The sequence below is a fragment of the Cupressus sempervirens genome, chromosome 10 (genome assembly GCF_028749045.1).
Source record: "Cupressus sempervirens isolate cs-2001-9-10 chromosome 10, ASM2874904v1, whole genome shotgun sequence".
NCBI lineage: Eukaryota > Viridiplantae > Streptophyta > Pinopsida > Cupressales > Cupressaceae > Cupressus > Cupressus sempervirens.
The window spans coordinates 23758798-23902976 of record NC_143127.1 but is presented as its reverse complement, the minus strand read 5'-3'; the positions used below and the strand labels follow the sequence as shown (position 1 = coordinate 23902976).

General features: G+C 35.2%; 1 protein-coding gene across 7 annotated transcripts; it reads left to right on the top strand.

Annotated features, from left to right (window-relative positions):
* The first annotated feature begins 26552 nt into the window (after positions 1-26552).
* Positions 26553-132609, top strand: LOC149532377 (uncharacterized). 7 transcript variants are annotated; one of them, XM_089807279.1, is made up of 11 exons: positions 26555-27106; positions 27280-27353; positions 32737-32839; positions 53412-53521; positions 65531-65599; positions 113918-114033; positions 114117-114171; positions 116470-116587; positions 131578-131625; positions 131870-131964; positions 132070-132609. In XM_089807279.1, exons 1-11 carry the CDS (start codon positions 27031-27033, stop codon positions 132169-132171), a joined length of 966 nt encoding a protein of 321 aa, XP_089663405.1. In that variant the 5' UTR covers positions 26555-27030; the 3' UTR covers positions 132172-132609. The 7 variants fall into 7 exon arrangements, with proteins under 7 accessions (XP_089663407.1, XP_089663405.1, XP_089663404.1 ...); XM_089807278.1 differs by having other exon boundaries at positions 26566-27106; positions 116467-116587; XM_089807280.1 differs by having other exon boundaries at positions 26569-27106; positions 27228-27353; positions 116467-116587.
* The last annotated feature ends 11570 nt before the right edge of the window (positions 132610-144179 follow it).

Genomic DNA, 144179 nt, shown 5'->3' with positions numbered 1-144179 from the left:
TTATGTAAAATAACATTTTATATTGTTTATTGTGGAGTGTACAATGAATGTGCCTTATCCACAATTTGTATCTATTTTAGTACATCATTGATATATGCAACATACATTTTTTATGATCTATTTTATTACAAATTTAGATAAGTACATACATAAAAGTCATTATTATTTTGTTCAATTAATAGGTTGTATTGATGCAATAATTGGATCTCCTTATTGTAACAACCATCACAATAATTGATACATGATCAATTATCGGGTCCTCTCCCCTGGATATTTGTCGAGTCATTTTTTTTTGTCTTGAACAAACCTTATAGTAGGAAAGATTAAAAATAGTTAATAAGGGTAACCATAACTGCAAAAGGGTTAAAACAAGAGCTCTTTGTGAGCTGGAGTCCCTACCTTTTGGGGTCATAGTGGGGGTTGTAGTTGTATGTGTTAAAAAAGAAGATCTTGCAATGCATATTTCTGATATAGAGATTAAGGAATAAAACAAGAGTTGAAAACTTTGATAACGAGAAGGAGCATGAACTCAAACACTAATAGTTAATCTGAAATATATCATATTCTTAATATTTATTGATTTATTTATTTTAAATTTTAAGTTCATTTGTATTTATTAAAAATGATAATTTATGTTTAGTTTGTAGATTTAAATATTTTATGATTATAGCTTCTAATAAAAAATAATAGCTCTTCCAGAGCTCTTGTATTTAACTGCCCTCCTTTTTGTTCAAGGTTAGGCCATGTTCGAATGTGGCTCCTCAACCTATTTGGCCACCATTAAAAAAATAACTTTTTAATAAATATTTGCAGATCTTGAATATTTATTTATTTTTGACTTGTTAATATTGCAAGATTTGTATTAATACTATTAATAATAATTTGTGCTTTAAATTTTAAGAAAAAAAAATACAATGTAAAAATTATTAAGAAAATAATTAAGAATAATATTATTTTTTTAATTTAAGTTGTTACTTATTTTCAACTCCCTGTTTTTTCTCTATAATTTATTTCATAAATAGTAATTGTCCACTAAATTAACAAAATATTCTAAATTATTTTTTTGTCACAATTTTTATTTGCATGAGAACACTCAACTCCTTACAATTATGGAGAAAACACACTTAAATCATTAGCATGGAATATGAGGTTGTTTTCAAATTTATTAACCTTGCAGAGATATGTGGAACCCTCCAACTTAAGTTTAAATTTAAAGATAGTATGGGGACATGGGGTAAATTGTTAAATGCCATATTAGATTATAACATCCTAACTCCTAAAGAAATTAAATCTTTGATAGTTTCTTATTGTATTTGTATATAATTGTTGATATGATCTCTGGACAGATTGGTGAAAAATGTGAGATTCATATGCACAAGGTCAAAAAAAATTGTCATTTTGATTTGTGGTCCTATACATATTCCCCATTGCTTATTTATTTCACTTTGACCATTTAATTAGAGATAAACTAGCTTTGCATTCAATGAACTCCAACTTTTCAACTATTTCCATAGCAATAAAAACATTTTCGTAAGTCACCGAGTCGATGATAAAATGCCATTGCTTGAGGTGAGAACGTGAAGTGCACATTGCACAATATATATGTTAGGATGAATATGTTGCGATAATTTACTAGCTACTTCAAAATCTAATAATCATGAAATTAAGAAAAGTCACATTTTAATAGTAGGATAAATTATTATGAATAATATAAATATCATTTATACATCCTTGATTTGAAAACTAAGTGCACTTTTCTTCTTATACTAAGATACTATTTGTTTTAATGATATTAATCACCCAACTCTTTTCTATAAATTAGTTGATTATGAATTACATTTATTTAATTAAAAAATACCTAGATAACATATTTCTCTAATAACATAAATTTTATATTACAATTATTATATTACATAATTATAATACATATGAATTACAAGAGCTCTGGGAGAGCTTGAGTCCCTGCCTTGTGCAAGGGTGAGAAGGTATGAAATGTGTGTCATAGTTGATTTAACAACACATTCCACTATAGATTATTAAATTTTATAAGATTATACAATCATTGGTATGAATAAATTTTCTTGATATATATCATGAAACTATATTGAAAAATATGAAATTAAAAAAATAGAAATTATAAATATAAAGAAAAAAATTAGTATAAATATTAAAAATAATGTTTTTAAAATAAAAGTTTTTAAAAATTACACCATAAATATTTTACAAAGTAACTAAAATGACAATTATTTAAAATCAAACTCTATATTTAATCGTATTAATCATATGATTTTTTAAAAATATTTTTACAATATCTAGAATTTTGATTTTTTTTTTATATAAATAAATTCTATAGTAAATTAAATTAGAAGCAATTATTAAAGGGCAATACATAATTCTAAACAAAATAAAAATATTATTAAAATTAAATTTACATGAATGATTTTTTTTGAAACTATTGCATTAAGTTTTTATTTATATATAATACATGTACTTTTGTTTTAAACATCTAATAACAAAAATTAAATTTACAAATTTCATAAACATATCAAATTAAAAACTATTTTCTAATTTTTATTGAAAATTGAAGTATGAATAACAATATGTGAATTAAAATTGAATTAAAAACAATATGCGAATTAAAATTGAATATATAATAATAGTTACATTAATAATATTTTTGCAGTTTTTCGATCATTTGGCGAATAATGTGCGAATCTCAGAAAGACTGAACTGCGATCACGAGCGAGAATTTTCTCCACAGAAAAAGATCTGCGATCTTTAGGAAATATGTGAATGATGCAAAGTTTGAGTTTTGCACATGCGAATTAAGGCAAAATTCTTTTTCACTCTACTTTTTTGTTGTTCATTGTCTTTGCTTCCAGCACTGGAGGTAGGTAGGTCTTAGATCTTGCTCGTTATTGGCAAGGTGGTGAAGGAAAAGTTTGGGGTTGATGGCGATGGACACCTAGTTGTTCCCACGCGTACGATCGTTGATGGTGGATGTTCTTCTCCCTACACTCCAAGCAATGCTTTTGCTTCCAAGAAACTCTTTGTTCCTCCTCCTTCAGCTAATGCTTCTAATAGCAATAATGGTATTCTTCTACTAACCGCTAGCAAATCTTTCAAACCTAAATCTTTCTCAGAGGCGATGTCCGATTCGGCAGATGTTATTCATGAACATGTGAGGTTTGTTCTAGCTAGCCCTAACAACTATTAGGTTGCCAAGGATGGTAAGGGCCCTCTGGCTTCTTCAACTCATTTTTCTTTAATCCCAAATTCTGAGATGGTTGCCAAAATTACTAAAGAAAAAGGTAGGCTTTAAGACACTGCAATTTTTTTTGCTGCCGTTGAAATTGAAAAATGTCTGTAATGTTCCTGCCTCCGTAACAATACCAAATAATCTCTCTTGTGTTTCTATATGGGCCATATGGTGATAGGAATAGTGTGCAGGAGCCAATTGAAGCCATACGGTGGCAAGACAAGGGGGGATACCCATACGTTGCAAGGAGCGGTGTAGTCCATACAAAATAAAGGTCGTATGGCAGGAGTAGCGAGAAAGACGTACGTCAGGGAAGAACGATTGTACGGTAGCCAAAAGTTTGTACAGTGGGGGAGGAATATAAGTCGTACTGTGTGTAATGAAGGTGTACAGTGATCACTAAGATGCCATACGGGAATGTCAAGGAGGTCGTACAGTTGAGGAAAGTGAGAACAGTGAATGCAGTACAGTGATGTATGGAATGGTGGGAGTGCAATCAGCCGTACGGTGGAATAAGAATGTCGTACAAGGGATTATGAAGGCCATACATCGTATAGGAGAAGGAAATGGATAGTAATGAAGCCGTATAAGGTAATATCATGTCGTACGGTCAGAACTAGAGCCCAAAGCTGTACTACTTAGAGTTGCAAGAAACACATACACAAATTTGCAGATGTTGAGCCAATAGATTCACTAACAGGAATGGAGATATAATTAAGCCTTCAAATTGCCAAAAATGGATTAAGACAAACACCAACGGAATAGGGTGAGGGATGAATCCCATCAAAACTATACAAGCCAAATAGGGAAGGTCTTTCACTTCTAAAATGGTGAACAATGTCGAACTCCAATAGGAATCCACAGTATAGAGAGATATAATCCAAAGCATACCTAGAGACTACTTATAGCCGTGCTTAAATACTCGTCAGGAAACCATTCTGAGGGTGTACAAAGATAGCCGATGGCAACACAAATTACGAAGACAAAAATAAAATGGGTTCGAGATAAATTAAAACAATTGGCCCGTTACATAGATTAATTAAATACATTTATTTTATGATGGGGACATTATAGTCCTCTCATCCCAAAGTTTTCTTGTCCTCAAGCAAATACAAACCTGGTTCTAAACCTTTTGCAATCAGCTCCTTCAGTTTCGAGTCAGGTACCAAGTAGATCTTCTCGTCGAAGTAAATGATGTTGTCAACCACTTTGTATCTTTCATCGCGTACATAACCTTCCATCAACTCACATGCAAAAGTGTTCTTGGAATACTCTGTCAATAGACGAGCCTGTCAAATATCCACGGGATGCGAAGAGGTGTTGACTATCTAATTTTTCTTGTAGCGTCCGGGGACAAATCTTGTTTAAAAATTGCCTCCATCTTCTTGATGGTAACTTCCCTCGACCCTTTATTTGGCATTCCTCTTAGCAACACCTTCTTGCCATCTGTCTTAAATGAAAAGTCCATCCTTTTAAAACTTTGAGTATACTGGTCTAGAGTTTCCAACCATTGGATGCCCAAAATAATGTCAGTATCAACCAAATCAATGAAAAAGAAATCATCTACGAGGGTATAATTTCCCATGGAAATCTATAGCCATAGGATCACATGAGTGCAAGGTAACAAGGTTCCTCCTACAACCTTAATCTCAAGTCCTTCATGCTCAACTGCACGCAGGCCTTTACTAGTGACTAGAGATGAACTGATGAAATTAAGGGTGGCGCCCACTATCAATCATGATCGAGACTCATTTTCTATAAAGTGTGCTACAAAATTTGAAGATACCACTTCCAGTCAGCATAGTGAGGGTAGCAATGGAACCCCCTTTTTGTATCAGGGCATTTATTCTCCTACTGGGTAATCTCTTTGTCAGTTGCTACAAGTGTTTGTTCTTTGTCATCATTGGGCATCACCTCAATGTAGTGAATCTTTCCCTTCACAAGGTAGTGATGACTAGGACCCCATGGTTCTTTGCATGTGAAACAGAGCTTTTTCCTCCTGAGCTCTTGCCAGGAATCTTCATCAAGCTGAGGTTTTTTTTGAATTGGCTCCTTGTCTTTGTTTTCTTGTGGGGATGGTGTTGGTGTAATTGCTTGAGTTTTGGAGGAAGATGCGGCCATGTCACGTACCTTCTTAATAGCTTCGTTTAGTGTACATGGGTGGAACCCTTTGATCCAGCCTCTCAAAGGCTCTCTCAACCCATCCATGAATAACACAATTTGACATCTTTTAGAGATGTCTGTGACTAATACTGAAAGCTTTTGGAACTCTGTGATGTAGTTGTCTACCGTGCCCATTTGCTTCAACTGAACTAGATTTTTGAAGTTTAGCTCAGGATCCTTCTTGTCAAAATGATCAATGAGTCTCTTAGTGAACTCGATATAAGAGGTCACTTGGTTGTGTCCAAGAGTGACCAATCCATGGTACCACCACTCGTATGTCACTCCTTCCAGATGAAGTGTTGCGAACTTGATTGCTTCCTCTTTGGGCATTGGATTGGGTTGGAAGTAGGTATCTACCTTTAGGACCCACAATTGTGCGGTAATAACTCCAGATCCATCAAATGGCAATAAGTTTACCTTTCTGATCTTTCTCCTGAGATCATCATTAAAATAACTGTGATTTCCTCCACCAGAATATCTCATTCTTAGATCAACATAGTCTTTGTAAGATATATCACCTTCCATATTTGCATTTCGCCAATCTTCTCGAAGTTTTTCTTGCATTTCCTCAAAAGTGGGCTCTCTTCCTTTCTGTGGTGCCTCTGTCCTTGGAAGAAAGTTGGGTATCGAGGGTTGAGAGCGACAGGGTTGAAAGTTTGTCCTTCCTGACATAGAATCATCACTATGTCCATTTTGTTCTGCTGTTGTCTTTCCCTCAGCCAATTTTTGTAGAGTTTCTTGCATAAGCCTTTGGGTTTCATTGATTTGCCTTTGATGTCTGTTCAACTCTCTTAAAAGATCCATGAGTTCTGTCGTAGGATCCTGATGATCTACCATTATATCAATAGGGTTATTTCGTCTTCTCCTACAAGTATAAACTTTCATTCACATCCATAGGCAGGAAAGATCAAAGGCTCTGATACCACTGTAATGTTCTTGCCTCCGTAACAATACCAAATAATCTCTCTTGTGTTTTTGTATGGGTTGTATGGTGATAGAAATAGTGTGCAGGAGCCAGTTGAAGCCGTACAGTGGCAAGATAGGCGGGATACCCGTACGTTGCAAGGAGAGGTGCAGTCCATATGGAATAAAGGCCATACGGCAAGAGTAGAGAGAAAGACATACACTAGGGAAGAAAGGCCGTATGGTAGCCAAAAGTTTGTACAGTGGGGGAGGAATATAAGTCGTACGGTGTGTAATGAAGGTGTACAATGATCACCGAGATGTCATACGGGAATGTCAAGGAGGCCGTACAGTTGAGGAAAGTGAGAATAGTGAATGCAATACGGTGATATATGGAATGGTGGGAGTGCAATCAGCTATACAGTGGAATAAGAATTTCATACAGGGGATTCTGAAGGCCATACGTCGTATAGAAGAAGGAAATGGATAGTAATGAAGTCATACAAGGTAATACCAGGTCTATGGTTAGACCTAGAGCCCAAAGCTGTACAATATGACCCTATAAATGATTCACGATATATGACCAAATGATACTACTTAGAGTTGCAGGAAATACATACACAAATTTGCAGATGTCGAACCAATAGATTCACTAACAGGAATGGAGATATAATCAAGCCTTCAAATTGCCAGAAATAGATTGAGATGAACACCAACGAAATAGGGTGAGGGATGAATTCCACTGAAATTGTACAAGCCAAATAGGGAAGGTCTTTCATTTTCAAAATGGCGAACAATGTCGAACTCCAATAGGAATCCATAGTATAGAGAGATATAATCCAAAGCATACCTAGAGACTACTTATAGCCATGCTTAAATACCTGTTGGGAAACCATTCTGAGGGTGTACAAAGATAGCGAACGATGACATGAACTACGAAGACAAAAATAAAATGGGTCCGAGATAAATTAAAACAATCGACCCGTTACACAAATTAATTAAATACATTTATTTTATGATGGGGACATTACAATGTCCTCCACACAAGTTTATGGATGATTGGTTTCATAATTTTTGGAATACTAAACTAGGGTTTCACATAACATTTTGCAGACAAATTCAAAAGGGCCTTTTTCTTATCTTTTTCGCTAACCATGAAGCTCAACAAGAGGTTCTGAAAAAGCAATATTGGATGGTTGAGTTGACGTCTTTTCAAGCATTGGCTTGGACCCCTGAGACCATTCGTGAGGAAGTTTTGGCCCTCTCGACACCCAGGTGGATTCTTGTAAAGAACTTACTGCCAATTCTTTAGCATTTTTTGCCACAACTGTTGAAAAATTTGGGCAAAATTATCAAGATGGATGAAACTGTTAGATTTAGTACCACATGTAGATGCGAGGGTTCTTACATCGCTCCTTCCTGGCAAAGAAATTCCTTCTGAAATTAATATTAATGTGCTTAATGAAGATTTTGTTTGTCCTATTGAAATTTTAGGGGGCTTGAATGCTTTTTTTTTGTGTAGGAAGGAGGGTCATCGGCGTAGGGATTGTCCCATCCTTAATAAGCCTTCTGCTAAGTCTTCCAATAGAAATAATCCCCCTCCAAAGTCCCCTTTGCCAGCTAACCCCCCTATTGCTTCTAAATCTAATGGTCAACCCACTATGAAGGCTCCTATTTCCTCAGATTTTAACCAAGCTGTCTCTGCTCTTAACTTGAATTTATCTCCCCCTCGAGAGACTATGTCGGGGCCTTAATTAGATGATGGATTTACTACTGTTAGAAACAGGAAAAAAAGGAGAGGGATTACTTTAGTTAACCCTAAGTCCAATTATATTAATCCAATTTCTCCTCCCATATTAAATCCCCCACTTAGTGTTGTCCTGATTGAGCGTCCTACTTTTTCCATTGAAGCAGTCAAGCCCACCTTGAATCTGCCAAAGGCTCCACCAAAGGTGTTTAAGGAAATTGAGGATGGTTATATTTTCGAAGTCATTCCTGCTTCTGGGTCTTTTCTCTTTGATCTCAATATGGATATGGATTCATCAGTCCTTGATGATTCTCCTAAATTAGACAACATTTCCACCAATAGGCGTGGGAGGCCACCAAGGTCCAAAAATAATTCTGCTAATAAGAATCTTGGGGATGCTCCTAGTTGTCCCAGCATGTCTGTTGAAGATGCGTCCCAAACCCCTTGCAATGTGTCTTAATGAATTGCTTATCCTGGAATGTTAGGGGGCTTGAGTCTCTGGATAGAAAATATGTTGTTAAGCGTGTTTTAAATTCTTTTAACTATGTTGATTTGTTTATGATGCAAGAAATTAAAGCTACTGGTTTCATGCTCGATATTAGCCTTAATTTTATTTGGAAGGATGCAATTAAGTTTTACTCTAGCCATATCAAGGGTAAAGGTGGAATTGTTGTCCTTGTTAATCCCAAGTGGGGGAAGCTCATAACTAATAATGATGTTTCCCCCTATCAAAGGACTGTCTAGTTTACTATGAATATTAATAATAAACAAATAGGTTTTTGCTCTATTTACACTCCTAATGATACTAAGGATAGAATCTCCCTCTGGAATTAGCTGTCTAGTCTCCTTGATATTTCTTGGTTTTTTGGAGGAGACTTCAATATGGTTGAGTCCCAGAAGGATAAAATTGGTTGCAACCTATTCAGATGGAAGGATTATGAGTATCTGCATTGGTCTAAGTTTATCAACGCAAAAAATTTGTTTGACCCCCTAGCTAACATTAAAGACTCTCATCCTGGAATCTGGCACACTTGGTGCAATATCCAGCAAGGTCAATCTAGGATCTATTCCAGATTAGACCACTTTTATGGCAATAAAGACTTTTTTTCTTTTCTCCCTGATAGTAATGGTAGCATTATTTTGGTTTCTGCCACCACCCTGTCTGATCATCTTCCTATTTTCACTCGTATTAGCATTAATTCTGATCCTATTCATCATAAACCTACCTCTTCCAAATTCTTGCTAAATACTAATTTGTTGCACGATGATGATGTCCAATGTGCCTTGCATCTTATCAGGAACATCAACTTCTTTAACATGAAGGAATCTCTCATGATTGATAAGTGGAAGGCAAATCTCCCGGCTTGGAAGGCTTTCTTGCAAACCATTGGCCAAAAGTGTGCCAAGGACTATAGATTCACTGAAAAGTTGCTCTACTCTAACCTTCAAACTGCTGAGTTTAATGTTTAGGCTAACCCTTCTAATGTGGATCTTTTAAACCAAGCTATTGCTGCTAAGGATGCCCTTAGCAAGCATCAACTAACTAAAATTCATGGAGCTAGAATCTGTTATAGGATTAATTGGATCCAGCATGGTGATCAAGGGTCTAAATTTTTCTTTAATTTTCTTAAGCAGAAATAGATTAAAGAGTCTATTGAAATTTTTTTTATTAATAATTAGGAAGTTTTTGATCCTGTTTGTATTTCTTTGGCTTTTGTTGATTACTATAGTAATCTTTTCTCATCTGAAGATTCTGTGGAGGCTAAGGAAATTAGATCCAAATGCAAACCTCTTATTCCTTCTAAATTAGATGCTGAAGCTGTTATGCTTCTTTCGACCCCTATATCTATTGAAGAGATCAAGGGGGCTATTAAAGCTCTCAAGGATGACAAGGCCCTTGGGCCGGATGGGCTTTCTGTTGAATTTTATAAGGCTAACCTTAGTTGGATCAGCAAGGACTTGCTTGATCTTTATAATGAGGCCATTAGTGTGGGTTCTCTTAGCCCTAAGATCAATAGAGGTATCATTAAACTCCTTCCCAAGGAAGGGGACAAAACTCTTATCATATATTGGAGGCCTATTTCGCTCCTTACTATTTCTTATAAAATTAGTGAAAGTTTTAGCCCTTAGATTGGTTCACATTCTCCCTAAGTTTGTTAGTAGTTCCCAAACTGGTTTCATTAGAGGTAGATATATCTTGGAAAATCTTATTACTGCTTGGGAAGCTATGGATTGGGCTAAATGTTCTCATCAGAACTCTGCTTTGCTCCTTCTTGACTTTGAGAAAGCTTATGATAGAGTTGAATGGAAGTTCATTATCACGATGTTGCATTCTTTTGGTTTTCCTCTGTATTTCTGTATGCCTGTTCAAGCTCTGATCACTGATGCTTGTGCCCAAATTGAGATTAATGGTTCTATCTCTGACCCTTTCTCTCTTAGTCAGTCTATCAAGCAAGGCTGCCCTTTAGCTCCTACTCTTTTCGTCATTACTGCTGAAGCTTTATACTATATCCTTAGAGATGATACTCTATCCCTGAAATTTAGAGGGCTTTACCTACCTAATAATGAAAAGCTTATAAATAGTCACTTTGCTGATGACACTGCTGTCTTTTTTGAGCTTACTGACAACAACCTTAAAAATCTGCAAATTAAGTTGGACTTATTTTGTACCATTTCGGGTGCTAAAATCTCTCAGGCTAAGTCTATTTGCTTGGGTTGGACTGATCAACCTCCTGATTGGTTCTTCCAGCACAAGTTTCAATGGGGAGGCCCCAAAAATATAGTCAAGTATCTTGGTATCCCCTATTCTATTGATCCTTCTCTCAAGGACATGTGGGCTTGGGTTAAGGCCAATATTGAGAATAAACTTAATAAATGGTATAACAAATCTTTATCTTTGGTCGAGAGATTTCAAGTTTGTCAAAAACTTTTATCTTCTTACAGTATTTATTACTCCTTTTCCTGGATATTCAATAGCTACTAAATTCTTGAGATTCAGGAGGCCATCAAGCATTTTCTCTGGTCTGATGGCAAGGGCAATAGAAAGTATCATGCTATAAATGAGACTGGAGCCATACTGACAAGTCCCTGGGGGGGTTGGGGTTAAAAGATCTCAAGCTGCAAGGTATAGCTCTTTCTGCCAAATGGATTTTTTAATTTATGGAGGGTGATAGTCCTTGGAAAGTTCTTGTTAGACACAACATTGAGAGAGGTTTTCCCAAGCAGGCTAGATCTTGGAAAGATCTCCCTTTATGTGACCTTATTGTTGGTAAGTTCCCGATTATGGTTCAATGGTCACCTGTTTTTAGATCCATATGGTGAGCTTGGGAGCATGTTTAGAAATTTATCACCAATAGGGATTTTTATAATGATTGTCACCTTCATGGAGAGAGATCCCTCTGGTGGAATCTAAGCCTGAATGGCAAGCCCCTAGCCCTCTACCAAGGGTGTTCTGCCAAGTCTTGGGCTAAAGCTGGTATTTCTCAATTCGCTGATATCTTCGAGCATGATTCTCTTATCTCTTGGGATGATCTCAAGATTAAATTTAATTTACCTCAATCTCAGAAGAAAACCTATAATTTAATTTCTCAAGCTTCCAAGGATATTCCTTCTCTTTGCCATGTGGAATCTTATAGATACATTAAATGCAAGTGGCCTGACAAAGTTGTTTTAGATAAGCTTAAAGCTAAGAATATTTATAAGGTTATTGCTCATAATGTGGATATTCTTGCCCATGTCAATAAACTCTGGTATTGTTCTTTTGATATTAAAGTTTGGAATAAGTTGTTGAATTCTATTTAGAAAGGTCTTTGTGAGCCTAAAATTCAATATTTTAAATGGTTGTTGTTGATTGATAGATTTTCTATTATAAGAGATAATCAACATTCTAATATTTGTAATATTTGCAAGTTACCTAAAACTGGTAGACATATTTATTTGACCATCTTTTTGCTAAAGAAATTTGGAATTTATTTGATATTTACTATCCCATTAGTGTGAGCATCATTAAAATTGTTACTGGTCATATTAATGAGATTAGTAAGGATGCTAATTTCTTCTAGAATATGTTGTCCTCTAGCATTCTTTAGTATATTTGGAAATGCAGGAATGAGGAAAAGTACCAAGGTAAGCCAAGGGTTTTTATTGAGTTTTTTTTCAAAAACTCACACATTTTAAAATCTTCCTGTAGGTGCAAAATACCATGGTTATTGAAAAGGAAAAATTAAGTAGATTTCTTAAAGATGGGCAGGCTTCTTTGTTTGTTCACGAACTTAAGTATTGCTATCAGTGGTGAAAGACTATGGATAATTTGTGGATGTTTGAGCACATGTGTTGGAAGTCGATCCAAGCTATTAAGAGGAACCATAATGTCAGGAAGGAGGATATCTTTATGCTACCCCAGTTTCAGGAACAAAAGACTATTGTTTGGATGGAAGGCCCACTCGGTTGGACTACTTGGGTTGATTTGTACTGTGATATCTTGTACTAGCCTTGTGCTGTTCAGTTTTTGTTGTTCTTTGATGTTCTCTAGCCAGTCTTTTGCTACTATGGCTCTGGTTTGAAGCTTTGCCTCTTCTGTACTATTCAGAGTACTGTATAACCTTTTTTTGATCTCTCTATATCTAATAGAAAAAAATATTTTTACAAATTTTCAAATAATATAAAAATATTTAAATATGTTTGATTAAGAAGTAATTGCATAGTTTCTTCGAAAAAATTTATGAATTATTATTATTATAATATACATATAAAAAATTAACATAATTAAAACTAACAATTTTGAATTCACTTATTCTAAATTCTTCAAAATATATTTTAATCTTAAAATATAATAAATAATAAATAATATTCTTATCTATTTTAACATTTTTATATATTATACTAACTAATGGCTCAAATACAAGAAAAAATATATGACAAAACTTATTATAAAATAAAACTATATTATTAAATAAAAAGGAAAAGACATTAACATATATCAAAATAATAATTTCTTATGATTCTTTGGGGGCCTAATCACATGGCTATCAATCAATCTTCTATTCCAATATTAAAAGATGAATGACCATATTTATCAACAAAACAAGAATTAAGAGTTACAAGCTAGCACAAATATTTACTCTAAAACAGGGTATTCGAAGCGGCTTAAATGCCTGAAAACAACGACCAAAGTCTAGTTTCGAGAGCCTGGCAAACAATTAAAGGTCTGTGTAATATATGTGACAGTTAGCATCATTAAATATGCATATTATCATCTTACCATGTGTGCAAATTTTTGTAATTGTATTGCACACCTTGCAAGCAATAGTGATGTGACAAAGCAATAAATTCACTCTTATCCTTGTACTTTTTTCAAATATTTTTTAGTATGAAAAATTGTATATAACCCCTAGGAAAACAAGAGCTCTGTGCGAGCAGCAGTCCCTGCCTTTTGAGATTCATTTGTTGGATGTGCAACGGGGAATGTTTTTGCTATGTAATTTGTGAAGTTTTTTGCTTTATAATTTTTCTAATAAAATGTTTGTATATATTATAAAATATGAATTAAAAAATTAAAGAGGTTTGCTAAGTTGGAAAGGTCTAGTTAAATTTATTAGTAAACTGTGTGCAGTTGACATTCTTTGTGAAAGCAGTCTATTTTGTTTAGTTAAAATATTGTAGCAGCAAACAGGAGCATAGATAAAGCTGAAAGAGACTGAATAAAGAAGAGAAGATACCAAATTTACATAATACTTAAGCATTAACATCAAACAAATCAAATGGAAAATAATAAAGTGCATTGAGAGAAGGAAATGTAAGAAAATTGTGCTGTGTTGGCTGGAAGGAAAACTTTAAACTGTATATTACTATATTTATTTTCAATTGCTATAAACTGTATAGTGTTTAATACAATGGCTAGTAAAGAACAGCAAGTTTGTTGGAAGAATTTACATGGGTTATGTAGTTTTGTATTCTATGTTTTGGTGTATAAACATATAGCAAAAACCTTTTCTATATTATGTTTTTCGTGACTTTTATATGTATGGCTGTATACATAAGTTGGTGAGTGACAAAAAGTAAATGTGTGTGAACTATATATATAAGCTGGTGAATGGTAAAAATTGATATTGAGAACTTTTGCTTTGCTTTGCTTTTGATAAAGATGGTGTGCCTGTAGAAAAAAAGTGTGGTGGTTAGAGCTACACAATAGTTCAATGCGAATTCTGTAATGAAATATTGTAAATATTTAAGAAGCGTGAGTTATTTTAGGTACTGTTATTTTATGGAGATGTTCTCTTTACCTTGTTGTTGCTGGTGTAGTTTTTGGAAAGTGTTGGAATGATCATTGGTTGGCTATGCTCCCTACAATTTGCAAATCAGTATAGGTTAGAAGTTTTGTTTGCATTTGTTGCAAGTAAATTTGATCGAGAGTTATTATAATAGTAGAAAATTGTTTGGGAATGCTTACAGTTGAAGTCTCTCTTGTAATTGATGTGATTGTGTGATCCATAGCAAGTGTAAAAGTGCCTTGAATCTCAAAATTCTGCATCATGTAAACTGTTGTAGACATAGTCTCTGTGTACTTGTTGAACTCAATTTTTGTCAATTCGGGGAAGTGGTCCTGCAAGAGCTTTCCATGTAGACTGCATTCGAGCATGTTGTCTTCTGTTTCGATGATGCATTGGAGAAAGGCCTAAAATTGGAATGTTGTATATGTTCCACACCTAGTTCAATGAATGTCAGTTGGATCATATGTTGTTGATACAGAGACTACTTGTTGACAAATTGTGCACAATGGCTGGTATGGTGAGTTGTGGACATTTTTTACTCGTAATGTTCCTGTCACCTGGAAGTACAAAGAATGAGGTCAATTGTGATTTATTGTAGTCATATTTTTGTTGTTATTGAATACTTAATTTTAGATAAGTGTTATTTTTTGACTTACCTGCAAATTGCTATTTGCAAGTTGTTGTAATGATTGTATAGTGCAGTTGTCGTTCAACTTGTCTATGTAGGTGGGTAGGCCTGATCTAATAACTGTTGAATTGCGTGGGCCGGTGCGTGTAACATTTTTTAGCAATAGCAATAACGTTATTGACAATGGTGTTGATCTGCAAATATTTTCTAAGCTTTTGTAGCTATAGCTGTGTGTTTTTGGCACTATGAACTAGCAACAGAAAAGTAGATATGAGAAATTGAAGTACTGAAATTACATAATAGCATTATGGTAAAACTTGTTATGTGTTATTTGTTACCTACAGTTACTGTGTCACGTGGCCATTGTCCATCTCTGATCTGTAGTTGGAATTCTGTGGGCTTTTGTACATATGAAGTTACAAAGACACCGAGACTGCCAGTTGGATAGATGTTGTGTGACTGAATCAGCTGGGATATTTTTGTATTAGGTGACAATCTCTGTTGTTCAGAGATAGTAGGTATATTTTCCACTTCAGTTTCTGACTTGAACTGTATGCAGTAGTCAGCATCTCCTCTTTCATATTGTGATTTTTTTTCCTTGATTCCAAATTTTTGAATGCGGATGCTTGTTCCAGGAGTTAGCCAATGCAAATATTTATCAATCAAGGTGTTTGTGATGTTCACTATTATAGTGAGTAGACCGGCTTTTTCTATCAAATCTATGTGTGCAATTGATGATCTTTGTTCATTCTGTGCAAAGTTTTTGCAAGTTGGTCCATATATAGCTAGGATGTCACCCTCAAAGATTGTTGTTGATTGTGTGTTGCAGATGTCAAATATGGGAATCGGGGAAGTTGCAGCGACTTTTTGTCTGCAATGGAAGTAGATAGATTATGTTCAAATACATAGATTGTAAGAAATGTATACAAAGCTATTGTGGAGAAGTATAAAATATTGAGACTACTTGCCTTTTTTGCCTAGTCTTGTCCATAGTAGTTGGAGAGCCTTTGTTCTGGTCTATGTCCATGGTGTGGTGAAATCAACCTATAGCCAACATGTAATCAATATTCGGTGGTTAATTGTAGGCTATCATATTTATTTTTCTATTTTATGTTAGAAATATGTTATAGTGTCATCTTCTATAGTTGGAGTTGGACTGCAACTATAAAGTGGTCAGTCCAGTATATGTCTAGAACAGTGGCTTTTATGATTTCAATTTCTATGTTATGTATCCAAATATGGTCAAGGTTGCTTCCTATTTGTGTTGTTGTGTTCTGTGTTGCGAGTTTCAGATTGTGTTGTTGTATAATGTCAAAGAGGTGTGATTTTTTTGTTGATGTCTTTAGAATATAGATGTTGAAGTCTCCTGCAATTACTAGTATTGAATGTTTTGGTTGAGTGGCGGTGATGGTTTGCATGAAAGTCAAAAGCTCATTGGTCGATGCCACTGGTGTCATATATATGTTTGCAATGTGTAAGCATTTTCGCATATGAGAAATGTCAATTATGATTGATTCGAGGTGTGTTGTTGCATATGTTTTCATATTTTGCATTACACTAGTTTTGATAATACATGTGAGCAATCCATGAATAGCGTAGGATGTGTAGAATTCGAATTTTTGATTCAGCAGTGGCAGTTGGTCAATGTGCTTGGCTCTTGTCTCTTGTAGGCAAAGTACAGTTGCACTATGCAAGTCGTGATCATGGTCTATTTCTTTTGCATGCAGCTGCAAGCTTCGGGTATTTAAAGTACATATTGTAATAGTGGTTAGTGATGTAGGAGAAAGTGTGTAATGTAGAGGCCATTGTGATGATATTTGCAATCATTGCATTTCTACTTTAACTCTATGGGATAGCCTAAAATTATTGTGATGTAATTTGTTCATCAAGTACAATTTTTCTATGTCTCTTACGTGAGATAGGGCATTGTAGGAAAGGCCGTGTTGATAGACCTTTGTAGGGTCGAAAGCTATAGTGTCCATTGTCAAGCCTTGTGCTCTATGGATAGTTCTTGCAGATGCAAGTTGTATAGGGAATTGTGATCGTATGACTATGTTTGTTATTGTTCGCATTCTTCTTGTAATTTGTGTCAATGGTGTCCATGTAGGTTGTGTTTTATCTGTGTACATGTGTTGCATTTGTTGTCTTCGTTGTTTTTCGACATTAGGGTCATTGAACTTGATCCAGAGGATGTCTTCATTGTTGTCTGTGTGTAGTTCAAATGTGCCATCAGCACCATTGACCAAACCATCTTCTATGTCAAGATTGCCTACTATAAGCTCAACTAGGATTCCTGGCTTCACGAATATAGTTGCAGGTAAGCTTGTCCTCTCTACTTGATGAGGGTTGTTCTCCAATGTTCTATCTTTTCGATCAATTGCTTCAAGTTTGTAGAGTGTCGTTGGTAGGAGGTCTAGCATTTTTCTATTGTGGTCATCAATAACAGAGTTGCGTTGGAATAAATGCGGCAATTTTGGATCATTAGGTATGGGCTTTTGACATAGTCTATTTATGTACCAAATGTCTTGATCTGTTTGTTCAGAGATTCTTATACGGTTCAAAATGAAGACGAAGTGTTCATTTCTTTGTCTAAGAACAGTTTTCAAGTTATAGTATTTGATATTGTCAATCCAAAATGTGTATGGAATCCTTTCACCATTAATTCTTGGTTCTTCGAAAATCCATGCATCACATACTAGTTGAGCTTGGTAGAAGTCACCAGAAAATATGATGTCTATGTTACTAAATGGTTCTGTTGGTGTATGTTTTATTTGGCATAGCCTTTTTTCTATGTTGTATAAGGTTGTTGATCCTATTAGCGATGTCTCGTTAATTAAAAGAACATGAAGTTGATCTAGTCTCTTGCTCAATGTATCCAAGGTGTCTGAGTCTAATGGTGCAATGTTCGATGAGTTACATGGTAGATGGAATATGGAATGCACAGTTAACCCACCTATGTTGTATACAATCTTTCCTGTTGGTGCGACAACAATACCTTTTGGTTTAAGTGGACCACTCTGTAGTTGTTTGTCAGACAGGCGGATCAGAGCCTCATAGAGCAATTTTGTTGTGAAGGTCTTGCCAGTTCCTGCTCCTCCTGTTAGGAATAAGTACAACGATTTATGTGGTGAAAGTCATTTTGTCATAATGACATCTTTTAATATTGTTTGTTGTTCTTTGTTTAATTTTCTTCGCATTTTGAAGTATTCTGCGGTGCTCTGCAAGAATGGATGTGCAATTTGTGAAAATAATTGATTCTGTGTAGTTTGAACAATTTGTTTTTGTTTGGATTTTCTATTGTGCATTAGGTCATTAGCCAAGTCATATTGTTCTTGTGTTGTCATTTCATTGTTGGATTGTGTTTGCCGATTAAATATCATTGTTGCATTTTCATTGTTCTCTATTTCGTTTCGTATGTCATCTATGTTACCCCATCCATAATCAATTTTTGCATTGAACATTTTTCAATTTTTGCTATTTTTGTTTTTTTAGCATTGAATGCATCAACCCATGTGTTGTGTTGTAATAACAATGTCTCTTCATTTACTCGAAAAGGCATATATAGCATAAGCTTCTCTCTACAATAATTGTCATAGTCAATGTGTGGGTTGTATTTGATGAATCGAATAATTTGTGGTTTTCATCTTTTTTGAACATTAGTTGATTTATTATAGTAGAGCGCAGTGTGCTCAGCTAATGATAAATTGTCTAGTGTCATTGGCCTTGATATGTATTTTTCTATTGCAGAAGGATACATGATGCTGTCGAAATTTTCACGTTCTTTGGCTAGTAGTTTTGGACTTTTGAGCATGAGTACTCTGTTGTCTAATGGTGCAGTGTTAATAAAGACGATTTTCCTTGATGATCTTCGTAATGGCAATGACAATGCAATGTGGACAACCTGACGACTAGGCATCTGTTGGTAGTTTAGTAAAGCGTTTCCAAGTTTGTGTATGAATTCTATTTTGTTGTCATAAGCTGTCGTTGATTGCTTGCGCAATTGTTGAAAGGCCAATGTTGTTGTTGTATCTTGTTTTGTCATATAGGAGCAATAGTAAGATGCAGCAACATAGGCATCTAATATGAACTGTGTATCAGTATTCGCATACCATAGCGATGGGACTTGCTTTGCAAATGCATTTGTCCAGATGTCACTTGGTTCTCTTTTTAGTAATAGTACTCTTCTTCTTAATGTCATTCGTAGCATTAACATATAGTTAGGTTCAATAATATGGAACTCATTAAGGAATTGCTCAAATGTAACATCTCTTGAATATTGTTTGTGCTCAAGTTGCATAAAGAACTTTGTTGCTTTCTCTTTCATTCCTGGAGTTGTTGTCATTAAAGGCTCTAGAATAGTTTTTTTTCTCATTGGAGGTATTGGGAAGTTGAAGCGACAAGTCGATGACTTATACTTCTTGCAGCTTTTTGTGTGATGGTGTGTTTGAATTTTGACAAGGTTTCCATCTAAAAGTGCAGAATTACAAGAGACATATTTGTCAACAAAGTTTTCGATTTCCTGATTTGTGCATTTTCCATATATGGGTGCATTTTCAATCCAAACCATGAAATGCACATGTTCATTACCTCTATTTTGGAATTCAGTGACAAAGAAGTAGTCTGACACTTTGCCAAATAAGTTTTTGTTTGTTAACATCATTCTACGAAATGCATTAAGTCGGTGATTGAAATACCGAGTGCATAGAATTGGATTCTGTCTTATTCGAAAGTCTAAATTTCTGCGCTCTATAGTCTCAGTATCTTTATAGTTTTTGTTAGCATACATATGATCCAAGGCTTCTAGTAGCGGTGGCCATAGGTGCTCAGCACTTGTCAATGTCGCAAAGAATGTTGGGGGTCCTAATTGCCTGATCATTGCAAAAACGTTTTCCCTTGTATTGTCCAAGTAATCAGGGGATGTACGAATAGTTTTGAATGATCTGAATCCAATTGGTGATCGCAATATTCGTTCAATGTTTGCAGGTGTGCGGACGTCTTTTGCTAACAACTTCTTCCCTTTAAGCTCAACTTTTCTTATGCAAACCCATGCAATAGAGGAGATTTGTTGAATGAGTAGTTTTATTGCTTTAAAGAAAATGTTTGTAATGTGTGTGGCAAAGTCATTGTCCACATGCATGAGTTCCCATTTTACTATTTTTTGGAACGAGAAATTTTTGACAATGTGTTGTGGTCTCGGATAACCATAGAAGAGTGTTGGAAAGTTCATTTCCTCCGAGTTTTCATCTTGAAATATTCCAAGAGGTCTAATTCCTTCAGAAGGTGCAATCTCAATTATTGTTGTATCGAGATCTTTGATTGAATGAGTGTCGTTGAACCAATGTATAAATGATTCTGAGATTGGTTCATTATTTAGTTCATCATTGTCATTAGAGTCTTCTATTCCTGTATTGCCAAGAGATGCTATCTCTTATTTATTTTTTCTTAGAGTGGCCTCCCAATGCTCATCTATGACAACATTTTCTCTAATATACAAGGGTGTTGTTGCTAAAGTTGATAATGCGTTCATCACACATAAGGGTCTTATATTGCCTTGGGCATATGCATTTTTGTACTGTAGTTTTCGCTTCAATCTTATTGCAATTGTTCTGTTGTCATCTAATTGTTGGGGCAATACTCGTTGTACTTTATCAATATCTATAGGCACATTGATGATTGTTCTGTTTAGGCCATATTGTGACCTTTTGTAACCTAGCTCTCTTATCTGGGCAAACGCAATGCGCAACGAGACAAGTCTTTCTTCTAGTGACATTAATGTATGGACAACATCAATACGTTTGTTTCTTTCTATTCTCGAAGGTACAACAAATGGAGGAACTTTGCCAGACATGACTGCTTTGAAACATTGGCTACACACCAATTTGTTGATTTCAATTGTGTTCTCTTTATGTGTTATTTGAAGAGAGTTGAAAGCATCAACAAATGCTTGGTCAATGATTTCTGTATTTTTTTGGAAATGTAGCATTTCACAGCAGTTGCATGCATTTATGGGTGTGTCTTTTATGACATGTTGATATACTTTTGTTGATTTTGAGATTTGTCCATGGGGTGAAAGCTGTCTAGATTTACGTTTTTGAATTTGATAGAAATGTAGCTGGAGGTTGTTTTGTGTTCTGGCATTGTTAGCTTTTTCTTGGTTTCTATTTTGTTGAGGAAAGCCTATGCTTCTGCTCTTGTGTATTATGTTTTTGAGGTGATGCAATGAATGCCTAGTTTTGACATGACCTTGTTGTGTTGTTATTAAGCGCATTCCTGATGCATTAACAGGTGTTGTAGCTTATGCCTGACGTGGTTGACTTTCTGTCGCGGAACATAACGATTGTTGTCTTTGCTGTTCATCACTTTTCTGATTATTTATGTGATGATGTATTATTTCTTTTAATGATCGTAGTGAGTTTCGAATGTTTCTGTTGGTTGATGTTGTTGTGCTTAGCTGTGTATCATGTGAAATGTTAAATGATGTTGGAGCTAGTTGTGTGGGTGGTGTAGTCTGTGACTCATCACATTTCGAGGAGCTAAATTTATTGCAACTATTATAGTGATTCATTTGGTAATAGCCTTTTGTGCAAAGGACAAATTAGGAGGTGAATTTATCTCAAGTATTACAGTGATTCAATTGGTAATAGGCTTTTGTGCAAAGGTCAAATTAGGCTTCTAAGAATCATGGTATATTTAGTTAGGTGACAATGGGAACATAGAAATAATGAAATGAAAACAGGAAAGGCTATGGATTAAAATGGAGGAATTGATTGAAACAAAGTGAGTTGTAAGAAGTAAATCAAAGCAATTTTGTAAGCTACTATTTACAGTTAAATTTGATTCATGTGTTTGTAACTAAGAGCAGAAAGTAAATCGAAGCAATCTTGTAAGCTACTATATACATTTAAATTCGATTGACATGTTTGTAACTAGAAGCACAACTAGAGCAATAGTAAAATTTCATTACGCAGAAGCTTACACTAGTTTCAAATTACTATTTATCGTAGTTTCAAATTTTGGTAAAACATCGTACTTGGTAGAAGATTGGCTTCTTTGTTTGTTAGTTCTTCAAAATCGTAACGAAGCCAACTGTGGAGATCTTGCCTATGTCAATAAAACCATTTTGGTCAAAACACTGTAGTCCTTTGTCAATAGATTCCATAGATAAGGAATTGGAGAGCAAGGAATTTTAAAATTGCATCAAATATACTATTTTAAAAATTAATTTAAATTCGATAGTTTAAAGCTAAGAAAATTAATGTTATTTTTGTTCCCAACTTTAATTAGAAAACACCATAAAAATTTAGATATATGTTTCAAATATATTTTGTTATTGCATAAGATTATAAATATTTCATTTATGAAGAAGAGTTTAATTTTTCTTTGAAAAAAGCTTCTTAAGAAACGATATGTAATATTAATTTATTTTTTAATATAAGTAAACATGTTTGATTTATTTTTTATTATATTAAATTCGATAGTTTAAACCTAAGATAAGGAATGTTATTTTTGTTCACAAGTTTAATTAGAAAACGCCATGAAAATTTAGATATATGTTTGAAATATATTTTGTTATTGCATAAGATTATAGATATTTCATTTATGAAGAAGAGTTTAATTTTTCTTTGAAAAAAGCTTTTTAAGAAATGATATGTAATATTAATTAATTTTTTTATTAATATAAATAGACATGTTTGATAGGTGTAATTAGTTGATTACGAAATATCTTTTTTAATGAGTAACTAAAATTATTTGAATCATAAATATTAGATTTACGTAGAAGAATTACAGTAATTATTTTTATATCAATTGTATATCTGATATTTAACTATAAGATTTTACACATTTAACACTAATATTTTAGAACTAATTAAATATTAGAAATATATTTTATATTATAAATAAAATTATTAAGAACTACTTAAAAATAAAATTTTCTAAATTGTGTATAAAACATAGATAAGCTAAATGTACTGTGCAAAAAAGAACAATGTAACGTGATATTGCACAGTGATTTAAAATTCGAACATGAGAAAGAAGACAAATATTTTAATTTTATATGCCATGAATTAAATATGTTTGTAAGATTGTAGTGTAGCAATATTTGCAAAGGATGACTCAGACCGCCTTCTTCTATTATGAAGCAAGTTTTTGATGTTGCAAGTTATTCAACTATTACAGCTGACAAAAAATTATAGATGGTATGAAAGATGCCAGGAATGCTGGGAGCGTTGCATATACGAATTTCAGAGCCTATGCTCAGAAAGAGGTAAGGGAGCCTATTTTGTAGAGAGCTACAGTGCAGAATAAAGTATTGGCATGAATACTTTGGAATTAGTTTTACTTTACAATGTGCTAGATAATCTCATGTAAATGTCTAATATATATAATTTAAATATACAAATATTTTTCTAGATATTTAAATAAAATTCATTTGTATTATATTTTTTCTTAATACAATTAAATTAATAAATTTATATTTTTATATTAGAAATAAGGAGATCAAAAATAGAGGAGATCGCAGAGTATCAGAATATAGACTTTTATTATATATCGAAAAAATATTACACTTCATTATTTTATATTTTTATTTTTAAAATTTAATACATATATATATATATATATATATATATATATATATATATATATATATATATATATATATATATATATATATATATATATATATATATATATATATATATATATATATATATAATGAATATAAATTAAACAATAAAAAATGTAAGATCAAATATAAAAGATAAATACTTTAAATAGATAAACTTTGTCATTAAACATGTATTTTGAAATATTTTATAATATATTTCTGGAAGGTTCGATATTTTTCCATTGTTGCAGGGTTTGCTAATAGATGACAAAATGAGGGGTTTGTTTGATGTTGGGCAGCCCGAAAGCTCCACTGCCATGTCCCAGGTCGACTCAACGATTTCGAATGAGAGTGTCGAAGCCGTTTGCTAAAATTTGGGTTGTTTTAAGATTTATCATTGCCCTAGTTTATCGAGTTGTTCTACAGAGTAAAAAGCCACAAGGCAATGTAGTGGCGCACCGTCTTCAGAGTTTCTTTGATCTATTTTGTGTGTTGTTTTGTTTGTTAAAGTTTTCGACATTATTTTTAGCTAGTGTTAATTTTTTTTGCGTTATTTTAAGTAAATCTACTTCAACCATACTTTTATTCGGGGGATATGAGAAGCTCAGTGAGAGCACCAATTTGCAGCGATGACTGTTCTCTCTATGGCTGATTCGCTCAGGGTTTGAAGGAAACCCTCATTTTCTCTGACGAAAACTATGCTAAATAGGGGTTTTTTACTAGATTATTCAAATGGGAAAAAAAGAGCAGGTGATTGTAAGTGCCAGTGATTCCAAATTTAATTAAAATTTTTTTTTTCCACTTAAACTCCCTCAGACGAGAAGCCTGTCATGTGATGCCTAATGATATTTAAATAGAGGTTGTAATGGTTGAGAGACACCCAAATAGAGAGATTTCCAGGTCGAGTCCTCTTAATGAGGAACCAGTCACCGGTAGCAACAGATAGCTCAGAAGAGAAAGAAAAGGCCAGAGAGCTCAAAAGAGAGAGAAGGTTTCTAATGGCAGTAGACAACTCTAGTTCAGGCAAAGAATCAATGCAGCAATTTGAGCTTTCTAGAAATCAAGCATATATTATTAAAGTGAAAACACTCGAATACACAAATAATTTCAAAAAGAAAGCAGAACATGTCTGTAACATACAAAGAGAAAATAGAATGATACAAAACCAATTTCATTTGGAGACCAAGGGAAATTATATAAGTAAGTACGAACCTTTTGACTAGTTGGGCAGGCTCTTTTATGCATTTAGCAGGAAGCCATCCGAGTGCTCTTGAAGCCTTATCTGGGTAGCTGAAATTGATAGAAAAAAAACATATGACAAAAGTCTACGAGCAATTCCTGTGACGAGCCTGAGAATTACAAAGACGCCCAAAACATTAAAACTACAATTTAAAACATGGAACAGAGGAGGGCATGCAATACATACTCTGTGTCTTTTTACTTCAGCTGTCACATGACCTGAAAACAGAACCACAATCCCTAATTTTATCTCTTTGCAATGTCGGTGAGCTTCCTGCAACTACATTTACTCCATTTTTTTTCCTACTTGCTTCCTTCCTGACATGTCATAAATGCGTATTAAAGTTGAACAGGTTCTTATTTATCTTCGATATTATTATTTTTCCAAATACCCTGAAAACCCCAGCTAAAATGTGTTCGCCAATCAGAAATTTCAAAATCTTGCTTTAAATTCAAATTTTTTAAATCTCAACGCATAAACTTTAGAAAATTGCCACTGTCGGAATGAAAAATAAATAGAGTCGGGCAAACGAAAACATTAGTACCCTGCCTTTTAAAAGACAGGGACTAATAACTTCAGCCAATGAAAAAATGAAATTATGTTGTAAGAATTGATTTTAAAAATATTGCAATTAAAATTTTTAGCAATGTGAATTTTATTTGAGTATGTTAATTAATTGAGAAGATCTAGTGAACACATTAGTACCGTAATAACTTCAGCCAATGAAAAAATGAAATTATTAGTAGCATTAAATATGCATATTGTCATCTTACCATGTGTGCAGACTTTTTTAATTGTATTGCACACCTTGCAAGCAATAGTGATGTGACAAAGCAATAAATTCACTCTTATACTTGTACTTTTTTCAAATATTTTTTAGTATGAAAAATTGTAAATAATCCCTAGGAAAATAACTTCAGCCAATGAAAAAATGAAATTATGTTTTAAGAATTGATTTTAAAAATATTGCAATTAAAAATTTTAGCAATGTGAATTTTATTTGAGTATGTTAATTAATTGAGAAGATTTGGTGAAAACATTAGTACCATAATAATAACTTTAGCCAATGAAAAAATGAAATTATTAGTAGCATTAAATATGCATATTATCATCTTACCATTTGTGCAGTTTTTTTAATTGTATTGCACACCTTGCAAGCAATAGTGATGTGACAAAGCACTAAATTCGCTCTTATCTTTGTACTTTTTTTTTTTTAGTATGAAAAATTGTAAATAACCCCTAGAAAAATAACTTCAGCCAATGAAAAAATGAAATTATGTTGTAAGAATTGATTTTAAAAATATTGCAATAATTTTTTTTTAGCAATGTGAATTTTATTTGAGTATGTTAATTAATTGAAAAGATCTAGTGAAAACATTAGTATCGTAATAACTTCAACTTCAGCCAATGAAAAAATGAAATTATGTTGTAAGAATTGATTTTAAAACTATTGCAATAAATTTTTTTTAGCAATATGAATTTTATTTGTGTATGTTAATTAATTGAGAAGATCTACTGAAAACATTAGTGCCGTGCCTATATATAGGTACAGACTAAAAATGTTAAAAAAATGTTTCCAATAAACGACGCTTCCGGAGCAATTAAGAAATTAACGATTATTTTATTCAGATTAAATTAGTCAGAATCTCTACAAACAATTTAATTCTTTACTGAGTATTCGTTTGTGATTATCGAGAAATAAAATGGAACATAAACGAGCCTTCAATTTTCTTTTGTCAGATTTGACGGAACGTTAGCGGGAAATATCCATTTTATATACTTTCAGGCGTGTTTTGATTTAAGCGGGGGCTGCAGAGTAGTGTAAGCAGATTCGATTTGACGTCTACAAATCCATGTCAAGCCTACAGGTTACTGCTTCGTACAATACAAAATTATTAGCATACGACGAAAACGTGGAAATATGCACCAGCAAGTACCTGAAATAGCATTGGAACACCGCAAAATCTATTTTTGTTGGTTCTACTGACAGTTTTTATGGTCTGCATGGTAGCGGTTGCCTCTGCTATTTTAAACCCTTCTCCCGAGTTTTGCAGTTGACATTTTCCTTTCGCTGATCGATAGATCGCTTTGTTTGAAATCCTATGGCATTCTCTTCTTTATGAACAAATCCGCGTTTGACAGGATGCTTTTTGTGCGGCATTTATGAAGAATCTGTGTATGAGAAGCTTCTGGATGCTGCTAATGTGGAGCCCATGGATGACGGCGCATCTTTCGTGGCAGTCCGGCACCATCTTTCTCGTGGCATAGAAAGCAGCCACAGCACCTCTGGTCTGTTCGCTATCTTGATATTAAATAGGAGCTACTCAGATAAAAGTTAAAATCCTTGTCACCATCTTCCCTTTCTTGTTGCTTTTAGCTGTTGATCAAGTTTGCTCTTTATAAGTTACAGTTAGGACTGGCGAATGGGGTTTCAACCGTGGTCTTTGCTATGTTATCTGAAGGAACGCAAGGCTTTGGCCAGAACATGGATTTGGATGTGTCCCACACTAGACAACCTTTACTCACTTCTCAAGATGTAAGTCTCGATACTGATACACATATATTTTACACTTAACGACTCAAAATCGAAGCAAGTTACAGTATTTAACAATAACAAACTAAAAAATTCGTGTGAGGGTATGTATTCTGGGTGGCGTTTCTGAAACCAATTCTACTGGCTTAAATATGATAAATCATAAGAATATTACACGATTTATAGGCAACAAGAAACTTCCGATACGGAATTTGAGTGGCTTGAGCAAATCTCGCTTGTCCTCTTTCTTCGTAATAAGAAATGAAATATTAACGTTGTAAACACAACACAGTTTAGGGTTTGACTTGGTGGCAGAACGACCATGCTGGGATTATAGGTAGATTTCCAAGTACCATTACGTACAAAATGGATATTATTTGTAATGCCTGAGTAAATGCTCACAAGGCTAAATAGTAATTCAAGCCAAATGGTCCACAGGTTCAAAACAATGCAACTTGAAAGGTCAACATGGTTGAATAGCAATGCATGATAGGACTCGGTACTAATGGCAGTCAAAACATAGAAAGGACATAAGTGAGCATAACAACTCACGCTGGAAAAAGACAACAATATGGTTCTAGAAGAAGGAAAAGCCCTAAAGTGAATACTGATACAGGTCTGAAGGTCCTATGCTATGTGGGTTCAGCGCCAGTGCCCCTCCACATCCTTACAAAGACCGGAATTTTTTGGTCTCCTCCACCCCATGTAGAAATGTGTGACGCCCCGTGACTACCTTATCCTACAGATAAATGATTGGTACGGTATGGCTTGTCTTCACCGGCCTTACTGTAATCTGTATGGCTTGGCATTCCCACCCCCCATAGATGGTTGATAGTTGACTTGGCCAGACTACCAAGGAGGAGTGCATTGAGAGGTGAATGAATGAGTGCTTCTGCCTCTATATAGGTGGAGGGAGCTTCAGTCTCTGCTCCATTTGCTTTCTTGCAAGCATCTAGCAAAAGTTGTTTACGTGTGTAGCCTCCTGTATATGGGCCTCTCTAATAGTTGTTTCTTCAGCCTCATCTCCTGAGAGAGGCCCTATCCCTCATACAGTGGATCCCAAGTGACAAGCTTACTCACTGGAACGTGGAGAAGTCTAGGTAAAATTGGTTAGGCCATGCAGAAATCAAAAAACACTGAGCAAATTTCTTGTTTCAGGCAGGGCTATGGGCACTCTACTTCCCTTACTATCTATAGGGTCAAGTTCTTTTCGGTAGAGGTGACTAACTAGGTTTGTATTCTGAAATTCTTGGATATGCCTAAGGCATTAGCTTAATATGATTTTGCAAAGAATGATGTCTGTACATGTGTGCTGCTTCTACGTTGTCACTTTAGATCTGTGTGCCTTGAATCCATTGTACATATAGTTTATAGCTTCTGTAGTTCATAGATTTAACTTATATGGTTTAATTTGCAAGGTTACAGAATTTGTTTGGTGTGATCAGGTCATCAGGATATGGCAGTTTGTCCTTTGACAAGTAGTGCAGTCTCTGAGAGAAATCCCACAAGTAAGGACAGGTTTTTAAGAAAGGTCAATGCGAGCAAGTTACAGCATGTATGTCTACTGCCTTGCCAGAATGAAGTGTGTAGTAGCAGTAACAACAGTGCTTGCAAAAGGGGCAAGGGTGGTAGGTTCTGTGACATGTCTCCAGTAGTCTGCCAAAATGGAGGTGTAGAAGCATCAGCAAGGCATGCAGAAGTTTTAGTGCTCCCAAGATTCCACTCTTTATCCTTATTACCTTACCAAGAAGTGAATTAGGAATGGCAGAATTAGTGCTAGACTGTCCATCCATTTGGTCTTGTAATCTGCATATATAATTATTATTCTGTCTTAAAACTGCTTGTTTTATGTTTTGATGGCCATTTTGGCATTTCCTCAGTTCATGGTCTAACCATGCTATTTATGTTAGAAACTCGAGTTACAAATTCTTTTCTTTTTCTTTCCTAACCAGAAGCAGTAAGTATGGACCACAAGTTGCAATGAAGCATTTTTACTTACCGTCTTAGTCAGGCTTTGTTCCCACTGTTTAAGTGGTTGTTAGAGTAGCTGCTAGGCTTTACTGTGGATGGTACCTTCATACTGTATTCAAGCATATGTAATGTATGCAATGTACTTGAGTATCAGATGTTAGTGACCTGCATTAGACAACAACCTTTGTTATATTTTTGTCTTTATAAATTAATTGCTTGCTCTTTTATAGCCACATATAATATCAATAGCAGTTCTGTCACCTTAGTAACAGAATCTTGGAAACAGTATGTTTGTTGTACATATAACTGATAATATCTCTTTCATGTGGCAATCTGGCTGATCTTGATACACTCCATAGGACCTTCCCTTAGACTCAACAAGCCTCCAGAGGAAGAAAGTAAGGTTGCCTTCCACACCTATTCATGTGGGTCTTATCTGTGGGAAAAAACTCGGATGACCCTTGATGTTGGATATATGCATATTCCTGATGAATGGTATGAGGGTGAGAGCATCAAAGTGTTCTAGTAGCAAAGCACATAGACAGGTCTTCCACACCAGTGACTTTTGAATTGTGGAGCAACATTATCAAAACAGTGCTTGGTACAGTAATGTGTGAAATGGGATGAAAAAGGAGGTAATCAGTGTGCTAGCCCGAGGATTATTTTAACAAATTAAAGCAATCTTTGGAAAAAACAGCCTCACTAAGGAAAAGATAATTGTAGTCAGCAGACAATACCTATTGTTATGTTTGATAATATTGACTATCTGTGAATGTATAAATTATCCGTTTGTTTTCACTCTTAGGTGGTTTTAGTATTGGGGGGTGGTTGTGTCTCTCTTGGCAATCGTTGGGTCCTTTTTATTATATTGTGTATTGCCAATGAAGAGAGTAGTGTATAGTCGAATGAAATGTAATCCTTGGCTGACTATCTCTGGTCTTCTTCTCTATGATGAATTCATAAGTGAATAAAGATATATTCTACTCGTATTTGGTACACATTGCCATTTGTTTTTTTATTTCATTTATCTAATTTACTAGGTATAGCAATAAATGTCTGGCATTGTTGCAATGGAAGCTGGTAGGATTGCTACCATGATCTAATGCAAGTTCCTTACAACAAGTTCTCATTTGGTGATCAATTCTTAAGTGCAGAGTATCACTTGATCAAAATTTTGACATCATACCTTGTTTAAACACTGCAAAATATCTAGTTTTGGGCATGATCAGTATTTTTTTGGCATTTAAAAATATCAAGAAAATAGTGCATGTCATGGACTTCTGTGTGGTTTTAAAGGAGTTATATTGGTCTTGGTGGCGGGGGCATTGATCCTCGACCCAATAATGGGTGTTGCTTACAGACCCCGTCAAAGGGCGCTGCTCCTTGACCTTGTTGGGGGCGTTGCCCTCATACCCCCAATATGATTTTTGAAGTATACTACAACGTTGAGTTTGCACAGTACAAGTCATTGTCTACACTCTTGCCATTAATCTTCCCAAAATATAACTTGAAGTGTGCTTGTTGTTTGGAAGACGACTCTTTCTTTTGGGGTTTGGGGGGGATGATGTAGTCAACATACAATGCTGATTGTTTTGTTTGATGATATTGGTTATCCATCAATATATTAACTGTGTGTTGGTTGTCACTCTTGGGTAGTTGTTAGTGTTGGTCGACAATTTTATCTCCCTTGGCAATTGTTGGGCCCTTTAAATATGTCATGTATTGCCAAGGAAGGCAGTAGTGTATAGTCGGATGAATTGTAATTCTTGGCTGACTATCTCTGGTCTTCTTCTTTGTAATGAATTTATGGGCAAATAAAGATATATTTTACTCCTGTGACTGGTACACACTGCCATCTGTACTATTATATCAAATGAAATTTACCAGGTATAGCAGTAAACAATAAGCGTTTGAAACATTGGCTTTCTGATGAGGATGAAGGACTGAAAATTGAAAGGAATGCCTGTGTGTTGTCATTTAAAATATAAATAGATTGTAAAGATTCAGTTCCGTTTTCTATGGAGTAGGGTTAATATTTATATGACATATCAATGCCACAACTGTGAAGTAATTTACAATGTTTCTCTATGTTTGGGGTTTGGAAGATGACATGCTGCATGGCTCATAAAATAATTCATAAAATTAATATGTAAATTTTGACATAGAAATGAATAAAAAAGATCTAAAAATAACATAAACAAACCAGAAAAAGTAATTATGATAACAGTGAGTGATTCCATGATGCATCTAATAGACTGATAATTGTGGAAATAAGACGAAGTATAATTTATACTGAGAGGTGCCAAAAATAAAAATGCTGTATTACACATGCTACATGGGTGCATTGACATGTTCAGAAATTGGAGTCCTCATTCACTTCATATTTTTGGATCTGCTCCTCTCTCTCTGTCTTTGCATTTTTCTTCTTCTCATTTGGTGAATGGAAGAGGTGCTTTTAGATCCCCGGGATAATTCAATATCAGGGAGGCCCCAGGACATTCTCCCTTTCAGGGTACACCTCTGAAAGTTTTAATTAAGGTGGATGGGGTGGAGACTTCCTCTCAAAAACCAAGGTGTGTGCCTGGAATGTTACCCTTTTTGAGGGATGTTCTGAAAAGGGGGTGGGAAGGGTGTGCCTCTTCAAAGTTCCCAAGTCCCTGTGATTCCTGTGATGTCACCTAGACCCACAGGGAAGGAATATTATTAATTTATACTGTTAATGGCTACCTGAAAAGTAAATTTAAACCTCAAGACCAGATATGCAGTAGAACTAAAAAACAATACTGAGGAAATTGCTTGAAATGACATCCAGAATTTTGGATGTTTCAAAACAACCATGGTGTACTTTCAAATAGAATCTCGAGGCAAAGTATACTAGGATGAGAAAAACTTAGGAGGCCAAATTGAATATCAATAGGAAGTTTACTCAAGGCACTCCATTCTGATGATGCTTACATTTCCTGATTATAGTAGATTTTCCATGGAGACTATGCATGATTACACACCCAATAGGTTCTGGTTTTGATACTAGCATCTCTTATTTCTTACGTGCCTTACATGCCAACTACTCTACTCCTTTGATTGGCTTTTTATAAAGATGTTTATGATACAGTGCAGCACCCTTTGAATAATCACTTGTTCCTCTGTTTAACCAGGCATTCAGTGTGGGTTTAAATGTTCATTCTCCCTCCTTTCATGTTGATCTCTTCGGAGTCTGGACAATTTCATGACGCTAAATGATTTACAAATGATGCGTCTACCTTTTTGTTGAAAACTGTCTAGTTATATATATTCATAATGGAATTCTGCAGAAACAATTTATCTAAGTGGAAGGTCAAAGGATTGAGTGATGTCTAATAACTCACTCACAATAGACTCAATGTTAAGTGTGTTTTCTCTTTCCTACTATTTTTAGGTTCGTTATGATGAGGGTGAATTGCCAGAAAAGAAGACAAGAGAAAAGTGGGCTTGTCCTGAGATCCTTTGTTATCTGATTACACTGAGCACAAATTGGCTGGGTAAGTCTTTTTCACATGTACTGGACGTTAAATCAGAGCAGCTTATTTAAAAAGTGGGGTAAAACTTATAGTGGTCACTTTTTAAAATATGATATAGATATTATATGTGCTAATCATGTCAACTAGTCTTCTCTTTAAATGTCAGCAGAGGCTTTGCTTATTTGATTAATCCATCTTACTCAGGTTTTGTCTCCCTGTCTTTCTTATTTTTTGCATGGATCTTTGTGCCGTTCCATTTCACTGTGGAACATGTATAATGCATATTCCTTGCTCTAATTTACAACTTTCATTTTTACTTTGTTTCTAAAAGCTAATGGTGAAAATTAGATACCAGACTGGTACTTTTTGGCTGCATATGATGTGGGCTATAGGTGAAAGTTAGCTATCAGATTGGTATTTGGCTACATGATGTGGCCTAGGCCCTCAAAAGGCTTTAGCAGTTTAAACTCTTGCACTTTACTCTTATGTGAACAACATGAAAGAAGAAATAGATAAATGAAGGGAAACATTCTGGAATAATTTACAATGACCTGTTGAGACTGTGTTTTTATGGTTTTGTATGAGAAGATGCGTGCATTAGAAGAGGCTTGGACAATAAACCCAGGTAGGAAAATGGAATAGACCATTTCTGACTGTCCCCCTTATCTTCTTCTGTTCAAAACGGGTGCAAAAAGGGACATATGGTTTGAGTTACTGCAGAACTGCCATGACTCTTTCAAATTGCCAATCTACTATATCTGGCAGTTACTTAATGGACAAAAACTGCACTTTCTTTGATTCCCGTTATGCAAACACTTATATCATTGTGATGACTCTGAAGTTCTTGGATCATGTGGGAATCTTCTATAACCAACATTCAACCACGATTATTTTCTTGTTAAAAAACATTGGATTAAGAGTGTTTTAAAATTGTAGAAAGTTACGAACTTGGTCATGTGGGTTACAATGGCTTAACACTTTTAAGAGGTTGCCCACCACATTCTCAAGGACACTCTAAAACCACATCATCTCTGATTGCAATATTGAAGTTTTTGCATTTAACATCAGCGATGCTCTATGAAGACAATGATCACAATAGTTTGCAAACAAAATATGTTGGGATGCAGACATGGATCATCATCCCTCCCAATTCTTCAACATGGCATGTAAAAAGAAACAAATAAAATTAAGATGCCTGTGGGGGTCTTGCCACATCATGCTTTCATAAAGTACTAACCATGAAGCAAATGACCAGGGTGGAAAGCACACTAAACAATAATAAAAATAAAAATGCAAAACCATTGACTCCATAAAAAACAAAGTTTAAGTCATACTGTGGTGTGTTGCTTTTCAAGTCTCAACATCACACAAATAACATCTTTATAATAGACATGTGACATTATTTTCCTGGCAGTCAAAGCAAGTAAAATAGGTGTTGCAGTGATGGAATCAGAAATGATGGATTTACTTCCCAAGAGATGTTTGGCTTCAATTCATATTATGTGATCAAAATTATATCTGGCGGTGCAACTTAAAAATTGAAGAAGTTGAATGACTAGGGAATATAAAATGTTAGTAAAACAGGGCGAGATTGCTTTATGCACGTCCGAGTTATTAATCATGTTGGAGACATTTGCCTGGATGTCAACACCTTCAATCTGCAGCTACGAGTTTGCTTAGCAAACTCGCCCACTGTGGTAGTAATGGTTTCTTGCCTATTTTGATGCCGATGAGTTATATTTTATTACTTTCTATGTGGTTTTGTGTTACAATACCCCACTAATTTTTTTCTTAGAAAATTTCATACCAATAAAATTCTAACAAGATTCGATGCAATCAAAACTGTAAATGTATTTTTAGTTGGGTTCAAATGTAGTGTAGCAAGACTTGCCTGGACTTGCCAAAGCTCAGTGATCAACCTTGCTAAGTTTGGGGGATCCGGACGTGGACTCAGCCGAGTCTTTCTCAGACACAACCAGACTCGCCAATTCTGGGCCTAAGACTCAGCCATCTTAGGTTTTTTTTTTCAAAAATCTTACAAAAAAACTTTTTTGGTTTATGACATGTCACCAGACTATATACAATAACTCTTCATTAGAATATACATGTGAAATATAACATAGAAGTCACATATTGAAATGTGACTTTAGGTTTTATTTCATGTATATATTGGCAAGATGTTTGAGAGTGGTTTCAGATCTCTAGGAGTTATAAATTATAAGGCCAAGTCAAGGTTTAGAAAATTTTATAAATTTTTAGATAGTCAAATTTCAGTAATTAGCAAGTTTCTACTATCATCTCGTTCTTTCTATCTCACAGTCTTTATCTTCTTTGAGCTCTAGTTCTATCTCTCTCCCTATAACTCTTCCTCTATCCCCTCTCTCTATCTCACTCTCTTCTCTCTCTCCCCCTAGATCTCTAGACCTATCTCTCTTGAGTCGTCATATCTCTCTCTCACCTCCAGACCCTTGTGAGGGGAGCTACCCTCAGCCTCATTTTGGTGTTGTCCCCAAACCCTTATCAAACTATAAATCTAAGCAAGTAATTGGCCAATGATAAATCATGATAATAAAAATCTACATAATACACATCGCTGCTTGTGAACCTCTGCATATTCGTAGTCAAAGCGACAATCAAGGATTATCTTGTTTCATACATTGGACTACTTGATAGTATACAAGGACCACCATAGGTAAAGCTGACATGCTACATCCCTTGTACTATAGGATACAAGTTATGTTATAATTGGAAAGAAATATCATTTGCATAATGCAAAATGTATCAATTGTGCCTTGCATAGACAATTGATAGAAGAACGTTATATATTAGTATCCTAACTAAAGTCAAAATAGAACATAACCATTTTTCTTTTTACTAGACAACTCCTCTTTGTTAACGAGCTTGTTAACAAAACATGTTGTATTGAAGTTTGTTTTATTTTTAAAAACTAATAAAATCTTCAGTTGAGTATACACACTAGTCATTGAGACAGAAACAAATATCAGGGGCACATCATTATCCAGGACCCATCTTAGACACCAATGATGTTGAGATGTGTAAGCTCCTTTGAACCATAGGCTTATAATTTGAGTCTTAATATTTGTTTCGATGCCATGAGTTTTGCATATTGACAATTTTTGTCTATATAATTGTTTATTTCCTTCTGCTACAATTTGCAATTATGCTTATGTGATCAATGTATATTTGTGTCTTTGATCAAATTAGCTTCTATTTGATGGTGCTATTGTGTCTTTAAGGTTTATTTAATAAAGGGTGCTTTAATGATGAAACGAGCTTTAAATCCTAAGAAATTGTCAAATTTCTTGGGTTTTTCACTTCGCTGAGTTTTTTGCCATTTTTTTCAGCAAGTCCAATTAGAGTCTGAAACATGCTTGCTGAGTGAGTTTCGTAACTATGATTTTTGCCATCTGCTGTTCATGTCTGAGACAAGATTGTTTTTCAAAAAAGTGTTAGATGAAATCAAAGTGTACATAGAATCAGAATTTTATTAAATGTCTCGTTAACCAGAGATTGTGTGATTTTGGATATTCTGAAGCAAAATGATAGGTAGGGTAGATCATCAACAACTTTAATTCATCAACTTAACAGAAAGTAAACAATCCCAGCTATGGAAATATGTCTGAGAAGTAAACAATTTCAACTACCTCATCATGATGTCAATGGTCAAGCATGGAGAATTGTATGGATGATAATATAGCAGATTCACAGAGTTCCTAAAATAACTGTGGTCTGAAAGTTGGATTCAACGGCAAAGTCACACTTGATAAGCTCAGTGCTATCATTTTATGATAGTTACGAAATGTAGACCTCACAAACACATTCAGTACCTCTCCTTTAATCCACAATCAACCATAAACACAGCCCAAGTTTAATTAGCTGTCTCAGAACTTTTAGACAGCCAGAGGAGCACTGGAAAAGGCAGGGATGATTGGCTCCATTTAATTACAACTTTCAACTTATTATCCTGTCCTCTAAAACCATAGCTTGCAAGCAACAACACTGTTGCCTGCATGCAGGGCATGCAGGCCATACCGCATCATTTTATTGTGGGAAAAAGCATTTATAACCTAACAGTAACACTGCTGGATTTTCATCCAATGCTATTTCTTCAGCTGGGCAACCCTGATTGATGGAGTTTTGTGAACCTTTGCAAGTAATTTAATTTTTTTTTAGTGGCCATACCTTTCCCAGACATGGCTGAAGCAAGGTGTGGGACATTTCCAGCTAAGCATGTGGTTTTCAGGGTTTGAATTCTTACTATTTGTGGCATCAATAGTACGACTGGGCTGATGGGTGCACTGAAAACACAGTTAAACAGTGAGAATCTCTATGCTACAATCAATAAATCAACATTTGAAGTCAACTATCAAAATACCTTGAATATTTTCATTGCATTTTAAAACCTTGAACTCCAAACTCTGTGAAAATCCGGATATTTCCTGTGTGAAAATACCAAACCAGCTAAGATGAATCATTCACCATTGAAACTAGTGAATATTGAGAAGGGTTTCGGTCCTCAACCTTTGGAGAATTTACTTGTTCACTTTAGCAACATCTTAGTATGTGTGCAACTCTGAATAATGAAAAAGAGAGCCACAACCCTCTTAGTTTTATATATTTTTGGAAGGAATTAGAGAAATTTTACTTTATACTTTAGTGCAAATATTTAAATAATCCAAAACACTTTGTGGAAAGCATGGCCTAGGCATCAGAAACAGAAGCTGAACATCAAGAAGGAATTGACATTGAAGAATGATGTCAGATGTGCCCACACACTAATGGTTGTAGTGTCCTAGAATTGTGGAGAACAATGCAAAAGGCCCAAAATGCTACAAAGAGTTCACCACAAACCTGAAAACCATCATTGGATGCCAAGAAAACCCCAAACTGAGCTGTCTAGGAATGTTGGAACTCTCCCAACTCATCTAGATACTCTCAGAGAAGCACGAAAATGGACCAATAAAATAATATGGTGTAAAAATGGGGACATCACAATTTATATATAAGTAATTGAGAAATAAATATCCTATGTTGGCTGATGTTATCTGGTAATGATTTTAGATAAGTCGGAATATTGTTGATAGCTTACAATTCCTCCAAATTTTGTTTGGCAAGTCGACAGTTCTGTAGTATGCCATCACTACAAAAAATTAAAGAGGTCCTAACTTGACACCTCTCATTGGAAGCTCATACTAGTTTTGATCATGGATGGAGTTTGAATATAAGGACAATCTTAAGGCTTTTGGCAAAGGTTATGAATACATTCATCACTCGAGTGCAAGTGTATCTTACTACCAGTCATAAATCCATTGAAAATGATTTTTTATGCTGTTCAAAGGAGGAATTAGTGAAAGAAGGAGGAGAATCATCCCTTTGTGGATGAAGGCTAAGTTACTCTAATATGATACAGCAAAGAGGAGGGGTTTCCACTATGAAAAGTTGTTCCATCCCAGATAATTATCACCAGAATCAAACATAAAACACACTAATGGGAAGATCGCTCATGGTGCTGCTTTTTCATCTATAGCTGACAAATTGGGTTTCATCTCTGTGTAGCTCCTCAAGGTTACAAGCATTGCAGATGCAATTTCTGGGGATGAGTGTATTCTTTCACATACTTCCCGTAAAGACTGTGCTCCAGTATGCCTTATATCTGTCTCACTGGAGCTTTCAATTGCTCTTCAACATCCTCAACCTCTGATAATTAATGGCCATTTCATGGTTTGTGACAAATCCTCAAATTCTGAATCTCATCAAGCTACGATATGGAATGAAAAGTTCTCAATTAATTCAGAAATCCATTCAGCCAGACATATCAAATGCATTGGAACAACTATACCTCTTGGATTGGCTGACACTAACAACACCCTAAATGGTCTCTTGATAGAAATTCTAAGCTAACTGTTAAAGAAACTCTAAGCTAACTGTTAAAGAAACTCTATGGTATGAAGAGTGATCGTTATGATATTATCCACTGCCTCAGTAAACAGGAAGAAGGCCTCACAATACTCAGGCAATATTTTTAGTGTGTTTGGGAGACCATTTATTGAATCCTCATTGGAGAGAGAGCTTATTGTCCAAAAACAATTCCAAAAGTCTTATATGAGTAAAAGCTTAACCACCACAGAATTTCTCTTTCAACGATCCCACAGATTTCACAGATTAGTGAACCTTGATAGTAGGAAGTCGGGGGAATAAATCACCAAATGTCTGTTAGCCCTCATAACTGAGAAAGGCAGTGCAGAACCAATGGGAAGAATCTCTGAAGCTAAGAATGACCTTCCTGGTCACGTGTCATTTTTTTTTGTTTGCTATGTTTAATGTCTAAATCTGATTTTGTGGCAGCAAGATGTTAAAGTAGATCAGAAAGGTCATCTCTTGCTAAAATTTCTATCTTGTGCTCTAACTTCTGTTTTGTATTTTACTGTGATTTTTTACCATGTTTTACTCAAGTTATTTGCACTTTGTCAGCCGAGAAATAATCTTTGTAATCATCCCGTGCAGGCTTTATGCTTGATCAGGAAATTTGTAAACCATTCCTACACACACAATATACCCTCTTCTTCTATCCCTGCTCACTCTCAGAAGAAAAAATTATGCTTGATCAGGAAATTTGTAAACCTCTATCCTACACACATAATATACCCTCTTCCTCTATCCTTGCTCTCTTTGGAAAGAACAAAAAACAAGGAAGAAAGTCACTACATTCATCACCCATATTTGGATCAAGTTGTTTATTTTATTTGCATGATGAATTAGTTTAAGGGAGTAAAAGTTGATACCTTTTTGTAATAATCCAAGCTTGAATTGTATGTACTATGAATTACACTGGTGTGTATTTGTATCTCATCAGTATTTGCAACTTAGAAGCATGTCTTGCTAGATATCACTTTGACAATTAAACAAATACAGAAGTGCTGCTTAAAATGAAGCCAATACAGAAAAATACAATAACAATTAAATCATAACATATTACAATTCTGGATTTGCTATTGAATACTAACCTTGAATGAAGTTTCTCATATATTTGGGACATATCCGGCCTCATACTACCTGGAACATAACTGAAGTTTAACTTGCTCTGCCATTCAAATTATTAAAAGATTTCCGAATCCAACCAATGAATGCTCCGAAATTCCCTTATGGCTGATGGTCCACAAGATAAATCTGATTTCTGTCACAAACAATATGGGATAGGGGAATACTATATAACCTGTGCCTTACAACGGAATAGTCTAAAAGAACAATACTGATAGCTGCAACCCAGTTTTTAAGAGGAGATTCGAACTCCAGAAATAGAGCTGTTGGGTCAGAAGATCAATAAACTTACACAAAATAACCAAGAATGGATTGCTATGTGTTTCTTATTGATTATGGTGCCTCTATAACAGTCCGGAAGTTTTAGTAGGGATATTCTGAATGCTTTTTTGGTAGATGGGACTCTATTGGCAGTGGCTAGATATTAGGGCCTTTAACCCTTCCTTAGAAGGTATTGAGACAGACCTTTTTTTTACAGCCAAAGTACTCTAAACCTCTCTGTATGGCAAGCAATAGCAACCAAGAAAGAAGTAAAATCTGCCTTTAACTTAATCCCTCTGCACACCATATTTTATGGCCTAGTAAATCTCTCTTGATATGGCTTGATTGAAATTAATGTTGTATCTCCTAAAGGCTAAAGGCCGGTTGGTTGAAATTAGTTTGAAATGGGACGGCTGGCACAAATGTGAATAGTAATTTCCAAACTCCACAAGTTTATTATTGTAATTCAATCTTTGCCAAAATTTGTATCTTTCACCCTTCATACATATAGAAATGCCAAATTTATTATTTGCCTACAAATTTCAATAAATTTGTACCTGGATGTATGATGGTCAGCAAATGTGCGAGAATCTGAAAGATAAATTGATTCGCTTCGAACCATGCAAAGCATGACTCATTCTGCAAACTGCTGAACCCTATATGAATTTTCCAAGGATTGATTGAGTTTTTGTCCACAAAACCATTACTCCTGTTGATTTTCCTAGAGGATGTAAATGTACTAACACTGTTTGTAATTTTTTTTTTGTGTATTCCAAATTACATTCTCAAGGCATATGTATATGATATTTAAGAGGCATGTCTCCATAGAGACATGTCTCTTCAACTCTTATTAGTTATCAATAACATATGATTACTTTGATTAAGAATGTGATAATAACTCTTTTATATATATATATATATATATAGTAAGTTTTATCTGAAAGAAGCTACAAAACATTAACACTCCCTCTTAGCTATAGAGGATAAACACACATATTACTTCAAAGTAAATAAAAGGATATCTTTCATAGAAAGATATTCAACATTTTGATATCACATTTTATATCATGAGTATTAGTCTTCTAGAATATCAACATATGATATTCACCAAGTACCCAATAAAGTTTGATATCACATCTGCTATCAAGAGTATTGGCCTTCCAGAATATCAATGATACAAGACATTCACCATATACCCAATTTGTTTGATCTCATAATACCATAAATTATTACTACATTAATTTATCTCATATAATAAAAACATATATAAATATACCTCATGATATATATATATATATATATATATATATATATATATATATATGTGATATCTAAGCTCTTAGTTGGTAAAACACTTAGTATGCATATATACAAATAACTCAAAGCCATTATAATTAATGTCTAAGCTCTTAGTCATAAGTCTCACAAAATGCATACTTACCAATATCTCTAATATGTATTTATACGAACAACTCAAAGATGGTCAATCTAAGCACATAGTTGTAGGTCTCACAAAATACATACTCACATTATTTAAGTACAACACTTATTGAAAATGTATAGCACAAATTTTAGCCAACTGAAGCTACCACACATCAACAAATTTCCATTACATTCACTATGTACTCAAAAATGTTTATAAAGTATGTGCATACGCATTCTCATAATGTGTACCATATAAACATCCACCATGCAAGGTACAATCTATCATGATTTACATAGATATCGTAAGATATCCATTATAATAGAAAATAAATTAATTTTAAGATTGTCACCTTTCAATAACTAATGCAAATACAAGTGACATCATTTGGAAGTTGTCATTTCCTCATGATGTACATAGGGGGGGCCCATACACACGTGATATCAGAAGTTCACATGAAGTCACCACAGATACTGTCATGACATCCAACATGAAGCATATCTGAGAATAAAGTTTTTACTTCAAACTTATCTCTCATAGACAAGAATGTGTTACAAAGGATTGCACTTGGAAATTCTTCTTCATGAAGAAACACTAACCTTTTAACTGCTGTAATTTTAGACCAATAGAGAATCCATTGCAACATGGTTACTCCCTCTGAGTCTAATATCAATCTCCCTCTTCCTACAAGAACATTCTTGGAGGAAAAGATCAAGGCAAATAAATCTTAATGATTATAAAAGAATAAGAAGAGAGGATGATTTTGCATCACGATATAAGATCATTCCAATATAATATAGAGAAATATCTAAAATATATACTTTGAACATATATGTATATATTTGATCTTCTGTATGTAATTTTATTGTTAAATTTTAATAATAGAAGTAAGATAACATAATACTCAATGTTTATCTTTCATTCTCCTATAATAAATCTCTTTATATTTAACAACTATTATGTCAAATTATTATATACCATCTCAAATTTTATATATAATTTATTGTCACATATATTTCAATTATAATATCTCATGTATTATTTATTAAATCTTACCATATATCTATTAACATATTAATAGATGAAACTTAAAAGAAATAAATAGGAAACATTAAACTATATACCATATATACTTACCATTTGTGGAATTACGGTTTCCATGATACCTCTTTAGTGGGTCGCATCCCTCGACCATTCCTAGCCTATACGCCGCTTTATACATCTATCCCAAATAATGGGTTGACTTTCGGTGTCACCCTCTTTATAATTTTTCCTCCCAATTCAACGTCTTTCATTATTATAAACTCCCCTTCTTCTAAATGTGGCTCAATGGGAAAAAATCTGAGTCTCTTTGCCAATAATGCAGAAATGACACTTGTTTACTCTCACACATCAGGCTCGGTCAAAGAAACAATACAGACTACTATCACGTTGGATACAAGAAAGTAGTCAGAATACTTCTTTGCAGATCAATTTAGAACTTTTCATGTGTGCTGTAGGAAGTTTAAACATGTAGATTCCTCTCCACTTCAAATTGGCACCCATTGATTCGTCTCGAAAACTTAACAAACCCCCCCCTACCAATCGATTTGGAGAAGACCTCTTAGTTATTCAATACAAAGAACACCTCCTCCAACATGGGTGCCTGTGATTTTCTTATACACTATGAAGTTGACGACACATGGCCTCCATTATAACATGTATGTCATCGACTATGTTGTGTTTGCATATCTCATAATCACTGCATATATATTACTTTGTGCCATTTATCAACGATACAGATAATGAATAACTCTCATAGTGGGCCGAGGTCAAAGCCTCGAGTTAGTCACTTTTCTCGAACAATCACCATATCACTTCTCCCAAAGGGATTACACAACCAATAGAGTGATAGTGGTAGTGTTCTCATCCAAATCAACCTAGACAAAGAGCCAACGCATATCATCTTGGTGCCAAAATAAATTTTGCAGTAAATACTAAGAAAGTTTCTTTTGCTGAGTGACCCAAGCGCTACGTGTGGGCTCCTCTCCATAAACCACCTTCCATGTCACCACGAGGACATGATGGAATGGCTACCAATGTCGAACCATTTCTTGAGTGACCCAAAGGACATTGACCAAAGGAATCCCAACATGGAAATCAGTTGGCTTCATTGCCCTCTTATACAATCAGTAATCTCATGCCTCTTGGCTTCATAGTCTTAAGTTTGCACGTGTTCATTAATTTCTCTCATAGAATCAATAATCTCATTCCTCTTGGCTTCACAGTCTTAAGTTTGCACGTGTTCATTAATTTCTTTGCCATAGACCCAAGATTCTATGAAGTCTTTCGTCATCATGTTTGATGTTTTCAAATCATTCATTCAATCTTCTCGATGCATTTCCTATCTTTAATCATCAACTACTCTAATGTTAGCAACCAATTGCCTTCAAAATCGATGGTAACATCATCTTGACTATTGTGTATACCTTATGCTGGTATAAGTAGCAAGCTCTTAAAATATGCTGTAGTTGATTATCGGGTTTTATATTCTGCAATAGTAGCACTCTCCGTATGGTGGCCAAATCTGAATGGAGAATTTGGCTCTAATCTCGCCTCAGATCTAGAATGTGTAAATTGTCATGGGGGATTTGAATGATGCCATATAATTCATCAGTACCACAATTAGTAGTTAGGAATTGTCTGCTTCTCTCTTGATTGATCCTCTTCTTATTAATGATTGGTCTTAATATTTGTTGACTAGACACCTTTGTGTTGGCATTGATTGTGTTTATCGTCTCCCAGTGAATATTGGTGGAGTTTTGACGGCAACAATTTTCATTTGGTGATTCCTAGCCAATCTAGGCGACACGACACTTACAACATATGAATTCAAAATTCTTGTTCACTTCAGTATCTGCTTGCCTTCGTTTCTTATGGCTTAATGGTTGATTGGGTGTTCTTTTGTAACAAAGATTTTATTTTAACCTAACTATTGGTCTTCCCAACCTCTTCTATGAAAAGATGAAACTATACTTTGATCCTTTATAATATTCTCCTCATTCTCGATTCGTTCCGTTCAGCATTAGAACGATCCCTAAGACTGACCTGCTTTCATACCATGTTGATTTTCTTGGAGGATGTAAATGTACTAAAATTGTTTGTAATTTTTTTTTTGTGTATTCTAGATTACATTCTCAAGGCATATGTATATGATATTTAAGAGGCATGTCTCCATAGAGACATGTATCTTCAACTCTCATTAGTTATCAATAACGTATGATTACTTTGATTAAGAATGTGATAATAACTCTTCTATATATATATTCAATAAGTTTTATCGGAAAGAAGCTACAAAACATTAACAATTCCTCTTAAGGTTTTTTGTCTTAGGTTAAATAGTTGAAGCAAAGGTCAGATTCCCAAAGAGGGTTTCTCCTAGTGAATAATGCAAAATATTCAATGAATTTGCAGTCCACCTTTTAGAGCCCTCATAGAATTTTTTGGAAATTTAATTATAAAATCACTTCGAAAATTTCAATTTCCATGTTGCTCACAAGTGACTATAATACCTTAGTTTGGCCCCAACTAAAGTCACTTCTATTAAAATAAAATATTCAATTGATAAACATAATTAAGTATAGACAAGTTTGCTGGAAATACTAATTTCGACAACTTAATTTAACTAATTAATATATTTCTTGTGTGGAAACCTAGGCCAAAATGGTGTTATTATATTTTTTTGAAAATTGAGAATGACAAAAATAATATTAGATTGGATGTTGGAGTTTTTTGACAATTTTGGTCCATTTTAATTTCACATATGGTCTCTATATCGATTTTTTTTTTTTGGTCGGTAATAGTTTTTTTATTCTATGAAAATAACATTTTACAAAATTATAACTAGGCTTTTAAAGATTAGCCTTTCCTTCACATATACATGTTTCATCTCAAAAAACCACCTTTCTGATCATTCTTAAACTTACATCATTCCCTTGTAAGTCCTAAACCCTTAAACAAAAAAATCACGTACACCTTGGCATTTCTTAATTGGGAAACAACAAAAAACATCCAAAATGAACAAATTGTCTGCCACTTGTCCTGCTGTTCTCTTTCCTTGTCTTCCATTTGCAACTCCCATGCTTGGCCTTTACCATTATGAGGCCTCTCTACTTCTTCGAGACATTTTTGCAACTTCCACCTTGGCCCGCAAAAAATAGCCAAAATTTTTTTCTTTATCACTGCATTGAGTTGCAGCATTGCTATAGTTTTGCTTACCCTTACTTGTGATCTCCATCGGCATTAGCGTGCCTCGAAGCCATATTAATCCAGACAAAAAATGGCCCCCTTTGCTTTCCTCTTCATTCTTCACTCCTCCACCCTAATTGGAAATTTGACCTTGACCACCCTCCTAATCCTTCTCCCTCCCGCACTTCTCCGCTTCCTTGGGTGGGCAATGAAAAAGCCCAGAACCTTTTTGCCCCTCCTTTCCAAAAAAACTTCAATTTTTGCCACTAGCTTAGCCCAAGCCATCTTTATCTTGGCTTCCACTGAAAACCAACCCGTCCAAGTTTCCTGCCCTCTTCATAGTTCTCATAACATTCACTATAATTGAACCCTTTCCTTGGCCATGCCCACTCTAACAGGGAATCAATTCCCACAATTAAGTCCTTCAGAAACAAATTTTTCATAACCCATTCCACTTCTTCCATCGGGCATGCTATCTCCAACCCCCATGCCATTATTATTGCCACTATATCCGCATTTATCTTCCAATGATGGGAGGAGTTTTGAAACAACTCCCCCACCGTCTCCTTAATGGCTTCTATCACACCTAGTGATGGGCACTTATGTAGCAGTTTCAACCTCTTGTCCTGCATCAGTGCGAACAATGCCTTCTGTTGTCTGCTTGTTTAAAAGGTAAATGTCACTTCCATTTTGCCTTTCTGTTCAGTCACTATCATTTCTGTAAATTCACCGTTCAAATTTTTAGAAAAAGCCTTTTCCACCTCTGCTGTATAATGCCCTCGAATAGTTTCCACACTAAAGGAAACGTCACATCAACATTCCTAAAAGATCGTGCCTTCCCTGCTATTGCATCTTGTCATGATGAGCACATTTATTGCAGATTTTCCAAATCTGTTCATCTGGCTTTTTTGACAATGATCTATGACGTCAATCACCTTTCAATCACCCCTTTTTATAAAACACTCAACCAATCTCAAAAAAAGCACCAGCTAATAAATGCATGAAACATCTTCGCCAATTCCTTCCCAACGACCACAATTTTCAAAAATTGACCTTCCATCCTCTCTTAAGCCAACCGCCCATTTTGAAAGAGCATTTTGCATCTTTGTTCACTTCTCTAAAAACAGGACAAATTTGAAATTCCTCAAATTCATTGAACTCTTCAATTATACACACTTACAGATTTTCTAAGTGGCATGCAAAGATTGAGTTATTGCTAATAGCTTGCACAACCACCATCGAATCACCTTCTAAAATAATTTTATTTCCTCCAAATCTTTTTGCACATTTTAGTGCTAGCAATGCAGCCTGAAACTCTGCTTCATTATTTGTTCCATCCTGTAACGTTAAAGCTCCAAAGGCCAAAGTCTCCGCTAAATAATCCCTAATAATGCATCTTGGTCTTGATTTCCAAGGGTTTCCCTTGGATGCCCCATCAAAATTTACTTTTAACCAACCTTCTTTGGGAGCTTCCCACTTCGCATCTTCCCTCTTATTGGCTTTAGAAGTAGATTTTCCCTTTGCCCTTGCCATTCCTATTTTAATCCCTGGCCACATTTTTTGAATAGCTCTGTCATAATTCATAAACACACATTTTGACATATTTTTCTTAAAGACTGCAGCATTAACAACTTCTTCAATAGAATGATCAATCCTTTCTAAAAGCTGATCAATTGTCTCCGATACTTATTGAAAAATCCTTCTATTCCTTTCCTTCTAGACCTCCCATATGACAATTGAGGGACTCACTTTCCATATGCATTCAAATAAGTTTCTCCTTCCTACTCTTGGCCATGAAATAAAGAAGGCCTTAAGAGAGGGGCTCCAAGGTCTAGACCAACCCAATTTCCCTTGAAGATACCTCCAACACTTTGCTGCAATGTCACAATTTAACAACAAATGATCAACACTTTCCTCTTCCTTTCCACACACAACACATTTTGTTGGGCCTTGCAAACCCAATTTTCTTCTCCTATCCCCTGTTAGGATTTTGCCTTGCATTGCTAGCCATGAGAAAGTTCCTGCTTTTGGAAGTATTTCTTTACTCCAACACAAATCCCCTGCTTCAAAACATTTTTCCTCCTTATTGTCTAAAATTTCATATCCAAGTTTGACTGAAAACTTACAAGAAGCTGTCGCACACCACCTAATCCTATCTTCTCTATTAATTATGCAAACCTTTCTTCTATTAAAGATCTCCCTTAGAGATTGTTGCTGTCCTTCGGATAGATCTTCCACTCTCCAATCTTTCCACACCCACTTTTTCCCAAATACTGCCTCACATTCCACCATATAGTTTCTAACATTCCTGCCCCACAAATCACACAATATCTGTTTCATCTCTCTATCCCCTATTTCCTCATCGACGGATTTGTTTCCATTCCACGAGTCCTCGCAAAACTTAGCCCTATTACCATTACCTACGACCCATGAAATATGGTCTGTTATTACATGCCTATAAGAAAGAACAAAGTTCCAAATTGCTGAACCTCTAATTAGATTTTGAATAGTTAAAATCCTTATATTCTCATTAGAGTTTAAATATTTGGCTTTGAGAATCCTAATCCACATTTGCTCTTCATCATTTGCTATCTACCACACCAACTTTGCCCTTAAAACAATGTTCATTGTGTTCCAGTCTCTAATTCCAGCACCTCCAAACTTCTTAGGTCTCAGATTTTTTCCCATTTAAGTAAAGGCCATTTTTTCTCTTCCCCCGCCCCACTCCAAAAGAATTTCCTCATTTGCCTTACCACTAAGTTAATCACCTTCTTCGGGATTTTTAAACACATCATTGAGAAAATAGGCACAATTAAGACCATTGATTTTAGCATAAGAATCCTTCTTGTAGAAAACAGCTATTTACCTTTCGATCCATCCGTCTTCCTCAAACATTTTTCTGCCAAACCCTTCCAAACTTCACTTCTATTATGCGCTCAAAATAAAGGGATTCCCAAATACCTACTTGGAAGACTTCCATGCTTATTATTCAAAATTCTTCCAATAGCTCTTCTCCTATTAAGAGGAGTGTTAAAAAAGAAAGTTCCTGACTTTGCCCAACTTATCTTTTGCCCTGACACTTTTCCATAGGTTTCCAATGTCTTTTTCATCAATCAAGCTTCCTGCTCTGAAGCTTCACCAGTTAGAAAAGTGTCATCCACAAACTGTAAATGTGAAATTGGATCCACTCCCCTTGCCACCTTTACCCCTTTCCATAGACCTTGAACCCTGTTTTCTTTAATCAGCCTCCCTAACACTTCAACCAAAATTATAAATAGGAAAGGAGATAACTTGCCTAATCCCCTTTTCTAATTCAAAAAAACCTTGGGGACTACCATTAACCAACACAGATAACCTTATAGAGGTTAAACAACCTTTCACCCACCTAATCCAATCCTCCTTAACCAAATTTCTTCAAAACCTTGAACATAAAATCTCTATTTACCTCATCATAAGCTCGTTTAATATTCAACTTTACCATCATTTTGCTAAGCTTGTTTGTTCTGATTGAGTGGATCATTTCATGGGCAATAATCACCCCTTCAAAAATGGATCTTCCTGGAGCGAATCCACTTTGTTCCTCTGATATTACATCATTCAGCACCATTTTAAGCCTATTGGCAACTACCTTTGAAATGGTTTTATACACAGTATTGCATAAAGAAATTGCTCTGAAATCCTCAAAAGATCTGCACTCATCCCTTTTTGGAACTAAAGCAATAAAAGTATTATTCAAATCTTTTAGAACAAAACCCCCTCTTTTGGATTCCTTCACCATCTCCCAAATTTCCTCTTCTATACAATCCCAAACGAGTCTAAAAAAACTACCTATAAAGCCATCTGGTCCTGGACTCATGTCTTTACCTAAACCCCATAAAGCTTTTTTAACCTCTGCTTTTGATACTTCAACGTTTAACATTACATTTTACCTTTCTGTAATACATCCTTGAATGCAATACAAAACATCCTCAACTAAAGCCTCCTCCCCTTCCTCTATTCTTCCTCTATCTTTGAAAAAATCCACTGCTGTTTTCTTTATCATCTTTGGATCACTAATCACCTCTCCTTTCCCATTCTTAATAGAGAATATTATATTATGGGCTCTTCTTATTTTAATTGAATTGTGGAAGAACTTTGTATTCCTATTCCCTTCTTTCAACCACGTTTCTCTATATTTCTTTCTCCAGAATACTTCTTCTCTTAGTAAGATTTCATCATACTCTTTTTTTAGCCTCTTTTCTTCTTGGTAATCCTCCTCCTTCATCCCCTCCTGAATCATTCTTTCATTCAAAATTTTAAATGCTTCTTCGAATACCCTGTTTTCTTTTAAAAATGTTTTGGAAAGATTCTCTATTCCACACTTTCAACTTTCCCTCTATATGTTGAAGCTTCTTAAAATTTTTAAAAGCCTTATTTCCTTCCCACTCAGGTGCCTCAGTCCACCATTTTCCCACCATCTCCTTAAACCCATCCGCCCTCAGGCACATAGCTTCGAATTTGAAAGGGCGTCGATCCAGAGTATATTCTTCTTGGATTCTTAGACTGATAGGGAAGTGATCTGAGCTATGAATAGGTAGAGTTTCAGCTTCAACAGACCGGTCAACTCTTGTCCAGTCCCCCCCTAAAAGGAACCTATCCAATTTTTCAGCAATATTAACAAACCCTTGCCTCCTATTGTTCTAGGTAAAATCCTCCTGTTTAAAGGGAATATTAATGAGACCATTTTCCAGAACAAAGGTCGAGAAGTCCTCCTGTTTTGTTGACCTCCAACCTTTACCTCCTATTATTTCCTCTGGGTAGAGTATAGCATTGAAATCTCCCCCTAAAATAGTGATTTCATCTTGTAAGATTTCCAAAACCTTTGTTAGTGTCTTCCATAGTTCTCTCTTCTCTTTGCTTGAAATTGGACCATAAACATTAAGAATAGTAAATTCATATCCTAATTGTTTTGAAGAAACTTTCATCCACTGCCAATTCATTCCCTTTTGCATTACAGTTCTAGTCACCGTCTCCTGATTCCATAAAACACATATACCCCTTGAGGCTCCCTTTGCTGCCACCCACTCACTTTTCCATCTATTAAACTTTCTCCTCATCCCCTCCAAACCATCCATCTTTATCTTTGTTTCTTGCACTAAAACCACATCCGGTTTTGCTTAATCAAGGCCTCTCTTGATCAAGCACATTTTGTTAGGGGCATTACATTCCTTGACATTCCACGAAAGGATCTTCATCCCTTTTGTGAGGGGTTCTTCCCCTTTCCCATTCTCAATTTGCTTTGACCTCTTGTACTTCCTACAATTTGGATCAGTGCATTAATGGTTCTTCTTCCCCTTTTTTGACTCTTCCCAATATGTGCTTTATGTTTTTTACTTTTTGTTTTCTCTATAGTTCTTTTTTCTTTAAGGATCATAGTTTCCTCCATCCAAAGAAATCTTCTTTTCCAATAGCATCCCTTTCCTTGTCTTCCTCATTTGAACTTTCCTTTGAGCTTGACTCTCCCGATCTACCTTTCAAGTTTCTTATTGGAGAAATTTCAATGTCCCTAAAACACTCTCCAATCCCACCCTCCATTTCTCCTTCCAACCCAATCATACCCTTCATTTTCCTTCCATTCCCTCTGTGTTTCTTGTGGCCTTTCTGACAACACTACCTCTTGACACTCTACCTCCTGAAACATTTGAGGTCCTTCTAGGTTTTTCATCCCCTTTCTTCACTTCCCTCCAAAGTGCTACACTCAACCCCATCCTCACTAACTGGCCCTTGCCTTTGTTACATCCTTATTTTGACACTCTCATTCACCAACCTCCTTTGTTGATCTTCACCCCCCATTCTTTCCAATTTGTGGTGTCTCCTGTGAGCCTTTGCACCTTCCATCATCAAAAACTTTTTCCTGAACCATTTTTAGATTATACCCTTTTTCTTAACAGTTATTTGTTCTTGTTTTCAACATCATATCATTCTCCACCTCTGCATTATCCGTTTTCATAAGATTTTCAGTCTCATCCTTCTCTACTTCTTTTATCCTAACCATCTTTATAACCTTCTGGAGTAACCTTTCCTCTTCTTTACCCTTATGACGTCCTTCTTGTTTACAACTTTCTGAGTCATGTTCATCACAAAGACAAAACTCGCAAACCTTCAACCCTTCCTCCAAAAACATCGGCTGTCTCCAGACTACCCCTTCATCAAAGATCTTAATCATTTCAGGGATTGGATGGCAATCATTCCACATTATACATATTCTTGGGAACATTTGCAGAGTTTCTCTGTCCACTATTTCCACCGCCTTAATGAATGTTCCTAGCTTGTTCCCAGTCGCTTTATAACATTGTTCCTGCTAGTATTCCTGGGTCAGATTTCTCAATCCTACCCATAGAGGAAGTTCTTTTATTAACTCTTTTGTTGGATCAAAGTTCAGGATCCGTTTCTTCATATAAAACCCATATCTTTCCATAAAATAAGGACCACTATTCAAGATCCAATCCCTATCTTGCGCTATATCCATTGTACCCATATAAAAACCATTTTCTAAAGTTTTAAAGTCTTTCATCGCACCCCATTTCTCATCACACCAAGTTTTAATCTTACCTATTGCTGGCCTTGGACCTCCCCACTTGAGAAATAATGCATTACTCTCCAGAAAGTCAATCTTCTCCTTTACCAAGCCACTTTCCAGCACCACCCTTTCAATTGTGCATCGAGTCCACTGCTGATTTGTAATCATTTGCTTCTCCTAGTTTTCCACTACTTGTGGTTTTCTCAATCTTTTGGCTATATTTTCAAAAACCACATTCCCACCAAGATTTACTGATGTGAATCTTTGCATCGGACGACTTCTCAAGCCATTAACATTTAGCCTCTCTTCCATTTTGCCATTTTTCCCCTTTGTTCTGTCCCACTTTTTTCCATTGAAAGTTCTCTTGGTAGTTTCTGTTCCCATTTTGCCATCTCCATTCCTATTCCCCCAGTAAAACCTTCCTTTACATCTTCTGAATGGCTCTATGCCCTTTCCAAACCTCCCAAACCTCTCAATATTCTTGTTTCCCTCTGTAAACCCTTTCTAAAACCCATTTTTCCAACGCTCTGCCATTAGAAGAACATTATTATTGATTCTATGAGGCATATTAAATAAAATAGAAAGACATTGTGTATAGATAAAGGTATGAAATGGATAATTTTGGAGTACTCAACAATGATTAAGATCACTACAGAGACATGTTTCTATATTGAATTTGAATCAAACAAACAATTTGAGAATTATTCTCTGGACATTGCATAATCATAATTCAAGTATTCTATGAAGTTACTCTTGGTTTCATGTACAAGAATTGTTAGGGCATCACTTATATGGAGTATGATCTTCCTTCTATCCTTTTAAATGCATGCTACTGATTAATTGCAGTTGTTGTTTATGATCTTTAAATTAGCACTTCCTTTAAATTAGCTTTTGTGACTGGAATTTTATAATGAATACCATGTAGTACTAGCAATCAACAATGACATCTTCTTTATATGACGCCCTGGGAGCTTTTAGCGAATCATTGATTTCAATGTTGATATTCATATTATTGGAAGTCATTGCACGCTTTCTGTTGAATTCTACTTTACCTGTGATTGTAGTTGATATTGTGACTGGGTCAGCAACATGGATTGGGAGAAGTCTTTCTTGTGTTTGTGCCCAAAGGAGCGAAAGTGATGATAGAGTTGTGATTGATTTAACACCATTACAGGTAAGCATTATAAATGCAAATCAATATGCTTTTGTAAAATCTGGTCTTGCATGTTCTTGGATAATTTAAGCCCCTGCAAGTTTATAAGGTTGATCTTTTCTGCTCATGCTCATTACATGTTGGTGTTGAAAGATATTGAATGGCCTGCTTTCTCCTTTTAATATATGGCAAGATAAAGTGTTGAAGTTTGTAACTTCTAAGTTGATCATAACCACCAGTGCATCATTAATAAATTCAAGTGTAGGATTGTGAGTTTGTAACTCACAATACTCAAGATTGTGTATTTTTGTTGGTTGTCCTTGGTCATCCGATAGCAGCATAGAATAAAGTTAATGACCTGCTATCTCCTTTTAATATATGGCAAGATAAAGTTAATTGAAGTTTGTAACTCATAAACTGATCATAACCACCAGTGCATCATGAATAAAATTAAGTGTAGGATTGTGAGATTGCAACTCACAATGCTCAAGATTGTGTATTTTTTTGGGTTGTCTTTGGCCATCTGATAGCAGCACAGAATTTGAAAGGGGCATGTTTTCATTCACAGTAAGAAGAATTTGCTATTAATTAGGAAATAATATAAGGCTCATCAAAATGGCTCACGGGCAGTAAGTGTGTTTGCAAGGATGACTATTGTTTCCAAATTCACGATATCCAAGCCTAGATGATATTAGAAGTGTATTGTCAGTCCCTGCCAATATATAGGCAGGGAACTATTGTTTTGATTAGTTCATCTTCATTAATTTTTAATTTGAATGTAATCTAAGATTCTAAAGTTTTCAGAGCTATATTTTTAAAAATGAATTCTGCACAATAATTTCTATTTTCTCATTGGTTAACACTAATTTTCTGGGATTTAATTGTATCTTAAATTCAAAATAATAACCAAAAATTAAACTATAGATAAGGATGAATTAATTGCAACTGTTATTGTTCCTCTTTCTGCAATCTTCTGGAAACTTCACATACCTCTCTGCATTGCACTGATGCTCCCAATGAAATATTGTCTCTGTAATATGGTGCAATCCGGCCTCCGAGAGACGTTTGCAGGACATTTAACTCCATCTGCAACAGCCTTATCAAAGGCTTTCAGGATATCAGTACTAAAACATCCATCGTCCCAACAGACCTTTTAAGCTGCCATCCTTGCTTTTGGGTCCATTCCCCTCGTGGTTCCATTAGCATAGCCCAGAAGATTAGCCCCAATGACTTAAGGACCCACAGCAGTCAAAACAGTATGAGTACCATACCCGTCCTGATCACGAGGTGATCTGAACTCTGTCGTTTCATTGATCAGTCCAATAGCAGCCTCACACCCATTGGAGAAAAATTGTGCACTCACAATTTTGTTGTTGCAGACAGTGGCCTTGAGCTTTGTGCCAGATTCACGCTCGTGCTTCCAGTGCAGAGGACCAGGTGCAAGATGCATGTCGGTAAAGCTCTGGGTATCTGGCCAAATCCCCATATCGAGCACACGGACCACAACATCTTGTCCATAATTATCAAAATGATATACTCTGGTATTAGCCTGTAATGACACTGAAGGATGAGTATGGTGGATCTCTGAGCAAAAACATTGTGTATGACAAAAACTGCAAACTCATTCCTCTAAATTACATAGCACTATAGCAATCATTCTATAAAAAAACTAACATAACTATTACTCACAGGAGAGATGGACAGTTAAACAACTTCCATTTTTGCTAGTCTAACCCTGGAAACATCTGGATATCCCATGTGGTTGTGATACTTATAGACCAGAGTGTTCTATTATGTCACTATTTCGAGTGTCCATCTCTGTTCTGTAGGCTCTTCAAACCTCGTAATTATGCGACTTTATATACTTAGACTGTCATTTATAGCAGAAAACTCACATTTGATTTGTCTTTTCTCCTTTCATTTGACACCATTCATACCCTTGTAAATATCTGGTAAAATATTTGAGGATTTTCATTTATATTATAGAATACCATGAAATGAGCTAAGGCATTTTGAGGATGATGGTTTTATAGATCTTTGTGCTTTCAGACGTGGATATCCCCTTTGTTCCTCCATAGCTATGGTTTGTTCTGTACATTACATGCTTTTATCATTATTTATATCTGCCATTCCAAACTTTGAAGATTCGAGATTTTTTTTCTTCCCTCTTTCATGTCATTATGCTCGAAGCTCCATATGTCGGATTCTCACGTGGATATTGGGCATGACTATTGCTTTGCATTCTGGGCATTTTACATAGTAACTGTGGCCTTGTGTGAGATTCAAAACTTTGTTCTGTCTATTAAGATAATTCTGTTTTCGGTTATAGTGCTGAAAAACCTTTTAGTAATGCCATTTCACACTCTGCTACTACTCAAGTATAAATGTTTTAAGTTGTCTAATGACTTTAATAAACTTTCAAATGATATCTGTTATAATATTTCCAACATTGAACATTTTTGCTGTGAGTTTAAATAATGTAATTAAGTACACTGGAGTTAACTTTTTTTTGTATATTTCATTTGTTTTGTTGGCTGTATTTTTACTTGGAACTCAGACATTTCACACGTCTTTAACAGTGTAAGCACCGTCTATAAGGTCAGTTATAAACATTCTTATTTTCTCTTTACACTTTTTAAAAAAATATTTTAAAAATATTTAACACTTATATTTTTATTATTCTTGAATTCTCAATTAAAATTTGTTATTTTTTATTTTTAACTTTTATTAGAAAAGACTTGAATTAATTGTAGTCATAATTTAAGGCAAGAGCCTACAACATAATGGTAAATTGTGAGCCTCTTATCTTGGAGGTCTTGGATTCAAATCCACTCAAAATTAACTAACATTTATTACTAATCACAATAAGTAATAATATTTCACTTGGCTTTGGCCCATTACCTATCAAAAAATAAAAAAAAAATTGTAGTCATATTATAAGAAAGTAATAAAATTAAATAATATATAATCTGTTGTTAAGAAATAGTCATACAATAAAAAATTGATAATTGTAAAACTAAGTTAAAAATATTTTTTATAGTAGCTTCAAATATGTTTTCCAAAAATACAAGTTTGTAAAAGTGATAAAGCTCTTTCAAGTTATAATTGATTTCAGCCCGTGAAAATAAGGTAAACTTTGGCTAAAGATTTACTTTTTCTAATATAAAGATTTTAGCTTGGAATTTAAATGTACTAATAAAATACTATAAGTATATATAAACACCAAAAACAAATTTTTCATTGACCTAAAACAATATGTTTTAAGTCTTACCCAGCAAACTATTAATGGACATGTTTGTAGAGTTGATGTGCTAATAGTATGCATTGACATGCAACTTCACACACACTATATACTAGTAGAATTTACAAATAAGTTTGTTTAGAGATTCAATTATATTTTTATTGTAAGTTTCCTTTTGATCAGTAAAAGGCTGAGGCCAATAATTTTAATAAATAATTAATAAGGTTTTTACATTGTTCCTCCGTTCAAACATGCACTTGGTAGGAAAGAACGGAGTCAAGAAATCTCCAGTCTTGCCCAGGGACTTGTGTCCATTGTAGATACAGGTAATTATATCGGGGCATTCCCTTATTTATAATGCTATTGTGACAATTGTTCCTTGTTTTACACAATATTTGCTTCTTGATCTATCCTTCTTTTGACAATCCCTGTAGTTTCCCTTTAATTAGTGTTGCTTTGCCTTCTTATTTGAATTCCTATTTTATTTAGCTTGCAAACAATTAACTCTTGACCAAGATCTTTGTTAGTATTAATCAATAAAATTGAATATAAATTATCTATCTTAACATGTCATCCAGATTGACATATTGATAAAAGAACGTTAGTCTATTTGCAACATTTAATTTACTTTAGCAAGGAAAATTCATGAAATTTTCAATATAGTGACTGATTTTCATTCTAGATTTTGGCTTTGTGATCTATCTAACACTATAACAGTGAGCCTATTTACAACAAATAAAAATCATAAAACACTATACTAAGGACATCCAATTGAAGTGTTAGGATTATTTCAATCCTTAGGGTAGTTTTCTTATTCTATTATACGATGAGGAAGAGACTTAATAACTATTCTTTGAGTATTGGATTAATTTTTCTGAGGTTATGAGTTTTAGGTTAGGTGACCTAGTTATTCCTTAGGAGAAAATCCTCAACATCTACTCCTTTGTTTGCTGATGTATTTGCTACTTTGTTTCCTTCTCGAAATATATGTTTAATACTAATATCTTTGAATTTATCGATTATCTTTAATGCATTTTCAAGTTTGGAATTTAATATCCAATTAGGAGTGCTTCTTTTCCTTAATGCGTTGAGAATAATTTGTGAATCCCCTTCAATGACTTACTTGCTAATGCCCATTTCCAGGCTAAGATTTAGACCTTCGATCAAGGCCTCTAATTGTGCTAGATTATTAGAAAGCACCCCTAACGGTATGGCTCGCTTAATTATCCAAGAGCCTTTGTTAGAATGGATAATACATCCTAATCCAACCGGTCTTGGATTACCTCTTGAGGCCCCATCAAAATTAAGTTTTACCCATCCTTCTGAGGTAACTTCTTCGAACCAAGCCTTTGCTGCCTTAGCTCTTTAATTCACCTGGATTGTTTGAGATGTGATGACTACAGGCTGCAAGGATCGTTGCGGATAATCTCGTGAAGACAAGCAATCTCTTGTTTCAGTTGATTCTTTATTTCCCAGAGCTCGTGATTGGTCTTAGACAAATTCGAGAGTGCATCTTGAGCATCCTATAAACACCTTAGTTTTGACTATATACCAAGCTCAATTTTGGTGAACTTGTAATCTGAGTGGTTAAGAACCTCAGCTAGTTTGTCTACCAAAGGTTCTGCAATCTCAACATATTTGGCCTTTTCATAATCAACAATGATTCTTGAAACTACCTTGTGTTTTGAGAGTTTAGATTTATTCTTCTTAGCAGGGATATTATCTGGGGGTGGTGCGACCTTCCTTCTTTTCATGGTGATTTTTCCCAACCATGCATGCAGACTGAAACCTTCATTTGTTGAAGGTGGAACATTGGCTACAACAGACATTGATCCTGATTGTATTTCTGTTATCACCGTGCATTCTTCAGTTTGCAAAGTGGAAACCATGGGTCTCCTTTGAGTTATGAAAATCTCGAACCTTGTAACTAAGGTATCAAGTTGGGAAACTTGACCTTTTGTGAGAGTTGAAAAATCATCAAATACATTTCCTAAGTTCTCACAATGCTCTGTTGTAAGGCTGTCAGGAGCTGTAGAGGAGATGGGGACTGTCGACATGTTCACTTTCGAGATGGAAATGGTAGGTGTGGATATAGTGGAGAATGAATCCACATCATTGTCTATGACATCCAAGAAAGGTTCCTCTTGAGTAGATGGCTCCTAGTTATTTGTTGGCCATGAAGTATATATAGTCATTATCTCTCCCTCTTCCTCTTCTTCATCAAATTCTTTATCCGATTGTTGAGTTTGCATGGGTGCTTGAGAAGATTCTAAAGGTGCTTTTGATCCTTTTACTCCTTTGAGTTTAAACTTGAGCGTTTTAGCTAACCCTGAAGAAAATGAACCATCCTTTTCAATCTCCACTTGAGATCTCTTTCCAATTGGCCTGAAGGGATTGCAATCTACCTTGAGCTTCAGATGTATTCTCTTAAGACCTTTGATTTTTGGCCTGTTAAAATTTACCAAATTTTACTCTAGGATAATACTTTTATTTGTAATTCTTTCAAAAAAAATCCTTATGATTTTGTGATTGATATAAAACTGAGAATATATCCTAATGATATGTGAATGATAACTACAAACAATAACCGGAGAATGATATATATTAAATTATTTGCAATTTAGATGACTGTGTTTGATCATAATAAGGACTGCAAATTTAATAGGAGACTTGTTTGATCTGGTGTTGCAAATAATTGAAGACTTAAAAGCGTATGTGTTCGTTGTTTTATTTGCAACGTTTGGTGAGCAAGGTATGTATGGACACGGGGAGCCATGTGCTCGATGGGAAGTGACTCCACCGTGGAGTCACATCCCATTGGGTATGTGGCCCCCGATGTTTAGTTTGACTAACTAAATTTCCTTATAACATGAACGTCGACCAACTCAGTTTCCAATTCACATAGCTGGTCAAACTAGCATTTTGGTCGATCGGTGTTTATTTGAAATGTTATAATATGATATGTATAATATAATACTTTAGTAATATACATATATATGCACATATATACTCTAATATATTATATATCAAAAATAACAATATAATTATATTGAGAATGTTATAATAATATGTTACACAAATATATTTATATTTCAATTATAATTTTATCCCGATTGAACTAACACATTAACACAACCACTTGTTAGTATTCAGTAAGATAGATTGGAATTTATCAAAGATAGAATTTCTTTCCTTTTGTTGCCACTGAATAGGGAAGAGTATTGCGATACTCTGGATCTACGATCATGCTATCATCTTCAATCTCAAAGCCTTATGGGATCTCAACCATGTTGAGGTTGATGATTTGCTGCAATATAAGCCTATAGTAGTCCATTTTCATGATGTCTATCTCCATGCGTAAGTCAATCCACATGTCCTCCATGCGATGAACATGGGTGAATGTCTTTTTGATCTTCGAATGCATCCATCGGTTGTCAAAGTCAAATCCAACCTTCAACTTCTTCTGAATAACGAGTTGGAGTCCTGCTTCCATAGCTTTCACTTTAAACATTGAATTGAGCGTATATTGACCAATTTGGTAGTGGTAATGCCGAATCTTGGCCTGTGCCGACTGTGTTCATAAGATTGCACCTCCATGAGCTGTTTGGTCAACTCCATCAGAATGATCCTATTAGTAGAATATCTTGGTAAGACGTATGGTTCTCCTTGAAAATATCCAACTCTTGGATAGGTGAAAGTTGGAAATTGCAAGAAAATGCAACCACATTGATTTACCGTTTGCCAAGTTGCATCTGATACTCTTTTGATTGCTAAATCTTTGTCAAGCAGACACCAGAAATGTCCAAAGAACACATCTTGGACCCTTCTGTAATGATACTTGCTTAGTGTTAGTGTAATATGGTCATAGTAGTTACAGATGGGAACTAGAGATCAATCTCCTTTAGTGCAAAGTCCTGAGAACGTTCCCATGGCGACAACAATGTAAGTACAAATTCATGTAGAATGGTGTTGATGTTCCCACATGAATCAACTGTTTAGTGTTTACACAGTGTTGTGCTTATAAGCTCTCCCCAATTGATGGGTTCCTTGTTCTCAAAGATCTAGAGGATGAACTTATACATCTAAGGTTCAAAGATACCGGATTCTTTGAGGCCACAGATTCTACTAAGGAGAGTTATCAAATCATTAACTTCTGGGAAGAAGTTAGATTTCTGTATTGTTCTCGGCCATCTAGAGAAATTGGATCTCTTATTCTCCAACCAATTTTCATTTGTATGCATCTAATAATCCAATTTGGTCTAATTCCACAGTCACAGAGACATTTCTTTAGGCAAATCCTTGCATTTTGAAGTTTGAGGGAGTTTGAAGATCTGCTCAACAACATTTGGATATGGGCTGATAATGACCTTACCATCCGCATCCTTAATTGTTTTTGATTTAGGGCTGAAACTCGAGCACATCCCAAGATGAACTCAGGCTCTAGGGCAGCCATAGGAAAAGTGGACACTAGATGAATATTACTCCTTTTGATACGCTATATTTTCTTGTTGGTAGGAGCTTCGATTCTTTGCAAGAAATCAGCCATGTCTACATGCCCAATCTCCGTATTTGATACTTTTGATCTAGAGGAGACGAAATGAGTGATGCAGTTGTATGAGCTAGCTCCTTATCATACTAATATTTCATCTTCCCTTTGGATTTTGAAGGTGTGGACATATCTTGTGCTACAACATGGCAATTCCAAAGAGTAAATACATCATCTGAAAGGATTGGATCCATGAAAGTGGCAAATCTATGAAGAACAAGGTGTTTGGAGTATTGATTATATACTCATGGAACACATGCGATGGCTGGAAATGAATTGGAAATCATATGTATTTGGAAGAAAGGGCCAAAATCGGACATAGGAGGATGGATTGCATGTGGACAAAGATGGGCTTTCGTTTGTATGGCCAAGAACGCAAGTTGGATGCATATGGATGTGTGCAAAATGACACTTTGGTATTTAAAAGTATGACCACCTACCAAATTGGGTTCTCTAGAGGTAAACATCTTTACTTGAGATAAACATCATATGTGGTAAAAATGAATCATCTTTACTTGAGATAAACATCTAATCGGGTTTGGAGGATGTATTTACATGTGTTGGAGAATGAAATTTGGAAAAAGGATTTAGTATGGATTGGCATGGAAGGTGAAAGCGTGTATATGCACTTGTATTCTTGGGTGGGAACCCTTAACTTTCTTCCAAAAAAGAAATCAAAACAAGCAACAATAAAGCAAGAAAAATTAAGACAAAAACAAAAACATAACTCTCACCATTGACTCAAATATGGCAAACTTCAAGATATCCCTTTACATGCAATTTTTCGTTTTTGGAGTTTTGAAGAGTTTTTCGAACTTATTTAAAGACAAAATGCAAAAGATACGAGTTACATTTGAAGAAATGGACAAAAACGAGCGAAAGAATGCAATATTGCAGCAAAACAAGTAAGAAATACAAACAAAGTTGCAACCTTCTACTTACTTGGAGCTCAATGAGCCAAAAACAGAGGAAAGAGAACTTTAGATGAACCGGTCTTCTCCAAAATCGGGTTCTCCAAGTGTAAACTCATGCAACAACTAAGAACCTTTGACAAATTCAAAGTTGCAAATCATGATCTCCAAGGTTAAATGCATGGGCACTTTTGCATGTAGATGTCAAAATGTGGTCTTCAATTTCCTTTACATGCAAAACGGTTTTGAAAAATGCATGTTCTTGGGTGTTTTTGGCTCGGAAGAGGCAAAACGTGAATCCTTGATACATTTACATGCAACGTTTTTGGTGTTGTTGCATTTTTTCATGCAAAATGTGCCCTTGGAATGCTTTTGCATGGAGAATTTTTGTTGGAAATGAACAAAAACGTGGACAAGGAATGCAAATACATGAAGCCAGATTCCAAAAATGTGACCTCCAAATGCAAATGCATGGGTTGAATACCTTTGGGTGTATTTGATGAAAACACACTCTTTGGCTGCCTTTACATGTAACATTTTTGGCATTTAATTTGGAAAAACACTTTTGAATGATACTTACATACATCCAAGAAGCAAATTTCACTCTTGGGATGCATTTACATATTTTATTTTCTCCACAAACTCCAAAATTTTTAATGTTAAGTCAAAATTGGGCCCTTATACTGCAAATTCATGTTTTAAATGGGCATATATTTGTGACGTTTAATGCAAATCACACTCTTGAGGAGCCATTACATGTAACACCCAACATGTAAAAGGAACTTTTTATGCAAATCACACTCTAGGAAGGGCATTGCATATTTAAAATGACTTGGAAATGACATGTTTTAGTGCAAATCACACCGTAGGAGGCTATTTGTATGTGATGCCTTGGCTAGAAATGTCTCTTTACATTCAAATCAGGCTCTAGAATTGCAGACACATGTTTTATTTTTGGCCTCAAGTGCAAATTGCACTCTTCAAGTGCATTTGCATGTGTTGAAAATATGCTTGACTTTCCACGCATTTGGGTTTGCAAGCCAAAATCGCACTCTATGGATGCAATCACATGAAACATATTTCAAAAAAATCATGTTATTGAGTTGCACAACTTAAACTTCCTATTTAGCACATTTCTAATTGATTATTGAGTAAAAAATCACTTTAAATGGATCAAATAGAATATTTGCACTACATAGTTTACATATCGTGTAAATATTCATTTAAAAGCAACATTTTACTTAAATGCTATAGTAAAACATTGAAGTAAATCTCAATATTAAATTAAACTATATAGTGCACTATAGTCACTTAAGTGAAAAATTAAAAAGCAACTCAGCATGAAAATATAACATAAAGTGCACTATAGTCACTTAAATATTTTTAAGTGATTATTTAAAAGTGATAAAGTAACTTAAAAAACATAACATAAAGTCATTTTAAGTTATATTTTTCAAATAGTGAAACTCAACATTAGAATATAACATCCATCCATATTTTAAATATGTGATTGCGCTTGGAGAGTCCACTTTTTATGCACTTAAATGGTCATATCTTTTGACTAATAAGTCCAATTAAGCCCTAAGATATAGTGAATCAAAGGGAAAACCGAAAGCAAGAGATTAAACGAAACAAAAAGTTAAAAGCAAACTAAACAAACACTTGAAAATGCAAATAAGGGCTTTGAAGGCTTCAAGAATCAAGCATAGCCTAACAAAATGAAAAAACAAAAAGGACTTGACGAAAGCCTTCAGTTAAAAGATTTACTACGCGAATTGGAACGATTGGTTGATCAATGTTGGCTAGTTAAATAGTGAATTACCTCGAAGATATGCAATACTAAGTTAAAAAAGTTTCGTACTGTTACCTCCATTTTGTGATGGCAAAATGGAGGATAACAAATAGTTCGCTATTTCATTATGAATAACCCAAGGTCAAAGGAAGAACCTAAGTTCTTTATGATTCCAATGTTATGTCTATAGTCAATTAATTTTGAAAATATGCCTGATTTTGGAAAGGGAATCCGTTAACCTCTGCTTCTCTCCATGTGTTCCTATCTCTTATTTCACATGTTAAACTTGTTTTTTGACTTTTTATCTTTTTGTTCATTTATGGTAGATGAAAAGGCATCAAACACCCAACATACAATATTTTGTACATTTTGTAAGAATAATTTGAAAGCTAATTTTTTAATGGCAAATGAAAAGAGAGAGGAAGATTGTAATTCCATTATAATTTCAAATTTATGACTAGTCATTTTAATTTTGAAATTATAGCAGTGACTTATACATGATTTTGGAAATGGCATCCTTTAACCAATGCATCTCTCCATGTAAATCTCTCTCCTTTTTCGCATGTCATACGTGATTAGTTTTAGTTCTTTTTTTTTTCTCATTTGTCAGGGAGGATGGGAAGGTACCATCCACATACATTGTAGGTGAGGCTGCTTCTCGAAATTTTGTGCTTCTCTTGCTGTTGCTCGTTGGTTTAGTTTGCATTTCAGGATTTTGTTATTTATATTTTGTTTAACACAGCTTAAAGTGCAGACTAGTGGCATGCCATTGACTTTGGGGGTCATTGCTGTTTCATATCCTTTGCAAGTTATTCTTAATTTGTATAAAAGCCTTTAGTATTAACACATGTATACATGATTGGGTTGTACTGCAGTTATTCCTGCACTAGTTATAATTGTAAGACAATGGTGACTTATTAGATGCTCTAAGGTTTTTCTGTTTGCAAAGATGCTAAAGGATGAAAACCCCAAAGTGGTCATTACATTGCTTGGTTCAAATGCTTAGAGGTGCTTTTGTGCCAAGTGGGTTCCTTTCCTTGTAATTATTACCACTGTACAAGAAAAGAAAATTTTATATATGTGATTAGTATTCATGGAGATCACTTTGAGATGATTTAAAGATAGACACATTTCAAATTCCACAAAAATAAAAAATCTAATTAACATGCCCAAGAAATTCTTCATTTTTGAACACATTAGTTTCTACGTGGGTTGACCTCAAAATGTTTACAATAGACAAGGCTGAGTTATAAGCATATATGCTCCAAATACCTTGTAGATAAGGAAACTGGTTATAAGGTGAAAGTCCCTAGTGTTGACAAAGACCTAAAAGTGCTTGCATGCCTTGCAGTTCCCCTTGCCTTGTAATAATTACCAGCATACACGAGGAAATAAAATGTCATCAATAAAATAAGTACTTGTATAGGTCACCTTTGAGATGATAAAAAAACACAGTTCAAATCCCAGAAGTAAAACATTCTAATTAAATGCTTGTGAAACCCTTTAATACTTAACACAATCTGTATCAACTTTATTTCAGGAGGAAAGATTGCAAAGACTGAAGCGACGCATAGAAGTCTCATTTGATGGAACAAGAACAGATCATCAGGTACTAATTACTTTCCTATCATCTATAACGCGTATTGTCTTATAATATATCTAGTCTATAAGGTTACTATGGAAAATGTAAATCTATGTTCAAACTTCAAAATATACTTGTATCATTATTATGCATTGGCATGGATTACCATTCTGATGTTCCATAAATGGACAAGTTCTAGAATTCCTTTATCACATTGAAGATAATCAAGAGATGGGTAATAAAACTGATTTTATATTATCAAAATAGGATATTATTTGCTTGAAAAATCATTGCAAAATGATTCTAATTTATGCTCTTTTTGTATAGAAACATGGTCTAGCTTATCTAAATACTAAAATCACATTTTGAAGCATTCTAGCAGTACTGCATTCATGACACCATAGGTGCTGTAAATTACAACTAGTGGTCAAACATTCTAGAATAGAAATTCGTTTGTGCTTAAGCTTGTAGTTGGTAGGTTGGAAACCGTAATAAAAATATATTGATGGTTGTTGTCAATGATGCAGTAATTGTGATCACCCTTGTTTATATGCAGTTGACCACTAGGATTGGCATTAGGGATTCTTGTCATGCAATACCTCAGATTTTCTTCTGTATCCAAAATGACCATTTTCTTGATACATTTTTTTTTTGATTCAGAAAAATTAAGCTCATTTATTAATGACATTGACAAGTTAGACATGGATTGGAGTTTGAAGAGCACACAGTCATATTGGGTTTGGGAGGGAGGGGGTTGAGTTGAATCAGTATAACAACAATTTTTACCAATTTGAACTTTATTAACGATAATAGTATTATTTACTAAATTCCAGCAATTTTGTGTATAAGAACACCATAACACAATGTTTTACGTGGAAACCCTAATGGGATAAAACTACGACAAATCAATGCTTTTATACAATTCTTCTTTCACAATGTTTGTAGGCACCAGCCTACATGAGGCATCAGCCCCAAAGTTTGTGAGCACCAATCCATTGGAGACACCAATTCCCACAATTTGTAGGCACCAACCTCTTGGAGGCACTGACCCCCACTATGTAATGTCCCCGTCTAGGATAACTTAGGAATTCCCTGCCATGTAATTTCCCCATTTAGGATAACTAGGGAATTTGGGACAATTACCTTGCGAAATCAATTGCAAGAGACTTTTTTCCCTGAGTTCTTGATAAGAATCTATGATAGCACTTTGAATGTCCAAATCATGTTAATTGATAAGATAGTATGCATATTAAATAATAATATTATGCAAGGAACAATCTACATAGATTGGATGTTGATCACTGCTATCTCTGACTAAGTGATTGGATATATGCCGAATGATCAGATCTACATATATGCACTTACATGATTCACAGTGATGAGATTATTTCTGCTATATCTGATATGACTGATTCAATTATGCAAGATGATCTTGATAAATAATGCTAAAGATATTAGCCTTCTCCGATTTGACAATAGAGAGTATGCTATATTATCTTTAATCATCCACAGTGATGAAATGCTATTTGTGACCTACACTTGACCATATGCAATGTTTATGATGTTAATATCGCTGGTAGTGATATGTCGCTGTTTCAGATGTATAGTTTATTCTTGCAACAAAGAGAATGATGCTGTTTTTGATGTAAGTGATTTGCACTTGCTACAATGGTGCTGTGTCTGATATTCCCTTTCAAACTATGCAACTGAAACAGGCCAAAAGGCTTATGCTCAAAGAGTAGATCCAATAAAGGATGAATAAGAAATAAATAAAGGATAAATAATAGATAAATGCTTTCTAATGATGTCTGATTGAATGTGTTTGATCTTCCTTGTATACCCCCAAAACCGAAAGGGTGACATCCCTTTGATGAGAGACATCTCTTCTTAATCAAACTTCATGGCAAACGGTTTACTAATGAAGGAATATAATTAGAAGAGTTTAGGGCCATGGTTTTAGACTACGACCTAGACTCAGATGACAGCGACGAGCTGAATGAAAATGTTGTCTTTGTAACACCCTACTAACAGATCATGTTCTCTATTGAGTTCAAGATCACAGATAAGTGTCTATGTGCTTTTGGGGAAAGGGTTGGTTAATGGCAGGGATAACTTTAAGAAACCCCGTTTTGGAAAAAATTTATAAAATTGTGGCGAATCAAACATTAGTTCAAGGGAGAACAATTAATTTCTATTGGCGAATTATTATTTTTTAGTAGGAAATTTTTTAATTTTATTTGCGATTTTTTTTCAACTGTATGAAAATTCTATAAATCCTGGCGAGTCTTTTATTATTGATGAAAATCATGGACAGAAGTATACATACCTAGAAACTATGATTTTATTATTATTATATGGATCCTAATTGATCATCAAACTTGAAGGTTAAGTTTATCTCACTTAAATCATTATAGTTTCCCTCCAAATTATTGAATGGTGGTATGGAGGCAACATCCCTATTGTTTATAATCATTGGAGAATCCTAAATCAATGGCCTAAATCCTATTTTGGGCTAACATTTTAAAAGGATACTAAGTTTTAAAGAAACTCCCAAAAGTAAAAACACGTTCGAAATCAAATATATTTTGGGCCAAAGTGAGAAGGATAAGAAGTTTCATGGAAAGTCTCTGGAATAGAGATGCATGTCGAACTACATAATTAACTTGTAACCTAATTTTTTACCAAATATTGGTTAATATGCCATCGATTAAAATAAGAATTGGAAATTGTAGGCAAATATATATAATTTACCGCATGGAAAAAATAGATTACATTGGCGAAGTCATCACTAAAATACAATACTCCTGTATTATTATTAGCGATTGGCCTAAGCATGGGACCCAATTTTTGTAAAGTGCGGGTGGCATGGTCACCCTAAAAGTGCAAAAAAAAAGGGCCAAATTTGGTGTTCCTGATGAGTGAGATTAGCCAATTGGCGAATATTAGCCACTAAAGTTATCCTTGGTTAATGGTAATAGAATGTTGTTGTACTTCAATTTTAAATGAAAAAAAATATTCCATTTTTTCCTTAGTAGTTGTGTTGTCTCAGGTCCCATGGTGGGGCATTACAGTCTTGGTGAAAGATGGCCTCTCTCTTTTGCTGGATACAAAGCATTTTTACAATTTGTTAGCATTATGTTCCAAATTTTTTGATATAAAAGTCTACATATAAAAATACTTGTAAAAGCTGTCGTATGAATGTGTACACACCCCTACACATAGCCTTTTGGAAACAACTCTTATGCATGAATGGTGTTTACATTCTACTTTCAATTCTTCTTGGGAAATTTCTTTAATTGCACATATGGAAAGAGTATTTTAAAATGGATACAATATGCCTGGCTGAAGACTTTTCCATTAAAATTTGTGCATAAAGTGTTAGAATGTTGTCATTGACATCAAAGGTCAAAACAAGATTCTCATTCATGCCAAAGATAAGATGTCAAAGTATAGTGTTCAAGAGAGACGCTAATATGGAAGTTGGCGGAGATACTAATGATCAATAACATTGAAGGCAATGTTATGAGCATGTTGCAGAGAAATTGTGATTGACTAAGAGCTATTTATATGTTTAAATTAATGATTTGAAGATAATGAGAAAGACAACAGGGAGTGATTATGCTCTTGCAATTACTAGCAAAATTGAACGCAAGGAATAAAATTGTGGTCTCCAGTGTGAGTACTGGAAATGAAGAACTAACAAGACAAGAAATACTAAGAAGCAATTATGAATCATTAATTGCATTTTCTTGACGTCATGCAGGCTACCAGACATTGTGGGATATTTTCTCTAACTTTAGGAACATAAATTACCTCTGAAGCCCAGTACATGTAAGTATGGGTCTGGAAGAAGGTCGATGTCATAAGCATTGAGAGTAAGTGTGATAAAAAAGAAGTGATTTTTATCATATGGCACTGGTTAAACATCTTATGAAGGCAGCGATAATATTTAAAATGTTTTTCTTCAATCTGATTGATCCTCAAGAAAAATATAAGCAATTACACTCAAGACGGCAACTTCAAATTATTTTTTAGACAGCAATTTTATTGGAAGTGACTTCCAGTTTCATTAAAAGATTCTCTCTTTCAAGTTTCATAATATATCAAAGGAGCAGTGATTTGTATGGTAAGATACTAAAATTTGATAGAATTAACATGCAGTGACTACAATGAAGAGGGACAGAATAAAAACAGATGAAAGTCATAAAATGTGCATTAATGATCAAAGGGGAGGATTCATTCTTAAACAGAACTGACTAAGTTTGAGACAATAAGAACATGTAGTTATAATATGTCTGAAGCAAGTGAGAGCTGCGAGATTGATGAAGGCCAATCTTATCAAGCTTATTAGCAGCAATGGAGTAATTAAAAAAACTGCTTAGTTGGACAAAGATTACCTTGGCTTATCCTAGCCATGTCACGTAGAGTAGGGATTTTCTTATTGCATTTTTGTTCAAGACAGCAAGCATGGGTTCATAAAATAACAGCAAATTAAAACAGAAATCAACCACATATATGCCATGTATAGAAGGGATGCTGTTCGAAGTAGCTAAAATGTGATTCGTATTTGGAAATATACGAGTTTGCGTTACGGGTGTGATAAAAAATAAAGACCAGTTTGTGTTGAGGGAAACAATATATATAAGGAACATTTAAAAGAGTCTTGTTTAAAAGATTTTTTTATATAATAAGATTTATATATGAAAGGTTACATTTTATTATTATAACCGAAGGCATAAAGATATGCCCTCTCTAATGAAAGGATATATGACCCTTTGAGATAAAAATATGTATAACGATTGAATGGATGAGTGCAGTGTGAGTTTGTATGAAGTCAAATATGATATGCACACCTGATTAAAATATCTGTGAGGTGCATATGGAAGATTAATGCTGGAGATTCAAATCAGAGCCAAGGAAAGTTCTTGAAGATCAACTATAGATTTATGACAAGATTGTGAAGTTCAATTAAAGTCGTGCGTGTGAAGAAAGATCAAGTGTATAATATATGCATCAGAACTGATCGAATATATGAGGCAGATTTAGTCAGACATAGGGGACAGACTTAAGCAAACATATAAAGCAGATTTAAGAAGATCTATTTGGCAGATATAAACTAGCTTTATGAAGCATATCAAAGAGAGTTGTGTAAGTAATGGATGGGAGCTTTGTACGAGTTTTGTGAAAAGATTCTCATCAGTTTTGTGGCAGATTTGTTATCTCAATGTTAGTTAGTGTTTGTGAAGGAAAAAGATTGAAGTGCCCTTCATCTATTGAGATAGCAATATTTTGAAGGTGGAACCATAATTTGGAAGTTCGTGTTTCCTAAAGGAAAAATGGGCGTCTCTTGCTAAGTTGGTGCTTAGTAGTGGGGGCTGGTGCTTGTAAACTTAGGGGTTGGTGCTTCTAGTAGCTTGGTGCCTAGAAACATTGTAAAAGAAGAACTATATTAAAGCGTAGATTTGTTATGGTTTTCTCTCATTTGGGTTTCAACGTAAAACATTGTGTTATTCTACTCTCTTGTGCATTGTTACATCCCAATTTTTGACCTAATTTAAAATGTTCATATAGCTGTTGAGGTTCACATGAAGTCAGTTGACAATTTAAAATGTTATAATCTTGCGAAATGGTAAGATGGTTAGTCGTTATAATAGCATATGAAGATAACATGCTAGTTGATTATTTATCATGAATTCATGGAATTGGAAAGGCGGTTAGCCATTATGTTATTTATGATTAATAACTTGTTATGGTAATATGATTTAATTGCGGAGAATTTCCTTGTAGGAAGCATGTCTAAGGGGTGGAAGCATTGTCAGAAAAGAATTAGGCATAGGAGCATCACCATCATTGGGCAAATGGGTTGAGGACCTAGCGACTTGAACATTAGGGTACAATCGATGGAACCACATGAGCTATAAAATAAACAATTTAAAACATTAATTAACTTAATTAAAATATAATATGTACCTCAAAGGATTTTAAATGATCTTTCACAATATTATTTTAATATATACCTATGTACGTACACATAGAGATAAATATAAAGTGACACCATAATATAATGATGCCACCTCACAAATATATCTACATATACGTAGATAGATATAAACTATAATATTTTTTGAATTATAACCTTCAAATCTTCTTTCATCCTTTTTATTCTTTTCTGGTTTGAAACTGATTGAACACTTGGCTCATTTAATTGGCGTCCAAGAGCCAATACATTTCCTTTATGTTACGGCTTCTTGGAAGCCAAGGAGTCACACTATTCTTTTTATAAGAAGTCGTGAGGGAGAGGTGGAGGTATTCTTTTCAAGCACCTGGCAACCTTTCACAAGATTCCGACTTTATCTCTCTTATTTTCAGAGGTATCCTTTTCAAGCACCCGACAACCTTTCACAAGATTCCGACTTTATCTCTCTCATTTTCGACTTTCTTGCATAAGTTGATAACCTGCAAACTTCAAGTGGAAAATCATTGCCGCCATAGCAATCCAATTTTTATTTTATAATTTTGATTTCAGAATACATGATTCCTATATACTTTGGATATTGGCACCCGAAGAACGTTTATGGGAGGCTGAATCATAGCGGCCAGCTAGGCACATACTACCTTGTTCATGCTTATGATTTTCTATGATCACTTCCGCCTTCTTCCACAACACCCGATTTCCTTCTTCTTAGCGCCGATATTGCTGCCAATACCAGTCTATACCTTTCAATAAATCTTTCCCATGATTTCATACCCATTCAGATATTTTGCCGGAAGTTGTGAAGTACTTTTATGTTGGAGTTGTGTTAGTTATTTTGCAAGTAAAGGTGTGGCAAGTAGCTGAGCGTTCAGCAAGACATCATCTCCAAATTATCCAGGTTATGTGGAACACCCGAATCCAATGTTTCCAATCTGTTTTTCTTGAACAAATGGTGCAATAACATTGAATTTCATAGCAGTAAGCGATAGTATTTATCATGATGATATCTTGTTTGAGATTATAGATTTGATTCTCTTAATTTAGATTTGTTCATGGCAAGTGAGAGCCAAGTAACCATAATATGAATCCATAAATCATTATGTCAATGGAGATTAGAATTAAACAATAATTTCTACAATCTTTAAGAATATCTTTTTTTCAAATCACAGATTGTGATAAGTTGGAATATTTATATATATATAATATTCATGAATTAGTTGAGAATCAACAAATAGCCGATTGCTCTAAGATCCGAGCACCTAGGATTCACCGGCTGCATAGCCATGAAAAATGTGAAGAGATGAGATGGAGTCTACAATGACATAGAAATAAAAGTCAGATATGAAACTTTAAATCTGGAATAATATCATTTAATAGCTCATGCATGATCATGTTTATTATATTTTTTTGCTATCAAGTTGAGTGGTGTGATTAGATACCAAGATGCTCAGTGGATGACAAGATGTTTTATGTCTATTCTGGGTTGGGAGGGCCTTTCTCGTCAGAGATTGTGTGGGGATAAGTTATGGTTCGAGGTTGGGTGGTTAAGCCCCTGACAATGCTTTCCCCTCTCTAGAAGATGTCAGACGTGCATCAGATAAAGATAAGCTATGCATTCAAACATTATCGGTAACAGGTATTTTTACATTTATGATATTTATACAAGTAGGAATCATGATGGATTAATTTATATCGTTGAATTCGGTTATCTCCTTTGATGTAAGCAATCTCTCTTGTCAATGTAATTGGTAACCAGATAGATCGGATTATCTTCCAACTGAACATGGAATATATCTATAGGATTGTTATTTCAGTTTTACATTTATATGAATAATGATTATGAGTGTATCTTCTAATCTTATGTATTGCCATGGTTAGTAATGGGAAGAAAAGAAATGATACAATGGTATCTGATGCCCTAAGTGATATAGTGGTATTTGACGACCTAAATGATACAGTCGTATCTAATGCCCTGAATGATCCAATGGTATTTGATGCCCTAATTGATACAGTGGTATATGATGTCCTAAATGATCCAATGGTATTTGATGCCCTAATTGATACAATGGTATTTGATGCCCTAAATGATCCAATGGTAATTGATACCCTAATTGATATAGTGGTATGTGATGCCTTAATTGTTATAGTGGTATTTAATGGTAATCGTCATTTGATTTTGATATAGTGGTATTTGTGGACTAACTTGGGTGATTGTACAAGCATCCCTAGATTGACTTCGGTCTCGAATTCCATGGTATGTAGATTTTAATTTCCATGGTAAATTTATTGATGGTGTTTTCAATTCTTAGTTATGAAATTTTGTTTAATTGATTTTAACCGTTAATCTCATTCATATGAACGTAACTGATTTAATTGTCTTCCTATGAATATTAAGAATAACTGTATTTCTTTGATATGTTAGTTGTTAATTAAGACCCGGATAAAGTGGATGTTTCATGCATGATTATTAAATTTAGCAATTCATGCTATTGTGATGAATAAAGTTTAAATTGGTAAAAATAGTTTTTATATTGATTCAGGCCCTCGTCTTAGAATAATGGCGTGCTCTTTAAAAAGAAAAATGTGAATCATAACATATTGCATCATCTTAATTGGAGCAATTTTTTTCTCATTTGTACCATAAATAGTGGTTATATTCACTATATACAATAACAAGTGACATACATAGTATGCTAGTTTTTGGGTGAGGCACATTTTGGATTGAAGCAAACCTCATTCTAGCCTTAACATGTTATGCTTCTAAATAGTATCGACTACTGGAGAGTGTGAAATCTGATGTTCTTTGTCATTGTATGAATGAAAGCATCTTTGTCTAAATCTCGTGACGATAATAGTTAATATCTCGGTCTTTTGCACTTGGCACCCTTATAGGGCCAAAAATTATGTTGGATGCACGTAGGGAAGACTGTACAAGGCAATCTTTTGATTGGTGCAGTCACATGCCAACATATGATTGATGTAGTCATGACTCCAACATGTGTCACATAGGTGGAATGCGTCAAGAGTCTGTCTCTTGAACTTGCATTGAATCCCTGCTGTGTTGACATGTAGCAAGTCTATGACTTTTTGTAAGGATGAAGACTTTGCACTCTCAAGAAAGCGCCATGCTGACATACATTTATTTCAATGTGAAATGTGAGAGGAAAGAGGAGGGGAAGGAGTCCATGTTCATTGGAACTTTAAGTTTGGGAAAACCATCATGGATAAATTCTATTTAGACAAAGAGTAGGTAATGAGAATGCTCCTCCAAGATAGCCAAATCACCATGACTAATCTAAGAACACTCTCCTCAATGGTCCATGTTGAACTAACATCCAACTGACATGTAGGCTCCTGAGACTTGCTATTGGAATGATACCAAGAGTAACCATCTTAATCATTATCTAAGTGTGCATAATTTAATGTCACAACGGGTGGAAGTTATGCTTCATCTTCTTGGGTGCTGATTTCCTATGTTGTTCTTTATACGATGCTTAGTATTTAATTCAGCGAGCTTCTATATCTAAGAGTTAGCTTACATGCTCTTGGATCTTGACAGTTGGTTAACGTGTGGACCTATAGCCAAGGCTGCGTAATGTTTTATCATGTATTATGTATTTGGTCATTAATTCATGAAGGGTCAATCCTATATTGTATAGCATGTTTCCTATTATTGGAGATGGTGAACTCAAAGCCGACTTTTGTGTCTTGATAGCTATATATGTAATGTCCTAGAGTCTTAGAAGGTAGTATCTTGGTAGTTACTCATGATCAAGGAGGTAGAGCTTGATAATGCGAGTTTTGGTCTATAATCTAAAATGTATTGGCCCTAACCGGGAATGCATATAGCTCGACATTCTGTATGCATGTTGTGTAATCAACCCAACATATGGTATGCGAGTTGTGTGATCAATCAGTATTTAGTTGTGTATATGAAGATATCTTGTTAATGAGTGACTTGTTTGCAGTTGCATCTTGTTATACTTTTGCTGTGTTGTTATTGCTAGGGGCTTGGTCATCTCATTTGGGGACACACTTGCCTTGTATTGCATCAGATGGTGGAAGGCCTTACAACCCGACACATTGTATTCTTGTTGTGTAATTAATTAGTATTTAATTGTGTATATGAAGATCTCTTGTTAATAAGTGGGTTGTTTTCAATTACATCTTGTTATACTTTTGCTGTGTTGTTATTGTTGGGGGCTTGGTCATCTCCTTTGGGGACACACCTGCCTTGTACTACATCAACTGTTATTAGAGCGGAGCTTGATCTTGTTGGTGATTTATTAGAGCATGGTTTGATCTGGTTGAGAGAATACTGCTCTGATTGTGGCTGACTTGATCATGGTTAAGCTTGGTGGACTTGTGAAAACTTGAAATTCTTGATTGTGAGGTGGTAGATCATGGTTCTGGCTCACAATTGTAGAGGATTTGTTCAATTTTTGTTGGTGTCCTGTTATACACCTATTCATTATTGTTGGTGGACAAATCGCTGAAGTTTGAGGTAGTTGCACCTTGTTGAAATTCAATATGCTGCCTAGAAGAATGAATCCTAGGAGGTTGGAAGATATGTTTGAAGAATTCAAGGCTGAGATGAGGAATGAGATCTAAAATGTCATGAATGGCATGAGAAGGAATCTTGAAACAAAAGATGAATATGTTGAAGCTGCTAAAGATCTTGAAGTAGTTGAAGTAGAGATCCTTGCAAAAGAAGAAAGATCGTCGAGAGCTATAGCACAAGTTGGTAAAAGTCATAAAATGGAAGTTTCAAATATTCTGGTTCTTGAGATTCTGAGGAATAGATAGGTTGGATTAATGAACTTGAGGACTACTGTGAGCTTGAAAATATTGTAGATCCACAGAGGGTTAGGCTAGCACAAACTAAGTTGAAAGGTCATGCTGCCTTGTGGTGGAAAGAATTACAGAAGCATAGAGAAGATAATGACGAACTTTAGATTACTAGATGGAAACCCATGGTTTTTAGATTGAAGGCTAAATTCATTCGAAGAGTATGAACTTGAATTGTTTAAGAAGTTTCAGAACTTGAAACAGAAAGATATGTTTGTAAAGAACTACATTGGAGAATTTTACAAGATACAAATTAGATCTGGACATCGTGAATCTTCTATGGAAAAGGTTGCAAGGTATGTTAATGGTTTGAAATTAATGTTCTGGATGAATTTAGTATGTTGATACTTAGTTCAATTAAAGATGCTTATCAATATGTATTGAATGCTAGAGAAAAGTTAGGAAGGAAGCAAGATAAACAATTGACTAAAGTAGACAAGTGAAAGCAAGTTTTTTTTGATAAGAAATATGTACGTAGAGGTACTTGTTTTAAATGTGGTGAGGATGGACACTGTGCTTTTGAATGTCCTAGTGTGAAAGTTGACAAATAGAATTTGGTAGTATAGGAAGAGCATAAAGTAGAAACTTCTGATGTTGATTTGGCTTCACTAGAAGTTGGAGAATCTCTTTTGATGAGAAGAATCATGTTGGCTAAGCATGATGTGGAACTAGTGCAAAGAAGGGACTTATTCTGAACTATTTGTAAGTCTGGAGGTAAATGTTATAGAGTTATTGTGGATGGAGGTAGTACTGATAATCATTTTCTGAAAGAAAGGGTAGGAAACTTGGTTTGCATAGATTGAAACATCCTAATTCTTATGGTATCAATTGGTTTTGGGATGATCATTGGGTGCATGTTAGGGAACAATGCTTGGTCAATTTCAGTATTGGACCTTTTAAGGATGAAATCTTATGTGATGTAGTAAACATGAGTGCTTGATATGTTTTACTTGGAAGAACTCGACAATTTCAAAGGAGCTATACATAATTGCAAAAAGAATATTGTTATAGTTGAGAAAAATGACAAAGTTTTTTTTGATTCCTTTGAAGATGAGGTAGATGGAAAAACAAAGAACGTGAGTGTTGTTAGGACTTTCAGTCTAAAGAGAACAAAACATATGGTTAAGGTTATTTATGATGAAAGATAGTTTGACTTGAAGCAGTCATTTGATCCGGCTATTAAGACATAGTTTAAGGAAAGAAATCTTCTAATCAGATGAAGGCATGCAACAAGTATGATTCATTTGATCCTAGATGTAGTAGCATCAATAGATTTGAGATATTTGATGGAACAGTTGTTTGTAGCAATGAGTTTTGACAAACTTCTATTTTGATCGATGAAGAGGATTTGTGGATCAAGAATGAGCATGAGAGTTATGTTCTGAATTTTCTTAGATGTTTATAAGTCCTTATGGAACATCTTTTTGTCACCTTGGGTGTCTGGTGCAAGAGCATCCTTGGGCTGTTAGCAATCTTGCATCACCCAAAAAGATATTTGCTTGTTTTCTGATTTCTTGTTATTTGTTTGAAGTTTGATTTGCTAAACACTTGTTTGTGCTTTCTAGATTTGGCGAGCTTGGCTTCATATTGTGGGCCTATCGTGAATCATTATCTTAAGTGCGCATAATTTAATGTTACAATTGGTGGAAGTTATGCTTCATCTTCTCGAGTGCTGATTTCTTATGTTGTTCTTCATATGATGCCTAGTATTTAATTCGACAAGGTTCTATATTTTAGAGTTAGCATATGCGCTCTTGGATCTAGACAATCGATTAACATATTGACATATACTCGAGGTTGCATAGTGTTTTATCACATATTATGTATCTGGTCATTAATTAATTGAGAGTCTGTCCTATGTTGTATAACATGTTTCCTATTATTGGAGATTGTGAACTCAAAGCCGACTTGTGTATCCTGATGGCTATATATGTAATTTCCTAGAGTCTTAGAAGGCAATATCTTGGTAGTTACTCACAATCAAGGAGGTAGAGCTCAAGAGTAGCAAGCGTTGGCCTGTATTGGCCATAACTGGGAAGGCCTTACAACTTGACATATTGTATGCAAGTTGTGTAATCAATCAGTATTCAGTTGTGTATATGAAGATCTTTTGTTAATAGGTGAGTTATTTTCACTTGCATCTTGTTATACTTATGTTGTGTTGTTATTGCTGGGGCTTGATCGTCTCCTTTGGGGACATCCCTGCCTTGTATTGCATCAAATGGTCTCTCCTTTATTCTTCTTTATATTAATGAGTTGATTCTCTAGAGTATGAAGCTTACTTGTGTTATTAATTTCAAACATGTTTTTTAGGGTTTTTAACATATCATATGCAGAGTCTAACTTTGTGATAATAGGTAGTAAATGATTTTTCACTCCATCCACCAATAACTCCATTGCTTTGGTATTGTCTTTTTCCCACTGACTCTTTTCATTGTCTTCCTTAGGTTTAGGGGAATTCACTATAGTTATTAGGTCATGCTTTTTTAGAATTAGCATCATTCATAATTTCCAAGCTTCAAAATCTGAAGTGCCTTCAAGGCTGTCATCGAGTCTCATGTCGTTTACCATCTTGCAATCGTGTAATGATTTTCCAACAATACTTATAGAACAATCTGAGCTGATCTTTTTTTCAGACCCGCTCTAATACCATGTTGATTTTATGATCAAATTCGTATTTAGAACTTGATTTATATTATTGAATACTTTTGAGATATTTTATTAGTTTGGACTGAATTGTAGATGTAGTTCTATATATTTATAGACCTTGAACAACTTGTCTTCAATATATATATATATATGTTCAATTTAATACATGAAGGCTGTTTCTAATCACCGATCTGCAGATTAAGTCACACACATAAAGGCTCTGTCTAATCACTAATCTGCAGATTGAGTTACACGTAGATGCCTTGGCAAATGTATGAGTTTTGATTACAAACATATGAAACTCCATGTCGAAGACTTTTTAGTAGCTGATGTGTTCAATGGTTTATTTTGGACTGCCCCGTACATGATATTAATAGGGGTCTAAGAGTATCCGGAAGACACGTCATGAATGGACATGTCTCCCAAGTGGGAGGCATGTCCATTCATGACGTGTCTCCTCCTTCCACTAATTTTCATTGATGAAGACTAAAATGGAATATTCAAAAATAGTTTGACCATTCCTTGTTTAATCACAAATAAAGGAGATGGTAATCATTGTCATTTCAGTATACAAAAGTACAAACCATAAACATGGGTGGTATATTAAAATTGATATTTAAGAATGCCACCAGGTTTGAAAGTATTAATATTTGAAGATTATAATGATATATATATATAAAATTTTTTTATTTAATTTTCATAAATATCAATTTCATAAGCAATATATATATATATATATATATATATATATATAACAAAGAGTTTAACCTTTATTATATCTCATTTGCATTTGCAATTTATGTTTATTTGACTAAAGCTATAAACCACTAATAGTGAAAATGTCATTCATGTGATTTTTCAAATATGATTTTTTTGGTTTTGATGCTTATGATCTTGTTTCTAAGAATCAATGTTCTTTGTTGGATCCCAAATCCAAGAAATACTCCTTTGTTGGTTATGGTGATAGAATTAAGGGATATAGATTGTGAGATCCTATACCCACAAAGTCATCATTAATAGAGACATATTTGATGAATCATTTACTACAAAATCAGATTTTGTAGTTGATCCAAGTGGATCTTGAAGACCTCAAAAATTCAGCCCACTCAAAATCTCTCAAAATTGGCATCAATGTATAGAGCACAGTGAAACGTTCTTGACACAATTTGAAGTGTGTCAAAAGGAGTGAGTTTGCCTGAGATATGCGTGGTCAAAGTTTGGGTCAAACTAGTGAACCAACGGTTGACCAAAAAGGTAAAATTGGGCCATTTCAAAAGTGGTCAACTATGGATCTTAAATTGAAGACCTCATCGAACGCATTTTGAACGGATAACATCCGAGCTCATATGCAAAAGTTATGGCCAAATGAAATTCTCCATTCAAAAACATGGTGAAGTGATTGCAGATTTCAGCATAATGTAGCACCACAAATGCAAACAAAACAAAAATTGGTATTACAAGATCCGAACCTCAAACCTCTACCATTTCATAACAGCTACTCACCAACACACTACGAATAGGTTTTTAAGAAATAATGTGCAGTTTGTTCTATTTAAATTAAAGTTTTGGCTGTTAATGTCAAAGAATAGGGACCCGTGGGTAAGAAGCCAAGATGCATGGCTTCTTGTGCCAGCTTGAACTTTGCAATTTGAAATTGCAGCCTTATTCTTTGGGATTTGAATGGAGGATTATGTTGTTAGTTGAAAAAGAGAAATAGCATATGCTATTATAAGGGAATCCAACCTATATCCTCCTACTTCCGATTGATCCTCACAACCATTGTATTCATATGTGGTTGTTAAAACAATTTCGGATTTTGTGTTTTTAATGAATAAACTTCAAATAATTTTAGTGGAGGTTATTGATTTAATAAGGGAGATAGTTTAAAATTGAGAGATATGGTTTTATCCTCATATTAGTAAATTGTTTGTATAAAAGGGGAGGAACAATGAGACTTGCAATGGTCTTGGTAATTCTCAGAGGTGAGAATTTTGGAGTTAAATTCTTTTGTGAAGAAGTAGAGAACTACGTGGTCTCATGAACGCGATAAGAACTTAGTGAAATTATTTGAGAAAATTCTCATGACTTTTTAGTCATTATTGTAATGGCTTAATGCCTATTGAATTCATGTACTCTTATTGTAAGATGGAGAGTGTGAGTTGCATTTTTATTGCTTAGCATTGTAAAAAGTGGCAAAGGAGCTAGGCACGAACATGTTGCTAGCAAGTTGTTGTCATCGTAGTGTAGAAGTGGGAAGAAGATTGTAACTCCATGGAAGACTATGGTGATGTATAAGTTTTGCATCATAATAATGGCATCGCTCTTGCAAGTTTGTAGATCTATAGACGTAGCCAGAGTCTGGTGAACTCCAGAATCAAATCCTTTGTCTCTTGTTCTTTTTGATGCATATTTTTGCCTACTTGTTATTTCTGCATTTCTAAGTATTATTTTCTCAGTTCACAAGCAATGTCAGTTACGATCTTTGTGAAATCTATATCCTAGTAAATCTTAAGATTGTAAGTGGTTCATAACAAGGAGTTTACAGATCAAGTTGGTATTAGAGCTAGTTTGATGAGTTGTAGGTTGTGAGATACTTGAAGCAAATTCAAGCAAAGTGATGCAAGATGGCTTCACATAAGGAAAGCCAGTTTCCTTTTGTCTTTGATGCAGAATTTTACAAGGCCTTCATGGAGATGAAAGCCAAGGTTGATGAGATGTACGAGTAATAGAACTCTGAAAAAGAAGGCTTCTTGAAGGAAGCTAAAGATGCAGACTCGGTGAAATCTCCGCATTCTTCTTATTCTCTTCCTTGTTCTCTTGGTGATTCACATAAACAATCTCAAAATGTTGGATTGAGGTTGTTAACCAAGATGGGCAACAAAGGAAGGGCCTTGAAATTCATGAACAAAGTATGGTTGAATCTGTTAAGGTGAAAGCTAGACCTCTTGATGCAAGATTGGGGTTGGTGAAGGAGAATGCTCCCATGTAGTGGATGCAAATGATTCTCCAGATGAAGAACAATCTCAAGAACAATCTGAGAGAGGAAATGACACATTATCTTCAGGCAGTGGTGACACATGCAAGATGTCTAAGAGGAGCGAACACAGAATCTTCTCGGCATGCATGTACCAAGGGTGACTATGAAAGGTATAGAAAGCCTAGTAAATCCAATGCTTCTTTTGATTTTAAGAAAGTTGGCAATGTAAAAAGTTTATGGTTTAGAAAACTGTGCACATTTTGTGGATTGAATAACCATAGTGTTGCCAACTGTTGAAAAAGAATGGCTTTGTATAGGAAGGTCAAGTCAACTAGTAAAGAGACAATGCATAAAAACCCATCTCCAAATCAAAAGAAAGAGAAGGGAAAGAAAGGTTGGATGTTGAAAACACCTTGCTCTTATTGCAAGAAAGGTAGACATCAAGAAGCTAATTGTTGGAAGCTTCATCCAGAGCTTCGTCTAAAGAAGGACAAGAAGATTGCAGTTGATTCTCTGTTGGTGAATACTAGGCAAATGAAGAGGCTCATTTATGTGAGAAAAACTTCTTCACTCATGTTTGTAAAGGTGGGAAAACAAGGTGATTCGGAGCATGAAAATGATGTAGTTTCTTGTATGCCTAACCATCATGTGCTTCAGGGATCATCAATGCCACAACATGAGGATTTGTCATGGAAACCTATTATGGGGATTAAGAGTATTGTTAGCTCATTTTCATTATTATCTTTGTATTTGTTAGTGCTGCTAATGTGTTGTACATGGATAGTAGCTGGTGTAATGAATATAGAAAGATGTGGGAAAATGCAAATGGCTAGCAATGTGATTGCAATTTTTATTATTATTGTACAACTTTTTGGTGAAGTAGGTGCACAAATAAGGTGGACAGGTATTGGACAAGTGGGAAAGTGTTTCTCTCACTTAGTGTCTGATTAAGAACCTTTTGGAGCTCCAAAAGTTCCTTTAGTGGGGAGGAATGATCCAGGTGGATCTTGAAGACCTCAAAAGTCAGCCCACTCAAAATCTCTCAAAATTGGCATCAATGTATAGAGCACAGTGAAACGTTCTTGACACAATTTGAAGTGTGTCAAAAGGAGTGAGTTTGCTTGAGATATGCGTGGTCAAAGTTTGGGTCAAACGAGTGAACCAGGGGTTGACCAAAAAGGTGAAATTGGACCATCTCAAAAGTGGTCAACTATGGGTCTTAAATTGAAGACCTCATCAAGAGCTTTTCAATGCATTTTGAACGGACAACGTCCGAGCTCGTATGTAAAAGTTATGGCCAAATGAAATTCTCCATTCAAAAACATGGTGAAGTGATTGCAGATGTCAGCATAATGTAGCACCACAAATGCAAACAAAACAAAAATTGGTATTACAAGATTCGAACCTCAAACCTCTACCATTTCATAACAGCTACTCACCAACACACTACAAATAGGTTTTTTAGAAATAATGTGCAGTTTGTTCTATTTAAATTAAAGTTTTGGCTGTTAATGTCAAAGAATAGGGACCCGTGGGTAAGAAGCCAAGATACATGGCTTCTTGTGCCACCTTGAACTTTGCAATTTGAAATTGCGGCCTTATTTTTTGGGATTTGAATGGAGGATTATGTTGTTAGTTGAAAAAGAGAAATAGCATATGCTATTATAAGGGGATCCAACCTATATCCTCCTACTTCCGATTTATCCTCACAACCATTGTATTCATATGTGGTTGTTAAAACAATTTCGGATTTTGTGTTTGTAACAAATAAACTTCAAATAATTTTAGTGGAGGTTATTGATTTAATAAGGGAGATAGTTTAAAATTGAGAGATATGGTTTTATCCTCATATTAGTAAATTGTTTGTATAAAAGGGGAGGAACAATGAGACTTACAATAGTCTTAGTAATTCTAAGAGGTGAGAATTTTGGAGTTAAATTCTTTTGTGAAGAATTAGAGAACTACGTGGTCTCATGAACGAGATAAGAACTTAGTGAAATTATTTGAGAAAATGCTCATGACTTTTTAGTCATTATTGTAATGGCTTAATGCCTATTGAATTCATGTACTCTTATTGTAAGATGGAGAGTGTGAGTTGCATTTTTATTGCTTAGCATTGTAAAAAGTGGCAAAGGAGCTAGGCACTAACATGTTGCTAGCAAGTTGTTGTCATCGTAGTGTAGAAGCGGGAAGAAGATTGTAACTCCATGGAAGACTATGGTGATGTATGAGTTTTGCATCATAATAATGGTATTGATCTTGCAAGTTTGCAGATCCGGAGATGTAGCCAGAGTTTGGTGAACTTTGGAATCAAATCCTTTGTCTCTTGTTCTTTGTGATGCATATTTTTGCCTACTTAGTTATTTTCCGCATTTCTAAGTATCATTTTCTTAGTTCACAAGCAATGTCAGTTACGATCTTTAATTGAATCTGTATCCTAGTTAATCTTAAAATTGTAAGTGATTCATAACAAGGAGTTTACAGATTAGTAGTAAATGATTTGAACAAGAACAAGTACCCCAGTATCAACAAGTTCAGTTGGAAACTCATCCTTCTACAAAAGAAAAGGAGCAAGCAAATTCTCCTAAAGGAGGAGGTGCAGATTTAGAAAACATACAAGAACCTATGGAAATGCCACAACCATCTCTAATTAGATCTACACAAGTCAAGAATCCTCCTAAAAGGTATGATGATTTTGTTTCATCTTTTGCTTTGATTTCTAACGATGGGGAACCGAGGTGTTATCAAAAAGCAGTGCATACAACAATGAAAGAAGAAATGGATGCCTAAGAGAACAATAAGACATGGGACCTGGTAGAATTCCGAAAGGGTAGGAAAGTTGTTGGCTGCAATTGGGTCTACAAACTAAAGAAAGTGTTGATGAAATTGAAAGGTACAAGGAGAGCTTGGTGGCAAAAGGCTCTCAAAAAGAAGATATTGATTTTCATAAGATTTTTTTGCCAATTGTTAAGCTTGTATCTATTTGGATTATACTAGATGTTAAAGCAACAAATTTTACATGGAGATAAGGATGGGGATATATATGGAAAAATTGAAAGGGTTTGTTCAGGATCGCTACATGAAATTTGTTTGCAAACTCAAGAAATCATTGTATGGCCAAAAGCAGTCACCCAGACAATGGTTCAAGAAGTTTGATTCTTTCATGGTGAGCCAAAACTTTGTTAAAAGGGAGTATGACCATTGTGTTTACTTTAAAAGTTTGGAAAATGGCTTATTCATTGTCTTGGTATTATATGTTAATGATATGCTTGTAGCAATTTAAAGCATGGTTGCAATTAATAAGTTAAAGGCTCAGTTGGCTAGGACTTTATAATGAAGAATCGAGGAGCACCAAAACAAATTTTGGATATAGAAATACACAGAGACAGGGATCACGGTAAGCTTTGGTATATGTGGAGAGGATCCTCATTAGATTCGGTATCCAAGATGTGAAACATGTACGTTAAATGTGATTAAATTTATTTCACATTAGTTTCAATTTCAAAATTTGATGGTTACCAATTTCAGATTTCTTATTTGCAGATTTCAATCTAAATGTGTTAGTCCTGATCTATGCCAAATGTATGTCAAGTAGATTCAATATCAACAAATACTGAATATCAAAGTATAATCATAGAACTCCAAATAAGGCAGAGCATTCATCAATTTCGATTCTCTTCAGCCCTATTGGGTATAGGCATATATGTGGTGTGAAGGGTTAAGTTCTTGGGTGGAAGTGTTTCCACAAAGTAGAGGCATGTCCACTCAAGACTTGCCTCCAATAATAGCGATAAGTGAAGCATAATGTTATCGATTACAAATCGATATTTTGTCATTTGTTTGTGATAACATACCTTTACACCCTATCGTCAATCTGCAAGGGAGTATAATCAAACTTCAATATGATATTATTTGCATACAAGGCCAATCATATTATCATGGCTCGATCATGAGAAGAAAATGAAATGTTAAAGAAATAATCTATAGGAGTAGATCGATTATATACTTGGATTCAAGATTTGATTAAATGATAATCGATTTGAATGAGATTAATATTATTGCAAATCAAATAACTATATATATATATATATCATACTATAGATTATCTTTAATCTGACCGAAGCTAATATCCCCAACACTCCCTGTCAGCTAGGGATGATAAATAATCTAACCATATATATATATATATCACAAAAGGCTCATCTATTCTGAGAAGAGATATCACCTAACTCATGATATCAGAGGATATAATATGCTCAAGAATATCAAATCACATGACATTCTTCTTATACATCCTAGTTATGGCATGTGCATTGACATCAAGTCTCATGATGTCTACCATCACCTATCATGTCATATCCATGGAAGCACTTATCCACCATGATTTATCTCATTAGGAACATAATGATTGTCAATTGATATCAAGTCTCATGATACTTATCAAATGTCCAAGAGATACTAACTATCATGATATGTCCACGAATATTAAGTCACATGATATTCATCATGATAGTGAAGTTGTGAACTAATTATTGTAAAGTTGTCACGTTGCAATGTTAGACGCAAGTGTATATTAAATGAAAGATCATCATCGTTCAATAATGTACATAGGTGGTTTATAAAGTCATGGAGTCACACTTATGACAATTAAAGATTTTACATGGAGTTACCATGGATTCTCTCGCATGTTGTCGTGGCGTTACACACATGACATGCACCATGAACCATATCAGGGAGTGGATCCATCATAACCACTCCTAGACAGTGGAACAAGGGTTACACTTTAAGCGTCTCTCACAGAGAAGAATCCAATAAAGTACATTTCAAGAAATCATTGATGCTAAGACTCCTTAGCAAGGGCTTCATTCTTCACAACTCCAAGCCAGTCTCCATATCCACAAACTTCACTTTGGTATGAGACTTGGTGAGAATATGAGCTGTTAATTCTTTAGTGGTATTGTACCTTGTCCACAAGCCATCTCCATGGTCTATTCACTTGGCAGATCTTCTAGCAATTGTCTCTTTTCTGATTATGACATTATTTGTAGTAGTTTCTCATACAAATGTACTTGTCTAATTTTATAGTAACACGAGTAAATGTAATAAACCATGGATTTATCCCTAGGCTTGGTGGCACCAACATTTATGATAATGTAGCTTTTATTTGAAGTTCCAAGTACATGCATCAACCTATTGACCTTCTCGGCAAGATTGTGTTAGACCTTTTCTGAATGTGATATCAACCTTCTAACTTCCTTGTCCAAGGTTCCCTCTAGTAGATTATTTGACTCCCTCTGAATCTGATGTTCAAGTATCAAGTTATCTTTCCCTTGAGTGCAAGTCTTGTGCTTCTTGATTTGTCAAGAAGACTTTCCAATTAGTTGATAGAACTAAACTATCTCGAAGGGAAATGTTAATCATAGAAGCATACTTATCTCTTATGTTGGTACATCATAGAGCTAGTCTAGAGCTGGGTCACGAGATTGTTGTAAGATTCTTTTCTTTGCTATCTTGTTGATTCCAAGCAAAGCACCAAGAATGTCACAACCATGTAATGTATATCTACTTTTTGATTGCAATAGTTTCCTTGTCACTAGAGAAGTCATCTAGACATGATCTTCTCCCTCTGAACCAATTTAATCCTTGATAGTTAATTTAAAGCATATCCGCTAGCTGCTCCCTCTCTCGCAGAAGCATATCTTGCTCCAAGAATGCAATTAAATCTGAATTGTCTCTAATGACTCACGAATGATCAACCATCATTTTCTTCTATTGCTATAGAGAGTGTTTCTCACCCATGCATTACGATCGATGTCCAAGGTTTCATGTGAATCTGTTACCTCAATGATTGTGTCCGAAAACCATCATTTAGGTGCCAATACTCTGACTCACCAAATTCCATAGATTACCTTGCTACAGTTATAGTGAAGAGCCAAGTCCTCCATCATTGAACACGCCCTTGAGAAGATTATTTGAAATGGGTTGATTGTACAAATGCCTGTAACTTGCTTCTCAGTCCAAACTCAACCTTTCTTCAGAGGCTTTTGTTTTGTTTTAATTTGATGATTTTCTATTTTATCAATCTTTAATATGGCTTAAAATCGATGGTGGCTTTCCCACGTAGTCCAATCCATCTCAATTCGTTATGAAAAATATATATTATCAGATGTCTTCACCATTTGAGAAGATACTTTTGAGAATAGTTTTGTCACACAAATTCTTCTGCAATAATGATCCTTGCTATCTCTACTTCAGGGCTGGCCATGACAAGTGAAGGGATGACATCCATATAAATGGCTTTTCAGTAGAGTATGCTTGCACGTTAATTTCCAAGAAGTAGCTGAAGAGCACACGATTATACTGAGAGGGGGGGTGAATCAGTATAATAACAATTTTGCCAATTAAAACCTTATATCCAAATAATTGGTTTAATAACTTTAAATGCTGAATCCATACTTATGCACATGAACATTGATGCAAGATTTGCATGGAAATCCAATGCGTGAGAAAACCATGACAAATAATTGCTTTACATATAAATAGTTCTTTTACAATGTTTTGTAGGCTCCAACCTACTAGAGGCTACAACCCCTATGTTTATGAGCACCGACTCATTGGAAGCTCCAACTCCCACACTTCGCAGGCTCCATCGTGAGATCCGACCCACTGCACACAAATTGTTTTTCCACCTTGACTATGTTGCTTAATTGATGATGAGCAATTTTACTTCAAACTTCTTTTGAATCTGGTAGTTATATCTTTTTTGAATGTCCACTTATATCCCAAAATATCCTTTTATATTCTCTCCTTACTTTAATATTCTTCTCTTTATCTTCTCATTTTTAATATTCTGAAATAATCTTACTTTATTCCTCACATCTGATTTATTCTTATCACAACACACGCGTCTGATTTTATTTTTTATTTCACGTACATATACTTTTCTTATCACACTTCTTTTTGTTTCATTTATATGTTTTGAAATGTAAAAGATATATCCCTTTGATTCTCAATGAATGTGTCTTTTCCTAAGTAATATTTGTTCTACCCTTTTTAATTAATTAATCACACCTGTTTAAAGACTCACTGTTTTGTTTTCATTGCTGTTTTGTTATGGCTGAAACCAATATTATACTTTAGTGATTGGTTTTTATTATAGCCTTACTCTTTATTAAAATTTGATGCTATTTGAATTTGTAATCTATTGCTTATTTTTATCACAGTCTTTCCATGGTTTGGCATTCATAATTTCGTAAAACTATCGAGCCATTTTAAATTCGGTTCTCAGTTCTTTATAATTTGTTGTTGTTCTCTCAGAATTGATTATATCATCTGAACTTGTCTAAAGACGTCCACTATTACTATTGTTATTTTTTATTCATGAAGTTGCTCCTTTATCGTGACTTCCTTCAACGCTGAAAATATATTGTTCAAACATGTTTGAACACCCCAATGGTATATTTCTCCTCGATGCTGACTGGGTATTGATATGGCTACTATCAATCTCCAATGCTGCAAGTCGCCACTTATCATACCCATATATATTGCTGCTGCTACGTTGACCATTCCAAGAAGATTTCTGTTCAGCCATCTTCTCTGTCAATCATCCACCATAGATATTCAATGAGGCCTCAACAATACACGTATTATTCATTTCTTTGATATGTAATGACATGGAATCTGTTGCCTTAGTCGATGGTCTGCTTTGTCTCTATCTATACAAATGTTTTCTGTTCATCTACTGACCCTGTATGCATATCTTAATAATAGACACTGCATACATATTGCTCTCTATATATATTGCTGCTATCTGTTAGCTTTTGCAGCCACTCATATCTTCTATCACTGTGGTTCGATGGTTTTATTTGAAAATTAACGACGCTGCACATGTTGCTACTTTCTTAAATGCTTCCAACAAGGTTTTGTCTTAATCACATCAATATTGCCTTTGTATATGAATATGTTGATGACTGTTGCCCTTGTAATTACTTCTTTAATTTTATCTGGATTCTTTCAAATTTATTTGTCTTGCTTTATACAAATCTTGTCTGCCATTGGTGGTATACGATTTTTCCAGTTTATTAGTCATCTTCCTATTTTCTTCCATTGACTGCGTTGATTTGTTCACTGCTCCAAGTTTGAATATTACTTACACACTTTCTGATCACAGTACCACCTCTATTATTCATGTATTTTCTTCCTTTGCAAAGTTGAGTGACTCATCCTGAATATTCACAGTGACTCATCCTTGATTCACGGCAATACTAATGGCGATGGATTCCAATCCAATCTGGAGGTTTATGGATGACACTATATCACACACACCATATTAATCTGCTATTCCTTAATCTGGAGTTTTATGGATGACACTATATCACACACCATATTAATCTGCTATTCCTTAATCTGTTATCATGTAAGTGCCCTTCTCCATGTATGTACTCTTGCTTAAACAGCTTATGCAGACAAGTGACCTCTAAGACTTGAAACAATCTTACATATCTTTGTTCTTTATAGTATACTTTGATTGCAAATACTGTTGGAAATGAAGAGAGTAACTGAGATGGGAGGAGTGAATCATGTACCACAAAACAATTCCCTGTCCCTAAATGTCAAATCAAACTTTTCACTGATAATGCATTTCTTTATCCAGCTCAGTTAAAACTAAGTTCTTGTTGTAACTTGGTTAACAAAGTAGTCTTATGAATATTAATCTGTTTTAACCTTTAGTAACTTAGTTGCAGAAACATAGAGCATAAAGCAAATGACATGAACACAAATGACACCAAGATTTAACGTGGAAACCCAATTTGGGAAAACCACCATGCAACTAGTTACAAAATTTTCACTCTTTTGAAGTGAGCTGTGTTAGGAGTCAACCCTGTTAACGGTTACATTAATACTGTTAAGTATGACCTTGTTAGAGGATATAGATCACCCTGCTAAGAGTGGCCTAGTTAGAGGTCTTCATACACTTCAATCTTGAAATGTCACCTTGTTAGAGGATTTACAATCTGACTGTTAAGTCAACTTTGTTAAGTCAACTCTGTTAAGAGATCTCTTCACTGTTACAATGGTCAGAAGGTAACAATAATTTAACTTGATTTATGAAGCAACTTCTTTTGTAGATTCAAATTTCTGTTTTGGCTCGACCTGTAGATCCTTACTGATCAAAATATTCTTTGCAGCTTATCTTCCACACTTGCCTGCTCCTCCTTTTTGTTCAATCGCATATCCATCTTATTCCACATCTTACATATCTCACTCTTTACATGGCACTTCTTGATCTTTCTAACATATTAGAAGCTTTGTCAAGTCAGCTTGAATACCTTTTCAAATAATCATTAAACATCCAACAAGTCGGCCTCAATTAGTTAAAATAATTAACAAACGTAATCTGTTGACACTCATTCAATATTGAAATTAATCACTCGGTTAACACTAGAAGTCCTTTGATGCCCGATCACTTGGTTAGTACTAGAAGTCCTTTGATGCCGGACCACTCGGTTAATAATGGAACCTGGACATCCTTCATTGCTCAACTACTCAATTAACACTGAATACCCTTCACTGCTCGACTACTTGGTCGCTATTGAATATGCTTGGTTAATACTGCAAGTTCTTCATTGCTCGATTGCTTGGTTAATACTGACATTTGTGTAACATTAATGGAAACATACAATTTGAAGAATTGTTTCTAGCAATCTCCCTCTTTGGCAGTAATGAGAACACATGTCAACTTACAAGGATAAAAGTATGAGCAATTAGATAATATCCTTAGTTTGATTCCGATTCTCATCCATACCAACTCCCTCTGTGAGTCTACCTGAATGCTAAAACTCTCCCTTTTTGACATCAAATGCCAAAGGATACATACTTTGAAGTTATTATGCACCTTTTGTACTGATTCATATGTAATATGTTTTGCATTTCACACTTGAAGTGTAATAATCTGCATCATCTTGATAGATCTTTAATGAAACTTGGTTGATGCATCACTATTTTGTGCTTTAGTGAGCATTAGATAGAAGAATTCCCCCTAGTTTACTTCTTAGAAGCATAAATGCATCCTTAGGTAATGCCTTAGTAAATATCTATGCTATCTGCTCATTGGTGTTCACATATTCCAATCTCACCTTTTTGTCTTGAACCAATTCCTTTAGGTAATGATACTTGATTGCAATGTGTATTGTCTTTGTATGCATCACAAGGTTTTTGGATATATTGATTGCACTTGTTTTATCACAATAGATAACCATTGGTTCCTTGATTTCCTCTTTCATTCTTAATAATAATTCTTGATCCATATTATGTTAGAACAATTAACTGCTATAGCAACATACTTTGCCTCTGCTGTTGATTGAGAAATACAATTATGCTTCTTGCTTGTCTAAGATACTAATTTCTTTCCAATAAAGAATGCTTCTCCATTGGTTTTTTTTTTGTCATCAATGCTTCGTGCCCAATATGAGAGGGGAGAGCTTTCGCTTTCGCTTTAAATATTAGGGGTAGGTTATCGGGCCTAAAGGCCCTAGGGGGCTTGCTTGGTTATTGGGCCCCTGACACAATATAGGGAAGCAAGGGCGGTACTTGACGTGTAACAGTTGCACTTGGTTATCGAGCTTCGAACCCGCTTTCCTCCTTTTCTTATACCATAAAACATATTTTTCAGTTCCTTTTAGGTACCTCAAAATCCATTTTACTACCATCATGTGATTTTCTTTAGGATTTGCAGAAAACCTTGCAGCTATGCCAACTGCCAATGCAATTATCAGGTATGGTGTGTACCACATATTGAAGTTTCCCAATCATTGATTTGTAGGCACTTTGATTTACCTCCTTTGAATCATCATTCTTTGAAAGTTTATGTCCAGTAGACATAGGTGTTCCAACTGGTTTGGAATCTTCCATTCCAATTGCTTCAATGTTTCCTTGATATACTTTGATTAAGTGATGTATATACCATCCTTCATTTGATGAACTTGTAGGCCAACAATTTTTTTTTATCTCTCCAACATAGACATTTCAAATTATTTTTTCATTTCTTCAGCAAATGATTTGCATAACATCTCATGTCCTCCAAATATGATATCATCCACAAATATTTTTGTTAGCAATATCTTGTCTCGTGGTCCTTCCTTTATATACAAATTACTATTATCATTTGCCTTAATAAAACCAATTCTTACCAAACATCCATGTAGCCTTTCATATCATGCTCTAGGAGCTTGCTTCAGTCCATATAGAGCTTTGTGTAGTTTGCATACTGTTGGTGTTTGAAAATGTTACCCGTTTCCAATTACCCTGATGAGAACAAGATGCATCTAGGGGCAGCTAACTCCCATTATCAACACATCCATTCAGACACCAGGCCAACTATAAGGCATGACCCTTCTTCTTCTTCAGGCTCTGCAAAACCTAGGCAGGTGAACCTATAGATTCCTTATATGGTACCAGTTGTCAAAGCATACACTGAATCTAATATGAAGCAGATAAAATCCTTATTTCTCTTGATAACTCATGAAATAACATCAATCTATAGTAGCTAAATGCAGATCTAGGAATCTCAGAAGCTGAGTGAGGGCATTCTATTATAGCTCTTCAACATGAAAGGGAAAAGCGTTTGATTAATGATGTTGAGTTTCAACAAATCCTCAAACATGCAGCAATATAACAGGTGATCTTAAAACTGATCAGTGCCTAATCCATTGGGCAATTCCATGAATTCAAAACATACATCTGTGACATCAGGACATATTCTGTGTACCCAGACATCAAATCTATCTAATCACCTTGTGATTCAGACATCAATGTTCACTCAGATCTCATTGTCACAAAATATCCTTCTCAGCATAACCAGTAACCCCGTCAAACACATTAAGCATTTACTTGGCACTTTGTTCCAACAGCAAAATATATCAGACATACAACCTGAAGGGGAAGCAAATTGATCTCAGCTCTTCGTTCCAAGACCACATAAGACTACAGATTACTGAGACAGGAGACGAGAACCAGGATGAAACTAAAGAAATGCTGCTCATATGTATTCATTTTCTTTGAAAATATACATTTAGATGCATGAAATTAAAACATGAAACAACCTAATGTATCAGAACTGTCTGTATTATCTACACTACTGTTGTTCACATGAGAGAAATTGCTGAAGAAATATGTTGTTACAGTCATGGAAACATGTCAAAATACTGGAACCAATGGTCTCACAGTGCAAAAACTGGAATCCCTAATGGTATCACAGCAATGAACTTTTTCTTCCCAGAAATTGAAACCCATCAAACAATGAAAGATAGAAAAATATAGCAAAGGAAAGAATCTCGGATCTGATCTTTACGTGACAAGTGTCCATTTGAAAAGCAATCCTCTGTAACTAAAAAACTTCTTTCTTCCATCTCCATTCTAATCTGATCTTGTTTCATCATTATCTGCAACTGATTTGCACAATATCTCTGTTGAAATGATGAAACATTGCTGAGTCACCACAATATTTGATTTACCCATTGAAATGCTTGGCAAAATCGGATTAAATTGAGTGAATGTGAGAAACGTGAACTCCAACTGCATTCTTACCAAGTTTTACTGATCCCCTAACTGGATTTTCAATTTTTTACCCATTCCATTGAAGAAGCCTCAAAATTCACGTTTCTGGCTATAGCTCAAACTAGGAAGCACCTGTGCAAAAACTGACTTCAGAAATGCAAAATTTGGATTCTCACGATTCCAACGGTATATGATAAGGCATATCTAGCCTCTGGGAAATGCCTGAAATCTTCGTTTGAAAAACAGTCCCCTTCGCTAGAAACTCATGTCTGCACATTTGATTTTTTTCTTTAAATTTGAAAAATTAAAAAAATTCTAAAGTCAAAACTTTAGAAAAAATCTCTTGGATGACTGAACGTGCATGTTTTATAAAAATAATAATAAAATATTATTATTTTTTATTCTTTAATTTCATTGCCTTTTGAAACCGTGGCCAACTCTATGTTTGACCAGTGCCACGTGGCGCTCCATGATTGGACACCTGATCTGCATCATCCGCCACGTGTCGTCTCCTCGCTACTTCGCCATGCTTAACCAGTGAGCAACTTTGGTTAGCGAGATAACGCGAACCGTCAAATTTGCCACGTGGCGCAATCTGGTGCGCTCTTGACATTTGCTCGCCACATCATAATCCAGTTACTCTGTCACTGCCACTTGTCACCATTCGATTCGCTGATGGAATTGCATGTGGGACCCATGTTGCATTCTGACCCTTGTACATTCTGCAACTTGCTGACGCCATTCTGACCACACATGGAGCTCGGCTTTAAAAGCCGTGTGTCTTAAGACATTAACAGTATTGTGTAGGATGCTATTTAAACATTTGAAATACCATTTCCCACTGAATGTGGGATAAATGGTTTTTCAGCGTTTTCTGCATACTGTTTCTTTCAAATAGTGCAGCCTTCTCTTGACACTCGCATCTTTTATGGGATTCATCTCCATCTCCACGTGAGCTTCCCCTGTGCTTGCTGTGGCTTCTCTTGGCGTCGACTGTAGGCTTTCATTTTAACTCATGGACCCTGCGGCTTTTTATGGCTGCATGTTAATCCTTTAATATGCTCTTGCGGCTTTTTATGGGCTTCTTTGACTGATGATGCCCCCGTTTTAACTTATTTCCGTCTCTTTCTAATGCTGACTGATCCATTTTTCATTGCGTTTGGCTTGCTACCTCTGCAAAACGTGGAGCTCCCTTGTGTGGTTTTGAAGCAAATCGTGCAGCACGTTTTTGTCTAATATATAAACTATAACTTAGTTATGGTTTATCACTTTCAAAAGCCGCACTAAATTTCCATTCTCTACATTATCTTGCCCATATCTTCAACTGGATAGTTTTTTTTTTAAAACACCAACAAGAGGCTTCAATGTATTTTAATTTCTTTGTATGGATGAAAACCAGTCACCAAGGATTTCTTCAAAACGATTCCAATCTGCTCAAGAACAACAGTTATTTTAAAATCACAAACAAAGTGTTGGAGAATTTGGAAAGGTAGTCTATGAATATTTGTCTACATGACCCATCTTTTGTTGCAGATTCTGTGACCAAATTTCCTTTTCACCGTTGCTATTGTCTAATCCTTCAGATTTTAGGATTGTTGGTTTACTGGACTTGACTAAGAGCAAAACTTCAATACCACCGGTGCCAACATTTTCAAGTGCATTTCCCTGCCCCTTTTTATCCGACCCTTATTAAGAGATGAAGCATTGGAAAGATTCACACTGTGCAAAACGTTTCAGCTGTAAAATTCTTCACTACTACTCCTTTCCTAGCAACAGTGTATTTGAAACATGAGTACTTCACCACATATTCCTTAGGCCATCACTAGTTCTCAATATTGGATAATAGTTTTAGTTCTATATCCTTATGTCTGATGTGGATGTTCTATCAAAACTTTTAAATCTATGCTTCCCGATTACTTGAGAATGTTTTATCTTTACTTGTTGATTTTGGTCATGTGAGGATTAATAATTTTGTATTTTATGGGGACCATAGAACGATAATGGATTTGATCATTTACAAACAACTGGCATCCTCATATTTGTCCTCATTTGAATCCCTCTCTGTATTTGAGAATTTTTAATCAAATCTGAAAATTGTAAATTTGTGTCTAGAGGCCCGCCAGTTGGCCTCAAAAATTGACTCAATCAATTAACCAGGACATAAAAATCAGCATGAGTGTTCAATCATACACACTCTACCATACTGCAAATTTTCAGCCCATGAGGAATTCTCGATCAAAAGATTTTAATTGCCGAACATTCATACTTCAATTAACCTGCAGGCAAACAGTGTTAAAAAAACATAAATTGGGCTCGGGTTCGGCATTATAAATTGGGTTATTGATCACTTGGGGTTTTGAAAACTAGGATATTAGTTCTTTGCTATGGAGAGAATACAATTCCATGTTTTGGGCTCATGACGAATCACAGGGCACAGTTGGCGAATTTCCGAAAACAGGCACTTGGAAATTTTAATTGAGAAATGTGTCAAAAAGTAATTTTTAGCAAATGTACGGACATGTCAAAGTATGTAGAAGGATTCGTCATGACTTAAGAATTGGCATACTTCAAGGATTTTCAGGACACAACACAATGGTACAATTCACTTAGGCTTACCAATCACAGGATCAAAGTTATAACGTGCCGAACAGGGATGTGAATCAATCTGGATACCTTAGCCGTAACAAAACAATGCAAACTGGGATTTTAATCATGTTAGCAAATTGATCAAATGGATTCGTCATGACCTCAAAATTTGAACATATGAAGTGTCTGACCCCTATAACACAATGCAAAAAGAATTTTTTCATTTGGGTCAACTGGGTCAAAGATATGATTGGTCAAACAGGGCTTCCCAGAATTGTGAACTAGTAGTCAAATGCACAAAACAGTAAATGACCAACTTTGGGGGGTGCAAAATCTAGTCAAATGGATTCGAAATGACTTGAAAATTGTAACATAGGTTCTTTATTATGCATACTAAACATCCCCAAAGTGGCTAGTCATGACACATTCTTGGGTAAAAAATATTCAGATGCAAACTGGACCTCTAATTGCTATTTGACACTTGGGCAGAATTGCAAATTTTGACACTAGCTCAAAATGGGACTTCGCAGAATGGTTCGAAATGTCAGTTTAACTTCATAGAACACATAGACGCACTAAATGAAAGGTGTTAGAAACATTAAACACCATTTATGCATTAACTCAATAACGAGGTACATAGGCTTCACAAAGCATTTATAGGCCTGAATTTCACAATAGTGCTCAAACTTGACCATGCAATTTTGAGTGCCAACACATACCATGTCTCTTTTGTTTGGATCAATGAAACCTTCAGGTTGTTCATTTGTAACATCCGGTATTCCAGGGTCTTATTTAACATTTAACATACCCAAGGAATACTAATTTCGATTTCATAGGAAGGCAGTTACATCATTTATGTTCATGTGAATATGATTTACCGTTAAAAAATAGTTATACAAAATTTTCTTAACTTAAAACTTGAATTACCATCAAATGAAATTACTACAGAAAGTGAAAACCACATACTTAGAAAAACTGAGTTCGAATCAAACTAGGGATGCCTCTGCAACCACTCGGGTTAGTCCACAAATACACTATAACAACTTCATATGACAACTATCATCGAAAAACTACTTTCTTAAAATCAAATTAAATACTTATTTTAAATTAGGGCATCACTTACTACTGTATCAATTAGGGCATTGTTTACCTTCGGTTCATTTAGTGCTTCTAATACCGCTATCTCACTTAGGGCTTTTGTGACCACGGATTCATTTTAGGGCTTCTGCGACCACAGATTCAATTTAGGGCTTCCAATACCACGGATTCATTTTAGGGCTTCCGCGACCACGGATTCAATTTAGGGCTTCCAATACCACTATATCATTTAAAGTTCCAGCTGTCACCCTATCAATTAGGGCTTCGGATTTCATTTCCTTCCGATTACTTATCTGTGACAGTTTCTCAAGATTAGATAAATACTTATATTCAATATTCATATAAATGAAAACAATTCACAAATCAATCCAGGTGTAAAGTAATGATAACAATGAAATACTTCAATTTAATCTTACCTCCTCATAAATAAAAATGATAATACATGTTTTCGATAAACAATTGAATGCATGGCTTATTTCTGTCTGACACATATCCGACATCTTGAGAGAGGTGAAACATTGTTAGGGGCTTAACCACCCAACCTTGGACCACAACATATCCCCACACGATCTCTAACGAGAAAGGCCCTCCCTACGTGGAATTGATAGGGTACATCTTACCATCCACTGGGCATCATGGTATACAACACGCCATACGACTTGGTAGCAGGAGATCACAGTAGCAGGAATGTGCATGAGCTGTTAATTCATATTTAAATGATAACATTGAAATGTCATAAACGATTACTGTTTCATGTTGTTGTAGATTTCCTTTCTCTCACCTTGTCACCCATTTTCTTAGCTACACAGTCGGGTGAGTCCCAGGTGTTTGGAATCCTCAAACAACTGGTTTTGTCAGTTTTACATGCTTCTAGCATTTCCCTAACTGTGATTACATAATTATGTTCTTTAAAGATCTCAAGTTGAATGTCTAATTAATTAATTCCATCACTTCACCATAACGCCTGGTGAATTTCATCGTGTTTGGATTTATTGATAATATTTTCATCTTTGTATGGCATGAATGAATGTATAACTTCCTAAGCTAAATATAATTGCTTGCAGCTTACATTGCACTTCAATCTCTTATATGCATAATTGATACGCTTTTATGAATTAAGAATCATTTACGATGTAAGAACAATTTCCAATAATTAGAAATCAAATACTGTTCACCATATTTCAGTCTGTGTTTATATTAGTTCTATTACGTTGAATTTTTCATGATTTCATATTCATCTCCAGATTGAGTAAAAATGGAATAATTTAGAATCTAAACTTCATTGCATTTCCTTGGTGTTCTGGGTTCAATATCTCTCTCTCAGTTATGTATTTTCATATCAGGATGAGATTGATTTTATCTGAGATGATAACTTTCTTAAATATTTCTGAGAAATTTTACACATTCCAATATAAAAAGAACTCAGATTTGAATATAAATCATTGCAGTAAATAACATAAATAGCAGTCGGCAGACCTTTCAGGGAAGACGACAAACTTAATAAGGAGTATGATAGACTTGGGCATAAATTAACACTTTGCTATTCTTAGGATAGTTGGAAGTCTTTTCCAGGTACACCACAATCTTGAAGGGAAAAATGATCTATTATCAATGCTCATATCACAAAAAGAAAGATGCTCATATCACAAAAATAAAGACGACATATTCTAATGAAAAACAGTAGACTTCAAGCTCAATTCGCCATCTTAAATCTCAGGAAAGTAGATGCACTTGCAATTTTGAGAAATTGATGAACCTAATTACAGTACGGGTTTCACATACTTATAATGAAAATGAACAAATTCTAATCTGCCGGTTTTGCAATAATAAAATAAGAAGGAAAGCATAAACAGGTTGATGAATCGGATTAGAAGTTTTACTAGACTCCTTCCTTGTCACCCGATTCTGAAATTGAACTTGTATTTATGTAAACTGCTGTCCTCAATCAGTCACCCGTGGATGATGGTATTATTTTGGCAATGCAAGATAAGCCGCCAAACTGGTTCAGTCGCAAAAGCCAAAGACAGGAATCGTGATGGCTAAGGAATTAAGAGAGTTGGCTCCCTAAAAACTTAGAATTACTCCCTCACATTAAACGCATAAACAATAACATATAGACAGATGAAAAGAAGAAGTTACGGGTTGCACACAAAGGTAATAGTTATATCAAAATACAATCAAAGAGACTATTTAAAAGAGATGCTTGGCTCTCGGCTACCATTAGTTAGAAGAAGCCATTCGAAAAGACTCTCAAATTGATTTAAAGAAAAATAAAGAAAGAAAGGAGGGAAAAGAAGGAAGGAAAGAAGATGAAAGGTTTAAAGGTTATTATAATCATTAAAATCTAATATGTACATCACTTATTCGATTATTAAATTATAATGGTGCTAAATGATTTTATATTTAAAAGAACATTTATAACAATTATTAAAAATATTAGGACAAAAGATAATTTAGAACCCTTTAAGATACGTTTTTATATGTTAACTCAATTATTTTATTCAAATTATTTATTTAAATAACTCATGCAATTCCACGGGTGTATCCTGTTTCAAATCGCTAGGTCCTTTACCCGTCTGCCAGTGATGGTGATGCCCTACCTAATTCTTTTCTAACAATGCTTCCACCCCTTCGACATGCTCCTTGCAAGGAATTTCTCTGTAATTAAATTATAAATTATAAATAATCATATTAGTTAACCTTTCATCTTAATTCCATGAATTCGCGATTAACGATCAACTAACATGTCATCTGCATTTGAAATCATAACGACCAACTAACTTACCATTTCGCCAGATTATATCAAATTAAACTGTCAATTGACTTCATGCGAACCTCAACAGCTATATTTCAAACTAGGTCAAAAATTGGGACGTAACATCATTGTAGACTTCTTCTTGGATTCCATATAAAAAAATCGATTTTACATCCATCTAATATACTTTGAACCCTTTATGTGCAGTATATGCTAGTAGTATTCTGACTCCTTCAAGTCTTGCAATAGGGGCAAATGTTTCTCCATAGTCAATACCTTCTTCTTGTGCATATCCTTTGCATACTAGCCTTGCCTTTTTCTTTGTTACTTCTCCTTTCTCCTTTAACTTATTTCTAAATATTCATTTTATACCCAATCGCATACTTATCTTAGGTTTAGGTACAAAAGACCAGGTTTTGTTCTTTACTATTTGCTCAATTTCTTCATTCATTGCCTCGATCCAACCTTCATTTTCTAAAGCATATTTCATAGATCTAGGTCCAAATTCACTAAGCATGTATCTTTTAATTTGTTTCTTGTCAGGATGCCATCTGTCTCTCTTCCAATTATTTGTTCAAGTGCATGATGTCTTCTAACATATTTTGCAAGTTTTGGTTCTTTCCTTTTTTATTCTAAACTAGCTTCACTTGTTCGATCACATATCCATCTTATTCCACATCTTACATATCTCACTCTTTACATTAAACTTCTTGATCTCTCTTATATATCATAAGCTTTGTCAAGTCGGCTTGAATACCTTTTTAAATAATCATTAAACATCCAACAAGTCGGCCTCAATTGGTTAAAGTAATCAACAAGTGTAATCTGTTGACACTCGGTCAATACTGGACTCGGTTAACACTGGAAGTCCTTTAATGCCTAACCACTCGGTTAATACTGGAAGTCCTTTGATGCCCGACCACTTGGTTAATACTGGAAGTTGGATATCCTTCATTGCCCGACTGCTCAGTTGATACTAAATATGCTTGGTTAATACTGCAAGTTCTTTATTGCCCGACTACTCGGTTAATACTGACATTTGTGTAGCATCAATGGCAACATACAATTTGAAGCATTGTTTCCAACAGAGACTTTTGATGCAAGGGCATCTGAGGTTCCTGAAGATTCAGGCATTTTTATGGAACGCTGGAGGTGCTTGGTCATCTCTATGGTGTTTCTTGGTTGGAGGCTTGACCGAATGGGCTTGGTGGATAAGCTTGGTGCTTAGTCGAAGGAGTGGTGCTCGGTCGCTACTGGATGTGGTGTTGGTCGAGGAGCTTGGTCATTGAAGGAGCTCGACAGATACTGTAGTGCTTGGCATGCATAAGGAGCTCGACATGTATTGGGAGCTTGATAGTGCTTGGGAGTTTGATGATGCTTGGCTTGGTCTTTCTGATGCTCAGTTTGGTCTTGGTTCCTGTTGGTGCCGAGTTGTCTGTGAGCTGACTTTGGGTATTTAATATGTGTTGTAGCTGAGTTGTGGCTCAACATATATTTAATGTAAGGGTTTTAATTTAATTTGTAACGAACTGGGCCGACTTGTGGCTTAGTTGGGTATAAGTAGGAGTGTTTTTGTGGAGTCTTGGTGATATTCATTCATTCGGAGGAGTGGGTTAGAGATGTAGATCATCCAGCTTGGAGAAGGGGATGCGGACTTTGAAGGGCTATTAGCTGCGGCTTGAGAACCAGAGAATAGCTTGGTGGACTTGAGGGTACAAGTGTGAATTCTTCTTGGTGTTCTTATCCAGTTGTGGATTTGGACTACCTGGGATTGGGATTGTGAGTTGGATCTTATGGGGTCTTGCAAAACTGTTATTGTAATTGCTATTGTATTTGGTCCTAACCTAGAAGGCCTTATAGCTAGGCATATTGCATGTAATCAATTATACTTATGATTAAAGAGTTGTGATTTGGTATTAGATCTTGCATTGTTGTTTTGTTTTCGTTGTGTGGTTATTTGCTGGGGGCTTGGACATCTCTTTTGGGGATTCCCCTGCCTTGCACTGCATCAACTTCCTTCCTACTTTGACATCAATGACAATATTCATCACTAGCAACACATACTATGGGAATGTGAGAAAATTTTGAAGGCGACGATGTTTGGAAAGGGCATCTCTTGTGTGAGTCCTTGCATATTGAATACATTTATAACAACATTTCGCATGTGTTACACAAACCAATTAATTATTGACCAAAGATAAAGATCAAGCCCCGATTTATTATTTATTCATGACAAACTCCATGTAATATGTAGTGAGAGAACGCTTCCAATATCAAAGGAAATAGTGCAGGCACTCTTAACAACAGTCGACACAACGCTGTGCTCCACTTTCACAACGCACGAACTACTGTCCTTGTGACTTAACGCTTTCGAAATGACCACCTTTGACACACTGAAATTCCTTTATCCAATCTATATATCTGCCTATTCCAATTTTTAATGACAATACCTACCATATAGAAGTGTACTATCAAAGGTCTCTTCATAAACATCTATGTGCATCTCGTGTGATCGACACTTCTAGTCAAATGCATAAGTACTGTAACTTAAATGGAACATATTTTTCATCGCATGGCTCTCTAAGGTCTTCTACATGTTGATAATTAGAGATGGAAGGCCTTAATCCGAAAAGATCAATGCATATATTGATTGGAGGTCAATAATGCTTTTCATATTCCAAAGGTACATTGGGACCTGCTGTGAACCTTAGCCTCGTTAGCAATTAAGAGATTTTGCCTTCATTGTTTCCACCGAAGTACTTACAGAATTGTTCTAGACTTTATGAAGTTTTTCCACCAAAGATTTGGATAAAAGAAAATAAATTTGAAGATAGATTCTTACTCTCCGGTTAGATCTTGATTTAGTACTTTTCATGCACATGTAAATTGCTCTTTGGATTGGTTTATAGATATCTTTGGCCCTAGCTATATGTGAACCTCATTGATCAGAGTCTATGTTTTCGTGTATTCTGTACTATATTCTATTTTCAGTTCTGATGCCAATGACGCAAGCAATGTTAATGCTGTTAAAATTTAACGCCACTTCACTACTGGCAATAATCCTTATTGCCTTCTTTTACTCATTTGTTTCCTATCACAAGCATAACTCGATCAAGCCCAACTTTTGTATCTTATTCACAGTAATTTGCAAAACGAAGATGGTTATTTGAAAGCATGTTGAATTAAGGCCCGATGAGATAAATCACCATTCTCGACTCCCGTAGGATTAAAATCTTGTGTTTTAAGTTCAATACATTGTAGAATGGTTCGGAGCAAGTGAAGAATGTCATTATTGTCTGTTCTTCTTTAAATACCCTATTGTTGAAAGTGGTGACTTCTCTAGCTCCTTCGATGATGTATAAAGCTAGGTGATATATTCATCCTCAATTGCTAATTGCATATCTGGTATGCTGACTTGGATTATTTACTACTCACGGTAGGTACTGATGGAACTCTAAATTTTGGCAAAATTTAGAACCCCAAAAACCATGTCAAAGGGAGAATATTCATGTGTGACTCTGTAAATTCTCATTATCAAACATCTTCCCACCATTCGAAATCCTAGAAGCCAATCTAATGCATGAACTTAGCGGTAAATTTTCAATCTTACCCACTACTTTATATTCAAACAATGTGCTTCAAAAAACAAAAAGATCGTGATGAGAAGAATATGGAAAAGGAAATTGTTTTATATAGGCATGCATTTCAGCACTACCCAGAGTGGTTTGATATCAGACATATCATGATGAACTTTCAGATCAATCCACAACCTTACTAATTGTGAAATATAAAGGATGTTATATATTCATCCTCAATTGCTAATTGCATATCTGGTATGCTGACTTGGATTATTTACTAGTCACAGTAGGTACTGATGGAACTCTAAATTTTGCTAAATTTTGGCAAAATTTAGAACCCCAAAAACCATGCCAAAGGGAGAATCTTAATGTGTGACAATGTGTAAATTGTCATTTTCAAACATCTTCCCACCATTTGAAATCCTAGAAGCCAATCTAATGCATGAACTTAGCGGTAAATTTTCAATCTTACCCACTACTTTATATTCAAACAATGTGTTTCAAAAAACAAAAAGATCATGATGAGAAGAATATGGAAAAGGAAGTTGTTTTCTATAGGCATGCATTTCAGCACTACCTAGAGTGGTTTGATATCAGACATATCATGATGAACTTTCAGATCAATGCACAACCTTATTAATTGTGAAATATGAAGGAAACAAAATCAAGCAATGCCATTATTTTATTCGACTGTGAATCAATTAAGGATCTCAACAGGATACCACAGAAAATGAATTTGGGACAGATGCTAGCACAGAAAGCCAATGTACAGGAGGGTGATATGTTGGAATTACCAGCTACTGAGGGATTCTTCCTGACACATTAGATTATTCAGCATAGATCAGAGAAAGCCCAAAGTATTTAGGAGATAATGTTGTGTGCAAGAAACAAGAACATACAGATTCAGTAAATGGAGAATCTTATTCTTTCATCAGAATGAGACTCAGATTCACATATCTACACAATGACTTAACAAAGGAGTTTGGCTCTATTACCCTCTCAATCGCATGAACCAAGACATGATGCCTAGTAAGATCATTTACACAGCTAATGGCCCTAAATAGGTGCTTCTTAGAGATTCAAAACTCAGGAACACTGACCATGTCATACCATATGCAAATCTCCTCAAGACTCTTTCATTATTCAATATCAACTGTTATATACAATTGCTATCACCATTGTCCATAATGAGAATCTGCAACATAAATGGAAAACGTGTGGTCACATGCTTTGCTCGACTAAATTTATGATACAATCTATCTTGTGGGAATGAGATGATTCAAATTATATATAATAATCTGCAAATTGTGGGTCATGTGTGCATTAGGATGAATTCAATAAGTCCTCTAGAAGTGAAATTTTTCACTTTGAACCTCTCTCGAGCCATTTGAGAAAGAAGGTATTCTAGTTTTACTCTGCTCTGCCAGATGATTGCCATATCACTGACTATGGAAAACCCATCAAAGTGCGAAGGATGCAGTGCCGTCTGAATTGAAATCCATCATGGGCATCAACAGGAGATGTTTGTAAAATATAGACTCCATTTGGCAAAGATTGTGTGATTAAATTCACAACATGAGAAATTGATGCTTATCCATAGTTATTGGAGTTGTGTTAAGATCTTTTACGAAAAACACGTACACAACCCACAGTGAGTTATTAATACCAAGCAACAAGACAATGATGACGAAACTTCAGGAGTATGGTATGCAAAGTGATCATGTCTTCGTTTTGAAATACAGTAAAAGTGCTTAAGTGAGCGACAGTCTTCATCAACCATTTTCATTAAATACAGGATGAAATATGATCGTAATATTGTTCGCATTCGCATATGTAGAGATCAAACACATTTAGCCATTAATAATGTTATCACTCAAAATGATGAAGTCCATCGAAAGAAGTAATTTTAATAAAAAATTAATGAAGATTGTGATTATTGGAAAGGTGCGATTATATGAAAAGATGCGATTAATATTTGGAAGAGTATGACTTTTAAATTTAAAAGGTCACATTCTTTTAAAATGTTGATATATAAATGAAGTCTGAAGTCTTGAGTAAAAAAGTAATAAGACAAATTCGACAAGCAATTGTAAATATATATACACTTATAAGGAGGAATAAGGAGCATATGGCTTTGTAATAAAAATTTAAATATCATATTTTGATGATAAATAAAAAGCCTTTTGTTTGTATTTGAGGCATGGAGATTTAAATTGCAGTTGATTCGTTCTTTATAGTTATCTTTGAAATTCCAGAAGCCATTTTTATGTTAGATAAGTGGACGAGGTCATCTATGGCATTTTAAACTCGATCATTGCAGATATTATGAAATATTTAATATTTTCTGAATTTGTATCCAGTTTGTCTCCTCGACCCTAGGAGTTAAAATGCAGTTTGCACTAGTTTAGAATTGTGTATATATATTTGATCCGTCACGTCTTGATTATTAAAATGTTTATAGTTTATGTACATATAACATTATAAAGTTGTACGATATAATCTTCATTGTAGTTGACTCTGTTGCCCAAATAAGCTAAAGCACAGGTCTTTTTATCATTAAAGTATTGTATTTATATTTGAAGTTAGAAAATCTATAACTTCCTTCTTACAAACCTCAAATCCATTGTTAAAAACCTTATACAAAACATTCATTTTAAACTATCACATAACTCCATATTAATCGAGTTCAAAGACCTTGCCAAATGAAGAACTCCAGAGCTTAAATTTGCTATAGAAAAGCCTTGAACCAAGCAGTTGTTTGAGGTGAAGGTCTACCCGCCTGGGTGTAGCAGAGTCTAAAGCGCAAGGGAGTCAAGGTGATTCTCATTCTTTCACCAGAACTGATTGTGGAATCCTATTGAAGAAATGGCAAGCTCTTGGATTTCCAATTTGCGGTTTTGGGAACCAACAGGTACCATTCCAGTGATGAAAAATATTTAATTTATAGTATGTTTGGATTCACACGATAATACTCCTAATAGAGTTTTATTATAATATGTTTGGATTCACATGATAATACTCCAAATAGAGTTACTTGATGTGATATAATATCCATAGATGTACTACTGGGAGAGCACTCTTTGAGTTACAAAACCTGGCCAAGTTTTCTAGCATGATAAGTTTTTATGACTTTTACTAGCGCCAAAAACTTGCTAGATGTGTTGCAATAACTTATCGAGTACTTTTTGAGCGTTTGTTAAAAACTTGGTTGTAGTTTTATAACAACACTTAAAGGGAAAATACGACCCAAATTAATTTCATTTCACATTTATTCACTTTTATTTTGTTGAGAGGGCGAAACTAGTCTTCCAAACAAATTTCTATCATTTGGAAGCGAATTTGAGGCAGATTTGGAGTGGAAATTTTGAAGAGGATGACATCAATGATTTTGAGAGGCAGGCTATGGAGGAAGGGGTGGGTTTGGTTTCACAATGGATGACATTGAGTTAAACGAGTAGTCATCGCTTGTACCAAAAGAAGCTAGAGGCAAAGCTACATTTAGGATGGAGGACGAGCCATAGACCGAGTCAGACATACCAAGTGAGGAGGCACAATCATTCCCAGTGTAGACTTCAAGGACCAGAGCCTTGAATTCTACCCCTCCCTTCTAGCCATCAACATTCCTCACGAGAATGTAATTTTGCACCCACTTTGTGTTTAAATATATCTAGACCAAGCTTGTTTCATTTGTGTTCTCACTTATTGACTCATTGGATGCATCTTCTCTTTAAAAAATGCATTTCTAATTAAATTTAAGCTATTTTTTAAGTTATTGAGTTTTTGCCAAAAAGTGGCCGAGTTTTCGCTGAATTTATTTTTTAGGCCTTGGCGAGTTTCTTGGCTTTGGTGAGTTTTCCAACTGTTATAATATCCTCTGCCTTCATATCTATGTTCTCATGAATCTTTTGCATTATTTGGTTGAAGATTTTGTTGGGTGAGTTTGGAAAAGTGTAGGACAATGTAATTGCATTCTGTGATAGTCAAAGTGCTATCCATTTGGCTAAAAATCCAATTTATAACAGTGTGAAACAAAGCATATTGAAATCAAGTACCATTTTGTAAGACAGGTTGTTGAAGAAGGTGGAGTAACCCTTGAAAAAGTTCATACACCTAAAAACTGTCCGAATATGTTTTGTAAACAAGTGCTAGTGGAGAAGCTGAAGTGGAGTGTGGCTTCTCTTGTTTTGCAAAAGTGGTGATACATGGGCTTGGGCAAGTATTAAGTAAATTGCAGTCAAGGTGGAGATTGTTAGATAATGACAAGAAGAAGAAAAACAGAAAAAAAGAAGATTGTGATCTTGCTTTTATTTTAGGAAAAAAAAAAGTTTTTTTCAAACTTTCTAAATGAAACTTCCAAGTTTTTTGAAGGAATAAATTGGGTTTTATTCTATGTTGCGGAATTGCTGTTATCTTCAAGAGGTTATATATCTTTCTTCTCTTGGAAGGCATATCATAATGTTTTAAGAGAAATTTTGAGGGAGCTGCTATGAAGTTTGCAGATGTAATTGTTTTTCCTTTGAGCAATAAGATTACCAATACTTGCCCCATGGATGTTTCCTTGACATATTGTCTAGGTTTTACTGCATATATTTGTGTATTGTCGTTTGCTCTATTATTTTTCTTTATTTTTCTCACTACTTCTTTGCATCTAGTTTGTGATGTAAATTTATTTTATCTAGGTGAATGCTTCTACTTCCATAACGGTAACAACACATCCCATGGCATGCTTCATATATGCACTTTTTGGAAGAAGTCTCAAAGCCCCAACTAGCCAACCTTAGAAAACAACCCTTGTGTTTTCTTATATAGAAAAAAGCTCTCACAAAACCACCAAGGAGTATTGTATATGACAAAATGATTGGAATCTCAAGATTATAAAACCTACTATGTTTTTGATTTATTAATATTTCCTCTATATTAAATAAAAAAACATTTTCCCAACGAATGATACACTAAATATATTTTCTTAAGTTACATACAACACATAAAGTGGCGACAAAAATGTCCACTCCTAATGGTGTGCATACTTCTAGGCTACCCCTAGGTGCATCAACACATAATAATGAATTAAACATCATAAACATTATCCAAGACATACAATACCTAATTCCTAACATTTGTTAACGGCAAATTGTTAAGAATTTTTTGCACTTTGGGATGCCATAATGCTACCATATTTAGTTGCGCGAACCATTTCCCTATGGAGCTGGTAGGTAAGAATGATGCATCACTAGTAAGGTGCAACTTTAGTTTTGAAAAGATGTGGTTCCAGAGGATTGATTCAATTAGTTTTTTGGAAGAATGGTGGAAGGAAGCGACAATTAGGAAAGGAACAAAGAGTTTTGTGTGTATTGAGAAAATTGAACCTTATCAAAGAAAAACTGAAAGAATGGAATATAACATATTTCAAGAATTTTTTTTAAATAAAAGGAAAGATTTTTTAATAGAGTTGATACACTTGAATTTGAAAGTGAAAGTGATAGTTCAGGGTATCCATAACGTAGATTATGTTATAGAAACTTTATAGTACATTTATTTCTTACCTTTAGTGTTTATTACGATTGAAGAAACTTGACTTTTTAATATCATTTGAATATGGCTCTCATTATCTATGATTTCTTGACACCGTCATGCCTACTTGTTAAGGAGGTGTTGATGCGAGTTTTGTATCACTTACATAACATATCAGTAATTGAATATTTGATATGGATTATCAAACATACAATTCCTCTCTTGAAAAGTTATTGCTTATGGGATATGAGAATAACTCCAATGTTCCTTACACTTGTGGATACTCACTTAGTTTTATTAATGTGATTTGCTGGTAATCACGTAGGTGGCCTTACGCTATTCATTCAAGGATGACTTGGGCTTTTGATGAGATGGTGATGATTTTGTATGAGTGCCAGGTGATGTTGATGGTGACGGTGATGGTGGAGGATGTAGCGCCAAATAATGTTGATTGTGCGAGGAGGAGGCGATAATGGTTCTAATGACTTCTACCTTCCTAACTTTCTTAGAGTGAAATTCGACTACCCAACTACTCGCTATTCTACTCCTACTCCTTAAACTACCCACTATTCTACTCCTACTCCTATGAATGGAAAGGTTAGCAAATGGACGGGGATCGAATCTAATGAAAGCTAACCAACGGCCCCACCTTCACAGATGCAATGATTCAAAGGAAAAATAAACTAGTTTTCCACACAAGGCTTCCCAACAAGCCGCTAGGATGCTAGTGGTCTAGTATTGATCCCTATCTAACATTCACTAATATCACCATACAATTAGCCATCTACTTCTACTCTAACAACATGAAATGAACTCCTACTTTAATTTGAGAGATGCGAAGAACCATGCAATACACCAAAACGATCATGTATATCCACCATGCAAGTCACAACAATGAATAGAGAACAATTTTGATAGTATCTTGGCAACAATCCTCCAACATAACTCCCTCACAAATGTTACTCTAACTATTTAGAAGTAGAAACCATGCAATAATATGAAAGACTCTTAATCACCATGCAAGTCACAACAATGAGAGAAAGCGATTTTGGCATTATCTTATGCAACAATTTTCTCCGACCCTTACAAATGAGAGCAAATGGCCTTTTATAGATGCCAAAATTACAACCAACGGTAGAGATCAAAAGCAAAATCGACGATCCAGATTGAATCCCAGAAACCCTAATTAGGGTTGCCACCCCATCAACTAATGAAAAGATGCCACCTCGTCAATGGAACAATGAAAAAAATGTAAAAGTGGCAACCAATAAGAAGGCACCAAAATGGCGGCCAATCAGAAATAAACACGTGTCCTATTTTAGAAGAAAGAGAAATTGCCACGTGGGCTTACATTAAATGATCTTCTAATATGACTCTCCCTTTTTCTTTTATTCTTTTAGCTAAGGCAATGAACCTAGCTAGCCTTTTGTTGATTTCTTCCATGGGAGGACAAGGTGTGTGATTTATCTTGAGCTCCGCATTTCATCACATTGTCTGTTGCTTGCGGTGTCTTCTCATGATCCTTCTCATACTCTTTAGCGAATCTAACAAAAGCATTGAGGGAGGAAAGAGTGTTCAAATGTCTCTTCTTGATAGTAACCTTTCCTAGCTCATCCAATCTCGATCCAAGCTTTGCTTTGTTGATGTCCTCTTCTCTGATATCTTCAAAATCAAGTGCTGCTCCGATGTCACTCATCATGGTTGTAATGGACGTATCGACGCCTGGGTTGTGATGTGCAATCGCCTTTTGTATATCTTCTTTACCAAGGGGGATTGTCCTTCTTTTAGTCTGTCCTTTATCCGTATCATGTCTACTGTAACGATATTGGTGTCGGTTATTCGCTTCATTTTAGAGAAGAAAGGTGTTTTGGGCATCATATCTTCTTTGTCTTTCTTAGTGTTTGTCCCCTTAGGATTCTTGCTTGTGCTAACATCCTCCATCTCGTTGCCCTATTACGAGATGGCAAAGTGGTTGACAATAGACAAGCAAAACCAGGGGAGGCAATCCTTAGATTGGAACGAAAGAAGGAAGTCAGCTTAAGGACCCCTTTCAACTCTAAATGATTAAAAGTCACCTCTACCAATAGCCGGATATTGACTCTTTTGGATTTAGGATCAAACCTTAAGAATTTCAAACCCTCTTGCAAATCAGAAATTTAAACATTTGAAACTATTCACCATTTGTGCACAAAAATCAGACTTTCCCCATGTATCTCCTCTCCAAACCAAAATCGCCTAAGTCTGATATGAAAAATACAGTCCTCAACTGGAGAAAATCAGACTTCCATCATGAACCGCCTATGGCAAGAATGTAAAATTCTGCCCTCAAGCTAATTCGTCCAAGCAAGAAGGTGCCCTCTCTTAACAAAATATCGCCATATGTGGGAGAAATCAGTCTTCCCTAGCAGAAATTGCCAAACAATGGGGGAGGGATCTGCTCTCTCAAAATCCTCTAACAATGATAATCCTGCCCCAAGAGGAAAATCACCAAGGAAGGAGAAAATCTGCCTTGCAAAGTTGCCAAAACAAGAAGAAGATCTGCCTCTTGCAAAATCGCTCACACCATGGAGAAGGAAAAATGAGAAGTGAGGAGGAAATGGGAGAGAGGCCTCCTCTTATACCCAACTTTCCTATACTCTCCTTAGCTGGCCAACTAGGACCCTGGGAGCAAGAAAAATAATAATTAATGCACAATTATGGCCCCCAATTAAATGCTTAACTAAATACTAACTTCGCCAAGATGAAATTTACTTTTTTAAATTGCCAATTAGACCAAAATTGCAAAAAGAAAATAAATAATGCTTTGGAGATGCTAAATGTTTCCATTTAATGACAATTTAGCAATTAATATATCATTAAAATCGGATTTTGGCTAGCCAAAAGACATTTCTCAATATTAAATTACCAATTTCATTAAAGGCTAAAAAGTTTTCAAGGCAATTTTAATCCATTAAAGACAATTTTTTGCAATTTAATTCAAATCGATTTTTCTAAGCAATTTTAGTTTTTTAACACAAATAAAATTATTTCTCTAAAGTCTAAAATCGATTTTGCAATTTGCTTTCATCATAACAAAAATTAATTTTCTCACCGAAAAAATTTCAAGATTTTCCAGAAAAAGTTCAAATCTAACAAAATTTCATTTTTGGAAATTATCCAAATTTACACAATTATATCCAGATTTTCAAAAGAAATCATTTAAGTACAAAATTTACAATTTTATCCTGCCAAATGTTGTTTTTGAAAATTTTGTCTGGCCTAAGGATGAAATTGGTCGTTCTGGAAAATCAAGCTGGAATCGGGTGAAAATAAGCTAAACCCCTCTCCCTTCTGGCTTGAAGGTGTCCAGGACGTAAAATCTCAAAAAAAATCAAATCAAAATTGTTGGACAATCCAAAAATTTGCCAAGGTTATTAAAAAAAAGGGGGTCCACAAAATTTTGGTACAATGGTGTGAGAACATCACAACAAAAGGGACGGTCATCAATTTTTTCTTCTTGTTTTCGCATTTTCAACCTTCACGTGTGTTGTGGTTGCGAGCTTCTTATATGTTAGCATGTTTGTTACTTAAGGCTCATAGTTATTCTGTCAGTGATCATGTTTGCTAGCAATGAACTTATGTAGGTTTTTTTATGTATGATAGTAAGCATTTTTGTAATTGTTCTATTTATAAAATTAAATTGAACATGGAAGAACCTTTAGCTTTATTGATGTGCGAAGATTTCAAACAAACAAGTTTTTCAGTCTATTTTTAGCTCTTGTTTTGCATTTTGAGATCCAAACCAGAATGTAGTTGATATTTGGTATTGATACAGGAGGCATTAAAGGCTCTTTGGTATGCTGCCTTTCCTGGCAGAGAGCTTCATGGTTTGGTTTCAGAACAGTGGAAGGAAATGGGATGGCAGGGAAGAGATCCATCTACCGATTTTAGGTATTTTTAATGCTAATTGTACTCACTCTTTACTTCTATGTTGCTTTCTTTGTCTGTAATTTTTGGTGGTTTGCATATTGCAGGGGTGGTGGCTTTATATCATTGGAGAATTTGCTATTTTTTGCGAAGACGTTTCCTGTATGTTTTTCCTTTTATCAGTTTATGCTATTCTGACTGCGTTTGCATGATAACCATCTTTATTTTCTTTGTTTTTTGATCTTTTATGCTCTTTCATCATTGATGTTTAAACATTTGCTAGACATGATAGCTGGCATTGATTCTTCTTGGGTCTGCAGTTGTGTTTACTCTCAAACCAATATTCAAGAGTGACAATACTAGATGATAGCCAACTGGTTTAGTCATAAAACAAATCTATTTTCTCAAGAAGATGTGGTTTTGTAACTATATATTGATCTCAGTGTGTCTAACTGATACATAAGTATATGAAAGATAAGGACTATATGCATTGCTATTTGCTTCTAGAATTTTGAGTACAAGTATCATCTTATGATTTCCTTTCGCATATTGTACTTCTTTCATGTTACATGAGTCGAACAACTTGGAAAATAAGAGACAGGCGAGTATACTATAGGTCATCAATAACTTAATTCCTTTCTGGATTCGATTGTATATGTGTTTTTGGCATCAACATTTTGGATAGCACTTTGTGATCCATCATCAAGATGAGAGAATGCAAGAATATAATGGCAAAATATGCAGACCAAGCCTCACTCATGAGGAATAAAATTGGGGGAGAAGGTAGGCACTGAAAATGAGGAGGAGAAAGAAAAAAATAAAATAAGGAAACACAGAGAAAAGAAAGAAAAAAAGAACCATGCTGAAAGAAAGAAAAGAAACATGCAAAATAATGACGAAAAAACCATGCCTACAAAATACAAAACCTAAATAATACAAAAAAAATAAAAATACCAAAGGCAAAAAAAGAAAGAACAAAATAAAATAAAAAACCAACAAATATATGAGAAAAAAAATGCACATGAATATCGAAACACACCAATAACTAAACAATATATAACTTACAAAAGTTCTAAAATATCTATCCACACACGCACACACATACATGAGTAATACTATATTTAGAACTCTTATACACACACACACACACACACACACACACACACACATATATGAGTAATACTATATTTAGAACTATATATATATGACTTCTAAGTAAAGTATTTACAAGAAACTAGGCATAGAGAACTCTATACAACTGACTGAAATTGTTATTTAATCCCATCAATTTTTTCTATATATTTAAGAATAAATTGAGAACTTCAAAAATGTTTTTCTTTTGATTGTAAAAAGGAGAAATACTTTGGTTTCTGCTTCGATGCAAAACTATAAAATCAGTTCTTTGAGCTCTAAAGAATCTCAAAATCAACTGGCAATGTCAATTGGCTCTTGATTTGTTGGTGAAGTTGAATGGTTCTGAATTTGTCCACCAGAGATCAAGTCTTGCTGAGTGCAAGACCCTGATATCATTAGGGATGAAGCTGAGATTGTGTCCCAGGTGACTTAGGTGGAATACATACCCCAGTCCTTGGCTTTCAAAAAGTTTCAGCCTGTGACTAGTGGGTCATGCGCCTCAGGTAGCTAAAATGATTCTGGGTTTGATATACATATAATGCCTGTCAACAGAGAAAACTAAAAACTCAACTGGGGAAATGATAACAACTTATAATAGCATGTGCTAATTTTGTTTCAATAATCTTCCACTTGATATGTATTTCCGTCAGTTATTGGGTCCAGAGTTTGACCTTACAGAATAAATCTTGTTTATTGTGTGTAACACCAGGAGACAGTTAAGGACAGCATTAATTGTTTATAGCTGTTTTCTATTCAATCAAACCAAATTTGTAACGGGTGGATTTGTAACTGCCAAAACTGGCATTACAGAAATGTAGCAAACACTGCTGAAATTGGGTATTGCCATAAACTATATTTTTCACAGTTCACCTAGTATACCGTATTGTTATTAATACGCTTGAATAAAGTTTATAGGTGATCTCAGTTCAGACAATCTCGAATTATCTGATGCATGAATCCTCTGAGTTATATGATTTCTCTGTCATATTCTACACAGTTTGAAGTTCTTTATGGTCTAAAGAGAGATCTGTTTAAATATCAATTATTTTGGGGAAAAAGGCTAGGTGCTAAGTGATACTCGAATATTGATTTTGACTTAAGATTTAGGCTGGATATGCCTGTTCAAATTAGAAACTCTTATTGATTTTAGCAGTGCAATTTATTGAGTTCTAAATGTAACAAATCAAAGAGAAGAAGTTTCTAGAAGATTGCAAAATGGTCAATTGGGTTCTGCAGTAAAAATAGACTAGAGAATAACTTCAGGGTGTTTGATTAAATGCTTTGCTTTACTTTTAATTGAATACGTATAAAACTTGAATGCAGAAGCCCTTTCAGTGCCTACTGCAAAAGCAAGAAGGTAATAGAGCTACGTGGGAATATCCATTTGCTGTAGCTGGTGTAAACATTACATTCATGCTCATTCAGATGCTTGATCTTCGATCGGGTAAGACTTTTGTTTCATTTAAGATTTAATATAGTTTATATTTCATTTTCTACTCTATAGTTCTATACTCTTATGTTATTTCCTTCTGTTCTCTGCTATGGATGTTAGGAGAAGTTCATTATTTGTTAAATCAAAAGCCTATTATATGTTTGATGTAATATTCCTAAGCCTATTATATGTTTGGTCTGATATGCTTTCTAGAAAATTAAGATGGTTGTTCCTTCCTTTTAAAGACACTTTTGCAGCCTGGACGGTGAGATGACTTGTACTTAGGTTACCGTTCATTGATATCCTCATAGTTATAACAGTTTAGGAGTTGCTAATTCTAAGCTGGAAAGCTAGTGGATCGTTTCATTTTGATTTTCTGGCAATTTTCTTTATGTCATATTTAGTTCTTTAGGTGATTTATGGCGGGCATCTCTAAAATGCAATATAATTGTTGGATACCTGTTGTGACCTATTCACACATCACCCATCATAGATGGGACCCTTATCTTCTTTTTGTTCACTTTTCCTTTTACGTTTTGACTTTCTTGGTAGCTCTAGCAGTAATCTCCTAGGTTTTCTCGGGTTCTGATTGAGAAATGGCAAGTTTTACTGAGTTTCAGAGAAGTTTTGCTCCCTATCTTTCAAGGTTCCAATTCTCAAATGCTTCTGGTTTAGAGTTTTGAAGTCGAGTCCTTTGAAAATGTGCCAGTTTGATTTCAAGTCTTTGGTAAAGCTCCTATCTCAACATTTCGAGTCACTGACAAATGGGGAGGAGAAGTCCCGAATAGTAAATTGAAAGGACACTATATATGTGTCTAGTGAAGTGGTGAACAGCATGAAAGCATGCAAGGTAGGGGGCTTGAAAAATATTATATCTGGAAGTACTTTCAAGAGATTGGAGCTTTTCAAAAATCTAATTAAGGTGCAGCAGGAGAAAGATCTAGGTAATAAGAAACTCTGTCAAAGACCTTCAATCACGTCTGCTATGTTTTCTAGGACTCCCAATCTTAGCATGTAGGCATAAGAGATACTGGAAAAATTGCAGAGGGTCTATCTTTTACCTGCAAGTCATATTTACTAAAATTTCTCAAAAGTCCTTTCATCAAATCCAGTGTGCGTGTCCTTGTATCAAAGATCCCAACTGGGCATAGGCAGAGAAGATATTGACAAGGTGGTGAATTTCAAGTTTGGTGCTAGAACATCTTTATTTTCTGAGATTTCAAAGTCATTTGAACAACCACAACAACCGTTTGTGGGCACCTAAGAAATCCTCTTATGGTCAACATTCAGGAAGTTTTTCATCAATGCACTTTACACTCCTCATACACTCTTAGTCTTAACAAGACCCCCCACATGGAAAAGAGTTTGCAGCGAATGCCTCAAACACATGCCATGAGTAATTTTGAATGAGGAAGACAAAAGGAAATCATGCCGAGAAATCCCTCCTAAATGCTCAGAACATGCATGACAAAGAAAATGGTTCTACGATTATGAAGCCGGTCTTGTGCCCCAAAGCAATATTCTTCTATATGAGAGTAGTGGGCATTGTTTTTGGGAAACTTGGGTAGTTAAAAATTTGGCATAACTGAGGGATTTACATGGGTGAGACGATTTGCCTCACATCCCCTTGGGCATTATATGTGTGATCTCTTTTCATAGAATGAGAGATATGGATATATGGATATATTGTTGTATATGGTGATCAATGAATAAATGAAATGCTATTGAGTTTCTCTATATATAGTGTCAAATACCGTGATTTTCTGTTTGTATGCAATAAGTTCCTATTACACCACAAGGGTAAACATTTGGCGTTGTTGCCGACCAAATCTGGGAAGTGACGAAGGTAATGGAATACAGTGGATAAATGAGACTACCTATTAACGAGAACATCATAATCAACGAAGATGGAGTTAGAGTTGTTTCAACTGGGAATATGCCCTAACCACGAACTTCCTCAATCTCAAGAAGTTCCGATTTATGGTGCTGTATGGGAAGTTGCTTGGGCACATAGTTTGCAAGGTAGGACTAAAAACGGACCTAGACAAAGTATGGGCAATAGTGGAAATGGAGGCACCTGTAGATGTGATCGAAGTCAAATCTTTCCTCAGCTACATTGGATACTATTGCCAATTCATTAAACACTTTGCACAAATTTCATACTATTGGATAGGCTCACGAGGAAGGGGAGCCGTACATTTGGGAGAAGGTACAGGGGGAAGCCTTCAAGGAATTAAACTTAAGGTTGTTGGGTGCCCCCCTTCGTGAAATTCCCTAATTGGGACAAGGAATTCCACGTACGCGTGGATGTGTCAAATTATGCCATTGGGGCTACCTTGGCTCACTTCTGGCATATTTTACAAGTAGGTTGTTGTCCAATGCAGAGAAGAATTATAGCACCATAGAAAGGGAAGCCATCGCAATGGTTTGCTCCGTTTATAAGTCTCGGCATTACCTACTGGCCACACCATTTACCATGTGGACCACTAGGCCCTTATGTACTTGGTCAATAAGGCCATTATTTAAGGGAGGGTCAGTCGATGACTTCTAGTTCTAGTACTCCAAGAGTTCATGTTCAATATCATTGTGCAGCTAGGACATTGCCACGTGATTGTCGATCAAGAATCACACATTAAGTGTGGTGAGCCACTTGATGAAGTAAAATATGACTTTCCAGATACACATCTATCTCAGATTGCCACACTTCCTCTATGGTATACAAGCATAGGGGAGTATTTGTCCACAACCCAATTTCCATGGGACATGGCTCCAGGAGAACGAAGAAAGTTGGTCTTGAGGAGCAATACTTCCCAATTGATCAATAAATTCCTATACAAGATGGGGCGGGACCAAGTGTTGAGACGATGTGTTCTGGAAGAAGTACCAGGAGTGCTTAAGGAAGCCAACAAAGGACCACCGGGAGGACACATGGGTCTTGATAGGCTTGTGGTGGCCAACATTGCAATTTGATGCAAGAGAGTGGGTTGTGGGATGCGATACCTGCCAATGAGTAGGGAAACGTCTCATACATGACTTCATGCTGCCCAACCTTCCCACTCCTAGGAGCTATTTGAAAGATGAGGGTTAGACTTCGTTGGACCCCTAAGGGTTAGTTGTGCTCGAAGGTGACAATATATCATAGTAGCCACCAAATACTTAACCAAATGGGTAGAAGCATGTGCATTGCTAGATAACTCAACATTGAGCATTGAAAAGTTCATTTATGAACAATTTTGACTCAGTTGACCAGTGACATAAGTGGTCATTTTGTTAACCATGTTATTAAACTGTTCACCACAGAATTCAAAATCTTTCATGTGCTGTCAAGTCCATACCATCCTTGGGCGAACGACCAGGCAGAGGCAACAAATACATTTTTGGTAGGAGTCATCTATAAGTTGTTTGGAGTTTAGGGTGAAGATTGGGAGGAAACATTGCCCTCGGTGTTGTGGGCCTACTGCACCTCCTACAAGGTGATCACAGGTCACCCACCCTTTTAGCTGATGTATGGACAAGAGGCTGCAGTACTTGCTGAGTTTATGGTTTCAAGTCTGCAGATAGCCATTGATAACAGGTTGGATGATATGGGGAGCCTGAACTGAAGTGGCGTAGTAGTAGAGAAAACTCTGGCACGACAAACACATCCGTCCAATGAAGATTATACTCGGCCAATTAGTATTGAAATTTGATGGAAGGAACGAAATCAAGCCTGACAAATTCAGAGTAAAGTGGCTAGGTCCCTATAAGGTTCAAAAGGTTGTAGCCAATGGAGCTGTGAAATTATGGACACTTGACAATAGAGAAATTCTTGACACCATGAACAAGAAGTAAAAAAATATACCACGAATGACTAGTAGGCCCAATTGTTGTTGGCAGGCGCGTTGTAGCACTTAGAATGAGAGAGAGAGAGAGAGAGAGAGAGAGAGAGAGAGAGAGAGAGAGAGAGAGAGAGAGAACCGAATGGTGGTTCGGTGAAGACCACTAAATGGTGGGGACCACCGTCAAGTGGAAACTACCAATGGGCAGTAGAAGGGAATATATAGGGCCTCCCATATATGTTTTTACTTTCTTTTTTCCTACGGATGAGGGAGAAGGTGCTGCAGGAAGAAAGGAGAACAAAAGCCTGTTTCATAACTGTTTTTCAATTTGCAAGAGGGAAACGAAAATGCATTTAGGAGGTAAAAGAAATTGGAAAGCTTAACTATAGGCAAGGAGCTTAAGTATGGAAAAAGGGCAAAAGTTTTACCTTTGGGAGTTCAAATTACAAGATAGATGGAGGCAACCACGAGTAGCAAAAAGAAGATACGAACTAAGGTTCAGAAGGCGACCCAAAAAGAATAGGTTAGGAGTTAATAGACTGGAATACTAGAAATGGTGGCGAGAAACCCCTTAGAAGGATGAGGTAAAAAAATTCTTATGGGATGTTGGAGTTCGTTGGATGATGAAGATGCCTCTATTTTCTATTCGAAATTTCGAGGCTACTTTGTAGGTAATGATTAATAGATTTGATAGTTGTACAAGGAAGAGCACATTCCAGTATCAGAAGCATATGGTAATTGATTCATGCACAATCGTTGACTACACACGGGTCTTTGGCATACTAGGGGAGGATGGGCACGAAGTTGAGATAAAGACAAAAAATGACACAGGAATGAGGAATCTAGGATCAAGTGTATTTCCCGTCATCTCATCCCAGTGGAGAGTCCATATTGAAGGCAACCAAGGGTAGAGGCATCTGAAAGGAATTTGTCGCAGAGGGCTCGTGGCGATGCATACTTGATGTAATAAAAGTAGACTAATTGGAGCAAATCGAGCCTTAGATATTGCGTTAACGCAGATAGTTAATATGAGTGGCCTCTATGACTGGGCATTTGTGCTAGCAGATAGGGTGTATGAATTTATGACTCTACAACACCACACATTTTAAATGCCCCACCATGACATTGGCTTGTTTCTATAGGCTACACTATGGCAGACTCTTGTAGATAAGTTGGAATTCCAAGGCAACTTGGTGGCCGAAGAGCCTCCAATCTTCTACTGGCAGTATTTAGATACTAGGGGGACAATGATGGGTCAAAAGAGGCATAGGCAAGCAGTCGAAGAGTTCGACCCAGAAGACATTGATGGTGGCAGGGAAGCCACCGCAAAGCCTTCTAGTAGCGACTCGACGATAGATTATAGCGATAAAGCATAGGACGAGTCAGTGACAAATTCCACTTGGGCAGAAGCTACCCCATTAGTTCGATTCTTGTTGCCTCTTTTGTCACCCTCAACACACTTGACTCCCACAATGATAGTGGTTACAAAATTCTCCCCATTTGTTTTGACGTTTGGAGTAGTGGCTGTAACACCTTGTGGAATACTTGAGCTTGTGAAGGGCGAGGTTCCACCTACATAGGAGGTGGTTGTGGGGCCTTTCGAGGTGTCTGTGGCAGAGGTGGTAGCGGAGTCTGGGGTTGCAAGATTGGAGAAGGGGAATGTGATGGGTGGAGAGCAGCAGGACAGCCAGGATATTCTAGAGGGCCAGGTTTGTCTAGAGGTTGTAGAGTCCAATGCCATCATCACTGTTGATATTGAGCTTCTAGATGATCTACCACCTCTAGTTGGTCCCTTGAAGGCACCACGAGCTCTTGGCTTAAGCAATGGTTCGAGATATTACTTTCAGGATTAGTCGGTGCAACAGTTCTTTCTCCACGTTGAGAGAAACCTCTGGAGATCATGGACATAGAGGTCATAAACCCACTAGGTGGGAAGCGCATTGAGAACTTGCCTATGGAGGATAGGACAGGAGAGTTGGTCACCGGGCCAACAGTGCATGAGGTAGATGAAACCTTGACGATGGGTAAGGTTGTGCACTTGGCCAAGGCAGGGATGCAGTTGGAGGGAGATGAGGTAGAGTCATCTTTGGCAGACTTGGTTACTAGAGGATGTCAGATGGTGATTGTAGTAGAAGTTGGAGCCTTGAAGGGTGTGACATTGAACTTGCGACTTCACCTTACCTTTGTATGACAGGATTGTCCTGTTGCTTTTACAGAATTTTTTGAGCAGGGGTTTTGGCTTGCTAAAGAGACCCTAAAGATAGTGTAGACATGGGTTGTCCCCAAGCCAGTGGTAGAGAGTGAGGTACATGCTCTTATCCGCTAGATAGGAGAGGCTTTCCATGGACACTACACTTTGAGGCACTTGGAGTATGTTTTGACTGGACATGAAGTTGCATTGGTGGATACACAGAGAGTTCAAGAGGAGCTGACCACCATGTTGGAGGCAGTGAAGCAAGACTTAGCTCGATGTACCCAAGAGATGTAGGCCGAGAAGGCAACATATGTGGCTATTGAGGGTAGACATTCTAAGAGAACTTCGTTTGAGTAGCAGTTGGCAGCCGTTGGTACTGAGAGGCAAACTTTAGAGACTATGTCGAATAGTGTGGATATCAACAATCCCTCCAATTACCGTACCATAATGGTGAATCCTCTTTTAGGCTGACTCTTTGGGAGTATGTTTGAGCATAGAATTAGCGGTTGAGTAGAAAAAAGAGGAGAAAAGAGCAAATGGTTAGGCTGGTTTCAGACCAAAACACTCCATTGACCATTGCATCACTCTAAGATATCTCAATGAAAGAGTGTGGGAGAAACAAGGAGAGGAGGCTTTTTGTTGCTTTGTGGATTTTAAGAAAGCTTTTGACACCATCCCTAGGGATAAATTGTGGCAAAAAATGGAAGAATTGGAGGTCCCAAAAGAGTATAGGGCTGCTGTTTATAAGTTGTATGAATGCTTTAAAGCAGAAATCAGAACTAAAATGTCGAAAATATTTTGGAAGCAACATTGGGGTCAAACAAGGGTGCCTTTTTGCTCCCTATTTTGTTCGGCCTCTACATTGATAAGCTAGAAGAGTGGCTAAACAAAGCCAATGGAGAAAACATACAATTGGGGCAGGTTATGTGATAAAACTGCTTCTTTATGTTGATGACCTTATCCTTATTGCAAAAACTGCTCATGTTAGAGAGAGCATTTGAAAAATGTAGAGACCTTTTGCTTGGAGGTAGGGATGGAAGTCAATAACACTAAGACTAAAAGTTGTTGATCTTTTCTTTGAAAAAGAAAAAGAAGCAACATACATTTATATTTGGGGACAACTCAATAGAAATTGTGGAGGAGTACACATATCTAGGAATTGACTTCCATTATAGATAAAGTTGGGAGACAAGGAGATCAAAAAGAATATAAGGGGTATGAAAGGCCTCTTACCTTCTTCAAAATAGATGGGAAAATGGAGTTGTGGGATTGAAAGATTAGTAAGATGTTCTTTGGTCTTTTGGTGGCTCCAGTTATTCTTTATGGATGTGAGGTTTGGGGCAGCAGTGTATCAAATCATAAATGGGGACAAATAGAAAGATTCCAAAAACATTTTATTACTATTAACTTCAAGGTCAAGTCAACGGTTGCTTACAAGATTTTTTTGCAGAGGTAGATATGTTTGCAATTGAGACGTCAACAATTATCCGATTGCTAAGCTATTTTAAAAAAGTGGGAAATATGGATAAGCATTGTTGTCCTAAGTAGGTGGCTGATGAGGAGCTAGAACATAGAAATGAAAAATGTGGAGTAAACATAATAGCAAGGTGGTTGAACAAATGAAACATTAATACTTAGAAGTGCATGAGCACTATTATAGAGATAAATAAATGGGTGTTAGAGAAATTCAGGTTCTGCCATGAAGATGGAAGGAGGAAAGAATTTGTACTTTTTGCAACAAAGGAGTGATGGAAACAGTATGACACTTTGTCAAAGATTGTGCTGTATACGAAAATATTAGTAGCCATTGCAAAGACAACCTACAAGTGAGCAACATGAAGGAACTTTTGGAGGAGACAAGATTACACAAGACAACTACCTTTCCAATGCAAATCCACAACAAAAGTAACAACCTGGAGAAATTACGATAGACTGCTTAACTAACACTTCATTTGGTCCTTTACACTAGTGGTCTCGTATACGTCATTAAAACCCTTTCATTTCATTTCATATTGAGTGCACGGCATATGAAGACATCTAGGCCTACAAGATCATCTTGTAGGCTGGCATAAGCAAGCATAATTTATTTGAGGAGGATATGATGAGGCAGACTTCTAGATTAATTGTCAAGATTCATAGTAGGAGATTTGATCTGGAAAGGAATATGGAGTTAGTATAAGGCTACAACTCGTGGTTCCTTAGACTGATGGTCTCATAGATGTTATTAAAAATCTTCATTTATTCATTCATTCATTCATTTACACCTCCTAAACTGCACTTTGAGCATATATTAACTAATTGAGGAATATTTTATTAATGAGAGTCCATGAGAATACCATATGCTTGCTCTAAGCAATTTTAGTCCAGTGGAGAAATTAGGTTCGAGAAATCTATTGCAGGAGCAGACTAGACATATTATGCTATTGGAACTAACATACCTTGGATTTGTAATATCAAAAGGAACACTCAAGATGGATCAAGATAAGGTAAGTGCAATTCTTTCTTGGCTAGTTCGTAAGACTATTGCAGCAGTTAGAAGCTTTCATGGTTTAGCCACTTTCTACAGAAAGTTTATTAGGAATTTCAGCTTGATTTGTGCACCAATTCTGAATTCTATAAAAGGAGGACAGAAATGTAAATTTGTTTGGATAGTAGAAGCTAATGAAGCCTTTGAACTTCTTAAGAAGAAAGTAGCTCAACAACCAGTCACATTTCTTAATTTCAGTAAAGTCTTTCAAATAGAATGTGATGCAGGCAACATAGCAATAGGTGTACTTAGTCAAGAGGGCGCCCCTATAGTCTTCTTTAGTGAGAAACTCAATGAAGCTAAACAGAAATATCCTTCATATGATTTGGAAATGTATGCCTTTTGTCCAATCCGTTAAAAAATGGAGACACTACTTGCTCCAAAAGAATTCATTGTATACACTGATAACCAGGCCCTTATTTTCATAAACAGTCAAAAGGAAAACTAAATCATAGACATGAAATGGGTGGAGACATTACAAGCTCATACATTTTCTATAAAGCATAATAAGGGAGTTTCAAATAAGGTTGCTGATGCTTTAAGTAGAAGAGCTTTGACTACATCACAAATTCAGTTGGAAACTACAGGAGTTTTGAATTTGAAAGATATGTATGATAATGATGCTGATTTCAAAGATATTTATTAAGCATGTACTAACCTGGATGATAGGTACAACCATGAGTATGCAGATTTTCTGATTCAAGAAGGGTTAGTATTCAGAGGGAGACAACTTTGCATACCAAAATGCTCAATGGGATATAACATCATACAAGAGAAACATAGTGGAGCATTATCTGGTCGCTTTGGACTAGATAAGACTTTAGAGTAGGTTTGTAGGCATTAATTTTGGCCGAAGTTACAGAAAGATGTGAGAAAATTTGTAGAAGAATGCACCATTTGTTAGAAAAGCAAAGGGAAAAGTACTAATGCTGGATTATATCAGCCCTTACCCATTTCGTCAAGACCATGGGAAAGCATCAGTATGGATTTTGTTATGGGATTACCAAAAACCCAAAAAGGGTATGATAGTGTTTTTGTTGTGGTAGACAGGTTTAGTAAAATGACACATTTCCTACTATGCAAATCTACTAAAGATGCTTCATACATAGCAGATCTCTTCTTCAAAGAGAGTTCCAATTCATGGATTACCATTGAATATTGTGTCAGATATAGATGGCAGATTTATAGGTCATTTTTGGAGGACCCTTTGGAAGAAACTTGACACAAACCTATCTTTCTCATTTGCATATCATCTACAAACCGATGGCCAAATAGAAGTTGTTAATAGATCTTTGGGAAACTTGTTAAGATGCGTTACAAGACAACATGGAGAAAAATGGGATTCTATACTTGCTCAAGCTGAATTTTCATACAAAGACATAGTGAATAGAAGTACAAAAAAATTCCCATTTCAGATTGTGTATGGCACACACCCAAGAGGAATTCTTGAGCTTAGAGAACTTCCAAACACTTTTCCTAGTAGTTCACATGGTGAAGAATTTGCTGAAGCTATTAAGGAGGTCCAAGAGCAAGTCAAGTTGCAGCTCCAAAATTCAAATCAGAAGTACAAAACATTTGCTGATCATAAAAGACTAGAAGTACAGTTCAATGTTGGTGATTTAGTGTGGGCATATTTGAAGAAAGAGAGACTACCTCAAACCAAGCATACTAAATTATTACCTAAGAAGGTTGTTCCTTGTCAAATCTTAGCAACGTATGGACACAATGCATACAAGATTCAGTTACCTCTAGAAATTGGCATCACACCCATATTTAATGTTTGTGATCTCACACCATACAAAGGTTCAGAAACACAACCAATACACGAGGATTCCATAACAACAGATTTGCAACAAATACCCAAACCAGTGCCACCCCAACTGGAGCAGATACTAGATACAAAAATAAAGAAGACTCGAAAGAGAGAATATACTCAATACTTGTCAAATGGAAGAACAAACCTGCAACATAAGCTATTTGGATGGAGGAGACACAAATCAACAAGCATGGTTCATCACTACAACACCTCATCTCAAGTGGACTTGAGATTCATTCCACAGGGGAGTATGCTGCAGGAGCAGACCAGACAAATTATGCTACATGAACTAACATGGTGAAATATGCTGCAGGAACAAACAACAATGAAACAATACTTCAGACCTGTGTGACAGGAAGATATAACAAAGATGATGCTATAGGAAGTTTCAGAAACTAGGAAGGAAGTTGATGTTATGTTTTAGTGTTTTTGTTAGTAGGATTAAAATTTCTGTGTTTGTAATGAAGTCCTATGGTGTGGTGGCATAAATGGAGGCATAAATAAAGTAGTGATTCTATAAGCTCTCCAATCATAGCCACTTAGGACAGAGTTAATTTCATTTTTGGTTGAGTCAGTTTTCTTTCTAAGTGTGTGCGTGTGTTTGAAATAATTAAGCCAGCTAAGTAATCAATGGCTACAGGAAGCTCCAAACAATTGTAAGAGTTGGTGATAGATTCTAATTACTAAACGATCCTTCATGATTTGAAGAACGGTTTTTGTTTTCTTGTTGTGTTGGCATTTCATCTTCCCAATCTCAGAGATGGGAAAGTATGAAAAGGCAGATTTTGTCACAGAAAAAGGGATCGGACACAACATTAGAGAATATAATGGTTTTGAGTTTTTTGAGGGTTTTCGATTTGGATGTGTTTTTCTTGCTTTCTTTCCAAAATTTGACACTTTGAATTCCGAGATCATGTTGGCGACCTAGTTGTAGAATAATAAAACACTTATTTGGTTCTAAATCCAAATTAGATTTGCTGGTTTTGAAATTGTTACATGAAACTAAATTTTTCTGCGTCGGTGAATGTAACTACGCGCTATTATGAGGGTCGCGAAAGTAGATGGGAGTCTTTTAGACTCTTTGCGATCTATTTTTTGGGATCGTGGGGGGCTATGTATTATATGTTTATGTTTTTATGTGTGTTTACTTTTTCAGTTGTTTTTGTTTGTGTCCGTGTGGAAGGAAATTCATGATCCTGGTGAATATCTTCATGTATTCACCAATGTGTTAAATCACATCGTTGATATGTGATAGTGGTAAAATTTGGTTCGCATAAGGGATTTGCAAATCTTGCTAACGACTGGGTATTTCTTGGTTGATGGTCGGTCTATTAGCGAGCCCCAAACCACGCATGTAGTAAGTTAGTGTAGGTTCGAAAATGAATTAATATGGTCTGATAGCCAGTTTCTGATCGGTTTGGTTCCCAATTTTACATTCGAAGGTGACAAATTTGTCTATATATTTCAGTTGTAACAAAGAAGAGTCCGGTCGGTTTCCATTAAATCTGTGTAGGAAAACTAGTGTTGCTACAGGAGGTCGAATGGGCTCTTGTCGCATGTCTGCATATTAGTCGGTATTAAGAGAATCAGATAGATCCAATCTGGGTTAAGGAGAATTATCGATCCTGAAGGTGCACAAACCCCTTGATGTAGAGTTGAGTGATTTATTTCCTCCTAAGTTTTCCAAGGTGAGGCTCTGCATCAAAATCCAATCTAAAGAGGACAAATAATGTAATGTCAATACACATTGACGGAGATGTTAGACCAAATCATTAGAAAGAAGAGAATTGCAGAGCTGAATAACCATGCAATGCATGAACAACAAGGTCAGCTGAAGCAGCATCCATTAACAATGAGAGATCAGGAGTTAGAGATGTACTGAGCAGTCCTATCCCAGATAATGGACCAGCCAATGTCACTGTGGTGCAACAAAATGTAGCTGAAATCAGAGCGGGTAGGACCCCCTGTATTCTGGTCAGTGCTGCTCTCCGTCCTGGTTTGCCATGGGAAGTACTTCTCAACAGCTGTTATAATGTTATCAGAGAAAATAATTTTAGATTCCGCTGGGCAGATGGACCTCTTCCTTGGACAGCGTAGTTTAAGGAATAGCTGATTTAAATATGTTGTTTTGTTTTGTCTTGATTATGATTATTGTATAGTTATGATCCGATGTTTTAAATATAAGATGTGGACGGACCTCAGATCGTGTTCTCTCATGATACTGCTTGATAAACTGTTTGTTAGTATGGCTGCTGGTTCAACTCTTTATGGTATATGTATCAGACCTCTTATGTAATTAATAGGAAAAACAATTGGCCCCTTTTATCAAAAGATAGAATCCTAGAGGACATGTACCAAGAATAGAATTAAAATACGGATTTCCTCACATGTCCAAAGTGTGCTCCCACGGAAAAGGTGATTGGTGAGAAACATGTAAGTGGGGGTATATATTAAAATTTGAAAAAGTATTAAACTCAAGGTCACTGGGAGACGGGGAGACTTCGAGGTCTCCGGTATTGGTACTCGTACCGGTACGGCAATTTTTCAAATAGGAGACGGGGGTGCTTGGAGACGGCAATTTTTTTTTATAAATTTTTTTAATAGTTTAAAGAGTCTAATACTAAAAGTAAATGCAAAATTTGAAAATAGTAATACTGTAAGACTAAAGTAAATAATAATAGTAATGTCAAATTAAAAATTAAAATAGACTCAGAGTCAAAGATTTCAAAACTCACATGATCACAATATTGTATTTCATAGACATTTTTTTTTCGAATATTGCATATGATCACCATCATATCAGATTGATAATCGCTGAGATTATCATTACATATTCAAATTTTAAATTAAAAAAAGTATAGTTTGAAGCTGAATTGCTGATATGCAAACAAAAATGAACACTTTGTACAATAAACAAAAAACAGAAATATATCTAGTATTAGTATGTCGATGGTACTATCATCTACTCCACAAGGTTTTGATCATCCATCTCAAGGTCTTCAGCTATCATGCTCTCCAAAAAATCATCTCTCCAAAAATATTTTAAATGATTTAATCATTTAAATTGTTGAATAAAAATAATTTTAAAAAAGTTTTTTAATGTTTTTAAAGTTATTAATTTATTAAATAAAATATTTTAAATGATTTAATCATTTAAATTGTCAGTGGTCTTAATTTTTGTATTAAAAACATTAAAATGAGGGCTAAAATATATAAAATTATTTAATATTATATTTTACCAGGAGACTTCGAGGAGAATTCACTTTTTGGATTAGGAGATGGGGAGACTTCAAGAGACTTCATCGTGAAGTCTCCAACCTTTTTTGAGGTCTCCGAAGACGCGAAAAGTCTCCAAGACGCGTCTCGGTCTCCGAGACGCGACTTTTAGGGGGGAGACAGGTCTCCCGGCAACCATGATTAAACTTTAAGTTCTCCTTTTGTGATCTATACATGCGCATGGATGTATTCGAAAAGTAACTAAATGGGTGATGATGAAAGGTTGAGACAATGGGATTTATTCCAATATTGGTTGTGAAAGGGAATAAAAAAGATAAAATTGTTTAATGATTTTAAATGGCGATAATGGAATTTGAAACTCCGATTGTGATGATAAAACTCAAGAAGTTCAAGTCGAGGTTAAAGTTGAAAGATAGAAAATAAAGGAAATTTTGGAATTAAAATTGGAATGAATAAATTATTGAATTTTTATATTTAGTATTTAATTGACGATTTGCTAATTGTAAGTTGTATAAAGTTAGCCTGAACCCTTATTTTATGGGTGCTTAACTTCTATCATTCAACATGCATTGTTCATTTAGATGGTGTCTGTTGTAGTACGAAAAATCATTTGCATAACTCACTGAAGATTGCACTAGTTCTCACCTAGTTGTAGTTTATCTTGGTGAAGCAGAGCTTGGATATTTTGCAATTTGTTCATCAAAGCACTATTTGTTGTTGTGATTAGCCTTAGCATTAGAGTAGATTTCCTAAACCCTATTCCCTTTTCTTTCCATATAGTTGTAAAACCCAAAAAGTACACTTCTGCAATATCTTCCAATAGCTCCCACATCCAATATGATTTGAAATCAACTTGAGTAAAGCACAATGTAAGGCCCCTTGTGATTAACAACAAATCACATTTTACCATTGAACTTATTCATGGTCAAGCCCTAACACTAAAGGAACCTTGGAGACTAGATAATATATCTTGATATTTTGTTCTACTTTTTGGTGAGTCATAAAACCTGCATTAACAATACCAAAGTCCAAGAGACAGCCAATTGGACTTCCTACTTGTTTCCCTCCTCCCGGAGCTTCTAGCATTCCATTGTGAAGAATTCCACATATAAAACAAAACATTGTGGATAATTTATTATGGTGTAATTACTGATGTATAGAGAACTGCTGTATGTGTAACCAGAACAGAGATATAATAAAGTGATTTCCCCAGTTTCTCCTGTGCATGTAACCAAATTGGTAAACCACATAATTTTGGTGTTGTGTTTATTGATTGTTTTCCCTTTGCATCTTATAATTCTGACTTCATAGTTGTTTATCTGTACATTGCATCAACATTTCTCTCTATCATCACTACTAGCTTCCAAATGTCTTGAGGCAAAAGTTTCCTCACATGTTCAAATTTTGCAGAAAAACCTCGGACATTAATGGGAGCCATCTTCCTGAAGATGCTTGCAGGTATGTTCCTGGGAATCTCTTAATCATGCTCCTTTGTTTTTGTTATTGTATTAACTATTCTTTCATTGAATTTGGTATTGAGATTTGTTGTCTAGAATTGATACATATATCTTGTCCGTCTGAAAGCTATTCTGACAATCAATTCTTCATAGGGCCTCCCGCTTAGAGTGATTCTTTTTTAGTTTCCACATATTCAGTTTGGAAAACTATACAGCTGATGACAAATAAATGGTTTTATGTACAGAGAATGAATGGGCCTTTGACTTGCTTTACTGTATTACATTTGTAATGATGGATGCACAATGGCTTGCAATGCATGCTTCCTACATGGAGTTTAATGTACACAACCTATTCTATGATAATAATTTTTATCTAAAATTCAATTTCTTTAGAAGTGTAAATCTGCTCTTCATTTTTCTAATGACTAACTGCATTTTCTTTCAGGCTGTTATGAAAGCTACCAGATCCCAGCTGGAAAGAGAGTTAAATATGGACGATGTTTTGCGTCTGGAAGATATGCCATCCTACACTTTCTTGTCCCAGTAATTCTATTTTTTTAATCTACTATAAAACAGGGATTATAGCCGTATTATTCATTGACCGGCCACCTTCTAGTTTCTGTAATTTTTTCCTCTGTATGTAATTTTTTCCTGAGGTTCCTACGCAGTCATATGTTGGATCGTTATGGTTTTCCTGAAGTGAACAAGATATGTGGGATTTGCAAGGAATAATAGCCATATATGTACTCTACTCATCGGAGCAGGCCATTCTGTGTGAATACACAACTGCTTTTGGGATATATTTTTTACTTGTTCAATGCATTGCTGGAATGAAACGATCAAATATAGGTAACGATTTTATCGATTACCTTTAGGAAGGGGCGGGGCTACATGTTGTTACAAGATTATATTGTAGTTAAATTAAATATATAATTAAATCAATATAATGATTATTATATTTAATTTAAATATTATTTTTTACCAATGTTCTTAACAATGAATTGAAGAAGGTATATGTTATTATTATATTTTAATAGATGAAGTATTTATGATTTCTTTAAAACAAATATTTTACCAATCTTATTTTTCTTTAAAATGTAGATTTATTGTTTCTCAAATATTGTGAAAGATGATATTATACATTTCAAATATTGTCTCACTGTAGATCAGCCAGTAGATATTTTTACTAAAGCATTGGGCAGAGAAAAGTTTAGAAGTATTATCTTCAGGGTTCCTAAGTACTAAATATTATATTAGATTTTATTTAATATTATTTTATTTATTAGTTTTTTGTTTTTATAGTTTTGTATAATAGTTTATAATTGTTATTGCCGTCCTTTTTATTAACTTGCTTTGCTTTTATTAAATACAATTCACATTTCCAGTTTCTAAATATTTATATTTTTTCAACTTGGATCAACACTTATATCGTCCCAAATATGAATCAACGAGAAATCCCAATCAAAGGTGTAATGTAGCATGTAGACCAATTGTTGATAGTTTTGGCTGCAATGCAATTGACCTGATGGAAACCCTTCATTAAATAATTCACTATATTTGTGCTCATCCCATAGTATGCCAATCTCTCACACATTTCATTTCCCAAAATAAATGGGCAAGCCTTCCAGTTTCTAGATTTAACTGAGTGCTAGGTTCCTGCGAAGATCCACAAAGCCATCTTGAGTATATTTGTCAATTGGATGGACTGAACAGTTTGAACATTTATCCCCATTCATAACCAGGGCTTGATCCTAAATTTCATTATTTGCATTGGAAGCGTTGGATCCATTGACAACCATGGCGATGGTCTTTCACCTCGAGTGGTCACCTTACCAACTGCAAGAGAGGAAGAAAAAATTCTGAAATGGAAAGGGAGGGAGTGAGCAGATTTCGGTATGGGAACCTGACCCACAATCCTTCTGCGCTATGGTGAGTAGAATATATGACCTCAAGGGAGAAAACCTTAAGACACAACTAACTCACCTACAAGTGGCAGTTTTTATGTGATTAATTAAAGAAGCACACCATCAATTTTATAATAATTCTTTGGATGTTTTTTTGCTTTATTGAGTTAGTACTAAACAATATTGTATTAATTCAATGTCTTCGTCACCTACTATTGACAGGGTATAACTTCCTAATGTTTTCCCATTGGTACGATATACCTTCCTTTTTTCTATATTTGATAAATACAATATTTTCAGTTTTTAAAAGCCAATTAATAAATGTTTCTACTAATTTCCTATTGTTTTCCCATTGCCAAGTTATAACTTCCCTTTTCTTATATTTGACAAATATAATATTTTTCATGTTTTAAAAGTCAATTAATAAAAATGTTTGTGAAGTTTCTGGTGATTACTAAAAATATTCCATTGTCTAAATTATAATTTCATTTATCTCATATTTGGCAAATATAATATTTTCATGGGAAAAGGTGCAAATGAGTCTTCTTTTCAACAAGAAAAGCTTGAAATCATGTAATAAGTTAATACACATAATTTTCTAGATGCATTTATTGCTAACTATATTAAGAGTTGGGATAAATGCATTTGTTGATAACTATCATAGGAGTTGGAATAAGTTAATATCTTAAGTTGGAATTGGTTAATATCTTAAGTTGGAATTGGTTAATATATATAAACTTTCTTTATATTCATTTGTTGGTAAACTATTGTACTAGGAGAGAAACTTGAAATGAAGTAAAGCTTTATATCCATGTATCTTATCTTTATCCTTCCATCACACCTATCCAAAATTTGATTCCTCTTTCGCCTTAGGTGGGACTCTAGCAACAACATTGCAACTCTTATTTTCATTGAAACTTTGGACCCAAGTATCATCACATGTTCGTCACCTATCATTTTGTTGACTTTTTTGTTTAGCTCAAAAGGTCAAGTGAATTTTCTTTAAAGCAAAGTAAGTTGAATATTTAACATCAACTTTATTTTTATTCTTTATTATAATATTTATAAGTTTGCAAGATTGCATAAAATTAGAGTGAATCAGAGTGATTTCATATGTGATTTGAAGCCAAAGGAAGCAATAAAAGATTATTGTCTTGTAATCTAAGTAAAACTAGGATATATATATATATATAAAATTGCTGAAGCAAACTTGTATTGTTAGTCGATAAGTTTTAATGTGGGATTGCCCTTATATTTAGTTATTGGAAAATTTGTTTCGTGTCATTAAACTACCTAAAAATCCACAAAACAACTTTTGCGAAACTAATTTGCATTACCCAAAAAATTTATTCACAATTAAGAAATCGATAGTCAACATTATTTATTGTTAATTTAAATTGTTATTTTGATAACAAAAAAAAAAAAAATCTTCTAAAATGTGGGATTGCACTTTATTTTGTTACCACAAATTGAAACCACCTAAAAATTTGCAAAACAACCTTGATGAAATCGTGAAACCATTACAAATCTATTCACAATAAGGGATAAACAACATTATTCATTTAAAATTTTGATTCTTATTTTCAAAAAAAAAAACCTTCTTAATTTTTTTAAATTAAGTAATATTAATCAATAGAAAATATATGTTTTATTAATTAAAATATCAAAATTAAAATAATCAATTCTAATACTCTTGAATTTTTATAATATTAATAAAAAGATTTATATTGATTAGAAACTATATTTAAAATATCTATTTATTTTAACAATAAAACCAAAAGAATCTTGATATAGATTTTTATTAATTCAAATAAAAAATCAAAATTATCATTTTTATTAATTAAAAATACTAAAATTAAAATAAACAATAATAATTTTTCAAAATATTTATAATAATAAATTTTAAAAAATTATCTTAAGTAAAAATTATAAATAAAATGATATTTTCTTCATCTATTAAAAGGGTAAATAAAAATAATGTCCTCAAAAGTTTATATAATAAACTTAAAATTACTTTTTATATTAAAAATGAAATAAATATTATATATAAATTTTATAATTAAACAAAAAAGACTTATTATAATTTAAAGATTTAAAAAAAATAAAAAAAATTAAAAGAAAATAATCTTGTTATTTTTTTCATTAATAAAAATATTCAATAAAAATAATTTATTTTATAAATTAGATTTTCTACAATTAAAATAAATAATAATAATATTATTAAATTTCTACAACAATAAAAAATATTTGTATTAATTGAAATAATATAAAAAATATCTTGTTATTTTGGCAATAAAACCAAACAAAAACTTGCTCTCTATTTTTTATTAATTCAAAAATGAATTTTTTTAAATGAATTAAAAATATCAAAATTTAGATAAATGATAATAATATTCAATTTTTTTTTTATAATAATTAAAAAAACCAGTATCAACTGAAAAAAAGATAAAATAAAAAGAATAAATAAAATAATAATATATTCACATTTTAAAATAGTAAATATAAATAACATCTTGAAAAAGTTTATATAATAGTTTAAAATCAATATTTATATTAAAAATTTAAATTACTTCTATTAAAAATTAAATTATTTTTTTCTTGATCGTTTTACAACAGTGATAAAATTGATAGCAAGCTATGTGAGGCAATGCCCCAAAATCAACATCTTTGATTCAAGGGCATAAGCATAATACTTGTAGCTGACTTTGAACAACTACCACCTCTAATGGACAAACCTATCTATGCATCACCTACAACTGCACAAAATCTATGGTACATATTTAATACAGTTGTAATATTGCAAATAATTTACAGACAAGAGGGTGAAGATTAAATGCAAGTACAATTTTGAGAATCCTTACAATATATGTGCAATATAGAACCAACACAATCAGACTGGGAATTGTTAATGACACACACAAAAGCACCTAATGACAACTGAACAATAGGATTTTGACCAATTCATAAACTTATTCCCAACAAATGAACTTGTGACAATACATAAAAAAGGTTGCACTTACTAAATCTACCTATTACACTGTGCCTTGCATTAAACACACAACATAGATTAGATAATATCGATAATGATGAGTAACTACCCCAAGAAGTATTACTTAGAGAATAGCAACATGTAATGCTAATAGCAAACCTATGGATCTAGGCTGGTCTTGTAAATGGGTCACTTGGAGAGGTCAAAGATATTGTCTACTGCATATGATAACAAACACCAGAATTATGGGATCAAACAAACCCAAAAACTATACCAATACAACCCATAACCAAAGGGAATTATAGACAAATTCCTCTATAAATGACAGGCTATCACTATATACAAATCACAAGGCTTAACACACAGGAAGTAAATAATTGATATTGGTAAAAGCGGAATGCCAAAGTCTCACCTCTACTGCAGTCTCTCGAGTAAAAAATGTACAAGGTATTTAGATACAACCACCATTCTCTTTTGATTGGTATTCTAAAATGAAAATGAAACCATACAACATTATAAGGAAAAAAGAAGATGCTCTTCTATAATTGCTCTAAAAATAGCAAGGAAAAGTATGGCCAACAACAACTACATTGTTTACACTATTAAAATCATATTGGTGAGTTGTTTAATACTTAATAGTCACTACCATTTTACAGATAGTACATTTTACTGTTTATAGATCTACTCCCAAACAAGAATAAAAGGGGACAATGAAGATTTGCATTCCTCCTCCCCCATAAAAGGGTCTATTTCCTTTATAAGTTATTCTCTTAAATACTTGTTAAAATCAAATTCCTAATTTTTCCATTTAAAACATAATGCATTAAATATTTTTTGTGATTTACAAAATAATACTAACACACAGTTCAAAAAGAGGAATACTGGTAGAAGGATTTTGCTTTGCTAGGGTTTCATGCATTTTTTGAGTTTCCTTGCATATGGCTCTTTGTCGAAGCTTTCCTTCTATGTTCACCACCTGTCAAACCACATTTAGTGCGGAAAATTTTAGGACTTGTTTATAATGGCCTTGGCCACTGGTGACCTAGTTGTTGATACTGGTGTTCACACTGCTACTTTAGGAAGCCATGGCACCTCCATTGAACAAACATCCTCACAAATTCGTCCTAAAGGTCTTTTACAAGGTAATCCTCATATTATCCTTCCTCTGCAAGAATTTGATGGTGCTTGTGATTGGTTAGAAAAACACAACTTGATTGGGTATTTTGTGGGTAGGACTCTTCTTGAAGCCATGCTTTGAGAATGGGTTAACAAGAGCTGGACTCCTCATAGAGTTCGCCTTGATGTTGTGCAAAACCTTAGCAAAGGTTTCTTTTTATTTCGTTTTGCCAACTCATCTCAGGCGGACACGATTTTTAACAATGACCCTTGGTTAGTTTGTTCCTCTCTGCTAGTGTTTCATAGATGGTCGCAAGACTTCACTGTCTCTGACTAAAAAAGCTTAGGGTTCCTGTGTGGGTTGAGTTCCTAGGTTTACCTTTGTTGTGTTGGCCTTTTATTGAGTCCATTGTCAATATTCTTGGCAAAGTTGTTACTAAGGAGCCCAACAAGTTTTTTACTGCTTGTCCTCATAAACATGTTTGCGTTGAGGTTGATCTCTCCAAGGATCTCAAGGATTATGTAGAGATAGAAATTGGTTCCCAAACTTTCTCTTAGAAGTTTCTCTATTTGAAATTGCCCCACACCTGAGATTGCCCTTTGGCAATGCCCAGGGTTAAACCACTGCCTAAGGAAGCCCCTGCCAAACCAGCAAAAGGAAAACAAAACGAGGAATGGACTACTATTGGCCGCAAGGGCAGGACTTCTTCAGCTCCTAAACTATCGTATGTTGCTGCTGTTTCAATTCCTCTTATTCTAACAAGAGCACAAACCTTAGCCATTGTAGGGTCGACAATAGTTTTTTTGGAGTCAAATCCAGTTGTTTATCAGGTTTCAAACCCTAGTGAGGTTTCAAACCCTAGTGGTTCACAGGGGATCAAGGTGGCCATGAGGGCTACCACTCCTGTAGTAGTTTGCACTTTGTTTTTTGCACCATCCATTGCAACTCAGAATGTGTGACGTTCTCGCAATCCTCTCGGATATGCTGAGAAACCAGAGGAGAAACGATGGGCTGTCAGTCTAGAGGAGTTTCCTTCTGGCTTCAACCAAGTTTCTACTTTCTTGCAAAATAGCTACTCCTCTCTCGAGGATGAAGAAGATATGGAAGAGTTTTCATGATTTTTTTCTTTATCATGGAAGGTGTGAGGTCTTACAAACCTCTCCAAACAATACTATGTCAGGGACACCCATTATAGAATTGGTAATTTAGATTTCCTTTTCATGTAGGAGGTTAAAATTTAAGGTTTCATGCTTTCTTCTACATATTGCATCATTTGGCCAGATGGCATAATGCTTTCCTCTTAGCATGAAACTAGTAGAGGTGGTGTAGTTACTCTTCTATCACCTTGTCTTCATTTTGCTATTATTTCACAAATTATTTGAACTTTTTTTTCTATCAACAATCATTCCTTTGGAGTAGTTAATGTTTATGCTTCCAGTGATGCTATGGAAATATCTCAATTGTGGTGTTGGATGGCTAAAAACTTGCCTCTAGCTACTTGGGTTATGTGTGGTGATTTTAATATGGTTGAGCTAGCCTTTGACAAAGATGACATTTTACCTTTTCCTTGGACAAATAGGTAAAGGAAAGCCTCGTACTACATGTGTAATAAATTGGGCCTTTATGATCCCAATACTAACCGCTCCCTACATAGTGGGGTTTGGCACACTTGGTCTAATTTTCAAGCTAGCTCTGACTGCATTTTAAAACGTCTCGATCGTGCCATGATTACTGCACAATCTTTTTTCTCTTTTTCTAAGGATTGAGAATTACTAATCATTCCTCTACCATATGTGACGTTATCAGACCACTATCCCATTTATTTTACCATTTCTTGACATACAACTGTCGAGTAAGATGTTAGGACATAGTTTTTCCTCAATATGTTAGTGCTGACGCATGCTTCCACTATTGCTCATATCCTACATGTTTGGAATTTGGAGCCACATCCGCATTCTTAGATAGGTTGGATTCAATGGTGGAACAATATTGTTACCAGAACTGCTAGATTTCTATGCATCTAGGGTAGTAGTTGGCAGTTTTCAAACGAGGTCTTATGACTCCACTACCAAGGCCCTGAAGAAGGCTTATGAAGCTCTCACCCTTAACCCATTTGATGTTGATTTACAAATCCAGCTTGCCAAGGTTCGTTATGATAAGTAGATTGCAAATAATTATGTTGCTCAAGGGGTCCAAATCAAAGCACACCTCCATTGGTTGGAGGTTGGCGATAAGGCTTCTAAAGAGTTCTTCTAGGCTCTTAGAGCCCATCACACCAATTTTAGAATTAAAAAGATTAAATAGGGCAATTCTATTCTCTCCAATCTCCTTGACATCCTGCAAGCTTTTGTTCACCACTATGAAAATGTTTTTTCTTCACAGGGGAATTTGGTTTCTCAGGAGGAAGCCCTTAGAAAGTGTATTTCTGTTACTCCAAACCATCTAGCGGCTGAGCAACATTCTTTCTGTGAGTAGATTCTCGCTATCTAAGACCTCAAGGAGGCTATCTTTTCCATGACTAATGAAAAATACCCCAGGTGTGATGGGTTTCCCTGTGAATTTTACAAGTACCTCTAGGAGTCTATTGGTCCAGACCTGCACAAAGTTTATCTTGAAGCCTATTATTCTAAGAGTCTAGGAGCCATTATCAACAAAGGAAACATCAAATTCATACCTAAATTTGGCGACCTTGAGGATATTTGTAATTGGTGGCCATTCACTTTTCTTAATGTGTCATATAAGATTATTTCTAAGGCAATATCTCTTAAAATTTGCCATCTCCTGCCTTTAATTGTGCGGCCAGAGAAAACTAGCTTTATTAAGTCCAGATATATTCTTGACCACATCATTGCTGTCTAGGAAGGCATGGAATGGGCTCACAAATCTAATCAGTAGTCCACGTTTATGAAAATCAATTTTGCTAAAGCTTATGATCGAATTGAATGATCCTTCATTTTGGCTATGCTTCAAGCTTTAGGTTTCGGTCTCAATTTTCTTCAGTTTGTGGAGATGCTTTTACGAGATGTTATGCTTGTATTACTATCAATAGCTCTCAATCTGAAGCCTTTGGGATCTTTTTCTCTATTTGACAAGGTTACCCTCTAGCTTCGACTTTATATGTTCTTGCTACTAAAGAGTTTGGTTACTTGTTAGCCCACTTTGTTTCCTCTAGTTTGGTTCGTGGCATCTCCTTGCCAGATTCCTCATCTTAGTTGGTCAATGGGCATTTTTCTGATGATTCATTTCTCACTCTTTTGGAGGATGAGGAGAGCATCATTAATGCCTTGCAATGCTTGGATACCTTTTGTCAAGTCTCTAGTTCTATTATTCAATGGCATAAAATGCTCTATTATAAGTAATCTTCTCTTCCAACTCTGCCATGGCTTGACCAATTCGAATGGAAATGGGTCACACATAGGGATAGTTTTTCCTTTCTAGATATTCCCTTTGTCTTTCAAGCTTTTCCAGTGGAATTGTGGAATGCTATGCTTGTAAAAATTGAAAAGAAGCTCGATTATTGGCTTACTAAACAAGTTTCTCTTGTGGGAAGGTCCTGGTGGCTATGCATATTTATTATTCCTCCTATTGGGCTCCTTCCAAAGCTTCATATATGAAATTAGAATGATTTCTTTGTGACTTTCTTTGGGATTTTAGTTCTGACCATCATTGCTTTCATAGAGTGGCTGGGATTTTTGTTGTCTCCCCAAAGAGTCTAGAGGCCTTAGCTTTCTTTCCACACAAAAGAAATGCCTCAAACTTTGTACCAAGTGGATTATATGTTCCATCATTGGAGATGAAGCTTGGAAATTTTTGGTTCAATACTGCATTGCTTTTGGATTTTTTGTTAATAGGCCTGCATGGAAGGGGATTGGCTTTCAAACCCTTTTCATCATGCGGGGACCTGTGCACATTCAGGGCTCTTTTGTTATCATGAGCATATGGAAAGCTTGGGAAGCTGTCAAACACTATCATCACTAGTTTGGTGATGGGTTCTGTGATGGGCTCTCTTTGAATCAACCTAGAACATTTGGTGGTCTTTGTTGTTTGCTAGCCAGTGTGTTCCTCTCGCCAAGACTCAAGGTGGGAGTGCTTTGCATTTTTTCAAACGTGGCATCAAGACACCTAAGGACCTCTCTTCCAGGGTCTCTATGAGTCTCAGAGCTTGGGAAGACATGCAAGTCCAGTTCCGTCTTGTTCGTTCAGATCAACATTTGATATGTTGCTTTCTGCAATTCTAGATCACTTAATTCACAAGGTGGGTATCTAGTCTGTTCGACCTTGGTGGATAGACTGGAAGTGGTATCATGCCACTCCCTTCACTAGCTACAAACCAAGTATGGGGTATCGATGAATTTCTCCCCATTTGTCGATGGTGGATACCCTTAACTAGCATTGGCATTTGCAGTCTTCCCTTTCTCAATGGAAAAAATGCTTTGACACTATTTGGAGTGCTATTACTAAGCCTAAGATTTCCCATTTTTCTTGGTGCCTATTGTTTCAAGGTCTTCCCCTTGGGCCTCAAATCAAACATATTGGGGTTCTAGATTCTCGGTGTCCATTCCGTGGACAACTAGAGTCTTTTTTACATTTTTTTGGTTTTGTAGACATGCCCAAAATTATTGGCACTAGATCCTTTTTAGCTAGACCCTTTTTCTTGGCATATGGTTTTGTTGGGTGACTCCCCTAGGTTCCCTAGGCAATTTACTGAGATTTGGCATACCTTTAGGATGGAGATTTTGTTTACTTTGTGGAATGATAGGAATGTTGTTCTTTTCACTCACAATTTTCTTGACATAAATGTTTCTATGTACACTAAAGCATGCATTTGTAATAATGTAATGATACAGATTCAAGTCCAAGAAAATAAGGTGGCTTTAGAGGTGGCTTACCTTCAGGAGCTACTCAATCATTGGGGTGATGCACCATGTATTATTTCTAGAGTGCCTCTTGACACTTTGACTGATCATACTTTGCCTAGGGGCCATTGTCGGGGGTACAACTCTTCTGCTCACCACTCTCACATGCCACGCTCGCAAGCTCCTTGCCACCGCTCTCCTAGTGATGGTGATGGTGGTTGGGGATGCTACTCGACTTCTCCACCTCATCGTGGCTTAGGTTGGTCCCTGAGCCCGGTGGCTACCCCTCCTAGTGCTCCTCTTGTTGCTTCTGGTAAATGGCCTTTTCACCTGGAGTTGGCTATTTCACCCCCGTGGGAAGATACTAAAGATGAAGACTAGGCCCCTAAAGAAGCTACTAATGGCTAGACTGTTCCTAGCCTGCCTGCCAATCCCATGGATGATTGGGGTTTCCATGATTGCGATGAACCACCACCCTCAACTGACACTACTTTGGCAGCTTGAGGGGTTGCTTAAAGTTTATTTTTGATGAATAGTTGTGTATTCTGAGTTCGGCTGTGTGAACTCTCATGGGGTGATCTTGTATCCCCTGATCCTTCTTTTTGAATTGTAACTAGTATATTATTTATTAATAGAAAAAGGACTATTCATCAAAAAAAGAGGAATAACCTATGTAATGATATAAGGAAAAATGAAAAAGCTTTCTTGCACTAGCCATCAAAATAGAAACCTTGGGTATGCATAAGTATTTCTACAATGTCTACATTAGCAAAATAATATGTACCTTTTTAAGGGCTAATGGTTACTAACAATAGTCAACTAATACATTTGAGCTTCTATAGGTCAAATCTACAAAAAAAGAGGCAATGAAGGTTTACCACCCCCCAACAAAACAAAAAGGTATATTTCTAGTTTTACACATTACTGTCTAGAAAGTATTTAGAAATAAATAGTTATTGATTTATTCAATTGAGTTTCGGTACAAGAAAAAATGCAAATGGCTTTGATCCACACCTTTCTTTGGTTAGACAATATGAATGGAAAAAAGAAAATATCTCTAATTTCTATTCATGCCATGTCAACCTGTTTAAGATCAGGAGGTGTCAGACTTCCAAATATTACTAATAGGAATATGACTTTTGGTGCTAAACTTGTTTGGCAAATGTATGTCAAGTCCTCTGCCAAATGGTGATGCCTTTTACAAGAGAAATAATTAGATAACTTGAAACCTTCTAGAGTTCTTACTGTCCTAGACCCACCAAAGGGATCTTTCATTTGAGATTACATGATAGCTTCTCAGGAAGTTATTACTTCATTCATATCATTGGAAGTGAATAATGAGGATAGTGTTAATTTTTGGTTTGATTCATGGAATGGGTTCCTTTCACTTTCCACTATTGAATCTTTAAAGGATTTCTCTAACATAGCGATTCAAGCTTGGGAGACATCATTTTCTACTTATGCCTAAGCTATACATAGATTCTGTTGACAATTGGCTAATAGTGATATGTGATTGTTGTCATTTATGGCAACACATGATGTACATGTTCACAGGAAACCTCAAAAATAAAGATACTTAGTGTTTGGTAATCAAAAAATTGTCTAAGTTATACTATAGCCTCAGACACTAAGTAATCAAAAAATTGTTTATTATTTGATTACCAAACACTAAGTAAACAATAGTATATT

What these genes read in the sequence shown, in the direction of transcription:
- LOC149532377 (XM_089807278.1), top strand. Translation starts at nt 27,031, where the DNA reads ATGGATGACGGCGCATCTTTCGTGGCAGTCCGGCACCATCTTTCTCGT. An exon ending in AAGCAGCCACAGCACCTCTG is followed by an intron (nt 27,107 to 27,279) that starts GTCTGTTCGCTA and finishes TGTTATCTGAAG; the next exon opens with GAACGCAAGGCTTTGGCCAG. An exon ending in ACTGAGCACAAATTGGCTGG is followed by an intron (nt 32,840 to 53,411) that starts GTAAGTCTTTTT and finishes CTGTGATTGTAG; the next exon opens with TTGATATTGTGACTGGGTCA.